The 144,179-nt window shown below is 43.4% G+C and overlaps 1 protein-coding gene and 2 pseudogenes across 1 annotated transcript; 2 read left to right on the plus strand and 1 right to left on the minus strand.

Moving 5' to 3' along the window:
- Positions 1–12,419: 12,419 nt before the first annotated feature.
- On the minus strand, positions 12,420–88,814 carry DAL1 (E3 Ubiquitin ligase family protein). Its single transcript, XM_087684795.1, has 11 exons — positions 88,630–88,814; positions 88,473–88,525; positions 60,568–60,692; positions 29,893–29,988; positions 29,676–29,813; positions 29,449–29,514; positions 13,549–13,661; positions 13,361–13,471; positions 13,234–13,277; positions 13,030–13,150; positions 12,420–12,941 (listed from the first exon to the last, which is right to left on the minus strand). Exons 1-11 carry the CDS (start codon positions 88,701–88,703, stop codon positions 12,839–12,841), a joined length of 1,044 nt encoding a protein of 347 aa, XP_087540921.1. The 5' UTR covers positions 88,704–88,814; the 3' UTR covers positions 12,420–12,838.
- LOC148031278 (uncharacterized) lies at positions 43,599–45,826 on the plus strand (annotated as a pseudogene).
- On the plus strand, positions 45,951–49,675 carry LOC148031279 (uncharacterized; annotated as a pseudogene).
- Positions 88,815–144,179: the final 55,365 nt, after the last annotated feature.

A 144,179-nucleotide genomic window follows, 5' to 3' on the forward strand; every position in this document is an offset into this window, starting at 1 on the left:
TAAAAACCAGAATTTCATTCCCTTCATCATATTGCACGTGGTTACCATCAAAATCTTGCCCTCTCTGCATGGATCAGGGATCTTCCCTTCTCTCTCTACATGATTAAGTATCCAAGAGGCACATACATCCCCAAAAAATGGGACGTCAATCAAAAAACGCCCTCCCTGCATCATGACATGTTTTTGCATGTTTTTTTCATTTAGAGTTTCATTTCATTTCATTTATAAAATGCCCACTTAAAAAAAACCATTTTCACACTACTATGAAAGGGTTTTCAGCCTATTTGGGGGTGCAAACAGACTCAGATTCGCAATCTGATTGGACAGTTGGCTCCGTGGCATCGAAATCTACAAAGTTGGGCTTCGTCATGCTCTTCTCGACTTCTAGATCCAGTAGTCACTTCACAACCCCGAACCTTGTGGGGATTAAATGGGGGATCAAACGACCTCAGAATTGAGATTTGAGACTTGCGTTGGATTCTTGATGTCATTTTGCATCTAGGAAAAGTTTAGATTGGCCATCCACCATCATTTGATTTTCTATGAAAATTAGCACTAGCGCTTTAGGGACTTGCTGCTTAAAATTGTCATGATTGCCATCGTCGCCTTCAACGAAGTCTTTTTTTTTCCTGATATTCGTAAATTTTGGCTATTTTTAAGCACTTCTCGACATAAAAAATCATCTGTCTCATTGGAGACCACGGGATAGGACGACTTAGCCCGTTGAATCCCACGAAGAGATCTGCACATAAAGAACAAAAAGGAGCATCAAGCTGATACAAAAAATACACAACACAACACATCACAGCTCATACCCTACCCCCTGACAAAAGCAAGGCATGAAATCCACGAGGAGTAGGCCTAGCATAGTCTGACAGAAAGTCTGAAGCCAGTCACTAACCAACTACTGCAACACAGTCAAGCTAAAAAGAACTATCAAAGAGGTCGTCCTAAGTGGTGGTCTGAACTACTTGCCTAACTAAGGACAACTCAACCAGGAGCTCCTCACAGGCGAGGACTCCTATAGCCTGATCAAGAAATATTGTCTTCTAGCACAATTTTTCTTTTAGGTCTTTATTTTTCCATACTCGGGCGTGTAAAAAAGAGGGAGCTGAGCGTAGTGACCTAAGGAGAATAGGGCATCGGCCTCATGTCCTATATTGATACCCAAGAACCTACCAAGCCCTCGCAAGTCGACAATCATTTTCTAACGCTCAATTTTATTTTCGCTCCAACCTTCTTTTATCCTTTATTTTATGGCAAGATGTCACCCTAAGGAAGACAAGGCATCGGCCCCATGTCTTACTCGTCCCTAGGAACCTACCAGGCCTTCGCAAGGTGATAAACAACAGCTCAAGAATTTTTCTTTCTTTCCTCTTATATTTTGTTTTAGGGGTCAGAACCCATTTTCACACACCTCCCTATATTCATATATTGGCTTTCATATCTTTAGGGTTTTGTCTCTTTCCATCATTATTTTAATAGGCTTCTCTAACTGCCTCACAACTAACAGGAACTCCTAGAACGGCTGCCTAGCAGGCTGGCAGAACAGGGGGGGTCACTAAAACTCCCATCTAAAACAGGTCTTTCAATGCCTGACAATGCCTTGCAGGAGGCAAGGACTACTCAGACCTCCCCCAGACATATCTAACCTAAACCTGGGACTTCATGCCTCGATTGCCGGTCCCCAACAAGAAAGAAAGTAACCCTCACCCGCACATATATCATTAATTGCTTAAGGGAAAAAACTAGAAAAGGGAACAAAACCACCTGGAATGGCCACAAGACGCTTCTTCGCAGCAAAGACTCCCTCCAGCGACTTCGTCAACCTATATGGCACAATCACTAAGACAACAAAGCATTAAACGTACTTGCACCAAACAGAGATAGGGCCCTTGTGGCCTAAAGAAATAGCACACTTCACTGCAAACTAACGGGCCCTCTTGGCCTAAAGAAATGAGATATTAACTACTTAAAGCAACTGGCCCTCTTGGCCTAAAATGGATAGTTCATTCTAATCCATGCAATATATGATCTCCTTGGCATATACAGCATATCCTATCAAACTAATCAGGATAGCATAAAATAGGAGGACTAGCCTCATGCTACTCATACGAGTAAGCTAAAAGCTTGATCTACGCTCTTTGTAGATTCACTAGCCCAAGCCTTTCTACTGATATCTCAGTAATAATGGACATCTCTTCTTGGGTACTATGAGCTGAATGAATGACATCATTAGGTTGGTATATCTCATCCCCTTGGTCGCCATTCAAACAGATTGCTTGTCCCAACTTTCCAGTAACTCCTCCTATAGGGAGAATCATGGATTTATGATCATTCAACTCTTCTCTAATTGGACCATTACATATGTCAATGATACGATCCAAACTAAACAGAGCTTCAAGCCTAGACCCATCACATAGATGCATCTCAGGGCAGCAGTTCCTATTGTCAGATGTTGCATTATAGCATTTAGTCGCATCCTCTTGGAAATCCATCAAAGCATGTCCACATGCAATTCCTGGCCTTTCATCTAACACACCAACAATATTTTTAGGGGTTTTGGGCCTCCAAACCCATCTCATATTCCTTTTCATATTCTTAGACTGCCTCATTTACCCACATTGGTCCAATGGACTCACTGTGGATTTATCACCATTACCAGATGGCCTCACAGCCTTATGGCTTCTATTTAGCACAAGTGGACCTTTGGCATGCCGCATCTTCTCTACACGAGATGTCTTTACTTGCCTTTGTCCACTCTGCAACAATTGCTTAACCATAGGAACCATGTTTTTACTAAAAGGAATAGCATCTACTTGAAAGCATGATTCATCTATAAATTGGAAAGGTCTCTCAAGAGCCTTACTAGGAGCACAACTAGAACCACTCATAGCATGCTCATCTAAGCTTGTACACCTAATGGTTCTATCAATTCCATCGTCACAACTACCTCTCATGGAAGTGTTGCAAGCCTTGATGGGACTTACTGGGCTTGGAATCTTTTTATCCCCAGGGGGGTATATTATCCCTACTATTGCCATTTTCTGCTTGGAGATTTTGGCTACCAAGGTTCCTCTCATAGGCTGCCTTGGTATCAACAAGTGAGCTATCTCCTTGTAGAAATGGTTGGAAGCTAGGATGCACTTGTACTAAGCGGGAAAAACTCCAAAAGTTTTCCCAACATCTCTAACTATGTCCCTCATAATCAATGGCATGCATCTTTGCTTCCCTTAACGACTTAGGATTCCGCAATCCCACTTGGGTTTGCATGTTAATCTCTAAGCCACTCGAAAAGAGCTCACATAGCACATCACCTGGAAATGCAGTAGCTCTTCTTGGTCAAAGCCTTAGAATATCATTAAAGGCTCTAACATATTCTTTAACAGAAGGATAGGACTCTTGCCTAATTTGCATCAACTGCCCTAAAACTTGGGTCATAGGCACATTCATTTCATATTCATCTAAAAATCGATCACTCAACTCCTCAAAGGATTTAATAGACCCCCTTGGGAGGCTCCAGTACCATTTTCTAGCCTCTCCCTTTAGGGTACTTGAGAATACGAGCATCCGATGAATATCATTGAACCCACTTGCAAGGCAAGTTAGGCCGTATTCTTGTAAATGCACCATTGGATCCTCATTAACCAGACCATGAAACACTCGGAGATCCCTATAAGGAGGAGGGCATTTAGTCCTTTCCTTCGGGATCAGCACTGAGGCATTAAAATCCTCATATTCATGACCTAACTCTAGTGTCTTAGGGACTCCATCCTCTCCCATTTCCACCTTTACTGGTGTAGGGAGGTTAATATTATTCTTAATGTCCCTTTCTGCCAACTCATAAAGTGGTCTAGGGAGACCTATAGCTCTTAGCATGTCATTCCAATCCTTTCTTAGAGGATCTTCCATATCTTACCTCTTCCTAGGCAGTTCCATGATGGCTTTATCTAGGAGCTTTTGCCCCTTATCAAAAGAAAACTATCCTTAACAGTTAGGACCTGGGGACCATGTCTTTTAAGCAACGGTTTTCCCTTTACATCTAGGGCTTCTAACATCCTTGTGATACTTAAAATTTCAGCACGATGGCCCACCACATGGGATGTTTCAGCCATAACTGCACTCCACTGTGTGTCGAGTTTTTCCCATGGCACTACGGCTTTAGCATAACCACTTGTTGATGCCATGACTGCCATAGCTTCCAACATACTTATTCCACGTCCTCTAGGTTGATGGATGGTTATACATGATTTCTCTTGGGTAGAGACCACACCAAGGTGAACCTCGGCCCATGCCATCGCATTAGAGGATGGGGTAACCACTAACTGGTTACTCTTCTCATCACCTAAATTATATTCTGTAGAGAACTCATGCTCTACATAACTAACTAAGTCCATTAGTAAGTTTTGTATAGGGAAAGCCAAGGTTTTCCATCCTTGAACAAACCCCATTTTATGGTTAGCTTAGTATACTCCTAATGGAAATTATAAACTTAGGTCCCTTTATAACCTAGATTCGAAGACTGCCACTTATAGGCAGCTCCCAGCAAACGCACCACTGATGGGACCTAAAATGGGCCGGCACTGGCTATAGCACTAACCAGACCTCATGCATACGACAGACAACCCCACCATACGGCCTTGCGGGTCAGGAGCGTCTAAAACTCACTTTGCACTAAATACTTATGACGATTTTGCGTTTGTATCCAATATGTAGTCCAACGTTCACATTCCCTTCTCCTTAGAGAAAGATCCCATAACATATAGGCATAATGCCTCGTAATACACACATAGGGAAGCACCTCTCGCCGCAGCTCCACTATGACTCTTCTACACCTCAAGGATTTACCCCAACATGCATCACTAACACATATAATATTCGTACAAACTCCACTCTTTTGTAATTCAGCGTTCCAGGAGATTTTGATTTGCCTTACAAAACTTTCACCAACGGAAGTGCCCATTTAACCTACGAATTATGTTTCCTGTCTTCTCAATGTTGGTCAAAGTTTATCAATCAATTACAATGCATTCCAAGAGATACCACATGGCATGCTTAATACAAGGTGTATGACGATTGTGCACAACCATTTTATGATTAAAAAAACCAACCATGTGGGGTGCGAAAAACAGCCCTTTCATGAATTTTAACTAAGCGTTACATGCTGCACTGCTTTAGGGACTAGCATCGAGACTTCCGTGCTACTAGTCACCTATATTTAATTATGAAACGATCTCTAAATGTATGCACAAAGAGGGAAATAAAAATTTGTATCTTTTCAGCAATTAGATCGTCGCACAAACTTCATCCCCCCCCCTTATCGTTTAGGTATTGCTGTGGCGCATAGGTGTAAATGGTTGTTTTATATAATTTTTGTATGTAAAAAGCAATAAACACGGACTATAACACAAAGGACGAGGCCAAACTGAGGCTTGACCTCATGCTTTAACCTTGCCAAACATTCATATACATAAATCTTATTTTTTTATATTTCTTTAGCGCGAAAAATCCTATTTTTTATTTTTTTACTATTTTTTTCTATTTATTATTCATGAAAAATGGATATTTTTTTATTTATTTGTATTGGCTTATTTTTTTGACTGAGACTTAATATTTTCTCTGATTTTATCCCATTTTCATCCCTTTTCTCCAACTCGAAAAAACCACTAATTTTCATTAAAAATTACATTTTGCGGATTTTAAAGAATTAATAATGGCTCTAAATCATTATGGGTTCTGTATTTCTGTAGTTACAACCCTCAAACATGATGCAAATAAGGTTTAAACAAAAATTCATCTCATATGAACAACATTTGGACCATGAAACAACAAAAACAATCAAATTTCTTTGTAAAATTGGAGCATATCATGTCTTACGTATTGCGGGTTTTTTAATCATTATTCTGAGCAACCCACAGACCGACCAACAACCATTCTTTAGTGCTGAACCTCTTTCCTTAGCCTCCTTTTCATCTTGAAGCAATTCGATCACAGCCGGACAAGCATTCTTCAGCCCCTCTCCTTCTTGACTTCTTGCACACGAATTGCCTCTATGCAGGAGAGAGAGGGAGGAGAGAGAAAGAATAAAAACAAGAATTTCATTCCCTTTATCATATTGCATGTGGTTACCATCAAAATCTTGCCCTCTCTGCATGGATTAGGGATCTTCAATTCTCTCTCTACATGATTGAGTATCCAAGAGGCACATACATCCCCAAAAAATGGGGCGTCAATCAAAAAATGCCCTCCCTGCATCACGACATGTTGTTGCATGTTTTCTTCATTTAGAGTTTCATTTCATTTCATTTATAAAATGTCCACTTTTAAAAAAACCACTTTCACACTACTATGGAAGGGTTTTCAGCCTATTTGGGGGTGTAAACGGACTCAGATTCGCGATCCGATTGGACGGCTGGCTCCATAGCATCGAAATCTACAAAGCTAGGCTCCGTCACGCTCTTCTCGACTTCCAGATCCAGTAGCGCTTCACAACCCCGAACCTTGCAGGGATTAAATGGGGGATCAAACGACCTCATAATTGAGATCTGAGACCTGCGTTGGATTCCTGACGTTGTTTTGCATGTAAGAAAACTCTAGCTCGGCCATCCGCCATCATTTGATTTTCTATGAAAATTAGCACTAGTGCTTTAGGGACTTGCTGCTTAAAATCGTCCCGATTGCCACCACCGCCTTCGATGAAGTCTATTTTTTCCCTGATATTCGTAATTTTTTGCTATTTTTGAGCACTTCTCGTCATAAAAAATCATCTGTCACTTGCACACCTTATGAAGGTTTACCCACACCTTGGGAGAGGTCCCAAAGGAGGGGACCACTGGTAGGACTTCTTTCCACATAAATTGGTGAGTATGCTGTGGCATCATTGAAGTCCCAACCAAGGATTGCTTCCTTGAGTTCTTATTTGTCCCAATTGGATGGTAATGGAGAAGTTTTTGAGGATGAGGAACCAATCCTGAGATGGTATATCACCATCACTTCTGCACAAACAACACTTCAAGTGGAGTAGTCAAGCCCTTTAAGCTTATCATCTTGATTACTACATGGGGAGGCCGTAAGAGTAAGTGAAGATAGAATAAAGAAGGTTTTGAGAGATACTTTAGACATCTGTGATACTCAAACCAACACAATTTCAAAATGCAATTTGGATAGTCAACAAATACAAAAATTACTTTAGTATATGAATATAAAAACGAGGACCCTCTTTGCTAGCTGAAAAATAAAAAAGCGAGTGTGTAGATGATTGAGTCACTCAAAACAAGGGTTTTCATGGTCAAACAAAGAAGTCAACCCAAAATGCAAGGTTAAGGGTAAGAAAGTGGGTTGTCCAACTAAGATGTCAAATCACCCAAGTGAGCGCAAGTTGCGTCGTGTAAGACAAACCTACATTAACAAATGTGTGCATGAATGGAAGTGAGAAAACACAAAGCATAAACATTAACATAATGAACAATGAAATGAAGAACATAAGAACTCAATGATAAAAAAGCAATGGAATCCATATCCCAGAGCATGAGAATGATTAGTACAAACCACATGGGTATAGACATGTGATAACCAACAATGCATCCAATCTCCCTCTCTCCAATAGGATGCAACAAGCTAAGATGGAGTGAAGAGCCATATAAATTGGTGCTACAAAAGAATTAGGTTGACCATATGAAGTGGGCCAACCAACCCCAAGAGGTGCCACCTAGTTACCCAATTAGGCACCCAATCTAATTTTCCATAACAACTTTGAAATGCACACCACTAATAGGGTGCTGCACAAAATCTATAGCACATGAATATGTGCAAAAAGAGATTGACCAAACCTTATCAAATATGTCCTCAAATCATAAAATCTATCCTTGAACACGATCTTATTAAGATATCTATCTTTGCATACAATTTAATTGTTGGCTTTATTTTACATAATAAATGTGAATAAAAAGGGGATGGTGTGTCAAGTCCATTTTAAAACTATATTCAATATGCCAAGCAAGGTATATCCATGTGAGCCAATATGGTTAGCTCCCTTAAGTTGTATTAAAAAATCTCATTACCTTCTATGACTTTAAAATTTCTCTCTATATGCACACATTCCGATACTAATTCAAGATTATTAAATTGCATATACATTGTGTTGAGTGCTACTACTGTGGCAAGAAAATAGAGTTCCAAGAATTTAATCTCTTTAAGGCACTAGACTCAATAATCACTCAAGATATATAGTCCCACACATCCATAGGAAACTAATGTGAAAGTTGAATAGAACTATTGTGTTATCATCTTGATTCTTGGACAAAAGCATTCACTTGCTACTAATAAAAGAAAAAGATTCAGCTAAGCATTCTAAATTTAATAGAAGAGATCAAATGAGATGCATAAAACATCCATTTACAAAAAACTCCCTATAGGCATTATAGCATACATAAAACGTTGGAGATCAATGCTCCACCCCCTCATGCAACTACATAGGTCATTGTTGACTCTCATCTTTGTAAGCCCCTCACCATATGAGGAGAAGACATTTATGAGTATCACATTCACTTAGTAAGTCCTAGTTTCCACACCAGATGGTGGGTGATGTGGCTAGATAGGTAGATACAAGTCATTATGAAGGTTGGTAAATTGCCAACTTGTCTATATACATGTATAGAGTCATTACTAGGTCCTTATTTGGAGGCACTATCGCAACATGACTTTTCCCACCAACCTTCTTGGGGGGAGATGCACAAGGGGTGGAGCTCTATTTAGCATAAAAATGTGGCTTGTTTTTGTTACTATAGCCACACTCTATTTAGCATTGTAGTATGGCTCATTTTTGTTATTACAACCATGCTTTCCTGTATACACAGCCTTTGCTCTCATCTATTTCTTGTGTACTATTTAAGTTTTCTAACAAAAGCACATAGCGAGGAAGCATTAGCTATCTATTGTAATCCACTACAATAATAAAAATGTTTGATTCTCTGTTCATAACTACTTACAAATTCCCTATACTCTACAACATTCCATTTTCTTACATAAGAGTTAATAAATGACAAGCCCTTTCATTCTACACATATCTCACTCATTTGATATCGCGTGAATGATCGAATCTACACTCAAGAAAATTAATGTTTATATTACATCACACACACACACACACACACACACACATGTACGTATAGAGAGAATTAGAGGAAGAAAATTGTATAGGACAAAGTGACACATATCAAGATTTCAATAACAATTGATTTCGAGGTGCCATTTGCACAAAAGGAAAACCAATTGCTAAAGTTATAAAAGTTACTCAATACATCATGATCCTAAAGTATGTGAGGGTGCAATGGAAAGGAACAATAAGCATAGAGCAAGAGGAGACAAAAGAGACACAATGAACAGAAGGCATAAAATTGACACAAATTTAAATGATACAAACTTGGTGTCAAGTAGCCCCTACACGCATCACAAAGTTTAAGTGAGGGCATAATATGAAGGAAGGTAGGAGATGAAAATGATGATGAGGGTTGGCACAAAAAGTAAATGATTGTTGTCAATGGAGTAATGACACCTATAAATAGGTCCATAAGCTAAAATTAGTTAACTTGCATTTAATGTAGATCAACGTGCATTTAATGTAGGTTGGATCTATATAAAATGTCATGCAACCATGAAATGTTAGAATACATGTTGCCTAGTTGCTCAATAAACTCCACCTTGCCTAGTGCAATAAATGCTCGTTCCAAATATGAGAGTGAACCTTCATCTAAACTATTGTGGATAAAAACACTTACAGACAGATACACTATTAGAGCTCTTAATGTCCTCATTTGACTCAAACTAGGACTCACATGTAGGAGATAACCATATATGACACAAATGATTACTAACACTTATTTCTTGGATGCAACAGAAGATCAAAGGAGATGGTATGGATCCAAGGGTAGTAGGAAGAATGTCACTACCAATGAAGTCCATCAATGAAGAATCCCAGCCAAGAGGTCCTAACACCCTTTCTAAATGAAAGCTTGATCCAACAAGAGGCCACCACATGCCATTGGGAGTAGAGAGGCCTTCAATAGACCGCTCCAATGATATCAACCAACTATGGGTGGACCAAGTTATGGAACCAATTGAGAGATGATAGTAGGAAGCTATTAAAGGCATCGTAACCTATCAAAAAAGAGCAATGGGGACCAAGAGCCATGGAATGGGCTTGCAAGCAACGTAGGATGGTGGCTCAGTGACAAAAGAAAGAGGCTACCACATCAAAGAAAGACTTGCTAAAGATTGCAATCCCTAAATAGGCTCCTCATGATCTTGGGAATCCCCTTTGAAATAAGAAGGGACATAAAATCCATAGCCGCGTCTTTGGAATGGTCTCCCTTTGAAAGGAATGGGGGATAGAAGGGAACCACTAGAGGCTTCTTTCCATTACTACACCTATTTCCATTTGTGCAACCCCTACCCATAAGTTCTACTCTATCCCTTAACTTTGTTACAATAGTGGAAGCAGATGTACATGTAGATGGAGGTTCTATAATTGTTCCTTACTTCACTCTTGAATGAAGGTGAGAATACTTTCTCTAGCATTTCTCACAATGTGAGGCTTTCCCACCATGTGAAGGATATCCTTGCACTTCCCCACTTTGTTAATATTAGAGTTGAAATATGACTCAAATTTCTTCAACTCTTTCCCTTTCTTCTACTTAGCCTTTCTTTGCCTAATGATGATGTTGCAAAAGCACAATCTTGTATGATGTATTCATTGTAGGGGAATCTATGAAAGAGGAGATTAGCTTCAACTCGAATCTATATTTCAAGGGTCATCCCATGCTTGAAAGTTTCAACCTGATATAAGGATGCCAATTGGGTCTAAATGTTTGTGATTGTGTGGATATATCTTACTATGCATGAGACCAAACTCTATATAGCTCAAAAAGAGAGGAGTGGGTTTGATATTCAGCCAATTCCATAAAGTTGTGGAGTCCTAAGTAGCTTTAGACTTGGGGATCCACTGTAGGTCAATGAAGAGGAATTGTGACAAACTCCCATAGGTAAAAAGTATTTAGGACTCAACTTTGCATGGCTAGAGTGAGTAGTTGGTCGCATGCATGAATACCTATATAGGTGGTGCCATAATCGCCAATTTTGGACTTGAAGCCATTGAAGCAAGAATGAGAAGGGAATGATAAGGAGGTTATTGGGAGGGAAACCAAGCACGGTTATCTTGGAGATCTATGTCACGATCTTTGTATTTATCTCAACGCTCTTTGCAACAATTCTAACCGTCGAGATAGTCAAATCACCAATCTTCTCGATCTCAATTATCACTTCAATAGTCTTCACTCCTTATCCACATGATCGTACCAACCGTACTGGTTTGGCATCTATATCTAAAAGAATTACTTGCAATAAAGGAAAAACATGATGTTGCTAGTAGTGAAAACCACCAAAAATGATAAACCTGTAAGGGACCCCCCTCAGAACTGAACAACAAAGATGATGATGTGAGCCTGAAGGTGCAAGTAGGGAAGATGGCAAACCATCAAAATGTTGTTGTGGGAGGGTGCAAAACTACAAAATACAAGATGAGAAGGTAGCTGGGAGAAAAAGCCTTGCCTTATGAAGGTTGGATTTGAGCAACATAGCTTGGAAAAGGGCCATCCTAATGGAAATATATTCTTAAAGACGACAAACAACCAACTAAAATGGCCACTAGCACAATTGTGCTGCCGCCCAACAAAACACTAAACAATAGAAAGACTCTTGGATCAACTTCGACTCTTGTCAAGGTGAATGATACCATGTGTGTGCACGATGGAAAGGAATAGTAAACACAAATAGAGGGCGGAGACAAAAGGAATGCAATGAATAGAAGGAACAAAATTGATAGAAATCTGAATGGCACAAGGCTAATGTCAAACGCGCAATAGTGTTAGCAACTGTGGCAGATGGAGACAAGAGATGATGATGATGATGAGGGCTTGCCACAAGAAAGAGCCACCTTTGTTGCCAACTCTCCCTCTAGCCACCTTTGTTGCCAAACTTTTCCAAGTGCATAAGCACTTTTGACAAGTGAATTTTCAAAACTGCATCCTTTGCTTCCAAGTTGCAAACCCAATGACACAAGCATTCCTCCCATGTGCTTGACTCTCGATTTGGTTTGGGCCTGATGCTAACACCGCTGAGAATTTATTTGAATGCATCTCACTACTAGGAAAGAGCTCAAATCCAAACCTCACCCCTAGGTGTTGCCCTTGTACTCCAAAAGAAAAATAAAACACATCATTTGGATATTTTGTCTAGTCTGAAGGGTAAACAAAAGAAATTATTATAATGGCGAAGTCATGCGTCCTGCATCATCTCAACAAACTTCAGAATTACTATTGGTGTCCACTAAGAAACTGAAAATAGTAAACATTATTGGCCCCATATTGACAATATTATACATTATCTGAAGGGGGAGGAAATTTTAGAATGCCCACATAAATTGGGTCTATCACCAACCAGCATATATCTATCTATATTCCAATAAACAGTCAGGACATCACCTCACACCACCTCCTCTATAAACATGCACTTTCTTTCCAGATTAGAATAAGTCCTATCACCAACAAGCTGTATACAACACAATAGAACAGCCAGATATTTTTGACATCTAACCTTCACAGGTGCATGCGTACTACTAATAAAATACTTTGCAATATATCCCTGCCTGGCCTTGCTTCTCAGAAGATATCCCCTTTCAATATAGCATCGTTGTAAACTGAACTTGTACTTCCAGCATTGCAATCAAATGCAGTAGTTATTGTTGTAACATATGCTTTGAGATTTGTAAATGGAGTTAATAAGTTCAGTGTCGGTAGGTCCTCACAACTTGTTCAATGCGCCGTCGACAGAGTGGACAATGAGAGAGTTGAGTTGAACAGGATGTGCACGAGCACATATGGCCACATCTGCACATACATCAGTTTGTCAGAACTCCATAAGCCCCTCTATACTGATTATAAAAGAAGTTCAGACAAACAGCCAAGGTAGTCTTACGGCACAAAAACCACATTGTACTCTTGTTCCAGACAGATCACACATAAGTCAGGCACAGTCATGTCCCTTTTTGATGCAGAGAGATCATGCTCAAGATAGGTAGCTGTGGCATCTCCACTCCCTGCATGAAATGGCATATAAGGTTGACAAAAAGCAGCCAATTGACTCAACTGCATGAGAGTTTAAAACTTTGGCTTTTATAACCTTCTTGCTGCTGTCGCTCACGACGTGCCGCAGCTTCTATAACCCTATTTATGGAAAGAGGGGTTAGACATGTTGACAATGAGTACATGCTATGTAAACAGGAACCCTCTCTCACTAAATTCATCACCTCCTGTTTAAAGCAGCTATCCTTCGTCTTTCACGAAAGCACTTGATTGCATGAGATGTCAGTAGATAGATTCCTGCAATTGTGAGCCCCAAAGACATGTATTTGTACCACCTGAAACCATGAACAATATTGATACCAATGCATGGCCATTGTAACCATAAGACAGAGAAGCTCCACAATGAACGTACTTGGACCACTTTCCAAGGTTAGCAATGAGTTCATCAATAGTTTTCGGAGACACATAAAAAGGACCTTTGTGCGGCTTCTGAATACGCAATGTCCCAAGATCATCCCGAACAGCCTGGCTCAAGCAAAGAAGGTGTCAAGTTAATGTTAAAGTTTTACCAGTACCACCTTGCTAATGAGCAAGGCTAGATGAGTTAATAGAAATATGCAAGCACCTGGGGTGATTATTTAGCAGCTGTGCTTCATTCACATTTTTATCAAGTACAATTTAGTTAGCCTTGCCAGTTTAGGTTTTGGGAAAGTGAAATCCAGTATCGCCCTTTGGAAGTGGAATTCTATGCTAGATAAGATATAACATACCACATCAAGGAAAAAACAGCCCCACATTGTAGGACAGCTCAAAGCTTCAGTCTCTATATAACTCCAATGTTCTGTGATTCTGAGCTGATACAATGTGAGCTGCCATCTGTTGCAATGATCTAGTTATGAGAAAAGCCTACAACCGATTAAAACAGCATACACAAGTTATTTACTGTTGACTATGCAGACCACTCCTCATGTCTATGGTTATTAAGCACTTATGGAAAACTGGGAGACATAAAAAAGGGGTGAGGATTATGCAAAGTCTGTTCTTCCAAGTCACATGCTGGATTTTTTGCAGAAATGTTCTCATGCATTGGAACATTGAAAAAAGATGTTGGCAGCTGAATGCACAAATCCTTGTAGGATACTTTTGGGATTGGGGAATCCATCTTGAGGATTGGACTGTGTCATTTCAAAGGTCATACATGGATGATGGATGGCCTCTTTCCTGCAGCACTTGCTATTACAGATTCAAAACAATTAACAAATGAAGCTTGGATAATCTGTTAGTCTCAATTAGTTGTGGATTCCAACAATTCAGAAGAGAATTTCTAGCTAGGTTCCTTGTTTTGAACATTTGTTTGATTTTGAATAATACAAAGAGACACTGACCTGCTTATAAACCCCTAAGGTGAAGGAAACTTTGATGTTCAATCACAATTCCTAGTCTTTTTCCCGTATTATTCATTGTTAGGTTAGGATTCAGCAGCACCCACGCACACACATTCACACTCACAGTGAATCAATGAACAGCAAGAGAGGAGAGTGCTGGAATGTCACATCCACTATGTGATAATGATTTTGAAAGTACAATCCCTAAGGAACCCATTAACGGCTGTTCACATGGGAAAAAAACCTTCTCTAGCAAGAAGATAAAATAAAAAGTGCCCATGGATAAGGAAGTGTTCACACCAAAACTTCGGAGGAACACAATAAGTTTAACAATCCCGCCTCAAGTGAATGATGTGACCATATACAAGGAATAGGCACATCAATCCCCAAATGATATCAAGCCTAGAACCTTGCAAACGGCTTCAAACTTCTCTCTAGAGAGAGCTTTGGTAAACACATCTTCCAAGTTGTCCTATGTAGGGACATAAACCAAGTTAGTCTCCCCTACATGGAACCTTTCTCTGATGTAATGATAACACACCTCAATGTGCTTAGTGCAAGCATGAAAAATCAGAAAATTGCCATGGCACTTTCGTTGTCAATATAGATGGGAGTGGATGGCTGCTATCCCACACTAAGATCGACCAAAAGCCATTTGAACCATAAACATTTCAAAGTAGCTACAAATGCTGCCTTGTATTCAACCTCACAGCTAAATGTGGCCATAGTAAACTCCTTGCTCAGTCAAGAAATACATAAATCACCAAGGATGAAACAACTACTACCAATAGACACTCCTGTGTCAAAACAACCAGCCCAATCACTATCTGTGAATGCATGCAAGCAAAGAGAAGTGGCCTAGAATAAAAAAGGCCCAATGTTTGAGTGCCTTTGAGATAATGAAAGACAAATTTAACTGTTGTGCTAAGAATTGCTCTTAGCCACTTAAACAGCCCCAAAACATGCTTATTTTAGGCTTATTTTAGCCAAAACCCTAAAACGAGGAGCAGATCGAGAGAGTTAAGTGGGAGAGGATCTAGAACCCTAATTTTCTATAAATTGGCAGCCAGCCCTCCACTCTTTCCTTAATCTCGTTTTTGCAGGTTTCAGGTGTTATCAGCTTGTTGCCCACACCCTGTTCATGGAGAACATCTCAGCCCTTGCTGTCCATCACTATTCCCTACAGTTAGGGGCTTGTTTCTAGGCCTCCACATGCTGATTGCTGCTATTTCTGTTGTTCCTCAATAAACTCCCCAACAAATACTTCAATTTTGTGGAAGAAATAGTTTCAAAGCCTACCATGCCTACATTCTATGAATTTGAGTGTCAGCTGTTGCATTATGCACGGTTGTTCGATCAGTTTCATATGAATTCCTCTTCAGAGGGGGCTCTTCTTGCTCATTCTCAGAAAGGGCAACAAGGGAAGGGCAAACCAAACCAAACCTCCACTCAAAATCAAACTCAAAAGCTAAATCAATCTGGGGATTCTCAAGGAAACTCCTAGTCACAACTTAAACTAGGATGGCAGAATGTACCTAAAAAGAATAGGTATTGTCAACATTGTCAAAAGGTTGGCCATTTTGATGACGAGTGTTGATCAAAGGCATGAGGCATAGCACCAAAACCTAAGTCTTAGACCCCCGCTCCTCAATCGGGCAACCCCCATCAAGGGAGGCAGGGTGATGGAAAGGGGCAATTTAAAGGTCAGACTAACACTGCCACCACACAGACATCTCCATCGACAACGTTCTCAACTCCAGAGGGCTTGTTTGACTGGTTTGCAGAGGCCCACATTGTCTCCGTAGAGACATCCGATGAGTGTCTCGTCCACATCTGTGAGTTGCCTCCTAACGAGATTACTGCAGAGGCCCACTCGTTACAGCCAAGCACTTCAGCTCCAGTTTGGGTCGTGGACAGTGGAGCAACACATCACATGACTCCTATAGAGGACATTTTCCGTACCCGAGCCCCTGCAGTCGAGCAGGTCCGTGTAGGAAACAACTCCTCGGTCAAGATTCACGCTCAAGGTTGTGTTAGCGACCACAGTCGAGGTCCTTGATTCTCAGACTGGTTTAGTGATTGCTCGTGGTGAGGCACAGCCTAATGGCCTATACCACACGACTCACTTTCTCACCGAGCCGGCTGCCGAGGGCTCTGTGTTCCATAGCTTCCAGGCCTTGGCCACATCTCGGGAGCCTACGCACAATGAGCGTGTTTGGCATTTTCGCTTAGGGAATCTTGGTTATGACTCACTTTATGAGTTGTCACGTCGTGAGCTGGCTGAGGGCCTGAAGCTAGCTAGAGATGTCTGTAAAGCTTGTCAGCTCGGGAAGCAGCACTGAACCCATTTCCTTAACAGTCTACAAATAGAGCTAAGGAGCCTCTTAAATTGATTCATGTTAATCTTTGCGGGCTGACATCCACTGCCGCTTTGAACGGCACACTGTTCTTCTTTTTGATAGTGGATGATCATTCTCGATACATGTGGGTGTACTTCCTCAAGCATAAGTCCGATGCTTTCACATATTTTTCTCCTTGGGTGCTACTCGTTCATAACCACACTGATTGTCGTATCAGGTGCATGAGGAGTAATAGCGGTGGTGAGTTTATCTCCCACGAGTTTTCCGAGTTTCTATAGAAGCATAGCATTTCTCGCCAGCTCACCTCTACCAACTCCCCCTCTCAGAATGGAGTCGTAGAGCGTAGGAACTGCACAGTCATGGAAATGGCACGCTCTATGCTGTTCGCAGTAGAGCTTCCTGAGCGCCTTTGGGTCGAGGTTATTAACACTTCGGTGTACATCCTCAAGCGGTGCCCAACTGCGGCTCTTCCTCAGAATACCCTGTATGAGGCATTTTTTGACTCTCGGCCTGTTATTTCCCATTTCAGAATCTTTGAGTGTCGTGTGTACACACACACGCCTGATGACAAGATAGGTAAGCTTACTCCCCGAGCTGATCTCCTTATTTTTGTGGGATATTCCTTTGAAGTAAAAGCCTATCGTTTGTTCAATCCTCGAACAAACAAGGTGATCGTTAGACGGGATGTTGTTTTTACGAGAGGGATATTGTGCAATTTTCTGCACCAAATTCCGTTCCGCTTCCTTCTTCCACATCATCATAGATCGTGCCTATTGAGCCTGGTCTACTTCCTGCTCCTGACATTCTCGCAGTTTCTTCAGCTTCCATGCCCCCTTTGCGAGACCCGTTACCTCACTGCTACTAGCAGACCATACGGGATTCGGGGATCCTACCATCGGATTCCACTCCGGAGGGACCTAGAAGATCTACCCGGCTTGCTCCTCAGGCATCATTTGCAACGTTTTTTACAGCTGATTACATAGCACATTCTGAGCCGGATACATGGCAAGAGCCTCTTCAGCATCCTCAATGGCGAGAGGCCATGGAAAAGAAGCTAGAGAGTATTCACCGAAATGAGACTTGGACATTAGTGGATCGTCCGAGCCACAAGAAAGTTATCGGGACAAAGTGGATTTTTAGGATAAAGCTAAAAGCTGATGGGACTTTAGGCAAGTACAAGGCTCGCCTTGTAGTACAAGGGTTTTGACAAAAGCACAGCATTGATTATGAAGAGACCTTTGCCCCTACTGCACGATTGACTTCCTTTCGATTGCTACTCACGCTCGCCGCTCACCACGGCTCGCCGATACATCAGATGGATACCAAGACTGCCTTCTTGAACGGATACTTAGAGGAGGAAGTCTATGTGGAGCAGTCACCGGGCTTTCCTTCAAGGAACCCTAGGGATAAGGTATTCCGCTTGCAGAAAGCTCTTTCTGGGCTGAAGCAAGCGCCAGGGTCTTGGTTCCATAGAATGGATGAGTTCTTATAGACTCATGGATACCATTCTACCCCTTATGACCCGAACTTATATGTTCGATCCACATGAGAGGGGTTTAGCTATATCCTGCTATACGTTGATGACTTACTCATCACAGGTTCAGATTCGGCTGCCATAGCGGAAATTAAGGCTAAGCTTAAAGCTACATTTAACATGACAAACCCTGGTTTGTTGTCTTATTTTTTGGGGATGGAGGTAATTTATTCTGGAGGATGTATTTTTGTATCAAAGCAGAAGTATGCACTTCAGCTTGTGGAACAGTACACTTTGAATCAGACACGACCAGTGGCCACGCCTCTTGATCCTATTGTCCACTTGTCGAAGGATACCCTAGGACAACCCTTCGATGCACACACCTAACGTTCTGTTGCAGAAAAACTTCTTTGGTTAATTCACACTCAGTTAGTATACTTAGTCAGTATTTCACAGCACCTAAGATGTCACATTGGATTGCATGTCTTCGTGTGTTGCGTTATTTGTGGTGTACTTTTTCTTATGGCTTGATATATGGTTCTTGTTTATGTTTGTAGGGGTACACTGATTCTGATTGGGCAGGAGATCCTAACACTCCGCGTTCCCATGGCGGCTATCTCTTTACCTTGGGCATGGCTCCCATTTCTTGGTCCAGCCATAAGCAAGAGACGGTAGTGGCTTCCACGACCAAGGCCGAGTACCACGCTCTCTTCAATGGCACCACCGAGGCTATCTATCTGAGGAGTTTACTGGCAGCGTTTTATTTTCCATGTGACTCTTCCACAGTTGCCTACTGCGACAACCAGAGTGCCATTGCTCTTGCGGGCAATCCGATCATCATACCACGGACACGACATGTGGGAGTCCACTTCCACTTTTCCAGAGAGTAGGTTGAGCTAGGCACTATTCGCCTAGAGTTTGTGCCTTCATCAGATAATTTTACAGATATCTTGACCAAAGCGGTCAGCCGGCCGGTTCTTCAGTACCTGCTACCCAGGATCGGCTTGGGTACACCCTCCCCTACTTCTTCAACTTGACGGAAAGAGGATGCTTTCCTCTTGCTTTCCCTTCTAGTTTGAGAGGGGGCGGCTTCTACTCTTGATCGTGACAGTGATGATGCTTACAGTTTTTAGACATTACATTCACTTATTCTTTTGTATTGTTTTATGGACATTTCTAACTTCATCCGCACTGTCAGGATGACATGATTGTAAAAGGGCACTTAGACAAGTGAATAATTCCCCTGTGAGGGCACTGTCCCAGTAGCACCGTTGCATAGCATATTGCATGACCATGACATCTTGCATCTCCCTCTACATTATCCTATGCATTGACATTCTGTTCATGTCAACATGCATCTGTGCGCATTTATCCCTTTTCGATCTTTTGGAGTGGTCGACTCTAGGATCCACTATATTCGCAGCATAACAAATGGCAGTTCTCCTAAAGACAGTTTCCCTACCCTTGCTTGCTTGCCTATTTTGCTTGTCTTGCTAAGCCCACCATCCTTTTTTTTGCCTTCGCACATATTCACCACATGATTGGCACATACACACCCTTTTTCTCATCCTGCTACGTCAGCAAACTACTGCATTTGCGAGCCCCAGCTGCCGCCCTGACAATTTTCTCTCTCCTACTGTAGTCGCTGCAGTCTTTATCTCACCTGTCAGTTGTCATCTACAATTTTCTCTCCCCTCACAGCTGCGTTTGGCAGTTTTCTCTCTCTACCTGCTGCGCCTGACAGTTTCTCTCTCCTCAATTGTCACCAGCCTCCACACTACCTGCGTTTGCTGTCTACCTCACTCTACAGCTTGCATTTTCTGCACACACTCTCTCTAGACTGCAGTCTGCGTCAGATCCAGTTTACATTGCTGCGTTTGCTGGTGTTCGACATCCGGAGGCTGCCTTGCTGCGATTCGGGATCCATTCGGAGTACGACACACTCTCCAGCTCATTACCCTTGCCTTGATCCTTGAGATACAGGAGTTTGAGGTTTAGTATTCATTCACTACATAGTGTGTTTGCTGCATGAGCATCGTATTATTAGTAGTCATACCATTTCATTTATTCACTGTGTTCATTGTCTCTGAGTTACCCTAACCCTAACCCTAACTGTGTTCTTTTATTAATCTGTGCTTTGTCGTACAGTTTCTGTTTATTGCGATTCAGGATCCATTCGAAGTACGACACACTCTCCAGCTCATTACCCTTGCCTTGATCCTTGAGATACAGGAGTTTAAGGTTCAGTATTCATTCACTACATAGTGTGTTTGCTGCATGAGCATCATATTATTAGTAGTCATACTATTTCATTTATTCACTGTGTTCATTGTCTCTGAGTTAACCTAACCCTAACCCTAACTGTGTTCTTTTATCAATCTGTGCTTTGTCGTACAGTTTCTGTTTATGCTTCTGTGTTAGGGTATTTTCTTCACATTAACTACTTATCAATGTGTAGTACTAGTGATATGCATAATGTACCAAATTAGAACCCCAAACTAATATTACACAAATACAATAGACAACCGCCAACAACCTACAGATAAAGAGAAGCATCATATGGATCTCCTACATCCTCAAGTGTAAACCTGTGGCATGTCTCAACTAAAAGCGCTCTAGGAGCTGCCCAATGTACTTAGATGATCGCAAAATAATGCCCCCCTCAACTAAAATAAATTGTATGCCAAGATAGTAGTGCAAGTGGCCGAGATCTATCACATATGTGTCTCACAAGGTCCACTCAACAGCATATCATCCACATAAAGAATGAGCATCAAGAGGTTATCCCCATCTCTGTGGACATAAAGCATGCTTCAATGTGTGAATTACAGAAGCCAAGAGCAATCAAATATGCATGTGTCTCTTTGTACCGTGCCCTAGGTGCTTGCTTCAAACCATAGAGGGCCTTATGCAACCAACACACTTTGCTCAATGAGCCTTTTCTGAACAGAGGTTGTATAACATAAACCTCCTCATGAAGATTACCATTCAGAAAAGCAATCTTCAGATTCAATTGATGCACATGCTGTCACTAGGTGGTGATACTTTTTGCAGTTGCTTTTCTTATTTACTTATATAAATATTTTATTTTTCTTTTCTTTAGTTATTGTTGCTTTTTATCCCCAGAGTTCTCTTGGATTAAGCCAGGATCTTTGCATGGCTAGAAGAGGCAACCATTGGGACAAATTGGACTAATGGTTTGTCTGAGCCTTGAGACCCGACCGGTTCCATTTTGAATGGGCACTGAAGAATAGAATGCTAGTGGTTTGGGATTGTGTGCTTAGCCACTGGAGATGGTGCACGACAATGAGCCTAGCCAAGACAGAAGATCCACATATGAGAATGCTCATGGAATAAAAGTCAACGTAAAAAAGCCACGTTACACTTTTTGATGTGGTTGCAATGATAAAAGTTGCTCAGAACAACTTGAGGAATGTAGGGGTCACCATCTCTAAAATTTAGGAAGTTACTATTTTTGGACCCCAGAATTTGTTCGCATCATTATCTTCGTTTTTGCACGAGAATTGATTCTTTGATCTGTGCGAAGGTCAAATTGTGCACCGATCATGGAGAATTTTAAACCAGAAGGTTTAAACGGGAAAATTGTTACATGTATGCCATGTGTTACAATTTGGGCACAAATTCCCAAAAGAGAGAGAGAGAGAGAGAGAGAGAGAGAGAGAGAGAGAGCATTTTTTTAAAAAAACGTAATAGGCAAGAGAGACAGATCTGAGAGTAAATTTTTCAGGGACTGAGAGCAGATTGTTGCAAGTACATCAACTATGGAGAGTACTTCGTCTCTAACTCATGTACAGAGGTAGAGCTTGCTCCCTCTGGTCAACTCTCTCTCTATTCTCAGAGGAATTGCTCTGCATAATGGGCTGATTCCATCGAATGTATAGTTTTGTGTTTTCTTTGCATTTTTGCTGAGGCAAGAGCCTCACTGTCTAGGTTTAGGAGCAGCTGACTGCTTCTCCAATGCAAGAACTAAAGAAAGCGATGACCACATCACACAGGAACAAGGTTTTCAGCTCTGATTCAATGTTATTTGTGGGACTGTTTTACTATTGGAATGATGCCAAGGTCAAAGGGTTTGTAGTCCAACTGGTTTGGAACAGATCTGGAATGGAATAAGGTTGAGAACAGGTCAAGAAATAGGTAAAAACAATAAATACAGAGTTCTGTAGACTTACACTTGAATTATTGAGTTATGGTCACAGAAAGTGTTTTTCTACTTGGGATGTTGTTCTGGATATACTGGACAGTAAAAACAGTAAATATAGAATTCTGCAGACTGCAATTCATGAATTATTAAGTTATGGTCACAGAAAGTGTTTTCCTACTTGGGATGTTGTTCTGGATATGTTGTACTATCCTTATGCAACTGAAATTTGCTCAAAAAATATGAAAGCCAACTGTTCACAGATTTTGTACTTTGGAACATTTCATTTTTGTAATTTTCCATCTTTTAATTGAAAAAGAAATACTAAAAGGGGCGCCGGACTTCGGAGCCAATTTGGTGTTGAGCGAGGGATTGAGGTCTCTATTTGTGTGTGTATGTGAAAAGACCATGTATTAATTGAAGGGACTACTGCTTTATGTGAGTCATAGACCGGTTACACATGCCAATAAAAATGGGCAGCCAAAGCGATGATACTACAAATGGTGGTTATACATAAAGTAGGCGCAAACAACTCATCATAGTCACTCCCATGTTGCTGGCCATACCCTTTGGCAACAAGACTTGCCTCGTAGCAATCAATGCTACCATCAAATCTGTCTTTTGATTTGTAAACCCACTTTGTGCCTATAGCATGCTTGCCAACATACAAGTCACATAACTTTCATGTGTCATTTTTATGAATAGACTACCGCTTTATGTGAGTCATAGACCAGTTACACATGCCAATAAAAATGGGCAGCCAAAGCGATGATACTACAAATGGTGGTTATACATAAAGTAGGCGCAAACAACTCATCATAGTCAATCCCATGTTGTTGGTCATACCCTTTGGCAACAAGACTTGCCTTGTAGCGATCAATGCTACCATTAAATCTGTCTTTTGATTTGTAAACCCACTTTGTGCCTATAGCACGCTTGCCAACATACAAGTTACATAACTTTCTTGTGTCATTTTTATGAATAGGGTCCATTTTTTATTGCATAGCTGCCATCCAATGCTCATCTTCTAAAGCATCATGTAAAGAAATAGAGTCCCCATTGCATGCAATAGCTACAAGTGCCTGTGCAACCAAGATACCCTCTACACGGTGAGTGGCTACTCTAGTTTTACCAGGAAAAGGAACGGATTGTTTGCTGTCCCGTACTGTATCTAACAACCATTTAGGGACTATTTTAGCTTCCAGAGTAGCAACCCTCTCATTGGCCACTTCATCATCAACAATGCCTTAATCAATGGCATAGTTGCATAGAAACGCGTTTCCTAAGGTAGAAAACCTAAGAAACGGATAAGAAACGTTTCTTATCTTTTTGAGGGGTTTCCTATACATTAAAAAAATGTTAGTCGCTAGAAAGTGATGTTTTGGCCCAAAAGACTATACCCTATCATAAAATCACATTTTTCCCTTGTGAAAGCACCAAAAAGTGGCATTTTTCCCTTGCAAGCATGCCTTCTATCTAAAACCTTGGGATTCATGAATCATGATAGGCTACAACCCTTCCAGACAATCTGTAAACAATTTGCACTCCATGAACTTATGAGGAGCTTATAATGCCTCTTCGAGCTATAAGATATAATAGCTCATACTCGTAATGCAGCTTGCACAAGTGGATCTACTTGAGAGCTCCAACTCTAGCAACAAGAGTGACAAGGAGGAGGATCAGGAGATTGAGGAAAATGAGGACATTTAAGATGAGTCATGACTCATGATACATTCTCTAGGACTTCGGATTGACTTTTAGTAGTTTCCATAATCCATTTTTATATTGAATATTTAACAAGGTTCATGAGTCTTTGGACTTGTTTGATACTTTGTTACTTTTTTTTAATCCATGTTTGCTACTTTTATGCTTGCTTTAAAATGGCATTTAATATTTCCTTTTAAATATTATACCGACAATCATTGATAAGGATGTCAATAGTTATAAATTGAAATGTGATTTACAAATGGTCAATAACGCCTATTTTCTTGAAGGTTCAATATTGTTTTCATGCTTATAGTATACAATTTGATCATTTGTCATATATATAATAGATAGGTAGGATTGCTTCTTTGAGTATTTCATGTATATATACTCTATAATCCATAGTTTTTACTGTGTAAGAAACGTTTTTTAGATGTTTCCTAAAAATTAATACTGTAGGAAACTTGTTTGAAACCCGTTTTCTACCTTGCCATTTCCGAAACTCTTGGCTACTATAATCAAATGGGCTAAAAATTAGGCTGTTGTTCAACATGTGCTTGTTACTGATATTGCTACTGTAAACCTTTAAAACAATGGCAACAAATTGTTAAAAATGTCCATTGGCTCCACATTGTGCTGGTTTTTGTAGTCTATGGTGGGCTGACCAACATGTTTAGTAAATACCACATCTCTACTAACAAAAATATTGTTCGTGAAGGGTTGGTACAAGCGGTACCCTTTACTTTCTGCATTGTAGCCAATAAAAATGCATTTGATAGCCTTGTCTTGCAATTTATGTCTTCGTGGCTTTGGCACCAAAGCATATGTCAAACATCCAAAGATAGGAATGTGTGACACCACTGGTTTTTGGCCATTCCAAGTCTCATAAGGCTTACATTTAGCAAATACTTTAGTGGGGCTACGATTCAGCACATACACTGCACACATAATAGCATCAAGCCAAAACTTTGGGGACAACTTATTTTATGAAAGCATACAACGTGCCATTTTCATAGTGCGATTCTTTCTTTCAACCACATCATTTTGTTAAGGTGTGTAGGGCATAGTACATTCATATGTAATGCCCCTCTCAACCAAAAAAGAGTCAAACTCTCTTGACATGCATTTCCCCCTTGATATGTATGAAGTGTAATTAGCTTGCATCCACTACCATTTTTAGCCAAAGCCAATAAGGTTTTAAATATAGTATCCTCAAATAGGACGGCTGTTTCGGACCAAAACGGGGACGGGAAAATGACATTTCAGCAACCTACAACAGATGGGCAGACTGCGGCTTATCAATGCTCATCTTTTTCGTTCCTTTTGCTCAAGCCTTATTATCTCCAGTAGCTCCCCTAGACTGTACCACCTCCTCCTCGCCCCCCCTCCTCCTCCTCCTCTCTCCTTCTTCTCCTTCCTTTTTTTCTCCTCCTCCTTCCCTCCTCCTCCTAAGTTCTTATCCTTTCTTATTTCCTTCTATGTTCTTCTTTCTTCTTCCATCCTTCTTCTTCTTGATTCTTCCACCACCACCATCATCCTCCCCCTCCTTTAATCTTCTACTAAGTTCTTGAGTTCTATTCAAATTTCCATTACCTAAGCCCTTAACCTTAAGGCTTAAGCTTTAAACCTCTTTCAATTTCCATCCTTTTCCTTCTTCCAAGTTGAAAGTTCGGAGCAAGGAGTTCCTAGGGGCTCCTTGCATGGTGCAAGTGTCCATGCAGGACTTTAGAGGTAGGCTATTGCAAAGGCAACTAGGGAGCTCACATGCTTATTCATCCTGTGTGTCATTCCTTCTAATGCAACTACTACGCATCAATGGAAGAAGACAATTAGAGCAATGAGTTGCATAGGATATAAGTGAAAAGGCCCCTCCGCACATGCATTATGCACATGGGAGGTTTGAAAGGAAAAAACATCCATAAAGGCTCAATTGGAGCCCTTGAAAAAGACATATATGAAATATAGATGCACAATTTTATGTGATACATTATTGGATATATATTGAAGCTAGCTTATTTTATCTATAATCCATTATCCATCGTTCTCAATGGTTGATGAGATTCATGCAATATGGAATGCATAATGAAATTGGTTCCATAAGCCAATCCATGGTGTTATGTATATATTGTATCCATAAGCAAAGAGTTAAAGAAGGGCTTCATGGAGTACATGAGACGCTTCACAGGGGATGATCTAAATATGATGAGGAAAATAGAGGATGATTTGCTTGCATTTTGCAACTATTCAATTCATTTTGGCCCCATAGCTAGGCTTCAAGAGAGGTAGCTTAAGTCGGTCTCCTCTCGGTGGCAGAAATGTGGCAATTGTGCTCCTACTTTTAATGTGAACCGTAATTTTTACGTTTTGATAATCTAATGCATTACACAACCTAGGTTCTATAATCTATTGCCTACATAACGGTTAATTTTGCAACGTACCTATTACTTAACCTCAATCTCTTAAATCTCAATAGAAATGCATTGACATTTGTGTCCTCTCGTAAGATTGGAGTTTAGGGCTTGCCGAGAGAAATTGTAGCATATGGGCCCTCTTTCATATAAAAAAGAGAAACAAGCTCACAACAACCTAGTTGGAGAGTTTAATATTTTATCATTGCAATCTTTAGCTTTTTGAGAGGACTGCTTTGTTCCCTGAGCCTTCACAGGTAATGAATTGAATTATATATAATGTAACTTTTTAACATTGTCATTGCCTTGAAGTTTTTAACATTGAGCATATTGAAACATCTCTCATATGTTTGTCTTGTTCACCTTTACATGTGAATGTTGACAAAATTGATATGGAGAAGGCATGTAACATCCTAGAGATATCACAGGAGAAGCAGAATATCTACTCTATGCTCTATGAGGAGCTATCCAAACCAATCCATGAGACTCGTGCACAAAGAAGAGTTAAAGCAACTAGAATGGGGGCCATACGTGGTCGTGCAACACAACCAAAGTCAGAGCTAGAGTTTGAGACTAAGACTAAGGCCGGTTCATCATATTCTCGATTAAGATCCTCGGAGTTGAATGAGAATATGGTGCATAGATCCTCGAGATCTAGATGAGTTATGAGTCATGGACTCTGGAGACTGGAGTCATAATATCTCAAGAGTCAATTTAGCATTGTAGTTACTAGTCACCAATGGCATTACACATGTCACATGCATATGATGATATCATGATTGTTCATTCATGTTGATACTCAATAGTTAATAGTACTTACTTTGATGTTAATACCCAATAGTTACTAGTACTAAACTGAACTTTAGATAGATTATTTACATGATATAATTACATGAATCTTGATTTTACTTATTATGTATCTTAGTTCCACTATTCTTTATATCAATCTTCGGATGATTCTCAAGTCACAAATTATAACTGATTTTGTTATTTAGAGTTTTGAAAATTGAGTCTTACTTATCTTAACCATTGAGTTTTCACTCGTAACATATGTAATGAATCATGATTTTAATCATATGACATGAAGACTCAAAGTTTTATTTGAAATTTGGATACATGTTGTTGTAGGCAATGATATATTCACAAACCTACCTAATAATGTATTTATTTTAGTATACAATCTAAAACATCGTTTTCCCATATTCAAAATTTGGCCAAAACTCCAAAACTCTAGTTTTATTCATTTCGGTTTTTTCCCATTTTTTAAACTTCCCCATACTATGATTTTAAAGCATACAAACACTTCTGATTTGTGCCTCAAAGCATATGCCCAACAATGATGAGTCACGTCATCAATGAAGGTAATAAAGTATAAGTATCCTTTGATAACTTCCACCTACTGCTGGAGACACCACCACCCTGTCCGCCTTATCTGACAGCTCCCACATCTTCCTGCAGAACCACCACCCTATCTGCTGTCTGTTGCCCATTTGCTAGAAGCATCACTCTGTAACTAGCTAAAAACACCACCCTGCATAGCCAGCTTGAAACACTGCCAGTAACCTGCCTATAAATGCTGCCCTCGAAGCGCCACCGTCTGCCAGTCAACAACTAAAAGCACCACCCTTCCGCCCACTGCCACCATTACCTTCAATACCCCCGCTACTGCCACCACATCAGCAATAGATGCAAGAAGTACGACACTGAAGAGGTGACCAAAGTTCTCCACCAGCTAGTGATACTCTAACACAAGCCCTAGGAAGAAAAGAGTGATGGGGTACTAAGGGAACTTGTGATGAGATCTAAAGGTTGAGATTGTAAAGCCATTGTACCAAGGAACCATATATTTAATTCGCTTCACGAACAGTAGAGGAGAGTTGTCAACAGGCTCCTTTGCTGCATCCGTAGAGATGAGGGAAACCATCAAGATTCCTTGCCCCATGAGCATTGCCTTCTATGTATAAGGTGCCAATGCACAAGGTTGAAACCAGATCTCCTACAACTCTGTTGTGGCATGGACCATTTTGGAGTTGTTCCTCAGAGAGGAGAACATGCAAGGAGTATGGCTAGGGTGCACCCATGAATTGCACTGGCATAGACCAAAGGAAGGCTTCCATTGTGTATGTTTCTCTTGGGACCACCCAAGCATGCTGCTGACCAACCAGAGAGGGAAGCCTGCTACAGAGAAAGGGATATGAGTACAGCTGGACAAGACAAAAGGAGGGGCCAGGCAGGGTGGCAGTCACCACACCAGTCACACTGAAGGCAGCAATAGAGAGGAGTATGGCAGGCTTTCATAGCACTGATGGCAGTGACAAGGAGGGGGCAAGCATGTCAGGACGGCAGCAGTGCCAGCCAGGCGAAGGTGGACAGGGCAGAAGCTGGCAGTGGGCTGGACAGGCCTACAGTGGCAGGAGAGAAAGACAGGACTACTGTGGCAGAAGACAGTGGTCAAAAGGAGAGAACTGGGCACAGAGGAGGACTGAAGCAAGGAAAAAGAGATGGGGGGCTGAGGTGGCGATGATGGCAGAGGAAGCTGGAAAATCAGTGGCACAGCAGTAGCAACAGGGCTCAACGGTCAACTAGTGTAACTTTCAGACTATTTTATCTGAACAGTGGTACTTGTTTCCATTAAAAATTTAAAAAACACATGAAATACAGAAACAAGCAGTACATGTATAGTTGACTTATCGAACTATCGTATTTGTTTCACATCCAGGACAGTCCAGACACAAAAAGTACATGTCTACTGGATGATCCTTACAGAGAGAATATTAACTCAAATCCACATAATCTACCAAAAGAATAAAATCACATACCTCACCTACTACAGTTAATGCAGTGCCCACAGGTAGAACACTTTCTACTCGCTTCACCCCAAGCATCTGTCATGGTCCAAAAGACAAATTTCAGCACATGGTATGCTATTGACAATGTTTCTATGCAAACCAGCAAAACAAAGTGAGCCACCTCATAACAACTAATTAAAACTGGACAAATATAGCATACGAAAGCCTCAAAACGATATATAAGAGTGGGAAGACACCTTAAGGCCTTGCAAATAATCAAGAGTCCCTCGTACAAGGGAACGTCCTGATTCCTCAAAAACTTCACTTGCAATCGGCAACTCTAAGCCTTGAGCACCACGAGCACCAACAATAAATATGCGTCCTGTTCCATCTTCCTAGACACATGAAACCAGCTTATTTAGCCTCATATAATAGATTTAAATAAACAAAGGCCAGCCGAGGGAAGTTCTTTACCAGGTACCATGGGACCTCCTTGCTCAATGAAAGCATCAATGCTGAGTCCTGAATCCAGGATCCAGACTCATTGTGTTTCAAGAAGTGTTGCTCAGCCTAATGAATTCCACAAACAAGTATACTTAAGGACCCCATCAAATATCATAAACTTAGCATTCGATGGAATCAGTGTCACCATTTTTTTGGAAACTTCTTACTCCTGTTTTTTGTATTAGAAGACTACGAAATGTGCCCTTGACAGGAGCACAGTGATCCAGAACAATTTGTCAAAACCCTATTTTCTGTTTTGAGCTCAAAAACTTAACAATCCTAAACATGGTGATAAAACGACTAAGAAGATGAATTTTTCTTTTATAAGAACTTTAGGTTGCCATTTATATAAACAGAATTGATATTTCTAGAGTTGATAAGGTGGCCACCACATGCATTTTGTGCAGTAGAAAAGCAACAGCAGAAAGAGAGGACATGCAAGTAGAAGAGTTATCAAAAGAAGCTTGAATGCCACAAGTAACTTGGATTTGGTACCAAATGTTGGATACAACTTATGGGATAGACATGGAGAGAGAGAGAGAGAGAGAGAGAGAGAGAGAGAGAGATTTACGAAAAAAAAAGAGAGAGAGAGAGAGAGAGAGAGAGTAGGATTAATGTCTTCAAAGGGTCAAAATGACCTAGCAATACTATATCCATACATGTCATATCTCATCGTGATGAAACAAAACTAAAGGAAAAAAAGACAACTAATATGATGAATGTCTAATACCGCTCTAGTACGTGGCAGTGTACAAAGCCAAGTATACTAAGGGATGAGGAAGTTGTAGTGTCATCTCATGATATCCCTTGTGGGACTAGCATTTCCACATTGAAAATGTTGTGGTGGTGGGTGATGATAGCTCTAATCCATTGATAACATGCTGGCCATACGTGTGGCCACACACCCAAGGCCACCTCGCATGACAGTCTATAGTTCTCTCTCCATTGATATACATTCTCATGTGTCCCCCAGCAAAGTGCATGGGATCAGTGTGTGGTGGGGTGTGCTACATCCTAGACAGACACCTGTAGTATTGGTTGCAATCTTGGTGTTGAGCTAAAAGTGCATTATAAACAGATTAACTCTTTACTACAGCCCCAAAACTCAATTGTTACCAAAGTTTCATTAAACGTTGTGCATACCTAAGCCAAAACCCTAATTTGGAAGGATCCACACTTCAATAAATAGACAAGTTGCTTGCCACTCAGCCCACTCCTGTTTTGCAAGTTGTTGGCACCTGTCTCTGCTGTCCACACCCCAATCTACAGAGGATAACTCAATCCAAACTATTGTCTACTGCTGTCTGCCAACTAATGCTTGCATCCAAATTGTCTCCTACTACTAGCAACTTTTTGCAGCCTGTTGTCTACATCAGACAGGTTGCGTTTGCTGCTGATCTACCTGTTCCAACCTGCGTTCTCCACTCTGCAGCTGTTGCTAAGTGCTGACATCATCATTCAGATCTGCATTTTCCATCCAGCCCTACCATACAACCTGCCACATCATCATTTCAGCTGCATTGTGCTGCTGCAGCTATCGCCTACCTACCTACTGCTCATTGTTCATGCTGTCCAGCTTCATCTGTCATTGATCCAAACACACATGTTTGCTACTGCCGGTGTACTTTCTGAGGCTCCTTGCTGTGTTTCAAAATCCGTCAAAGTATGACACACTCTCCAGCTCACCTCTACCCTAGTCCTAAAGACACAAGAGTTTGAGGTTTAGTATTCCCCTGCATAGTGCATTTACTGCATCCAGCATTCTACTTATTCATTATTCATGCATTCATCTTCTATGTTCATTGTCTCTGAGCTACCATTGCCCTTCTTAGTTCTATCATCATTCTATGCTTTGTCATATGTTTGTGTTTGTTATCTGTAGGCAAGTATTTCTTTACACTTGGTTCATGGGAGACTAGCACCAATGCACTAAGGGCCCTTTTAGGTTGCAGCAGCTTTATAGGACTTGAGGCCCATTTATGCACATTCATTGTGTGATCACTATACTTGGACTCTCCCAACAGCCATCACATCAGTACATTCAAAGATGTGGTTTGGTAGTATGCAATGAGAGTTCTTGAGATGTGAATGTGGCGTAGTTCACTACTGGCCCCAAATTTAGTGATATTCCCATTTGACTATATAGCTAGGAGGTAAATTTAAAGTCCATTCTCTTATGGTTTTTATGTCGTGGATATAGTTTGAGTTGTATCTTGTGCACCTGTTGGATTGTATGGATAAATTTCATGCAAAAAAAAGAAAACCCCAAGGCCCAAGCAAACCAACCAGCAAATTGATTTGAAGGCTTGCTAGTTGCTATGGACAAAAAGATATACTGAAGATTGAAGGAGATCAAGCTAGATCTTTGTGTACTTCAACCTTTAGCAATACAAGTCAAAGAAATACTACAAGGGACGCCACTTTTGGGGCCAATTGGGTGTCCACTGTCCAAGATTGATTGGCAATATTTGTATTTCAGATTATGTGAGTTTTATACTTGTTGTAAGTAGTGCTTAATCAAGTTATTTACCACCCTTTCAGAGAAGAAAGGCTCCTTTCAATGAGCTTATTTGGCCCTACAGCTAGGAGGTAAGTTTGATGTCCATTCCCTTTATGCTCTATATGTAAATAGGACTTGTGTTATATCTTATATGCAAGTTGGATCCTAGGGAAATGTTTCAATGGTATCAAAGTAGCACGAGATATGATGACATGCACAAAACCAATGCTTGCTCACACGATTGTAAGTGCAAGGAAGAACATGAGAATGGCAATACTTTAAACTTAACCAACTTGATTAATTATCACCATGAAAAATTAGAAGATAGACACACACACACAGAGAGAGAGAGAGAGTCGACATCACGTTGAGAGGGGAACCGGCCCCTCCCCCTTTTCAAGAATTTATTGAAACAAAACCATGGGCACCAAGTGTTTGAACCATATATAAAAGGGCTGATTTGTTGCAATTTCGAAAACTAGCGTTTTAAAATCCTAATTTCTGTAAACTAGGGAAACCCTAATTTCTACAAACTCCAAGTAAAAAGTTTTTTCTCTTTTTAGTGCTTAAATTAGATCAAGCTAAGTAGAAAGTGTTTCTTGGCTGAGAGATAGATAGGAGAGTACAAAGCATGCGACTGAAATTCAGCATGAGAGCTTGTCATAAATGAAGAGAGAGACCTCCAATATATAGGTGTAGGGCTTGGGTGTTCAAAAGGGGAAAGTAGAGACTACAAATGGCAAGTGTAGGGACACTTATCTCTTCAAAATGATACATGTCCTCTTCTAAATGCCACATGTCACTTTTCTAGAGAAAGAAGCTTCCAAACCTTCTACTCTAAAAATCTCTCAAACGGTTAAAATTTTGAGATAGCTGCTGGAGACAAAATTGTTCCTTGTAAAATTCCAAAACCTTTGACGCGAACAAAAACTCCATTTGAGCAACTTTCAAAAATAGTAACCTCCTAAATTTTAGGAGTTGCCAAATTTAGCTTTTGAAAAGCTTCATTATATAGGTTCACTGGTTCATGATTTGTTTTTTCGATCATAAGCATCTGGTTTCACTTTCTGAAACCACTCATTGTATAGGCTTCTAGTCAATGTGACTATCTGAGTGTAAAAGTCTTAGTCATCTGAGCTTACTAGTCAATTTGACCGCCCAACTAACACTTTTAATATCTCTTGGGTATCTCGTCAATGACGAACCAAGTATAATTATATGGCGTTTTGGCCATTAGCCACCCTTAAATAGAAAGATGAACATTTAATCATATATTGAAATCATAGTTACTTGGAACGGGGAATGGGAACGAGAACAAGACCCCCTGGAACGGGGGGAAAGTCCAAGGTGGGGAAACAGGAACAGGGGGAACGGCACATGTCTTAAGTGCCCCAAATATGCCCTCCATAACCCAAGTTGCCCCAAAGAATGTCCCTCTAATTACCTCAATACCCCTCAATGCTCCAAATTAACCCAAATGTCCCAAAATCGACTCAATTATCGCCATAGCTCCAAATTGCTCTGAATTGCCCCAACTATCCTAGTTTCCCCTGAAATTAGACAATATAAATGGATGATTACCTTGGAATTGAGAATAGGCTGAAATTTGATTGTGATTTGCAAGAGTTCATAATGCATCAAATTTGAACTTTGCATGAACTCTTGATTGGCCTGTGGATTGTCTTGACACTTTGAATCTTCAATGTGTGTGTGTGTGTGTGTGTGTGTGTGTGTGTGTGTGTGAGAGAGAGAGAGATATATATATATATATATTAGTGTGTGCACATTAGGCGATGGAGATAGGTGAACATATGGTAGAAGAAATGTGATACAAGCAAAAAGAAAAAACTAGAAAAAACTTTTATCAACAGGCCTAGAACAACAGTTTCAAACAGAGAACAACAAGGGAAATGGCAAGGAATGTTCCCTGGCCATTTCACCTCCTCTGAGGGTCTAGAACACATTAGACTGTTCCTACAGGCCGGAACGGCTGTTTCTTGTTTCTACGCTTGAAATACTTAAACAATACAAATCGCCTTGCGAAGTACATGAGTATCAAATTGATTTGGAATCATTGAGCCAATATGCCTTGGTAATAATTGATATACATGAGGTTTGTTACGTCCCTCTCTCTTGAAATCCGTATTATCCTCAAGACTTGCTTGAAGTATTTCTGATTCTACAACTTCTTCATAAGTTACAAGTATTTCTGGATAGTCTTTAAAATACTCTTCTGACATCCATTTAGAATCTAAATGAGAGTAATTTTACATTTCAAAAGAAATTTTCTAGAAACGTTTCTTTCTCATTTTCTGATCATATGAAAGACTATTTGCTCTAGTTGAAGTATCTCCTCCCATTCATCTACTTCAAGTGGATTCTCTATTATAGGTTCCAGTGGTGGAGGCCCTTCATAAGGCTTCAAAAGATGAATATGAAAAGCATTGTGAATTCTCCAATGATCTGGAAGTTGTAACCTATAAATAACAAATATCATTAATATTTTCAGCGACTTAAAATGGCCCATAATTTCTTGCTACGAGCTTAGTGACTTGGAATGAAGGCTTATTAGAGCTTTTTAGACAAGCTTTGTCAAATTTCAACCACACCCAATCTCCTTTTTGTAAAATCAATTGCCTCCGATAATTATCTGCTACTTTCTTTTGTTTTTCTTGAGATCTTTGGATAGCTCGTCTAACTTGGGCGAATGTTGTATCCATATCACTCATGAACTCATCGATATGAAATATCTCCTCGATTTTGAGAATAGGTAATAAAAGTGATTTTTCATGTATGATTTCAAATGGCACTTTACTTGTAGAAGTATGAACTGTGTTATTATAGACATATTCTTCCAAAGGCAAATACTTTTCCCATTATTGGTTGGCTTCATGGCAATAGCACTTCAGTATATCAAATATTGTGACATTAGTTATCTCACTTTGACCATCTATTTGAGGATAATAAAAAGAAGAAAAGATTAATAGCGATCAGATCCTGTCCAGGCAGCCAGTCGGACTAACCAGTCGGATTGCCACGTGGCAGTCCGACCTGTACCTGTAAATGCAGCCGACCTACATATTTTGGTACCCATTTTCTGGCTATTTATAGCCGATCTTCTGCAGTCTTCTAGCCACTTCTGATCGCAGGTTTCAAGCTGGAGATTCGTGCAGATTACATCTCTGTTTGCAGATTTCAGGTTGGAGATCGTGCAGACTGCAGCGGACTTCGAGGTGAACAACAGGTTGCATCGTCGAGGTGGAGACACGCAGTCCCAAGCACTGCGCCCGTGTACATATCTGCATATCTTTGTATACAGCACACTTTATACAACAGATCTTCATCTTCCACTGTCTCTCTCTCTCTTCTCTCTGCGTTCTCTCTCTCTAAATCTTGGTCCCACGCTTCCGCATCGCTGCACTCTGACATGGTATCAGAGCAGTGAAGAAGGGCTGACTGAGTGAAGAACCAACCTGAAGAGGAGATTCCATCGCGACACAAGGCTGCGTTTCCAACGTTCGAGGGCGAGCGGGAGGGCTGCGCATCGGAACAAGGCTGAAGCGAGCGTGGGCGCGCGGAAAAGGAGTCCAATTGGTGGATTTGCTGTTGTTTACTGCTGTTTGAAGAGGAGGAAGGCTGAGTTTTCAGTCTTCAAGTGCAGGTTTTGTTTTTTCATTGCCTCCGGTGGGTGAAGAAGATTCGGGACGCGGCAGAAAGAGCCCTAGCAGGCTGCGTTTTCACAGTCAGAGGGGGCTGCTTTTGCATTTGTGAAGGCATTACAGGTGAAGATGTCTACAGAGATTGACTTGGAGTTCCAGACGATCATGGACCGGAAGGTGCCTATCTTACCGGCTCTTCCCGCAGATCAAAAGCTCGATGGCGACAATTACCGCATCTGGCGCGTGATGATGTTGGCCATCCTTGAGTCCTACGATTTGGTGGAGCTTGTACAAGAGGAGATCGACCGGCCCTTGGTGAGAGATGAGTCCAAACTCTCTTCCGATGCTCGTGCGGAGTTAGCCAAGGCACAGTCTCACTGGGACAAACTGAATGCCCGGATTCGTTCTTTTCTTTTTCTGTCTTGTACTACAGTCGTGATAGCCCACATCGAGCACTTGACGGTGGCTCGGGAGATATGGCTGGAGCTTGATCAGATCCCTCAAAAGTTGGTGTTGCCCAATTGCGACCTTCGCATGGGCAGATTCTCATCGGAGATAGCTCTTCGGTGTCTATTGCAGGACAGGGTGAGATGCAGCTTATTCTAGATGGACGTGGTGATACCCATACCTCAGAGGTCTTGCATGTGCCAGGTTTAGGGTATCATCTACTTTTGGTTCATAAGATTTGTTCACTTGGACTTTTGGTGGAGTTTGACAGTGATTCGGTGCAAGTCCTTGATCGTGGGTCAAGGAAGGTTCTCTCATCAGGATATGAGGAGAACGGCATCTACAAATTGACGTCTTCTACCACCCTCCCTACTCTTCTTCTTACCTCCCAAACACAGTCAGAGCTATGGCATGCTCGGTTTGGTCACCTCAACTATGATTATCTTCGGAGGGCATCACGTGGACAGCTTGTTCGAGGGTTGCCGGACATAGTGGTGAGCCAGCAGCCATGCGTCTCCTGCATTCATGGGAAACAACATAGGGATGCGATTCCCAACAAAGCTTTGCGGCGGTCTACTTCCCCAATGGAGCTTGTATCTACGGATCTCTGTGGCCCTATGAGGAACGAGTCCTTGAGAGGAAGCTCGTACTTCATGTTGATCGTAGATGACTACAGCAGGATGACTAGGGCCTATTTCTTGGCATTGAAGTCAGAAGCTTTCTCCCACTTTAAGGATTGGCTTCTCTTTGAGGAGAACCGATCAGGCCGGCGATTGAAGACCTTGCGATCCGACAAGGGTGGTGAATTTGTTTCTAATGAGTTTGCTCATTTTTGTGTAGATAAAGATATTCACCAGGAGTTTGCTAACACCAACACTCCTCAAGAAAATGACATTCTTGAACGGAAGAACCGAAGTGTGATCGAGATAGCGCGCACCATGATGGAGCACCGACAGACATCTCAGTTTCTGTGGGCCGAGGCTGTGGCTACTGCAGTCCACATCCTTAACTAATCCCCCACTTCGGCTGTTGATGGGATGACACCTTTTGAGGCTTACTTTGGGACTAAGCCCGATGTTTCTTATTTCGGGGTTTCTGGGTGTGATGCCTATGTTCACATTCCCAAGACTCATCGTGATAAATTTGAAGCAACTTCCCGAAGACAGGTGTTTGTTGGCTACAGCTCTTAGTCCCAAGGCTATCGTCTGTATGATCCCGTCAAGCGGGATGTGTACACCAGTCGAGATGTGCGGTTCGTGGAGGTTCCAGCCATAGCAGCGGGTGAGGAGCATCCCGTTCTTGGAGATCCAGGGGAGAGTTGGACTCCCGAGACAGTTCCTTTGGAGCCCGCGCCTTTTGATTCCGATTCTGTTTCCGATACAAAGTCTATTGTTCCACCGGTCACCCCCGAGGAGTTACCACCGGTGGATATCCCAGAGTCTTCAGCTGATGGAGAGAGACAAGGAGAGGTCCGGCCTCCTCCTCGTTGGGCCCATGACACGCTCCGTGATTCAAGGATCGAGGGGGTCCCTAAGGAGTGGGGACCGCAGGATGGTCCGCGGCGGTCATGGAGACACCAGGCACATTATACGGAGCTTGTTTGCTCTAACTATTGTTTGATGACCCGTATTATACAGGATCGAGAGCCCACCTCCGTGAAGAAGGCTTTACAGTCCGCACCATGGAAGAAAGCTATGGAAGCCGAGTTGGAGGCTATTGAGAGGAATGGCACTTGGTCTCTCGTGCCTCGCCCCCCGAATAAGAAGGTGATTGGTGTCAAATGGGTCTTCAAGACCAAGTACCTTAGCGATGGTTCTTTGGACAAGCACAAGGCTTGCCTTGTTGCTAAAGGTTTTGCACAGCGCCCAGGGATTGATTGTCATGACACTTTTGCCCCCACTGCTCGTATGGCAACTATTTGAGCTGTTCTTGCCTTGGTTGGCCATAGGAGATGGCCTGTCTACCAGTTGGATGTGAAGTCAGCCTTCCTCAATGGTGATTTGAAGGAGGAGGTCTATGTCGAGCAGCCTCCTGGCTTTGGATCTTCCGATGGAAAAGTCTATAGGTTAAAGAAGGCTTTGTATGGCCTCAAGTAGGCTCCGCGTGCCTGGAACGAGAAGATTGATTCGTTCCTTCAGTCACAGTTGGGCTATCGGCGTTCCAAGGCCGATCCGCAGCTTTATGTACACACTTCCAAGGCTGGTTGTGTGCTTTTTGTGTTGTATGTTGACGATTTGATTGTCACAGGTGATCATGCATAGAAGATCAAAGAGACGAAGGCAGCTTTACATCAGACGTTCAAGATGACAGATTTGGGTCTACTCCACTTCTTCTTGGGCCATGAGATTTATCAGTCTCAGAGGGGGATTTTCCTCTCTCAGCAGAGATATGTACAGGAGCTCTTGGTTTCTTTTGCAATGGAGGATTGTCGGACCATTTCTACTCCTATGGATCCGAACTGGAAGGCCACTTCACATTCAGCTTCTCCCATGGCGGATGCTTCCCGCTATTGTCAATTGATTGGATCATTGATTTGGCTCCTCAACACTCGTGTTGATCTTTGTTTTGATGTTGGTCTCTTGGCGGGGTTCATGAGTGAACCTCAAATGGTGCATTGGCAGGCTGCCTAGCGGATACTTCGGTATTTGAGGGGGACATCTGACTTAGGGATTCATTATCCAGCAAGCACAGGTGGTTCAGATCTTGTACTTGCAGGTTCGAGCGACTCAAATTGGGCTGGTGATGTGGACCACAGGCGGTCTACAACAGGTTACTATTTTACCTTGGGTGCCGGTGTTATCTCATGAAGTAGCAAGAAGCAACCCACGGTAGCCCTTTCGTCTACTGAGGCGGAGTATCGGGCCGCGTCTTCCACTACATGTGAGGCTGTGTGGCTTCGGAGATTGTTGGAGGAGCTTGGCTACCCCCAGACTCGTCCTACTTTGCTGCAATGCGACAATGAGAGTTGCATTGCCTTGGCACGGAATCCTGTTTTCCATGCCTGGACAAAGCACATAGAAATCCAGTACCACTTCATCAAAGAGAAGCTTCTAGATGAGACTATCGCTGTGGAGTACTGCAAGACGGAGGACAATCTTGCAGATTTGTTTACGAAGGCGCTTCCCCAGGCTCTACTTTGGAGACATGCCAGATCCCTCAGGCTTCTGCCCCGCCCAGGCTCTAAGAGGGAGTGTTAGCGATCAGATCCTGTCCAGGCAGCCAGTCGGACTGGCCAGTCGAGACTGCCACGTGGCAGTCCGACCTGTACCTGGACAGTCGGCTGCATTTAATACAGCCGACCTGTATATTTTGGCGCCCATTTTCTGGCTATTTATAGCCGATCTTCTGCAGTCTTCTAGCCACTTCTGATCACAAGTTTCAGGCTGGAGATTCGTGCAGATTACATCTCTATTTGCAGATTTCACGTTGGAGATCGTGCAGACTGCAGCAGACTTCGAGGTGAACAAAAGGTTGCATCGTCGAGGTGGAGACACGTAGTCCCGCGCACTGCGCCCGTGTACATATCAGCATATCTTTGTATACAGCAGATCTTCATCTTCCACTGTCTCTTTCTCTCTCTTCTCTCTATGTTCTCTCTCTCTCTCAGTCTTGGTCCCACGCTTCCGCATCGCTGCACTTTGACAAAGATAAGCTTTATAACCAAATTTTCAAAAAGAGCTCGCCAAAAGAGACTAGTGGTTCGTGGATCTCTATCACCCACAATGAATTGTGGCAATCCATGATACTTAAAGATTTGTTGAATAAATATTGTAGTCATATGTTGAGACTTGATAGTCTTCTTGACTAGAATAAAATGAGCTTGTTTGCTAAACCTATCAATAATAGTCCATATGTCATCATTGCCGTTTGCTAATTTTGGCAAGTCAAAAATAAAATCCATACAATGCTTTCCCAAGGTTGGCTCGGAATTGGTAATGGTTACAAAAGCCCTGCAGACTTTTGGTGATTAAACTTAATCTTTTGGCACACAAGACATTCTTTGATAAATTACTCAATGTCTTGTCGAAGGCTTGGCCAAAAGAAATATATTACAAGTGCCTTGGTTGTGGCTAGAATACCACAATGAGCCATATAAGATTCTCCATCATAAGAAACCCATCTTTAGTAATATAAGAGTTTTTTCATTTACCAAGTTGTAAATTTCTCCTAGATAATTTTAAAATCTTCATCAAAAGCATACATGTCTCTCATACTAGTGAAATTTGTATGATGAATCATGGACACTGCATGAATCTAAGGCCTTCTTGACAGGGCATCAACTACTTTGTTTTGTTTTCCAAGGATATATAATATTTGAAAGTTAAATTAAGCTAAACTCAAACTATCATGGTCTGTCTTAATGAGAAATTCTCCACCTAAAAGATAGTATCTCCAATCTTTTAAAGCTTGAATGATGGCCATTAACTCCTTTTCATAGGTAGTAGCATTTCTTTCTGCATTTTGCAACCTTCTACTTGCATAAGCATCTACATGTCCTTCTTAGTTTAAAACTGCACCAATGCAGTCTTCTGAAGCATCATATTCCACCAAGAAAGATCTCAACAAATTAGGCGTAATCAAAGCAGATCCTTTGCTAATATAGAACTTTAGAGCTTCAAAAGCTTCCTTCTCTAGTTTAGTCCATCAGAACACCACTACTTTCTTGGTTAAATCATGCAATGGTCCAACAACCACTGCAAACCATTTAATGAATCTCCTGTGATAAAAGCATAATCCCAAGAAACTTCGAGCTTCATGAACACTAGTCAATTCTGGCCATTCTACAATAGACTTGACTTTTTTAGGATCCATCCGAATTCCATCTTTGGATACAATATGGCTCAAGTAGTGAATCTCTTCTAGAAAAAACTCACTCTTTTTAACATAAAGTTTATGTTTACGGAGTTCTTGAAACACTATTTTCAAGTGTTACCTTAAAATAAAGTACTTGTAAACTTCTCCGATGCTTTTTCTCATCTTTTGAATGAACCAATATATCATCAAAGAAAATACTTGTAAACTTCCCCGATGTGCACTAAAGATTCTTTCCATCATTCTATTAAAGGTTACAGAAGCATTGATAAGATCAAATGGTAGCACACGAAACTCATACAAGCCAAAAGTTGTCTTGAATGTTGTTTTATGAATATTTTGAGAAGCAATCATTATCTCATGATAGTCAATCTTCAAGTCAATCCTGGTCAATACTTTGGATTCATTCAATCTATCCAAGATATCATCAATTCTTGAAATGGAAAACCTATTTCGTATTGTAATTTTGTTGAGGGCCTTGCAGTCCACACATATGTGCGAAGATCTTTCCTCAGCACTAAGAGGACTGGAGAGCAAAAAGATGAGGAACGGGGTCTTATTAGACCCTTCTCTAAGAGCTCATTCACTTGCTTCATGATCTCCTCTTATTGTGTTAGACTCACACAATAGAGTGGCCTATTTGGAGGTGAGCTCCCACAAATCAGATCGATGTGATGATCTTCTAGCCTCTCTGGTGGTAACTCGTCAGGTAAAGTATCTGCAAAATAATCTTCATACTCCTTTAAGAAACTCATTCGGTCCTTATTCATATTTGAGATGGATTCTTCAATTCTAGACTCTTTGTTAGAATCTTTAATAAAAATCAAGTACGAGGAAATAGACTTTTTCATTGCTTTACAAATTTATACATGGGATAAGATGGCAATAGAGTTTCCTTCCACTTCCACATCAAAAGATACATTTTTACCCTTGAAAGGGAATCTAAACTTGTTTTGATTCCAATCAATGGCTGGATTTATTCTTCTATGACAAGATATTCCTAATACAACATCACAATGACCAAGATCTCCCATGACAAAACTCTCATGATCTACATAATCTCCAATCTCAATTCGTAGTTTCCCAAGAATGGAAGTAACTTTGGACTCCATTCCTTGAAAAGCAACATCTGACATTTTTTATGTTCCAAACCTCTCCTTTGGTAGATGTAGAGCTACAACAATCTGAGGAATGATAGAATAATATGTAGCTCCTATATCAAAATGAATGCGAATAGGTTGATTACCAATTCTACCCCATGCCATAAAAAGCTTTCTTTTCTCTGATGGAGTTTCATCCTATTGCAAAGATTCCTTAGATACAGCATTTGCCTGAGGTGTCTTTTGAGACTGGTTTCCTTCTTTGCCTTATTAGGGCATTGACCAGCCATATGTCCTTTTTCTCCACAAGAGAAACATCGTCCTTCTCTTGTATATTCTACTAATTGTTGATATGTTGGCTTCTTTTTAGATAGCAAAGGTGGTCTATCTCCATCCTTATGCTTTGGTTCCCGTTTATCTACCTTCTTTTGGTCAAACATCTTGATCTTCTTCCTTTGTGGTTCTGAGGCTTTACCAAGCATCCATGGCATATGTAGTCCTTCAGCTTCTAAGGCTACCTCTTGGGCTGCTTCCAAAATATCAGGCTTTGTAGATATCATCATTCAAGATTGATGTTCTTCATTTGGCGCCCCTTCTCCATCAGCTAGGGCTGGCAGCCCACAGCCCTCTAGATCCTATGTCTGCTACCTAGCAACCATCTACAGCTTGCTCGTGGCTGTTTCCAGCCATCGCCATTTGTTGGGGGAGCTGCTGCACTTTGCATTTGCTGCTGCTAGGTGGTTTATTGCCTGCGCTTGCTACATTGGTGATGACATTGTCATCCACAAAGGCAGCATACTGCTGCATTTTGCAACTGCCAACTGTCGCCTACCTCTTTTGGTCACTTTCAGCTGCTGTCCCTATCTTGTTCAGCACTGACCCAAACTCTCCAAATCTGTGTTTGCTGCTACCGCACACTTGGAAGGCTGTCTATTGAGTTTTGGGATCCATACAAAGGACTTTGAATACTTCCACACTACTTGAATCTCCAATACATCCTATGTTGAGAACCAAGCAAGAGTGGGCTTCGTAGCTTTCCCAACGACACTAGTGGAGAGACTTCTAATTATCATGGAGTCTACAAACCCTTTGAGATTTCACGGGTGGAGTATGACTTGATTCTCATCCATCAAGCCTAACAAGCTATTGAAGGTAAACATGACCTTTCCTTTAGATGTTGCTCATAAATCTCAAGATGCTGCAGGATCATCGAAGCCTCAATTAGGGATGGGCCTTTCTAGTAGAGAAAGAGATCCGAAGTATGTTCCATTATTCCAACCTAATGCATCCACTCCAATGCAAGGTACACTTCTACTTCTGATCCTTCTTATTTTGCTTCTATATCTATGCAAGATTCTAGAACAGGTTATAAGAAAGATAGTTCTAGTTTATTGACTATGGAATAAGTCTGTCTTGGAGTTTTGCATCTTATAGTCAAATTGATGTTGCTGTCTCCTCTTCATTTCCATCATTTCAATTTCCACCATTAAATTCCCAAAATCAATTTAATGCATTCACTTTCTCCACATCTTCACCACAATTTTAAGTCCCACCCATCCACCCTTTTCTTTTGCTACACCCACATCTACATTTACATCCATACACCATTTTCCACATCACCATTCACCATTCCACCTATCCAACCACACACCTCATTGAAAGGATCTTCAAATATTGGCACATCCTATCCCTTTTGACATAGTTGCCTTCGTACGTCGTACAGACAGGTTCGTACGGTACGATTCATAAGGTACCGTACGGTACGTATCCGTACGAATTCGTATGTGATTTTGCGCATGTTTAGGCCACCTCGCCTGCACGTCCCGCGTCACACATTTCCTGCGCCCCCGCTTTTACTCCGCCTACTTGCGTGGCACTTTTTGGGGGGTGGGAAACCTTAGATACCTCACCCCACCCCCTTTTCCAGCCATGCACTCCCCTCCCCAGCCCTCTTTGGATTCCTTCTAGCTGGCAGCCCTCTCTTTGACCGTTGACCCCTCTTTGAATGTTTGAACTTTGACCCTTCTCTCATCTACAAAAGGTGCTCCTCTCCTCCATGCTTCCACACCAATTCAGCAAGCACTCGTGACTTACCATTCTCTTCTTCCTCTCTTGGATCTTGATTCTTGAATGGACTTGTGATTTGTCATTCTCAAATCTCACCTCCCATCCCCTCTTTCCCGCACCCTATCAAAGCATTTGCCATTATCAAATCTCATCTCCCATCCCCTCTATTCCACACCCTATCAAAGCATTTGCCATTCTCATCTCCCATCCCCTCTCTCTCACTCTTGCTCTTTCAACTTTACCCCAACCCTCGAGCCTCTCAAGTCTCCCTCCCTTTCAACTTTCAAGACTTAACTTTCAAGAGTCGAGACTCAAGTCTCTCTCTCTCTCTCTCTCTCTCTCTCTCTCTCTCTCTCTCTCTCTCTCTCTCGCCTTTTTATCCGTCATCGGCACCATGACTCGTGAGAAGCACAAGGCCTTCAATTTGCATGCGATCCATGAGGAGAGGGACATAAAGAAGTCCAACTCCCACCATTGGGCATACAAGTATTGCGAGAAGCGCTATACAAGTGGTGCAACTCAGCTTCTCCAACATCTTTCCAAGACGGGGGGGCAAGTTGCTCCATGCAAGGTGATCCCTCAAAACATTGCGGAGGAGATTCTTGCCAAGATGAGAGGGGGATCCACAAGCAGAGGAGGAAGTGGCTTATCGGCACCAACTCCTATGCCTACTAATGAGAAAGCATCCAATGTGGGCGTATCTTCAACCAATGCGAGAGAGGCCTCTACCATTGGTGGTGGGGGCTCCACATCTACATTCGGCTCCGATAAAAGACAAAGAGTGGAGGCTCATGCGGTGCTAGAGAGACAATCGTCACTCTCTCAAGCTCCCGGTCATGTGCGTGGATCGGTTGCCTTTCTTAGAGAAAGGCAACGACTTGTGGACATTGAAATTGCACGCACAGTGATTGAGTGCAATCTTGCATTCAATGTCCTAAAGCAAGAGCAATGGAAAAAGATGGTAAAAGCCATTGCCAATGTGGGTCCATGTGAAGGATGGCCCAGTGTCACATACAACGATATGAGGACGAGAAAGATACATGAAGAGAAGGAGAGAATTGATAGAGCCCTTGATCCTATTCGGGCCGCATGGATAAAATATGATTCTCACCGACGGATGGAGTGATCATAAGAAATGGGGCATCATCAACATGCTTGTCTCATGTCCACTCGGCACTTACTTTTTGTGGGCCATAGATACCGGCAAGAGGGGGAGAAAAACGACAGGCACATTCATCTACCGCCACATTCGACAAGCTATCATTGAGGAATACATTGCAATTTGCGTTTTAAATTTGTTTCACTTTCTTTCATTATAATAATATCATGATTCATAATTGAAATTTGATTTATACATAACTTGTAATTTGTAAATTGTGATTGTAGGTGGGCCCCTCAAATGTGGTGCAAGTTGTTACCGACAATGCATCGAATTGTCGGCACATGGGCCGTTTGCTTAAGGCCGAGTTTCCTACAATTGTGTGGACTCCATGTGCAAGTCATTGTTTGGACTTGCTCATGGAGGACTTTGGGAAGCTCAAGTGGGTGAAGAGGGTGGCCTGCAAAGCTACATCAATTATCACATTCTTCACGGTAAAGGTAAAGGTGCTTGCAATGTATTGTGAGCATAGCACACTGAAGTTGAAAAAGCCTTCTTCAACTCGCTTTGCTTCCATGTGGTTATTGCTGGAGAGCCTTTATGAGGAGCGGTCCTAGATAATGGTGTCCACTCTATGGAATGAGTGGGATGAGCATGAGACAAAGGAGGCCAAAGCCATGCAACGCTTGTGCCTTAATGAGCAGTTTTGGCAAAAAGTCTGTGTTGTTATCATTGTCGTTGTCAAGTGTTTTTCTGAAAACTGAAAAGCCCTAGTCAAATTGTAGTTAGGTTTATTTTTGCTAGCTTAGTTATTTGCGTGACAGTTTGTTTTGTTATTTCGTAGTTGGATTTTTTGTGTTTGTCTAGCTTAGGATTTGCTTCTGTCATTTTGTTTGATTTGTTGAGTGTGAAACTTGATAGCCTTGGTCGAGCTTGGTATTTTTTTGAACAGGATGAAGCTTGTGTTTGTCAATAGCTACTGAACATTGAGGAGCTAGGTATGTATTCTTATCGAGACTCTTGCACATCACGGGGATTATGGGTTCACGAGCACTTCAAGTTACACTTGTTGATGACTCGGGAGTCGTCTCCTGTTCTTATCAAATACTTCCATGCCATGGGTTGAAATTATGCACATTTTGCACCATCATTGAGCACTAGGACGGCATGAGGTCCGCTGCAGCTATATGCAGTAAATTTTAGATGCACGCGCACATGAGAGAGCACCTGTCATTGAGCATGCACATTTCTTACACGCACGATATTTGGGATGCTCATCACAAAGTTAGGAACCTTTGGTTGAGTGTGTAAGGAGGTTGGGTGAGTTAGAGGGTCGTGAAGGACGCCACCAATTGTGAGATGGGTTGTTCTTATCTGGTCAACATCTTGAGGACCATCATTTTCTAGAGTGATTATGAGATTTTGGATGGGTGGAGCGAAGTATATCATATCTTTTTTATGAGAGTTGAGAGGTAAAGATAAGGAATTTTAAATTAATCAAGAAATTTTGTTTACATTTTGCATGATGTACGATTACATGTAGATAGACTAGGCACAATTTCTTCAATGCATACATTATTTTTGTATGTAGCATCGATTGATTGGTTGCATATCATGGATCCAACATTACATATTTTTCCAAATCATGAATGATTGGGCACGGAGTTCATTTCAAAAAACCATATTCTTGCTAGGGCACATTGCATAAAAAACACGTTCATATCCACCAGAGAATGTTTATTTAGAAGACTCAAGGATCAAAGAAAAAGATCGTACGTTTTACATCGTCAGCGAGTATTTTTTGAAGAAAAAGAGGACATGTGTGCTGAAAGTGTGTGCAATTACAAGAACAATAGGCCAAGGAAGGGAATAAGTCGTCCAAGATAAAAGATGGAGAAAAATGATGTGATCTACGAAATCGGTATTTTTGCCCATTTTTGATAGAGTTTCGTAATTCTGCTTGCATTGGCTTGTCGACCAGATACGTTCCGATCATTTTGAGTACCCAAACAACTATATTCAGAGTTCAAATGACGAAGTTATGATCCAAACAAGTTGCAAACAGGCATAGGGCAAAAAAAACGAAAATAGTGAAAAGCAAAAGCCAAAAGCTGAAAGCTGAAAGCAAAAAGCCTAACGTGTGTGAGTGTGGATAGAAAACTATATAAGAAGATAAGAATGGAGAGTTAAGGGCCTTCCCCTTTGATTACAATTGTATTTTGTGAGAGAGGAGAGTGGAGGGTCGCATACTAGAGTGAGCTCGTCATGCCAATTTGGAAGATGGAGCTTTTGGGTGTCAAAGCGCCGAGCATCGACTCAAGGTTGTTAAGGTACGAAAATATATCTCACTTGGTTTGTTTTCGAATTATTGGCATTTTCGTTGTGTTGTGGTTGTGTGATGCTCTACCCACATTCGGGTTTTTACTTGTTTTGAGCTTTAAGAGGCATTGTGTTTTGTCTTGTTTTTATATGTGGCTTGTGGTGTATTATCGAAAATTTGAATTTTTCAAGTTGTATTGTGCATTTGACAAAGTCAATTACCCCAACCGGCACTCTTTAACGTCTCGTTATCGGGTTGTGAGTGAGGCTTGCTCTCGATCACCGCTCGCGTAATATCGTGACTCCCTTTTATAGAGTGTTACATATGAGTAATTGCAAGGGGTCCACCATGGACCTTCTCGTTCACTTCTTTAGAGCGGCATTGGCGGAGGCACGTGCTTGTACAGTGATCACAGAGACACAACGTCCACATGTTTTAGAGATAGTAAAGAGAATATGGGCATGGATGCATAAGCCCATCCATGGTTTTGCCGCATTAGTACATCCGGTCTACAAGTCACCAGCGGTCATGGATGATAAAGAGTTCCGTTCAGACCAGCTTGCTTATTTGACTCGTGTGGTCCCTCTGGATGACCACAATGCAATGCTAGAGGAGCTAGGATACTATGCAGATAAGAGAGGACATGTGGCTTTTGCTTCTTCCACTTGTTCGAGGAGAGAGTCACTTGTGAAGCCTTTATTTTGGTGGCAAAACTTTGGATATGCACTGGAGACCCTTCAACCCTTAGCCATGAGGATCCTTGCTCAAAATTGCTCTTCGAGTGCATGAGAGAGAAACTAGAGTGCCTATTCTCTCATTCACACAAAGATTCGCAATCGGCTTAGTACACGACAGTTAGAACAGCTAATCTATTGCCGCACTAACTTACGTATGATGAGGGCTATGATGAGCATGGGTGGTCCAAAGCAGGTAAAATTTAAACACTTAACTATAACATTTAAAATTTGTTGTTTTAACTTTTAAACTTTGAACTTTGAATTTTAAACTTTATACTTTACAATTTAGACTTTAGCATTTACAATGATCAATCTTACGTGCATCACTATATTGTGTAGGTAAACGTTGATACATTCAAGTTGACGGGCGACACTCTTCCGAGTATACATAAGGAGGTGGATGAGAAGGAGGAGATGATTTTTGCAAAGCTCTATAGAGAGCTTATAGCAGCAGATACTCGTGACACTCGCAGTCAGCATGCTCGTGGGCGAGGAGTTCGAGTAGGTGGTAGCAAGGGCATGATCATTCGACGCCCTCCATCATCGAGGAGGGGTGGTTCGAGTGGCTTGCAGACATATGTAAGGCAGGGCTCTGGTAGCTCATATCATGTGCCTCATGATGACATCCCCCCCTTGCCTACACAACTACCACTTAAGGAGTCATTATTTGATGATAATGGTAACCTCATCAGTGAGGATGAGTATGAGTGTGTCTCCTCCAAGATATTGTGGACAGTGGAAATTTATTCAAAAGCTAAGTGATGTAGCTTACCAATTGGAACTTCCTCCTGGATGCCGTGTTCATCCAGTGTTTCATGTTAGCAAATTAAGAAAGTATATCTCACGTGATAATAATCTAATTGATGGTATGGTACCTTTGCAGGAACAGGATCCAGTTGTTGACCATGGACCAGACAAGATACTAGATCGGAGAGATAAACAGTTGCGTAATCGTACTCTCCACGAGTATCTAGTTGCCTGGAAGGGTCTACCAGTTATTGATGCTACATAGGAATCAGAAACTCTGATTCGACGACACTTCCCATCATTAATCATTGAGGACAATGATTTTTGAAAGGGGGAGAGAATGTCAGACATAATAACCTTCGACCGGGCAAGTAGCCCAAGACGGCCATTAATTAGTGTGTCCCGAACAAGGGCAAGAAGTGCCAAGGTCCGAAGCTCGAGGGATACCCTCAATTTTCTTGCTCAATTGGGTAGGACTTGTCTATTTGGGAACACCGGTCGGGTGCACCATGAAAACAGGCCCTAGAGACCCGATTAGAAGATGGGAAGAGGGTATATTTGGTTGGGAGGTGAGTAAGACAGACATGAAATCTTCTTCTCTTTCTCACATTTCTGCTCGCAAGCCGTCACCTTCAGTATGAGGTCGAGATGCACAACACGATATTCTTTATCAAGGCAAGGTTGTGCGCAATGGTCGATTTGGAGGCTCTACCCATCCGCCAGATACTAGAGCCCATGGCAGACCGCTCTGAGCTATGGGAGATCATAGGGAGTCTCACTAGTTGATATATCTCGAAGGCGTAGTGTCAGGAGGCTTTTGGCACAGAGAGACTTTCAGTACATGCGACCTTAGCAGAGCTTTGGACCTCCCTCATCCACTCTCTCCACAGCCAATGGGATCAGGTGTAGGGCGAATCCAAGGCTCGTCAGGAGCTCCGATGTCATTTCATGCGCACTTAGGGCGGCCAGGACCTGTTTTTCGTGATGCAGGCAGGCAGCCCCAGATGGCAATACACCTCCCCTCTATGGCTTCTTGCCCCCAATCCCCCCAGACCGCCTTGAGAGGCTTGTATACATGATGTATTTGTGACTTTCATCAGCTCGAGCTAGTCTGTTGAGTATGAGCACTCCGTTGTAATCAGCTTTTTCTAGTAATATAATCAGCCACATTTTACTTGCAAAAAAAAACAGTCCCAAAACATGTAAATTACGAAGCTTTCATTAAAAAGAAACATGTTTCTAGAGAGTGTCTTTGTCCCATGAACCAAACCCTAATTTGGGAGAACCCACTCGTCTATAAATAGACAAGCTTCCCATCACTCAACCTTTTCTTATTTTGGAGATTGTTGGCACCTATTCTCTGCTATCCACACCCCTTCTTGAGATATTCCAGTTCAAGGTGGTTGTCCTTTAGCTAGCACTTGCATTCAATCCTTCTCTATCGATTGGGCCTGGCGATCAGCCCACAGCCCTCCATACCCTGCATTTGCTGACTGGGGACAGTCTACAGCTTGCTCACAGATATTTCCAGCCATCGCCATTTGTCAGAGGAGCTGCAGCACTTTACATTTGCTACTGCCAAGTGGTTTGATGCCTGTGTTTGCCACATTGGTGCTGATGCCAGCATCCACAAAGGCAGCATGCTCCTGTGCTTTGAAACTGCCAGCTGTCGCCTATCTATTCAAACACTTTTCAGCTGATACCCACTATTCAATCTGTCCCAGTCTTAATCTAGATCTGCATTTACTGCTGTTGTACACTTTCAGAGGCTGTCTATTGTGTTTCGGGATCTGTACAAAGGATGACACACTCCAACCTGGTCCTAAATGTCAAGAAACCACTTCTTCAATTCACACACTTCATTTAGGGTTTCGCCTTGACAACCCCAAAAAAGGTTGGTGTCCACATTTTGGCCACTTTTCCAGTGGGTGCCCACACAATGGTGCACCACCCTAGACAACTTATGCCTATTAATAGGCAATCACTTCGTTCGTTCCTCACCACCCTACCACCACTCTTTAGTCATTCTTCACCCCCTCTTCCTCCGTCATCAAACACCCCTCTCTTCTCTCATCAGCCCCTTCCATTGCCCTCACACCCCTTCAAGAGGACATTGTGGCTCGTGGCTCGTGACTCGTGGCTTGTGCCTACCTTCACCCTTCCTCTTCTGCTTCAAGCACCCTATTCCAACATCAGGCCTTGCATTTGGAGCATCTTCCACCTAGCGTCACCATCATCTTCTTGGCATCATTACCCTTTTCTATCATGCTCCACCTTCACTTGCGTTTTTCAATGTGGAGATCTTCTCCTTGCCTGGCGTCATCATCTCCAGCTTGGCGTCGGCATCTTAGCCTCTGGCGATAGTCTACATCACCGAGCATTAGTGATTTCATCACTTGTCTATTACAGGGGCTACTAGGACTTGCGTTTTTGCAGCCTAGCTCCTCTTCCATCACCTGGCATCATTCGTCTATCACAAGGGCTGCTGAGACATGTGTTTCTGCAGCGTGGCTCCTCCTGCATCACTTAGCTTCACTCATTTATCACATGGCTATTAGGACCTACGTTTTTGCAACCTAGCTTCTCCCCATCACCTGGCATCACTCATCTATCACACAAAGGCTGCTACGACCTGCATTTTTGCAGCCTGACTCATCCTCCATCATCTAGTGTCATCATTATCCACCTGACATCAACATCTGGGCTACTCTCCCTGCATTTGACAGATCCGACACTCTGGGATTTGCATTTTGCTAACCAAGTCACTCCTCCGCATCTGAGGACTGCGGTTCACTCCCTCAACAGCTGGTGATCATCCTCCACATCTTTGATGATATCAGAGGACTGCAGTTTGTCACTTCCTCGACAATTGTCTTTCACATTCTAGTGATTACTTCGATAGCCCACTACCCAGAGAACTACATTTCGCTCCCTTCACATGCAAATTCCCCAAAAGTGTTCCCAATTGATTCAGATAGGACAGTACAATTATCTTCTAAGCTTCGGCTCCACTGTATCAACTTTTCTTCTCATAGCATAATTCAATGTATCATCACCATGTTCTTCTTGTGTTTCTGAGTTTCTCTTCTCTCTCAGTGTTTGCCATACACACTTTGTGTTACTCCCGCAAACCCTATTGTCTCTCTACACCTTCACTTATCTTGACATGATATGAGAGCATACGCATTATTTTTGACATGGTATCAAAGCGCAAGAGCTCAGAGACCTAAAGACCCTATTCATCAAAAAAGGCAAAGATGTTGCAAGTTCGGCATCATCTACTAATTTTCCCCTTCATTTCCGTTGCATCACTAGGAGACAAACATACCTTTCTCTTCCTCTCCCACCCACCCCATCCTTTTACAAGTTGACACTCTAGTGCTATGACTTCTCCACATGCAGTTGGACAAACCACTGGGTGCTCCTCTTCTTACGTCACCGGCACCCCCACCTATGCTTGCTGGCATGGACCTCTGCTCTCTACCCCGCTGGAGTATATGCATCTACCCCCAAGCACTCGATGTGCCGCCTCTCCCTTTTGGGCCATAGAGTTTATTCAACACCAGCTTTCAGATTTTTATGATCAAGGCAATAAGATGCATCCGATGCACACTAAGCCCTTTCGAGCCCCAAGAGGATCGACTAGTACCATGGCCTCCTCGCGACCGCCACAATGCGTTATGGAGGTTGCTTTTACTTCTTCTAGGGTTTCAAGAATGCCGACTCAACAACCTGCAATTCTACAATCCGCTCCCTTGAGAGAGAATGATTGTTGGATACCGTCCTCTCGGCAATCCGCTCCTTCACAAGACCATGGTTGTTCGACCCCTTCTATTACTTCGGCTCTACAATCTGCTCCACTGAGAGACAACAATTGTTGCCCACCCTTGGCTCAACCTCCACCTTCCACTACTCAAGTTCGAGAGGCCACCTCTAGGAGTTCTTCAATATCTTCAATACCCTAGATACCTTCTTCGGCATGACCGACCACACTTCCTTCATCATCAAATGATTCAGAGTTCGTGATCCATGAGTTTTTAGATTCCCTCTCTTATAGAGGGGGATTCAAAGGGAAGTATACTCTCCTTACCCTCAGAGGAAGCTTCTACTTGTTCGGCTTCAGAGAGGACCCTTGCACCTCCACCCTCAAGAGGGGCACCTACTCATCATGAAGTTCATCACCCACCATTTACTCTTTTGGGATGGCTATCTTCAGGCAGTCATTTCTTTTCCTGATACCTAAGATCTTCAAAGACCACTTAGATCAGAGCCTTGGAAAATTAGCAACCACTTGGTGAGGCAACCTTCGAATTCCTTTCAACATGGAGTTACAAAGCTAGTGGCTTCTCTCTTAAGGTGGAGTCAAGTTCTACAATTCATCCCGTCTACTATTCCTTACTACAGGTTACTTTTCACGTGGAAATCTTGGATCCCCGAGATCCTCTACCTCTTCCTCGTATCTCTCTTCACTCCTCTTTCTTCATCCTTGTTGGGCCTGAGAGGGGGTGTTATGAAACCACTTCTTCAATTCACACACTTCATTTAGGGTTTTGCCTTGACAGCCCCAAAAAGAGTTGATGTCCAATTTTGGCCACTTTTCAATGGGTACCCACATAGTGGTGCGCCACTCTAGACAGCTTATGTCTATAAATAGGCAATCATGTCATTCATTCTTCACCGCCCTGGACAACTTATGCCTATAAATAGGCAATCATTTCATTCATTCTTTACCACCCTACCACCACTCTTTAGTCATTCTTCACCCCTCTTCCTTTGTCATCAAACACCCTTCTCTTCTCTAATCAACCCCTTCCACTCCCTCACACCCCTTTAGGAGGACATTGCAATTCATGGCTTGTGGCTGCCTTCACCTTTCCTCTTCTGCTTCAAGCACCCTATTCTAGCATCAAGCCTTGCGTTTGAAGCATCTTTCACCTGGCGTCACCATCATCTCCTTGGCGTCAACGCCCTTTTCCATCACGCTCCACCTTCACCTGCGTTTTTCGGTGTGAAGATCTTCTCCTTGCCTAGCATCATCATCTCCAACTTGGTGTCAGCATCCTAGCCTCTCGCAACAGTCTACATCATCAAGCGTCAATAATTTCATCACTCGTCTATTACAGGGGCTGCTGGGACCTGCGTTTTTGCAGCCTAGCTTCTCCTCCATCACTTGGCATCATTTGTCTATCACAGGGGCTGTTGGGACTTGTGTTTTTGTAGTCTAGCTTCACCTCCATCACCTAGCGTCACTTGTTTATCACACAAGTTGTTGGGACCTACATTTTTGCAGCCTAGCTTCTCCTCCATCACCTAGCATCACTCGTCTATCTCACAGAGGCTGCTAGGACCTGCGTTTTTGCAGCCCGATGCATCCTCCATCATCTAGTGTCATCATTATCCACCTCGTGTCAGCATATGGGCTGCTCTCCCTGCGTTTGACAGCTCCAACACTCTGGGATTTGCGTTTTGTTGCCCAGGTCACTCCCCGGCACCAAAGGTTTGCGATTCGCTTCCTCGACAAACCGGTGATCAACTTCCACATCTCTAACAACATCAAAGGATTGCGGTTCCCTTCCTCAACAATTGTCTTTTACGTTCTAGTGATTACTTTTGATAGCCTACTGCTCGAGGGATTGCGTTTCACTCCCTTCACTATACAAATTTCCCACAGGTGCCACCACTTGATTCACACAGGACAATGCAATCATCTTCTGAGCTTTGGCTCCGTTGTATCAATTTTTCTTCTCATAGCATGATGCAGTGCATCATCACCATGTTCTTCTTGTGTTTCTAAGTTTCTCTTCTCTCTCAATGTTTGACGTACACACATTATGTTACTCCCACAAACCCTATTCTCTCTCTGTACCATCACTTATTTTGACATGGAATGAGAGCATATCTATTATTTTTTACACTAAAGACACGGTAGTTCAAGGTTTTGTATTCACCTTGCATAGTGTGTTTATTACATGAACATTGTATAAGTGTATTTATTCATTAATTTTCATTCATCTCCAATGTTTATTGTCTCTAAGTTACCCTAACCCCACTAAGTTCTTTTTTCAATTTGTGCTTTATCATACAATTGTGTTTGTCATCTATAGACAAGTATTTCTTTATAGTCTATAGGTATGCAAGGAATTTTGGCGGTACTTTGGTGGCAAGCAAAAGCAACCAAACAATGAGCAATCCCCATCAAGCCACCTCAAAGCAAAGAAAGCCCCACAACAACAATCCTAACAATCGTTCTAAATAGTCATGGTTTTGCATGCCGCTAGACCAACCATTCGGTGGAGACAAGAACTGTCCACAAAACAGAAAGGCAAAGACAAGCACTAAAGCTTTGTTGAATACCATGGATGTTGAGAAACCATATCACTCCGTACAGTTTCCCTTCTTCATTCCCATTTTTGGCTTCAATTTCCAGTCCCAAAAAGGCTTTCTAAGGTCTTCCAAGAGAGTCAAAGCATCGTAAGAGAGACTTCAGTGGGCGAGACTCGAGACAATTCATGCCTATATATACGGCACATCCCCCATCCTCAGTACCTCATCCCCCACTCACTTCTTTTGAGACTTCCGTCTCTTCTCTCTCCTCTCTCCTTCCTTCATCTTCTTCATGCACCCTGCATTCTTGCATCAGGTTTGCATTTGGACTCCATCTTGCTGGCGTCATCATCCACACACAAGTGACAACTTCCAGAGCCTTTCCTCCTTTGCATTTGGTGCTCACCCTTACTGGCATCATCATCCACATAACTCTTCTTCATCAGGCAGCAATTCATTCCCACGTTTGGCTGCCCTAAAGGTCCACCTTCACCTAGCGCCTTCCTCCATCATCACGCATCATCTTTCTTAACTGCTTGAGTTTGTGTTTGCAGCATCTAGCAACTGCTCCACCATTTGACGTCACATCACAGCTCACGTTTCCATCATCAGGGCTCTTCATCCTTGCATTTGCAAATTCTGGCCCTCCTCCATCATCTGACAACAGTGTACCAGTCCTTAGTAGCATCCAACCATTGCATTTGGTTTGTCCGGCAGGTCATCTTCATCAACCACGCTTCATCCCTGCATTTGCAAACTAAGAGGCTTCTTTGGCAATCTCCCTGTTCCAGGGCATCCTTCATGCTACAGCACCCTTGTATCATATTCACACCATTATTTCATTCATTCATCCAAGTTTCTCTACTCTTCTCTGCTCAATGTTTGCCGTACATACTTTGTGTTCCTCCCTACAAACCCTACTCTCTCTCTTGTTGCTCAATCATTTCTTGACAATGGAGGTTCCATGTATGCTTTGTAATTTTAACAGATAATTGTCTTATTAATTAAGTAGTTGCCTGGGTTGTCTTGTGAATAAAATCATATTTGGCCCATATCGAAGTTTAAAGATCACTGGTCATTTGGTGTTGTTCCATAATGGCTCTACTCATAACTTTATTTATTCCCGATTGTTGCAAAAACCTCAAATCCATATGAAACCTGTGGACTATGCATATCATCTCTATTATGTGGAGAGTCTAGGTGTGGATTGTTAGGCCTGTTCAGTGCCATGGCTAAATCTTTCATTTCAATAGTACCACAAGGCCTTGGACTTCTGACTTACGAGCCTTGGCCACATGGATGTCATTCTTGGCATGTCATGTTTCTTTGATAGTTCTATAGATTATAAGTTTGATGGTCATTTCTCTCTAATCAAGGATTGTCTACCTTCCAAGATCACTGAATCTAACCTAAATATGATATCAACCTTAGAATTTAGAAAATATATTTCTCATTCAAATGTTGTTATTTACATATGTTTTATTGAAAAAGTTCAATCACATACATTGCAATGTATTTCTCTTTCATTTTTTAGTAATATTGACAGTAATAATTTCAATGTTAGTACATATATAGATCCGTCATTACATGAATTCACTAATGTTTCTTAGTCCGAGTTACCTAATGAAATTTCACCATCTCGCAAAAGATTGTATCATAGGATAGAGACACAGTAGCTATCATATTTCTTGGCAACCATATAGGTTTAGCATGAAAGAGAAGGACAAGATAGCTAGACAGCTACATGGCTATCTTACAAAGAGATTTATTGAACCTCATAAATCTCCATGGTGTGCACCCATCCTTCTTGCTAAAAAGAAAGATAGCATGATATGTTTCTGCATTGATTACAAAGGCCTCAATAAGGTGACCATTAAGAACGAGTATCTGTTGCCTTGGATGGATGACCTTGTTGATCAACTCTGTTGTACAAAGTATTCCACCAAGATAATCACAATCAAATACAAATAGCTCCTGAGAATATCCAAACAACTATGTTTTGTACACAATAAGGACACTATCAATTCATGGTCCTACCTTCTGACTTGAAAATGCCCACATGACTTTCCAAGAGATAGTGAATGATCTATTCCGTCCATATCTTGGAAACTAGATAGTTGTTTTTCTCAATTACAAACTCCTTTATCATCATAGAGAAACAAGCAAATCGCTTCTATATCATCTTATGTCTCTTAAGGTGAGAGTGGTTACTTTGCAAAGCTCTATAAGTATGAGTTCCTTTTCATGCAACTTCAGAACCTTGGACATGACATTTCAGTTGATGGCATTAGAATTGATCCCAAAATGACACAAGTAGTGCTTGATTGGCCTATTCTAAGGACCATTAGACAGCCGAAATCATTCCTAGTTTGGCAATCGTCCATGCACTTAAATATAATTTCATTATTTGTATTGCACCCAATTCATTATTTGAATTGACCACCATTCGCCAAAATTCCTCAATAATTAGCCCAATGTCTATGACCGAAAGGCGAGATGGATGGAACTTATGCAAGAGTTTGACCTTGAGATTCATTAATGTAAGAGTGAAACTTATAAGGTTATCGATGCTCTTGGTCAAATCTTGTCAGCCTGTATTTTGTCAATCTGTCATTTCCTGGGTGTATGGAGACATAACAACTCTGACTATTCTAGACCATTATGTGCATTTCCTTTTCCATGAGTTTAGGGTGTATTCACACTGACAAAGGGTAGTCTTCAGCTTGCATTTATTAGCGTAGTCTTCAGCCAGTGGCCAATGGGGTGGGCAGCTTGCATTTATTAAAGTGGCCTGTTCATTATTTTCACCCATGATTATTTTGTTGTTTTTGTGCAGGTCGACCAGCATAGTACTGGCCAGCTGCAGCTAATCGGTCATATTTGGCTATAGGCAGCTATTTATAGCCACCCCCGCCCCCCAACACTTGGCTGGTCACTCACTTTTCTTGCAGGTTGACAGCACACTCCATCTTCAACCCTCCTCCATCTCTGGTACTGCCGTCATCAATCTCCATCTCTGGTACTGCCGTCGTCGTCAACCTGACCCAATGCCCCCATTCATGCCTTGGGCTGCATGCAAGGACTAATCAGTCTGCCATTGTATTCAACTTTCCATTCAGTTCAGTGCAGAGTTATCACTTCATTCTCTTCTATCTTGACGCCTCTCTCCTCTTTCCTCTCTGTGTTCATGTTTCCCTTCCGTTGCAGAGTCTCACAGATCCCGGAAGTTAATGCTTCATATTTTTCTGAGATTTGGATTGATTTCTCACTCTCGCAAGGGGCATGGATAGGTGTGAGCACAAACTTTGAGCAATAAAAAAGAAACGCACTAAGCTGGTTCCTAAAACAGCCAGTGTGGACAAACTAAAAAACCAAAATGAAAGTGTAATGCACTGAAATGCACACTCTAGAATGGGTAGAAAACAATTAGAACTTCAATGTCTCCACCAGACTCTAACGGACCTCACAACCAAGAGATGACCGACTGAAAAAGACAGGCTAACAGCTGTAATATGGTCATGGAGCAGACAGTGTATTGGAAGACCACTAAATCAGCAGCACATGATGACGATGAAGCTGGCAGCTGAAACTCAGCAGTGGGATGCCACATGGAGGGTGGTGACAACACCAACAAACAGGCTGGCAGCAGCCTATACAGCAGGGGCGGATGACTTGCAGCTAGGGCAGTTCCTTTGGATGATGGCAAATGATGAAGGTGACTGATGATGGCAATGCCTCTGAGCCGAAGGGATACAAGGTATGAATGACAGTGTGTACAATGAGTCCCTTTTATAGAACATGTTGGAGCCAAAAGAAGTCTCGTGTCTCATGCAGAATGGTAAAGATGTCTTTTTAGGCTATATAACGAGCAAGAAAAATATGATAATTAAAAGCCAGAATTTGGTAGCTCAGACACACTTGCCACCCAACCACAGGAGTCAAGGGAAGAACCCAATGACTCAATTGTCTCCCAACCGAGCCATGAGCTCAATAATGGTCAACACCTGATCTGCGCATGATTGGGCTACACCTAAATCATGTACCACAAAAACTGCTCTAGCTACCACATCTAAGCCCTTCACACTTCTAGGTCTACTCTTCGTAAGAGATTGCTTCGTTGACATGTCTCCCTGTTAGTTCCCACTACCCTATAAAGGGAGAACATTTGGAAAAAAGCATTTTCTAAAAAGGTACTGTCACATCAAAAGCCATATTGAGTACTGGTCAAACATGTACCATCTCATTTTAGACCTATTTGACCAAAACTACATATGTTTTACTTCTAGGCTTTTCTTCAGATCTATAAAGCAACTCTCTGAAGTCTTGCATCTTTTTATGGCTCACAGAGTCACAAGCATCTCTCACACTATGCATTCATAGTGTGTCTTTGTGTCTACATGTGCAAACTTGCAATTTGTTTGAAGCTAAGGCAGCCCATGTTGATTCGCGATTAAAGCATGAACATAAGATTACATCTCAAAGCTTTTCCAAAACCAGATAGTACCCTGGCAGTCTAACACAGCCAAAACTAAAGTTCCAAGCAAAGTGTGGCCTATTTTAATAAAATGCTCTTAAAAATACGTGTTTGCTTATTGTCTCTTCCATTATAGCACCTCCTAAGCTGGCTGTGTTCACATTTTATTGGTGTATCAGATCCAACTCCCCCTGTAACGTGTTGGAAGCTAAGGCAACCCATGCTGATTCACACCTAAAGCATGAACATTTCATTACATCTCAAGACTTTTCCAATACCAGATAGTACCCTGGCAGTCACACAGCAAAATCCAAAGAGCTCTAATAAGATCATCTTAAACAGTTCATATGTTTACTTACTGTCTCTTCAATTATAACGCCCCTAAGACTGCTGTGTTCACAATTTATTGGTGTATCAGATCCAACTCGCCCTGAAACGCTCACCACCAGTGGAAGTGTCTTGCAAGCAGACTCCAACAAAGCAGCTATAAAGAATAACAAGAATAAATAAACTTCAATAAGAGCATACTTTTGCATAGATACATGAAGACAAGCCTACAGCTATGGAAGTACTGTATCAAAACAGAGAAAACAGAGACAAGAGACAATTACTTCACAAACACAGATGACACATGCTGCAATGTATTGAGGATATTTCTACAGAATAACTAAAGTTATATTACAATAAGACCCATTGACAAACTTTGAAAACAGCTAAAATAACAAAAACCATACAAGTAAAGCAAATGATGCATTGGCAGCAACAAAAGGTCAGAAACATGGAACCTCTTCTTTCCACCACATTGAGAGCAACAAAAACATAATATTACACTCACTTTTAGCCTGACGTTGACCACCAAAACACAGGGCCTGCTTGGGATCAAAAAAGAAATCCTCAAAGCTACTACCACCACAAAACTTGGAAGTCTTGTGACAAATGGGAACCCAAGGAATACTCCATAAAATGTAATTCATCTGCACCACATTCTTTCTCACTCATTCTAGTGAAATCTTCAATTCTTAAGAACTGTGAAAAATCAATGCCTACTTTGTAGAAATACAAAAATGATTTGTGAGACTACACAAAACCCAACCAAATTACTTTTCCCAAACAAAGGTTTATGCATTATTATGATCATAATTGGTCGTGACCAAAATCCCTTCTTGAACAACTTACATATCAATGCAATCACTAATAATGTCCCCTTCAATATCTCGTATTGTTGGGGACTTGCTTTGATACCAAGTATCTCATAACTGTAATGATACCCAACATTATGAATGTACTCATACGCTGTCTCATAATCCCTTAGAACTATGCCAATAGCTTGAGGAGTCTTCATTCAAATATCATCCACAACCTAAATAAAATGGCCCCACGTCCCATCCCCAACAGCAATGAAAGACAAGGCAGTTTCAGGCATCAAATGATTCCTAACCTTGTCAAACAAGTCCCCAAACCATGCAGGTCAAAACTTTGGGATATCTATATGGACACTTAATGGTTTAAAATGGCATTTTAGGATTTGGCCAATTTAACTATTTGACCTGCATTATAACTACCTATGACTTTCTGGTCTGGAAGTGACTCTTGGTCCCTAGTAAGTTCGTCTCAATTTTAAGAGTCAATCACCTTGTACAAGCACTTGTATACTCAAAGAGATGGTCCAAACCAATGCTTAACTAAGCCTGAATGAGCCACAAGCAAAGTCCACTCTAGTTGAAAAGCTTGTAGGCAAAGTTGCAACAATTGAGGTGAATCAGCAAAGTCACCCTTCGCCCATCCAATTCACATCCATTCTTGATGATGATGGGAAACTTTACCTCTAACTCTCATTTCCTTAGTAGATCTCTATCATTTAATCTTGCCATGGGATCCACTTTTCCATCTTGCATCTCAAAGTTGCCCAAAGAAAGTCTCTCCATGCAGCTCTAGACCTCACTTGCTTTGGGAAAGCAAAAATAATCATATTTCATGAAGAATGCATCCGTAAGTCCATAATGCACATGTCGCTACCATCAAATAACTCATAATACACCCTTACAAAAACAAACACTCGTATGCCACTACTTGTCCATCCACCATCATGTTGTTGTTAGAGTGCAGTAGATGCAGAAGCATATGACCTGACTGAAAGAAATGAATGCAAAAAGAAGAGGGAGAGAAAGATAGTAGAATGCAGAAATCTACAATGAATGAATGCTGAAATGAAGAAGGCAGATATGTACAAGGGCCATCAAGTGCATCTCTGCCAGATGATCTCTCTCTATGCCTGAAAAATAAGTGAGAATGACCAGGGCTGGCAAATCACAATAATAAAATAATAACAATAAATTATGTGCAAATAATGCACATGCCATGTGGCATCCTATGCAGCCTGTCTAGCCTACTCAACTGCCTGGAAATGCTGGAAACCAACTGATGACTGCATGGAACTATCCAATCTGTATCCAGGAAATGTGTAACTATGTCCCAGATTACTAACTGTACAACAATACATTGCCTGTGCCGGTCTAGGGGATGACTAAATCTCTGACACCCCCTCTACAATCATGGACGCAAAATAAGGCTCACGGATTTGGACTGCTGTCAAAGAACAGCCTGAGGAAGAACCTTCATAAACAAATGAAATACACCATATCAATAGTCTCATCCAAGATATTCTACCGAATGAAATGGTATTGTATCTCAATGTGCTTCAAGGTAGCATGGAATACACCATTCCATGCCAAGACAATGTAACTCTCATTATCGCAATGCAGTATAGTAGGACTTGTCTGAGGATAGCCAAGCTCTCCTAACAACCTCCAACACCACACTATCTCACATGGTAGAAGATGCCGCTTTATACACCACCTTTGTAGATGATATGGCAACTATGGGCTGCTTCTTACTACTCCAAGAGATAGCACCTATACCAAAGTGAAGCAACATCCTATTGTTGACCACCTATGGTTAGCATCTCCAGCCTAGTCTAAATCCATCCAACCCTATAGAACAAAGGCTAAATCTCTAGTATATGTTGGATGATAGATACCTAGGTTGGGGTCCCCCCTCAAGAACCACAAAATCCTCATCGCAACCTTCTAATGAACCATCTTGGGTTCACTCATGAACCCTCCAAGCAAACCTATAGAAAAACACAAATCAAACTGAGTAGAGCTATATAGATGACCCAATCAACTACCTTTGGTGGGTACCATTTATCATCAATGAATCCGCATGGGCCATAGCCTTCTAGTTCGGATCTATGGAAGTAGAAGTCACCTTATATCCCTCCATCTCAAAAGTAGTCAAAAGCTTCTATACATATCACTGTTGGGAGATGAAAATCCCCATCACAATCTCCCAAATCTCTATTAGGTTAGGGTTCAACAACATGTACAATCATACACACTCACAGTGAATAAGTAAAGAGCAAGAGAGTAGAGTGCTGGAAGGTCACATCCACTGTGAGAATGATATAAAAGTACAATCCCTAAGGTACTAAGTACCACACCCTCTAACAGGTGTTCACACACAGAAAAAACCCTTCTCCAACTAAAAAGTGTCCCTCAATGAATGATGTGAATGTATACATGGAATAGGTACATCAATCCCCAAATGGTATCAAGCCTAGAACCTTGCAAAAGGCTTCAAACTTCTCTCTAGAGAGAGCTTTTGTGAACACATCTGCCAAGTTATCCTATGTAGGAACATAAGCCAAGTCAATCTCCCTTGCATGGAGCACACATTCCAATGTAACTATAAATGTTGCCTTGTATTCAGCTTCATAGCTAGATGTGGCCACTGTAGACTACTACTTGCTCAACCAAGAAATACATGAATCACAAAGTATGAAACCACTACCACTAGTACGCACCCTTGTGTCAAAACAATCAACCCAATCATTGTTTGTGAATGCATGCAAAAACAAAGAGAAGTGCTTTCAGGATAAAAAAGACACAACAGCTGAGTGCCTTTGAGATAACAAAATATATATTTAACTATTTGCCTGTGTGTAGTACCAAGGCTATGCATAAAGTGTGCCAACTAAGAGACCCTAAACTGAATATCTAGCCATGCATTACACAAATACAATAAACAGCCAACAGCATGCTCATAAAGAAAAGCATCGAATGGGTCTCCTATATCCTCTAAGTATAAACATGCGGCTTGTCTCAACGGAAGTAGAGATAGGCTTGCAATCTTGCATCTAAAAACACTCAAGAAGCAGCCCAATGTACTTACACTGTTGCAAAATAATGCCCCCCCCCCCCCCCTTCAACTGCAGCAATTAATTATATGCCAAGATAGTAATGCAAGTGGCCAAGATCTATCACATCAAAAGCATACTACAGTTCAGCTTTTAGGGCTAAAATCTATGTCTCATGAGGTCTAGTCAACAGCATGTCATCCACACAAAGAATGTGAATCAAGAGGTCATCCCCATCTTTACAAACATAAAGTTTACTTTCAATGTGTAAATTATTGAAGCTAAAAGGAATCAAGTACGCATGTATCTTTTCATACCATGCCTTAGGTGCGTATTTCAAACCATAGAGGGCCTTATGCAAATGGCACACTTTGCTTTCTAACCCTTTCTAAACAAAGCCAAGAGGTTGACTAACATAAACCTCCCAAGATAACCACACCCCTACACATTTCTCCCCTGAAATGTTGCATTTCACCCCAAAACATTTCACCTTTGGGCAAGTCCCAAGCGAAACGCCAAGTGAAACAATTGAATAATACGTATGAGATGGTTTTCTTTAAACAATGAGTTACAACTTACATATTTGTATTATGCGAATTCTTTCATATCAACAAATGATGTGTATCCTACACACACTGTCCAAAAACCTCAAAAAAGCAAGGGAAAAAAATCTTTTTCATTTAAAAATCATATTTCAGTCAGTCGTTTCACTCCCGGTGTTTCACATTTCAGTGAAACGTCTTAGGTGTTTCGCATTTCAATGCCAACGAAACGCATTTCACAATTACCACGAGAAGATCACCATTCAAAAAAGTAATCTTCGCATCCAAGTGATACGCATGCCAATCATAATGAGCAACCAAAGTAATGACACTGCGAATGGTAGTCATATGTGAAGTGGGTGCAAACGTTGTTAGAGATCAGTGATCATAGCCTGCACAGTCGGACTGTGCAATCGGACTGCCACGTGGCAGTCCGACTGTCTGCAGCCCAGTCGGCTGCATTTAATGCAGCCGACTTATTCCAGGCTGCGCCCTATTTCTGGCGCCCCAGTTCGTGGCAGTTTTTCGACTATTTATAGTCGACATTTCCAGCAGTCTGGTCACTCTTCTCTGTCGCAGATTACAGACCGGTGCCGTGCAGTTTTCTGTCTCTGTTCACAGATTTCAGACAGCAGACAGTGCAGATTGCAGCAGACTTCGAGGTGGACAGCAGGTCGCATCGTCGAGGTGGAGACACGCAGTCCAGCGCACTGCGCCCGTGTATATCTTTGTATTCAGCATTCTTTATACAGCAGATCTTCATTGTCCACTGTCTCTTTCTTTCCCTTCTCTCTCTGCGTTCTCTCTCTCTCAGTCCTACGCTTCCGCACCGCTGCACTCTGACATGGTATCAGAGCAGTGTTTGAGGGCTAACTGAGCGCAGAATCAACCTAAAGAGGAGTTTCCATCACGACACAAATTTGCGTTTTTTGCGTTTAAGGGCAGACAGGAGGGCTGCGCCTTGGAACAAGGCTGAAACGAGTGTGGGCGCACAGGAAAGGAGTACAGGTGGTGGATTTGCTGCTGTTTACTGCTGTTTGACGCGGAGGAAGTTTGAGTTTTCAACCTAAAAGTGCAGGTTTTGCTTTTTCATCGCCTCCGGCGGGTGAAGAAGCTTCAGGACGCGGAAGAGCCTTAGCAGACTGAGTTTACCCAGTCAGAGGGGGCTGCTTTTGAGTTTGAGAAGGCATTTCAGGTGAAGATGTCTACAGAGATGGACTTGGAGTTCTAGGCGATTATGGACCGGAAGGTGCCTGTCTTACCGGCTCTTCCTACAGATCAGAAGCTCGACGGCGACAACTACCGCATTTGGCGCGTTATGATGTTGGCCATCCTTGAGTCCTATGATTTGGCGGAGTTGGTACAGGAGGATATTGACCGGCCTTCGGTAAGAGATGAGTCCAAACTCTCTTCCGATGCTCGTGCGGAGTTGGCCAGGGCCCAGTCTCATTGGGACAAACTGAATGCCAGGATTCAATCCTTTCTCTTTCTATCATGCACTACAGCCGTGATCGCTCACATCGAGCACTTGACGGTGGCTCGTGAGATATGGCTGGAGCTTGATCAAATGTACAATCGGATGACCCTGATGAAGAGGGTTTCTTTGGAGGTACAGATGCGGACCTTGTCCGTCAATAAGTCTTCTTCGCTAAGGGAACACATTAACAAGCTAAGGCAGCTACAGATGCAGGTTCAAAAAGCGGGGAAGCCGATTTCCTCCGAAGACATGGCGATCACACTATTGTCCCAGTTGCCGCCACGATTCGGTACATTTTACTCTGCCCTTATTGCTTCGGGGCGAGAGTCTACTCTTCGCTGGGAAGAATTGGTTCCTATGGTCTTGGACCAAGAGGAACAGTTAAAGGGACAGAATGCTTCCAAGACGGAGGCGTTGACAGGCAAGCCTCTCAGAAGAAGGGGAATGACCAAAAGAAGAAGAAGGGGGATAACAAGTCCAAGAAGGACAAGGAGAAGGACAAGGACAAAGAATCCACATGTCATATTTGTGGAAAGACTGGCCATTGGAAGAAGGATTGCCCTGACAAAGACACGAAGGACACCAAGAAGAAGGATACCAAGGATTCTGGAGCGGTGGCTACACCCTCATCAGCTGCATTTCTACACCTAGTTGTCATTGAGGACGCTTCACCGAATGCTTCTGATGCTGCGATGACGGCCCCCCAAGCTCGAGAGTGGATTGTTGATAGTGGTGCCTCACGGCACATGACTCCTTCATCAGATGGTGTTGCCCAACTGCGACCTTCGCGTGGGCAAGTTCTCATTGGCGACAGCTCTTCAGTTTCTGTTGCAGGTCGGGGTAAGATGCAGCTTATTCCGGATGGACGAGGTGGTACCCATACCTCAGAGGTTTTGCATGTACCAAGACTAGGGTACCATCTCCTTTCAGTTCATAAGATTTGCTCCCTTGGTCTTCTGGTGGAGTTTGACAGTTCTACAGTGCGAGTCCTTGATCGTGAATCGAGGAAGGTTCTATCATCTGGATATGAGGAGAACGGCATTTACAAACTGAAGTCTTCCACTGCCCTCTCTACTCTTCTTCTTACCTCACAGTCACAGTCTGAGTTATGGCATGCTCGGTTTGGTCACCTGAACTATGACTATCTTCGGAAGGCGTCACATGGACAGCTTGTTCGAGGGTTGCCGGATATAGTGGTGAGCCAGCAGCCATGTGTCTCCTGCATACGAGGGAAGCAGCATAGGGATGCCATTCCCCACACAGCTTCGCGGCGCTCTACTTCACCGATGGAGCTAGTATCTACGGATCTATGCGGCCCTATGAGGAATGAGTCCCTGCGTGGGAGCTCGTACTTCATGCTGATCGTGGATGATTATAGCAGGATGACATGGGCCTACTTTTTGGCATTAAAGTCAGAAGCTTTCTCGCACTTCAAGGATTGGCTTCTCTTTGAGGAGAACCGATCAGGCCGGAAGTTGAAGACCTTGCGATCCGACAAGGGAGGTGAATTTGTGTCTAATGAGTTTGCTCGGTTTTGTGCAGATAGAGGAATTCACCAGGAGTTTGCCAATACCAATACTCCTCAAGAAAATGGTATTCTTGAACGGAAGAACCGCAGTGTGATCGAGATGGCACGCACCATGATGGAGCACCGACAGACCCCTCAGGTTCTGTGGGCCGAGGCTGTGGCTACTGCAGTCCACATCCTTAACCGATCCCCTACTTCGGCCGTGGAAGGGATGACTCCATTTGAGGCTTATTTTGGGACGAAGCCAGATGTTTCTTACTTTCGAGTCTTTGGGTGTGATGCCTATGTTCACATTCCCAAGACTCACCGTGATAAATTTGAAGCGGCTTCCCGAAAACAGGTATTTGTTGGCTACAGCTCCCAGTCCCAAGGCTACTGACTGTATGATCCCGTCAAGCGGGATGTGTACACTAGCCGTGATGTGCGGTTTGTGGAGGTTCCGGCTTCTTCAACGGGTGAGGAGCACTCCGTTCTTGGAAATCCCGGGGAGAGTTGGGCTCCTTCTACAGTTCCACTAGAGCCCGTGCCTTTTGATTATGATTCTATTTCTGACACAGAGTCTACTGTTCCACCGGACACCTCTGAGGAGTTACCACCGGTGGATATTCCAGAGTCTTCTGCTGATGGAGAACGACGAGGGGAGGTTCGGCCTCCTCCTCGCTGGGCCCGTGACACACTCCGTGATTCAGGGATCGAGGGGGTTCCTGAGGAGTGGGGACCGCAGGATGGTCCGCGGCGGTCACGGAGGCACCAGGCGCATTCTTCGGAGCTTGTTTGCTCCAATTATTGTTTGATGTCCCGTGTTATGCAGGACCGAGAGCCCACCTCCGTAAAGGAGGCTTTACAGTCCGCCCCATGGAAGAAAGCTATGGAAGCTGAGTTGGAGGCTATTGAGAGGAATGGCACTTGGTTACTTGTGCCACGCCCCCCGAAGAAGAAGGTGATTGGAGTCAAGTGGGTCTTCAAGACCAAATATCTCAGTGATGGTACTTTGGATAAGCACAAGGCTCGCCTTGTTGCTAAGGGTTTTGCCCAGCGTCCAGGGATTGACTGTCATGACACCTTTGCCCCCACAGCTCGTATGGCAACCATTAGAGCTGTTCTTGCTTTGGCTGGCCATAGGAGATGGCCTGTTTATCAGTTGGATGTGAAGTCGGCCTTCCTGAATGGTGATTTGAAGGAGGAGATCTACGTTGAGCAGCCTCCTGGTTTTGGTTCTTCAGATGGGAAAGTCTACAGGTTGAAGAAGGCCCTGTATGGCCTCAAGCAGGCCCCGCGAGCTTGGAACGAGAAGATTGATTCGTTCCTCCAGTCTCAGTTGGGATATCGGCGGTCCAAGGCCGATCCGCAGCTGTATGTTCACACTTCCGAGGATGGTTGTGTGCTGTTTGTATTATATGTTGATGATTTGATTGTCACAGGTGATGATGCACAGCAGGTCCAGGAGACAAAGTCAGCTTTACATCGGACGTTCGAGATGACGGATTTGGGGCTACTCCATTTCTTTTTAGGCCATGAGATTTATCAGTCTCAGAGGGGGATCTTTCTCTCCCAACAGAGATATGTACAGGAGCTCTTGGTGTCCTTTGAGATGGAAGATTGTCGGGCCCTCTCTACTCCTATGGATCCGAACTGGAAGGCCTCTTCCCATTCAGCTTCTCCTTTGGCGGATGCGTCCCGCTATCGACAGTTGATAGGGTCTTTGATTTGGCTTCTTAACACGAGGGTTGATCTATGTTTTGCTGTTGGGCTCTTGGCAGGGTTCATGAGTGAACCTAAGACGGTGCATTGGCAGGCTGCTCAGAGGATACTTCGGTATCTGAGGGGGACGTCTGATTTAGGGATTTATTACCCCGCAGGGACAGATGGGTCAGATCTTGTACTTGCAGGTTGGAGCGACTCGGATTGGGCCAGTGACGTGGACCACAAGCGGTCTACAACAGGTTACTGCTTTACTTTGGGTGCAGGTGTTATTTCATGGAGTAGCAAGAAGCAGCCCACGGTAGCCCTTTCGTCTACTGAGGCGGAGTATCGGGCCGCGTCTTCCACCACATGCGAGGTTGTGTGGCTTCGGAGATTGTTGGAGGAGCTTGGGTGCCCCCAGACTCGTCCTACATTGCTGCGATGTGACAATGAAAGTTGCATTGCCTTGGCAAGGAACCCTGTTTTTCATGCCCGGACGAAGCACATTGAGATTCAGTACCACTTCATCCGAGAAAAGCTTCTGGATGAGACTATCACTGTGGAGTATTGCAAGACAGAGGACAATCTTGCGGATTTGTTTACGAAGGCGCTTCCTCAGGCTCTACTTCGGCAACATTCCAGATCCCTCAGGCTTCTGCCCTGTCCAGGCTCTGAGAGGGGGTGTTAGAGATCAGTGATCATAGCCTGCACAGTCGGACTAGCAGTTGCACAGTCGGACTGTGCAGTCGGACTGCCACGTGGCAGTCCGACTGTCTGCAGCCCAGTCGGCTGCATTTAATGCAGCCGACTTATTCCAGGCTGCGCCCTATTTCTGGCGCCCCAGTTCGTGGCAATTTTTCGACTATTTATAGTCGACATTTCCAGCAGTCTGGTCACTCTTCTCTGTCGCAGATTACAGACCGGTGCCGTGCAGTTTTCTGTCTCTGTTCACAGATTTCAGACAGCAGACAGTGCAGATTGCAGCAGACTTCGAGGTGGACAGCAGGTCGCATCGTCGAGGTGGAGACACGCAGTCCAGCGCACTGCGCCCGTGTATATCTTTGTATTCAGCATTCTTTATACAGCAGATCTTCATTGTCCACTGTCTCTTTCTTTCCCTTCTCTCTCTGCGTTCTCTCTCTCTCAGTCCTACACTTCCGCACCGCTGCACTCTGACAAACGTCTCATCAAAGTTAATCCCATGCTATTGGACATACCCTTTGGCAACAAGACGTGCCTTGTAGCGATCAATGCTACCATCAAATCTACGTTTTACTTTATAAACCCACATTGTGCCTATAGCACACTTGCCAACAAGCAAGTCACCTAGCCCCCATGTGCCATTTTTATTAATAGAATCTATTTCTGATTGCATAGCTGCCATCTAATGTTCATTTTGTAAAGCAACATGTAAAGAAACAAGTTCCTCTGCAACCGGTCTATGACTCACATAAAGCGGTAGTTCCTTCAATTAACACCTGGACTTTACATACACACACACAAACAGAGACCTCTCTCCCTCACTCAACACCAGATTGGCCCCGAAGACCGACGCCCCTCTCGGTATTTCTTTATCAATTAAAAGATAGAAAATTACAAAAATGGTAATGTTCCAAAATACATAACCTGTGAACAATTGGTTTTCATCTCTTGTAAGTAAATCCCAGTTGCATAGTAACAGTATAGCATGTCCAAATCAACATCCCTTACTGTCCAACATGTGCAGAATTCACTGTTCTTACTGTCCAACACACTGTTCTTGCTGTTCAGCATGTGCAGAGTTCACTGTTCTTATTCACCATGAGCAGAGTTCACTATTCTTATTCAGCATGAGCAGAGTTCATTGTTCTTACGATTCAGCATGTGCAGAATTCACTGTTCTTGTTCAGCATGAACAGAGTTCACTATTCTTACGATTCAACATATGCAGAGTTCACTGTTCTTATTCAGCATGTGCAAAGCTCATTGTTCTTACGATTCAGCATGTGCAAAGAAAACACAGAATTGTACCTTCGATGGAATCAATCCATCATGCAAAGCATTTCTTCTGAGAATAGAGAGAGAGGTGAGCAGAGGGAGCAAGCTCTACCTCCATGCTTGAGTCAGAGACGTAGAAGTACTCTCCATGGTTGGTTTTCTTGCAACAATCTACCCTCAGCTCCTCCAAACTTCATTCTTCCATCTGCCCCTTATGCCTATTACGTTTTTTTTAATGCTCTCTCTCTCTTTTGGGAATTTGTGCCACATGGCATACATGTAATAATTTTCCCTTTTAAACATTCCGGTCTAAAATTACCCATGATCGGTGCAAAATTTGACCTCAGCATAGACCAGAGAATTAATCCTCGTGTAAAAACGAAGACAATGACGCGAACAAATTCTGGGGTCCAAAAATAGTAACTCTCTAAATTTTAGGGATGGTGACCCCTGCATTTCTCAAGTTGTTCTGTGCAACTTTTATCATTGCGACCACATCAAAAGTGTAATGTGGCTCAATTACAGTGATTTTTATTCTGTGAGCATTCGCACATGTGCATCTTCTATCTTGGCCAGGCTCATTGTCATGCACCATCTCCAGTGGCTAAGCACACAGTCCCAAACCACTGGCATTCTATTCTTCAGTGCCCATTCAATAGGGAACTGGTCCTAAGGCTCAGACAAACCATTAGTCCAATTTGTCCCAATGGCTGCCTCTTCTGGCCATGCAAAGATCCTGCTTATTTCAAGAGAACTCTGGGGATAAAAAGCAACAGCAATTTAAAAAAAGAAAAATAAAATATTTATATAAGTAAATAAGAAAAGCAACTGTAAAAAGTATCACCACCTGGTGACATCCTCATTGCATGCAGTAGCTGGAGAAGTTACCCTATACATAGCAAGTAGCTGCTCTAGTTCTATGGAAAAGTGGAATGGGTTGTTTGCTGCCTTGTAATATATATAACAGACATCTAGGGACTGTTTTAGCTTCCCAAATAGCTAAAGTGCACTTTGCTGAAGCCTAAAACAATGGCAACAAACTACCAAACATGTCCATAGGCCCCACATTGCACTGATTTTTGCAATCCATAAAGGGCTAACCAGCATATTCAGCAAATACCACATCTCTACTAATAAAGATCTTGTTGGTGGAGAGTTGATACAAGCGGTACCCTTTACTTTTTGCACTATAACCAATAAAAATGCATTTAACAACCTTCCCTTTATGTCTTCATGGTTGTGGCACCAAAGCATATGCCAAACAACCAAAGACACGAATATGTGACGCCACTGGTTTCCAGCCATTCCAAGCCTCATAAGACATACACTCCACCAATGCTTTACTAGGGCTGCAATTCAGCACATACACTGCACACATACTAGCATCAAGCCAAAACTTTGGGGGTAACTTATTGTGTAACAGCACACAACGTGCCATTTCCATCAAAGTGAGATTTTTTTTTTTTTCAACCACACCGTTTTGTTGAGGTGTGTAAGGCATAGTGCATTGATGTATAATACCCCTTTCAGCCAAAAAGAAGTTGAACTCTCGTGACATGTGTTCCCCCCCTCAATCGGTACATAGTGTAATCAACTTGCATCTACTACCATTTTCAGCCAAGGCCAAGAAGGTTTTAAAGCATGTAAACACTTCTAATTTGTGCCTCGAAGAATATGTCCAACAATGACGAGCCATGACATCAACGAAGGTAACAAAGTACAAGTATCCTTCGATGGATTTGACATGCATGGATCCACAAACATCACTCTGCACAAGCTGTAATTTCTGATCACCACCATAAATCCACCTTTGGGAAATGAAGCATGCTACATGATGCATTTTGCCAAGTACAGAACTTTCACATATAATGTGAGTAGGTGCTTTTCACAAAGGGAGATCATGCACCACACTTTTGCTTTTTAGGCAAAGAAACTACCATAATTAAGATGACCAAACTAAGCATGCCATAACTTAGTGTCATCCACAATGGTGGCATCAACCTATAATGCATCCTCTAATGTTCTTCTCTCATATAAATCAACCTAATAGAGTCCATTGTACAATGTGCCAGTGACAATGAGAGCATCCCCGTCACTACAATCATAGACACTGCAGCATCAATCCATGTGGAATTTAACCACAAAACTAGCACATACAATGGCTAGAACTAAAAGTAAATTTTTCTTTATGCTTGGCACATACAAGACCTTTTCAAGCATGATAGTTTTCCCATCAGCTGCAATAATGAGAATCTAACCAATGCCTTGAATTGCATATGAAGCATTGTTTTTATGTACAACGGATCCCTCCTTTTGTACATTTACATATGATGCAAATAAGTTACAAAAGGACATTATGTGCTTGGAAGCTCCGCTATCAAAATACCATGTGCTGTAATTTTCAGCCACAAAAACACCATATTCATGTGAAGAAGGATCATACGAATGACACACAACAAAAGCATAAGACTAACAATGTCCAAGCTTGCTAAATGTGCAATTGCATCCTTTGTATTTGCTGAATTTTCAACAACACTCATGCCCGATTGTTTCCTCTTTTCACTTGCCATCCTCTTTCATCATTTCAATAATATGCCCTTTATTCTGCAATAATTGCATCTCTTCTTCCTAGCATTGTCATCTTTGGTGCTTAAGGAGTCCATAGAAGAAGCTACTTTGCCTTTACCTTTTCGTTTGACTCTTGAGGGCTGCCATGACTTCCCTTTGTTTCGATGGCTGGCTGCAAATGCTTGAATGTCCATACTTACGTTAGAGAGATTCACCCTTGATTGCTATTCTTGCAATAACAATGATACCAACGCATCAAATGTGTATGCATTGGCATCTCCTTTTGCAAGTAAGTGAAGTGTAGTGACAAAACTCTGATAAGTATCAGATACACCAACCAAGACTCTAGATACAAGAGAGGCATTGAGAATTATTTCATCAATATTAGCAAGCTGCTCCATGATTTCCTTGACACATGTAATGTATGCATCCACAAAATCACCCTTTTTTCATGTGGTCCATCTCAAGTTGCTTACGCAAAATAGGCTAAACAAGCCTCATTGTGCACCCAATACAATGAAGCAAGCTCATCCCAAGCATCCTTGTGTTAGAGCTGGACATTTCCTGGACAGGTAGGAGCAGCAAGAGCAGCTGGTTCAGCACATACAGCAGGCGACAGGTGCAAGAGTGCCACATAACAGCTCACATGGCACAGTCGGCCAGTTTGCAGCAGTTGAACAGTGCAGTCAGACAGTTGTTGTCCAATCGGTTACATTTAATACAGCCAACCTGCATTATTTTTCGTGTTTTTCTTGACCTATTTATAGGCCTTGATTTTAGTAGTCTTTCTCGGTTGGTTTTCACAAATTTCAAGCTGCAAACCATGAAGACTGCTCTCGGGGCTGACGAAGACTGAGATCTTTCGAGGTGGAGACATATGCAAATATTCTCTGCACCCGTGTATATTTCTGCATCCTTATACACCATTCTTCATTGCAGATTTTCTGCTTTTCACTCTCTTTCTCTCTCTCTCTATTCACTCTTTTGTAAAGAAATACTCTAACACAGAAACATAAACAGAAATCGTACGACAAAGCATAGACTGATAAAAGAATAGAGTTAGGGTTAGGGTAACTCGGAGACAATGAACACAGTGAATGAATGAAGTGATATAACTACTGAATATACGATGCTCATGCAGCAAACACACTATGCAATGAATGAATACTAAACCTCGAACTCCAGTATCTCAAGGATCAGGGCAAGGATAATGAGTTGGAGAGTGTCGTACTCTGAACAGATCCCGCAGCAAGACAGCTTCCGTATATCGAACACCAGCAAACGCAGCAATGAGAAGCTGGATTGATGCAGATAGTAGTGAGGAGAGAGAAAAACTAAAAACGCAGGCAAGACAACCTACAGGAGAGAGAGAGACTAAAAACGCAGGCAGTACAGCCTGCAAGAGAGAGAAAACTACCAACAAACGCAAGCTAGACAGCTATGCGACAACTTGCAAAAGCTAGGCAAGAGCTGGAGGAGAGAGAAAACTGCCAAACACAGGCTGCAGATGACGTGGTAGGCAATACGGCAGCAGGTCTGTGCAGGCAATACGGCAGCAAGTCTGTGCAGGAACAAGAATCACTTGGCTGGGATCAACTCCAAACTGCGAGAAGAGGACTGGAAATCGGGCGCCAACTGATGTAGACAGCAATGGACAGCTTTGGCTGAGATATTCTCCGCAAATGGGATGTGGGCAGCAAGCTAAAACACCTGAAATCTGCAAAAACGAGATTAAAGGTTGAATGGAGGGCAACATACGTATTTATAGAAAGTTTGGACCCTCCCAAGTGGGTTTGTGCTTATGAGACACAAAAACTCTCTAGGGTCGCGTTTCTTTCAAATAAACTAGGTTTCTTCATTAATTAAGCATGTTTTGGGTTTGTTTAAGTAAAGCTAATGCATTTTTAGCTCAACACCCCCTCTTAGGCCCAACAACGGTGCCACGAGAATAGAGGCTAGCCAAGCCCTTTCTTGGTTTATGTTTTACCCCAAGGCATCCCAACCCAAAGCAACCAAAGCATCGAACAAAGGGTGCACGTCGACTGCCCGGTGGCCTACTAAGACTACAGAGGCGATGGTTATCTTACCAAAAGAGCCCAAGTGATCACCTCAAAGAGAACAAGGCATCGGACAAAGGATGCATGTCAACTGCCCAATGGCCTACCAAGCCCTACAAAGGCAGATGGAATCAACTATGGACTTTATTTTTCTTTTTCTTTTTTTAAAGGCTTTTTAGGTTTGATAGATTAAGCATTAAGTGAGGGTTTCAAATCAGTTTTCGTCCTATTGAGTATCTGTGTCCCAAACAGGAGAGTGATAAGGAATGGGCAAACCCAAGACCTTCACAAGACAAGTATACTATCCCTACCATTACTAGGTGTCAGTAACGAAGAAAATGGCTAAGGTGTGTATATAGCAAATATGTCAAGCAAGAAAGACAAGCAAAGCAAGCAAGCAAGCTAGGCAAGACTGCCTTGGAGACTGCCATGTGCAATGCCACGAATATGGTGGATCCTAGAGTCGACCACTCCAAACGACCGAAAAGGGATAAATGTGCACAAATGCATGTTTACATGAACAAAATGCCAATGTATGGGGTAATGCAAAGAGAGATGCACGATGTCATGCTCATGCAATATGCTATGCAACGGTGCCACTTGGACAGTGCCCTCACAAGGGAATTGTTCACTTGTCCAAGTGCCCTTTTACAATCATATCATCCTGACAGTGCGGATGAAGTTACAAATGTCCATAATACAATACAAAAGAATAAATGAATGTAATGTCTTGAAAAACTGTAAGTATCATCACTGTCACTATCAAGAGTAGAAGCCGCCCCCTCTCAAACTGGAAGGGAAAGCAAGAGGGAATCACCCTCTCCCCGTCGAGCTGAATAAGTGAGAAGGGTGTACCTAAGCCAATCTTGGATAGAAGGTACTAAAGAACAGGCCAATTGACCACTTTGGTCAAGATATCTGCAAAATTATCTAATGATGGCATAAACTCTAGGTGAATAGTTCCTAGCTTAGCCTACTCTCTGAAAAAGTGGCAGTCGACTCCCACATGCCATGTCTATGGTGTGTGAATCAGATTGCCCGCAAGGGCAATGGCACTCTAGTTGTCGCAGTAGATAATTGTGGGAGAGAGACAAGGAAAGTGAAGCACTGCCAGTAAACTCCTCATATAAATGGCCTCGGTGGTGCCATTTAAGAGAGCCCGATACTCGATCTTGGCCATGGAAGCTGCCACCGTCTCCTGCTTATGGTTGGACTAAGAAATGGGAGCCATGCCTAAGGTAAAGAGGTAGCCACCATGGGAACGCCGGGTGTCATGATCTCCTACCTTATCAGAATCAGTGTACCCCTACAAACATAAACCAAAACCATATATCAAGTCATAAGAATAAGTACACCACAAATAACGCAACACACGAAGACATGCAATCCAATGTGACATCCTAGGTGCTGTGAAATACTGACTGAGTAAGCTAAATCTGGCCTAGTGTGAATTAACCAAAGAAGTTCGCCTACAACAAGACGATAGGTACGTTCATCGAAGGGCTGTCCTAGGGTATCCTTCGACAAGTGGACAGTAGGATCTAGAGACATAGCCATTGCCCGTGTCTGATCCTGAGTGTACTATTCCACGAGCTGAAGTGCGTATTTCTGCTATGACACAAAAATACAACCCCCAGAATGAACTATCTCCATTCCCAAAAATAGGACAACAAACCAAGGTCTATCATCTCAAATGTAGCTTTAAGCATAGCCTTGATTTCCACTATGGCAGCAAAATCTGAGCCTATGATGAGTAAGTCATCAACGTATAGCAGGTAATCGCTAACCTCCTCTACAATCAATCGAACATATAAGTTCGGGTCATAAGGGGAATGGTATCCGTGAGTCTATAAGAACTCATCCATCCTATGAAACCAAGACCGCAACGCTTAGTTCAGCCCATAAAGAGCTTTATGCAACAAAGCGGAATACCTTATCCCTAGGATTCCCTGAAGAAAAGCCCGGTGGCTACTCCACATAGACTTCCTCCTCCAAGAAACCATTCAAGAAGGCACTCTTAACATCCATCTGATGTATCGGCCAACCGTGATGAGCAGCTAGTGCAAGTAGCAACCGAAAGGAAGTCAACCGCGAAGTAGAGGCAAAGGTCTTTTCATAATCAATGCTATGCTTTTGTCGAAACCTTGCACGACAAGGTGAGCCTTGTACTTGTCTAAAGTCCCATCAGCTTTTAGCTTGGTCCTAAAAATCCACTTTTTCTCAATGACTTTCTTATGGCTCAGACGATCCACCAACATCAAAGTCTCATTTCGGTCAATACTCTCTAGCTCCTTTTCCATGGCCTCTCGCCATTGAGGATGCTAAAGTGCCTCTTGTCATGTATCCGACTCAGAATGCACTATATAATCAACTATAAATAGCGACGCAAATAATACCTAAGGAGCAAGCCGGGGTAGATCTTCTAGGTTCCTCCGGAGTGGAATCCGGTGGTAGGATCCCCGAATCCTGCATGGTCTATTGGTACCAGCGAGGTAACGGGTCTCCCGGAGGGGACCTGGGAGCGGAAGAATCTGCAGAAATGTCAAGAGCGGGAAATAGACCAAGCTCAATAGGCACGATCTCTGATGATATGGAAAAAGGAATCGGATCAAAATACGGTGCAAAGAACTGCACGATATCCCTCTCGTCAAAGACGGCATCCCGCCTAACAATCACCTTGTTTGTCTAAGGATCAAACAAATGATAGGCTTTCACTTCAGGGGAATATCCCACAAAAATAAGGAGATCAACTAGAGGAGTGAGCTTTCCTATCTTGTCATCAAGCGTCTGTGTGTACACACGACACCCGAAGACACTGAAGTTAGAAATAACAAGCCGAGAGCCAAAAAACGCCTCATACGGCGTCTTCTGAGAAAGAGCTGCAGTCGAGCACCGGTTGAGAATGTATACCGAAGTGTTAACAGCCTTGACCCAAAGGCGCTCAGGGAGCTCTGCTAAGAACAGCATAGAGCATGCCATTTCCATGACTATCCGGTTCCTACACTCTACAACTTCATTCTGAGAAGGGAAGTTGGTAGAGGTGAGCTAGCATGAGATGCCATGCTTCTATAGAAACTCGAAAAATTCGAGGGAGATGAACTCACCACCGCTATCACTCCTCATGCAACCGACACGACGACCAATCTGGTTATGAACCGGCAGCACCCAAGTAAAAAAATATATGAAAGCATCTAACTTATGCTTGAGAAAGTACACCCACATGTATCTAGAATGATCATCCACTATCAAAAAGAAATATTGCACGTCGTTGAAGGCGGTAGTGAATGTTGGCCCACAAAGATCAACATGAATCAATCTAAGAGGCGCATCAACACGATGGGAGGTTTGCTAAGGGAATGGGGTATGGTGTTGCTTCCCGAGCCGACATGCTTTATAGACATCTCAAGCTAGCTTCCGGCGTGGAAGGCCCTCAACCAACTCACGGCATGACAACTCATAAAGAGTCATAACCAAGATACCCTAAGCGAAAATGCCAAAGGCACTCATTGTTTATAGGCTCCCGAGATGTGGCTAAGGCCTAGAAGCTATGGAACATGGAGCCCTCACCTATCGGCTTGGTCAGAAAATGTGTCATGTGGTATAGGCCATTAGGCTGTGCCTCACCGTGAGCAATCACTAAACCAATCTGAGAGTCAAGGATCTCGACTGTGATCGCTGTAAAGAAGACTGCTCGCCCCAACCCGCAAAGCTGCTGAACAGATAATAAGTTCATCCTAAGCTGAGGGACATGATATACATTGTCCAGCAAAGCCAGATCCGAACCCTTGTCAATGGGAAAACTGACGCAACCTTAAACCTGAATCTTGACCAAGGAGTTGTTTCCTACGCGGACCCGCCCTGCTACAGGGACTCGGAAACGGAAAATGTCTGCTATAGGAGTCATATGATGTGTAGCTCCACTGTCCACAATCCAAATAGGAGCTAAAGTGCTCGGCTATGACGAGTGGGCCTCTACAGTAACCTTGTCAGGAGGCAACTCACAGATGTGGACAAGACTCGCATCTGATGTCTCTATGGAGACGATGTGGGTCTCTGCAGACCAATCAAACAAGCCCTCTGAAGTTGAGAAAGTTATCAACTAAGATGGCAGTGCGGTAGCAGTATGAGTCTGACCTTTAAGCTGCCCCTTGCCATCACCCTGCCTCCCTTACTGGGGATTGCCCGACTAAGGGACGGGGGTCTGTGACTTAGGTTTTAGTGTTGTGCCTTTTGCCTTTGATCGACACTCGTCGTTAAAATGGCCAGTCTTTTGACAATGTTGACAATACCTATTCTTTTTAGGTACATTCTGCCACCCATGCTTGAGAGATTGGGATGTTCCTTGAGATTCCCCGGATTGATTTTGCTTTTGATTTTGATTTTGAATGGAGGTTTGGTTTTGTTTTCCCTTCCCTTGTTGCCCTTTCTGAGAGTGAGCAACAAGAGCCCCCCCGAAGAGGAATTCATATGAAATTGATCGAACAACCGTGCGTAATGCAACAACCAACACTCAAATTCATAGAATGTAGGCATGGTAGGCTTTGAAACTATACCTTCCACAAAATGGTTGTATTTCCTAGGGATTTTATTTAGGAACAATGTGACTTGATCGTCAGAGGACTTGGAAGTCCCCATAGTGGAGAATTCAGCGAGAAGACGCCAATACTCAACCAACTTGACTTTCAAGTCATCTGGTTAGTGATTTTAAAAAGCTGGAGCTCATGGTTAACATACAAGAATTGATCCTCAAGAGGACCTTTTCCGTAGTCAACAGACTGGACTCTTTGTTCCACATGATCTCTACCAGAATATTGCAAAGCAGAAGAGGTAAAAGAAGAAGGAACAAAAGACGAATCTAAAGTACCTTGCACCGGAGTGGACGGAAGAGGATGGAAAAGAGGAACATACTCCAGGTCTTATTCTCCAAGAGGGGCGACCATCCCTGATGGAGGTCTCAACGGCCTTGTAACATCATCAAATTTACATCTAACATCTGAAGAGAAATTCATGCATATCTTCATTGAGTAGCTTCTCCTGAAGGGCAATCCTTTGATCGAGCTTCTCAATCTTCTTTCGTCTAAAGTCCATGATTACATGATATTCTTCAGTAGAAAGCTTGTATAGCCTTTCTTCCGTGTTCTTAGAAGCGTCTTCCACCATGTTGGAACTTTATGGAGCAAGCCGTTCTACCCATTCTCACTCAATTCTCGGCATAGATTGTTTTGGAGACTAAATTGGTGCTAATGTGTTCGAAGTCATTTGAACCTACTGTTGTTATTGGTTCTTGCGAAGAGCTTTCAGATCAAAGGCCTAGGTTTCTCAAAAAGTACCAGGCTCTGATACCATGTAAAGAAATACTCTAAAACAGAAACATAGATAGAAACCGTACCACAAAGCACTAATTGATAAAAGATAACAGTTAGAGTTAGGGTAACTCAGAGACAATGAATATAATAAATGAATGAAGTCATATTGACTATTGAATATACGATGCTCATGCAGTAAACACACTATGCAATGAATGAATATTGAACCTCGAACTCCTATATCTCAAGGATTAGGGCAAGGGTAATGAGTTGGAGAGTGTGTCGTACTTCGAACAGATTTCAAATCGCAGCAAGGCACCCTCCAGATGTCGAACACCAGCAAACGCAGCAATGAGTAGCTAGATTTAATACAGACAGCAATGAGGAGAGAGAAAAACTAAAAACGCAGGCAAGATAGCCTACAGGAGAGAGAAATACTAAAAGCCTAAGCTATAGGAGAGAGAAAGACTAAAAACGCAGGCTGGACAGCCTACAGGAGAGAGAAAACTGCCAAACGCAAGCTGAACAGCCTGCAGAAGCTAGGCAACAGCTAGAGAAGAGAGAAAACTGTCAAACACAGGCTACAGATGACGTGGCAAGCAGTACGGTGGCAGGTTTGTGCAGCAACAACAATCGCCTAGCTAGAATCAGCTCCAAACTGCGAGAAGAGGGCTGGAAATCAAGCGCCAACTGATGTAGACAGCAATGGACAGCTTTGGTTGAGATGTCCTCCGTGAACGAGGTGTGGGCAGCAAGCTGAAACACCTAAAATCTACAAAAACCAGATTAAAGGCTGAATGGAGGGCAGCATACGTATTTATAGAAAGTTTGGGCCCTCCTAAGTGGGTTTGTGCTTATGGGACACACAAACTCTCTAGGATCGCGTTTCTTTTAAATAAACTAGGTTTCTTCATAAATTAAGCATGTTTTGGGGTTGTTTAAGTAAAGCTAATGCATTTTAGCTCAACATCTTTGTCTAGGTCATTTGCTTCTGCATTGCTTCACTCTGACATGATATCAAGGCATTGAAGGACTAACCCAGGGTGGACCCATCTGAAGAGGAGATTTCAACGCAACAAAAGGCTGCGTTTTCAGCGTTTAAGTGCGAGCAGGAGGGTTGCGCATCAGAACAAGGTTGAGGCAAGCGTGGGCGTGCGAGAAAGGAGAAGATTTGCTAAAGCTGCTGCTGTTTTTTTTTTTTTTTTTTTTTGCTGTTAGAGAAGGAAGAAGGCTGCATTTTGGGCCTTCGAGTGCAAATTTTACCTTTTCATCACCTCCACCACAGCAAGTGAAGGAGAGGGACGAGCAGACCAAAGCCCTAGCAGGCTATATTCTCATAATTAGAGGGGGTTGCTCTTTGTGTTTTGTGCAGGCATTGTAGATGAAGATGTCTTCTGAGGTCAAGACAAAGTTTCAGGCGATCATGGACCAGAAGGTGCACTTCTTGCCGGCTCTTCCATCAGATCAAAAGCTCGATGGTAAGAATTACCACGTCTGGCGGGTCATGATGCTTGCCATTCTCGAGTCCTATGAATGCAGCCCACCTGCATTATTTTTCACGTTTTTCCTGGCCTATTTATAGGTCTTAATTTCAACAGTCTTTCTCAGTTGGTTTTCACAGATTTCAGGCTGCAGACTGCGGAGACTGCTCTCAAGGCTGATGGAGATTGAGATCTTCGAGGTGGAGACATACGCAGATATTCTCTCTGCTCCATGTATATTTCTACATCCTTATACAGCATTCTTCATTGTAGATTTTCTGTGTTTCATTGTCTCTTTCTCTCTCTCTCTCTTCTCTCTCTATTCACTCTGTCTTGGTCATTCACTTCCACATTGCTTCACTATGATACCTTGGCCGTTATGCACAACTGAATATGCAAGGTAACTTGTGTCTTGCACAAGAGTGTAATCAAAGTATGAGCTTGGGCATCATGCCCACCCATCTTAGTTGACCTATAGTGGGAGATGCAAGAGGAGCTGGAGCAAAAGATCCACTCATGACAGTGGATGAGCTAGGACGACTTGTAGCATTCTGTGTAGCCGACCCTACAGCCCTAACTTCTAAACCACATAACCCCAACCCTGTTTGGCAACAATAACATGCTTCATCATGTATACCCCACCAACCAATAATTAAATCAACTGGGTCAATTTGTCTTCCAAGTGTCCTTGAGTAGTTATTGACCCTTGGACTAGCATTACTTAATTAATTAATGCCTAGTCTCTAATGTCACCATTGACATTAGTGGCCAATAAATTGGTCTAGGCCAAAATTTGACATCAGGTATTACTTAGTACCTGTTAGCCATAACTTATTACAACTTTTCCCTTTGGCAACAACTAATATGTCGAGATCTTGGGTTTCACATTGTGAAAGAATTAACTCGTACCTCATATATGCAAGTCATATTTACACATTCGATTGACTTTTAATCAAATGCTAAGCAAAGCAATAAAATTTCATGTCTTCCTGATAGGCGACCATGCCCAGATGGTCAAGTAGACAAAGAGGGTACTATATGAGATATTCAAGATGATGGATATGGACCTTCTTCACTTCTTTCTAGGTTGTGAGATTATTACACTCATTTTGTTCCTCCTCAGTTGTGGTGTAAATGCTCTCTTATCCATGGGCATTTTTTATCTTCTAGCTAGAGAAGGGTTTTTTTTCCTGTGTAAACATTGGTTAGTGGATGTGATACGTAGTACCTTAGGGCTTGTACTTTCATATCATTCTCACATTGTGGATGTGACCTTCCAACACTCCTCTCTTGTTATTCACTTGTTCATTGTGAGTATATGTGAGTGCATGCGTGCTATTGAACCCTAACCTAATAGTGGTTTTGTGAAATTTTTCCAAATTCATTAACATTGAGGCCAATTACATCTTCTACATTGACATTTGTGCACATTGGAGCCATTTCAGCTGCAAATTCTTCATTGCCATCATCAATTTTACGAAAAATTGTAAGGTTTTGTCCTTTTCTTTGCTTTATTTTTGTGTTGTACCTGCATTTACACTTTGCACAGTAGTTGATCACAAAAAAAGACCAAAAATTTATTTTCCCAGTACTAGAAAATTGATTAAATTAATTCTCAAATTTAATATTTTAAAAACTAATCTAGTATGTTAAAAAATGCCGAAAAATAAAATAAGAAGATTACCACTTGGTGAAACTTGCCATGCGAGTGAAAAAAACGTTTTTGGGGATTGGCGAAAGCCTGTTTCAACAATTGTAAGAGAGGAGGAAATTGTGGCAATAGTTTTGGAGTCCTCCAGGTATAGGTGACAATAGCCCAAGGTCTTTCTGGTACAAATGACAGCATACAAGATAGAGCAACAACCTTTCTAGTGGTCCTAAGCTATAAATGACAATTTCCATGGCAGTTTGGGAAAAGCAACAACAATCTTTTAACCTTTCTCGCAATGAAACTCTGAAATTTCTCTCTCTACAGCATTTTCCCTAATCCTACAGCCCTCTCTCAAGTTATCTCCAACAAAATACAGCCATTTGAGTTATCAAAGGTAGAGATATTGAAAAATCTCTCCTATAAATCGTACTCTACAGTAGCAAAAATCAGGGTTTAACAACCACCTCGAGATACATTCACAAAATTTAAGGCCTAAGGACTTGAATTATAACAACTGAAATTAAGGAATTTCAGGGAGATTCAAGAGACTAGCCATGAAATATTTGATTTGGGATTGAATTTGTCTTTTAAGGAGCAGGGTGAAGACCAATTCCTAGGCAAACCAAGGGGCCAATTGGTTTAAAGAATTGTTGGTCATTAATAACAAGTAGCACTTGGATTAGCGAAGGAGATCAAAGAAGCTTGGTTGTACTCCATCCATTTGCAATACAAGCTAAAGAAATACAACAAGGGGTGTCAATTTTGTGGCCAACTAGTTGTCCATTGTCCAAGATCAAAGTGATAAAGTGTGCACTTTTAGTTTATGTGAATTTTATGCCTACAGAAATTGTTGATTAATTAGGTCATCACTACCCTCTCCAAGGAGAAAGGGTAGTCTCATAGTTTTATCGTTGAGATACCATCGAATCCCTTGACTTAGTGGGCCCATAGCACTTGATTAAAGATCAAAAGCTTTGCTCTAGTATTGAAATTGTATTCAACTAAGTATTACAGCAAGAATGTCTTCGGATAGTGAGAGGGGATCAAGCAAGGATGATGCCTCTTAATCTAAAAATTCACAAAGTGTTGAGAGAAATGCAATGTCTGATTTTGGATAAAGCACGTAGCATGGACAACAAGCTGATAATGTTGGTTTAGACCAAAATGTGGATCCTTCTAGGTCTCTTGAAGCTGATGATCCTAGCAAGAGGAAAAGAAATTTGATGACTAGTTTAAATATCAATTGAGAACAATGGCTAAAATGTTTGTGCAATTGGCAAATGATCCTCAATTTATGCGTATTTTAAACCCCTTAAGGAAGTGCAATAAAGGCAAGAAGAGAATTGTCTTCAAGAGCTTCACAAACAACAAGGTTAACCAAAGGAAGAGCAAATGCAGTAACATGATATTCAAAATGTGGGTAGTGAGCATAAGCAAATGATGCCAATGGGGAATTGATGCATATGCAAGGCCATCCTAGTAGCACCAATCCAATGGGTTTTGAATAGCAGGGCATGCATGCAATGATGGGGCAACCAAGGTACTTTGTGGTGCCACTAGTTTCCCTGCTATGGTGGGTCAAGGATCACGTATAGAGATGTGTGGCACAGCTCCTTATGTTATGCAACAACCAATGCATGGTGTGCAAGATCCAATGTATCCAAGTATGGGTAGTAGAAGGAATCTGCTTCTTCAAATCGAGGGAAGGGCTTGGCTGCCCCTTCCTCTGCTACTTTCTAGTCCAGGTGATGCAATCATCCATTTCAACTCTTCGGTACCAAAGCGGGAGTGTGAGAGGGTGGTGAGATGGGGTCAATGAACCTCATCTATAGTATACATGTGCACATATTCCAAAGAGGAACGTCCCTGACACATCGACTAAAGTCTGTCAGGTCAAATCCCTAGAGCTGGGATTTACATCTAGGTTCATGATGAGCTGGTTACTTGATAGAAAGCGGACTTGGCTCCTAGTCTTGTGCTCACATGAGGTAACACTTTGGCAGTCTAGCCAAAGACAGAGAATCCATGGTCACATATGTTCAGAGGCACTTTTAACAAGTTGGTCTTGTATGCTATTATGAGACATTGATGACGAACACAGAGCCATGATATAGTTCTCTATTTTCAAAAGTTGGTACGATCAGCATTGACATCACGTTCTCTCCAAGGCACCTTGGTGATGGCTTAATCGCCCACTACTTGAGTATCCATGGTTCTACTCTAGTGGTTTCAAGTTATATGGATTATGATCAGTTATTCTCCTTATATCATTATATTAGATCACCCATGATCTGAGAGAGGGTGTTAGCAAGATTGTTAGCTCATGTGTGAGTCAATGCATGTCATTTAGGACTGGGCACATTGTAGTTATTTTAGGCATTTTTTTAGTGTGGTCATTGCATGTCAATTTGGCATTTATGATGCCAATCACCCAGCCAGCATTTATTTGAAACCTATTTTATGCCTATATGTGGGGCTCCTCCTACTCCTCGGTTATCAACATCCATCAGGTGGACTTCCTGTTGGAGAGAGGAGCAAGTGCCAATGTCCACGGAGCATGTGACTCACAATTGTACGCAACTGTCTCGTGTTTGGTATATGGATTCCATTTTCCGAGTATCCTTCTGAGTTCTCTTCTTGCAATGTTCTCTCTTTCTTTTCTTATGCCTTGTATTCAATAGTTTATTTCAACACTTGTTTATGCTTCCATTGCTATATCCACTTTTGACTTGGGGAGGGGTGGTGACAGAATCACACAAAATTAAGAACACTAAATAAAGAAAACCTTGTTTCATATATTTTTCACAAGATTGTCCTTGCAATCATCAAAATCAAACTAATTAATCGTATTGTGTGATAACAATACCTGATTGCAACATGATTGTTTTGCTACACCACCCTGTCTTCAAGAGATTGTAGTAGAGAGAGGAATTGAGTGTTGCAAGATGGTTGAGAATATCAAACACTACAAGCTCTTGCCTGAGTACCCTAGAATAATTCCAAATAGCACAAGGCCAGATATGCAGTATTTTGCTGCCATTTATGCAGTATAAGTGTCGGTGGGACATCACACTCTTTCTTTGAACAATTAGAGTGTATCATGCTTCATACTATGCTGTTATACAGAACTTGATTCCTGTTTTCAGTACAGTTAGTATTTCAATAGACTGTTTCCTCTCCTATAAGGTCACATGAAGAAGATACTGAAGAACGTGCTTATAGTTCCTGCAGCTAAAAGGCCCTTCATATGGCAAAAAGCATCTCAGATAAAACCAAGATGAATCAAGGTTGATTCACATTCATAATCATGAGATCATTAACATCTAGATGCAACTGTTTCATGTATTAAAATGTATTCGACCAGTTCTTATAAGCATGTGCTTGCAGCCATGTTAATCCTAGCTAGTCATTGTTTGGAATGACTGCAGCCTGCAGCTAAAAGGCCCCTCATATGGGCAAAAGCATCACAGATAAAGCCAAGATAAATCGAGGCTGGCTCACTTTCACAATCATAAGATCCTAAGCATCTAGATGCAACAGTTTCATGTATTAAAATGTGTTCGACAGGTTCTTATAAGCATGCTTCAGCATCTAAAAGGTCCCTCGTATGGCAAAATGCGTCTCAGATGAAGCCAATATCAATAAAGGTTGGTTCCCATTCGTGCAGTTTAATGTATTAAAATGTATTCGATGGGCTCTTAGACCAATTTCCTCCATTGAAGGGCTGACAAGCTAATCCAATATGAAGATCAAATGTATTAAAACGCAAAGAGAAAACGATAAAACCAGTGTCTCATACCTAGTTCTTTGAGTTGATCGATTCTTTTGACTGATTTGAGAGAGGCGGCGTCTCTGCAGCAGGGAAACGAGGACTTAGTTTGTTTGAATCAATCAGCAATTCATCCTCCGTGAATCTTTTTGTTTCCTTCTGTTTGTTCTCAAGCAGGGACGCATACCTTCCGCTGCTTCGGCTTAAGCAGTAGAGAGCAGCTCCGCTCAGGCAGAAGGTGAAGCCCTCCCATGAGAACATGGTCCTCCTTGTCGATCAAAGGCAATTTCCGTATCGTAAATGTTGGTGCCTCTATGAACTCTCTCTCTCTCTCTAGCGCGCGCGCCGCGTCCAATTGACATGCATTATTACAAGTGCAGATATGTTGAAAATGATATTTTGGACGAATGACGAAAATAAAAGCTCAATGATTCATGAATTTTCCAACTTACTAAAAAACCGAAAGCATAAAATTTCAACAAATCAGATATTTTAAATAGACGAAGGAATGGTATATTCTCTCATAATTATTTAATTACGAAGATATTTGTGCCAATTCTTCAGCATACTCTATAATATATTTTTTATTTTATTTAATTTTTTGTATTTTTGAATTATTATTAATTAATTTTATTTATTTATTTTATTATAATTATTGTTAAAAATTATCATCTTTGCACTTCGAAAAAATTAATTCTCTTTTTTTAAATGAATTTACGAAATATAGCATGTTTTTCTGTTAACAAATGTATTATAATTTTATGATAAAAACATATTATTCTCAGCAGCATCAATGGACTCTAGGAAAAAACAAGTTCACAAGGCATCCTTCATGACTTCTAAAAAAACATCACTAAAACCCCTTGCTACAACTTGGTATGACATAGAAAAGTTCGAAACACCTTTGGCGACAGAATGTGAAAGCATCACTGGAAGACTAACAATGTGCACATCTTGTGGTATAGTCACAATGCAACATCATGCTATCAACTCACAAAAGAATGATCCATCTACAGAAGAAATACAAGTTACAACAACTTGGTCAAGCATTATTCTCATCCTTGCATGCCAACAACACGAAGTCAACATGGTGATAGCTAAATGTCAACCATGTCTTACGAAGAAAGAAAAAAACAAATACGTGGTGTCATTCTTACCAGACTACACAAAATGAATTCTCAATACAAAGCCGTTATAGCTTCAACTATTGAGCATCATTGATACATCCATCTCAATCTGCAAAATGACAAGAGCGATTGCGAACGAAACCTTGGACCATTGATCTATTCTCGATAACCCTCTAGTCTCTTGGAATGATGGATCACTTTCGCAGCCATCTACTAGAATTGACTTGACTACATCCGATATTGTGGATGTGTTTGCTTTCAACATGCTACATAATCCATTGACCTAGAAGTATATAGCTATAGCAGAACATCCACATCCAAGGATAGGGCTTTGCATCCACAACATGTAATCTATCAAAAGGATTATAGAGCTTCATCATGAAAGCTCTCCATTCGACCCAATGCTCCAAGCATATCACAAGAATGAAAGATGTTACAATTTGCTTGAAAATGTAGTCAAGCATGCCAGGCATTCCAAAGAGTCGATCAACACGAGTTCGCATGCATCATATTACGGAATGATAAGTGTCTCGTTTTGAAAGAACAATGACGTTCAGGACGAATGCCTACCTAGATATCACCTTGGAATATGCAGTGTTTCTGTTCTTATTCCCACTTGGCCATGGCACCTATGACCAAAAGAAATGTGAAAGTTCAAAATCATGGTTAGTGACTCGAACTACATATGCTTGCATATTCTCCTTTCAGCATCCTCCATGTATTTAAACAATGCAAAAACTTATCTACAAACGTACTTCGCTTCGAAACACGATGTATGTCTAAACACCATCAGTAAAGCTACTACATAACAAACATGCAAGAATTGCATATAGAACCTCAAACTCCTTTATTGAGCTACACATGTCAACCTAGTTTTCATCTTTTCACTCAAAAGTGGATGCGTCTTTAAATTAATGATGATGCGATTCTACTATTCAAATATACTGATCAAAATTATACAAAGTGTCCCTACGGTGAGACTATTGTTAGTCAATTTGCAACTGAGAACTAAGTGAGTTCCTAACATATCACCCTAATCATACAAAAGATCAGTCAGAGGATTTTCCATCTAAGGTGAAGTTTGAACCAATTTGAGTTTCCAATGTCGTAGAGCTATCGAAAACTTTGTATAGGTGCACGGGTTTTCATGATTCTGTTTTTGCTTGTGTATATTTTTTGTGTTCGGTTCACAAGTGCGTGTATTTGTGGTAATATATGTGTGCATGTGTGGATATACATATTTTTGAGTGATAATATTTAATTGTCTCATTAATAAAGTGCTTTCCATAATCACTGACCAATTGCACATGGCAACAAAATCGTGTGATCACCTACTATTGTATGAACTTCATTGTGGTATGGGCATCATTCTTTTTGGTGGTTCTTGCCTTAACCCATTAACTAAGTAATAAATGTGTGAATGAATTGTGTGTGTGCATGTGCATGTATATGTGTGTGTGTGTGTGTGTGTTTTGCAAATTAGCTAAGGGGAAATAACACAATGCAAAAAATGCAAGAAACTCTAATGGCTTATACTCTCCTTATATTACATCGATATATAAGCACCTTAAGACTTGAATAAGCATACCCTCTACCTATGAACCCAATGTCTCATACTTGATTTTCAAAAGCCATCTTTGGCACACGAATTTATTATGTTATCTCTCAATGGTTAAGGAGGGCAAAGGGAGCGGGGGTGAAAGAGATAGACACAAAGATAATGTATTGTGCCTATGTAAATTGAGCGACTAGGCCAATAGTGCCGATGAAGTCAATATCCCACTTCTCAAACAATTGTCAAGTTATGACTGGAGTTAACTCCATTTAATTGTTCTTGATTGGGACTTTTTTGTTTGTTGACATTCATCAAGGTGCTTGACAAAGTAAGTTGTGTCTTTGTAGAGTTGGCTATCACAATTCAGGTTGAAGCACCTTTCATGTCATTGTTTCCACATTGAAATGGCCATGTACTACTCCATGACATACTTACAAAACTTCAAGTCTCGTGCTCCCACTTCTATCCTCTCAAATGCCCATCCTTTGATCACTTTGTAGGGTCTTGTCTTGAGTAGTAATCTCCATAATCATGCCTTTTCTATTGGTCTTTCCAACATACATTTTTACTATATATCATTTGTTCAACAAGGGGTAACTTAAAATAGGAACATCTTAGCTTCTTCCTTCTTCATTGAACATAATTGGATGCCAAGGAGATTATCATTGATTCCAATCATAAGTTCTCCATTAGTCACTCGTGGGATGTGGTGGTGCGCAGATCGGTCGCAGTATGCTCACGTAGTGAATCCCAGAAGGTCCCCAAGAACAATGAACTCTACCTTTTTGCGCAAAAAACAATGTAAAAGCATGAACGACAAGAGGCAAGAGACCAATTGGGTTCAATCTCCCCCCATGCCTTGTGTGAGCGCTTCACAAAGCATGTATTTTATGTATATTTCCATCTTCATGCTCAATAATAGCCCAATTTACAAAAATATGACAAGCTTTTAGCTTTTGAGTTTGCTTTCTACAAAAATAGGAAAATAAAGCTAATGGACGGTGCCCATAGAGTCTGGCATGCCCAATCTCAATGTCCAAAATAGAAATAACATATCCGTGCACAAAGGCGCATACAAAATAATAATCAATAATCGATGTCTCAATAGACATAACAAAATATAGGCGTGGCACCTATCAAAATATAATCCAAAGGTCGAATACTCGCTAGACTCCAATGCTTTCCTCCGCCACTGCTGCTATCTCTACACATCAACTGAAGCATTCACAATCGTTAGTAAAATAATACAATTAAACCGACAAAAGTGAATACCTAGCAGTCTTCAGCTACATAAATAAATCAACTGGTTAGAAATAAATCATAACCTTAATTTATTACGAGTGCGCACTCTAAACTCATAAACGTTTATTAATTTAATATGCATTTTGCGGAATCACCCGCTATGGAATCACCCACGTACACACTAAATTAATGAAACGCCCGAAAAGGACAGGCGTCCCCATCAACTTCTCGCACAAAGAATCCTCTTTGTGTATGAGCCCCGGTCATCTAAGTTTACGGAATCCACCGTAAAACCTCACGGAATCCAATGTGGAATATGCCTCCTGGCGTCATACCTTCGGGGTGGGTTAGCAATTGACCTCAATTGCTATTAGCTCAATGTGAAGCTAACAGAGTGGGGAAAGCATTTAAGTCTCTAGCGTGCATCCATTGTGCTTCCTCTACAGGATGGTTCTTAAATTTTACTAGATATCTAGAATACTTTCGGCCAGTTCTAGTGGTCATGTAGTCAGTGTCTATGATGGCTTCTGGTTCAAGTATTTCAGTCTCTTCCTCTAATAAAGGTGGGTTTTCATAAACAGGGTGGATAGGTAATTGGCCTCTAAATGGTCTCAATAAACTAATGTGAAATGTATTATGAATTTTCCAATGAGATGGTAATTCTAATTTGAATGCATTATCATTAATCTTATGAATGATTCTAAATGGTCCATAGAATCTAGGAGCTAATTTAACAACTGGATGTCTATCTACACTTTGCAGTCTACGCTTTTCTATTCTAAGCCAAACATAATCATCAACTTTGAAATTCATGGCTTGTCTTTTCTTGTTGGCTTGTTTGGTATATGATTGTTGGGCTTTAGCAATCATATCCTTAACCTCATCAAAAATACTATTATGCATAGTAGCAATATCATCAGCACTCTGAATTTTATTAGACAAAGATGCAACAGGTGTAGATAATCTATATCCATAAATGACTTCAAAAGGTGCTTTCTTTGTAGATGTGTATGGTGTATTGTTATATGCAAACTGTAACAAATGCAAATGAGTGTCCCATGTCTGAGGTTTAGAGATAGTATATGCACGTAAAAGATCTAGAATGGTGCTATTTGTGGCTTTTGTTTGTCCATTTGTTTCTGGATGAAATGTAGATGAGAAATCAATCTTTGTGCCTAGATTAGCAAACAGTGTAATCCAAAAATTATTACAAAATCTAGAATCACGATCTGAAATAATCACTTTTGGCAATCCATGGTTAGTAAAAACAGTTTTCAAAAATAACTGTGCTGCTTGTGATGCTGTTAAAGTTTTCTTACATGGAATAAAATATGCTTGCTTACTAAATCTATCTACAATTGTCCAAATCATGTCATGGTTAGATTTAGTATTTGGTAAACTAGTAATGAAATCCATAGAAATATGTTCCCAAGGTTTAGATGGAATAGACAAAGGCATTAGTAATCCATACTGTTTACCATGATGTCTCTTTATTCTTTGACAAATCAAACATTCAGAAACGAAATTAGATACATCTACATCCATATGCGGCCAATAAAAATCTTCAGTTAACATGCGTAATGTAGATATGATACCTCTATGACCTTGATATGGGGGACAATGAATTTCATTCAAAACAAAAGATCAGAATGGAATAGTAACACACAGTCTCTTTTCAAAAAACATAAATCCATCATTATATGACAATGAATCAACAAGAATGAAATTATTTTGAACTAATTTTTGCCAATCAGAATGAAAAGTAATATCCTGGTGATATGTATCTTTCATAGCAATCAAAGAATCAAAATATATGACAGAAATATTATGAATTGCAGGTCTTCTACTCAATGCATCAGCAACTACATTTTCTTTTCCAGGTTGGTATTGAATGATAGGATGAAAACTTTGAATGAAGGAAGCCCATTTGATATGACGGTCAGAGATTTGGGGTTGGCTAAGTAGATGTCTAATGCTTTGCTGGTCGGTCTTTATCATGAATTCTGAACCCATTAAGTAGTGTTTCCACTGTTTTAATGCTTGTACAACTGCTAATAGTTCTTTGTCATAAGTGGAATATTTCAGCTCAGAGGGTTTCAGCTTAGAACTAGAATATGCTATTGGATGATTGTCTTGCATTAGTACGGCTCCTATTCCTGATCCGCTAGCATTGGTCACAACTAGAAAGAATTGTCTATTAAAGTCAGACAATTGTAGAATAGGGGCATTAGTTAATGCACGTTTCAGTAAATCAAAAGATTTTTGCTGAGTTTCAGTCCATTGATAAACAATTCCTTTCTTAAGAAGTTTGGTTAATGGTAAAGCAAGTAATGAAAAATTACGTACAAACTTCCTATAGAAACTAGCAAGACCAAGGAATGAGCGTAATTCATGTACATTTTTAGGAACAGGCCAATGCAATATTGCATCAATTTTCTTAGGATCAACTTTAATTCCTTCTTTTGATACAATATGACCTAAATACTCAATTTTTGTCTTAAAGAATTCACTCTTTTTAGGATTTGCAAACAATTGATTTTCTTTCAGTAATTGAAAAACTAATGATAAATGCTCATAATGCTCTTTTTCACTTTGACTAAACACCAAAATATCATCAAAGAAAACAATCACACAATACTGATATTTCAAAAAGATACGGTTCATCATTCTACTGAAAGTGGCAGGTGCATTAGTCAATCCGAATGGCATGACTAAGAATTCGTAATGGCCAAACTGTGTCCTAAATGCAGTCTTAAATATGTCAGATTTATCTAGCCTCACCTGATGATATCCAGACTTAAGGTCAATTTTACTAAATATAGAAGATCCTTGCAGTTTGTCCATAAGGTCATCAACTCTAGGTATAGGATACCTATTCTTTATAGTGATCTTATTTAATGCTCGGTAGTCAATACACATACGATAGGTATTATTCTTTTTCTTGACTAAGAGTACAGGTGCACCAAATGGAGAACTGCTAGGTCGAATTAAGCCTCTATTTAGTAATTCTTCAACTTGGTTCTGGATTTCTTTTTGCTCTATTTGATTGTGCCTATATGGTGCTTTGCAAGGTGGTTGTGTGCCAGGGATTAAATCAATCTTATGGTCTTCTGGACGTGAAGGTGGTAAACCTGGTGGTAGGTCTTCTGCAAAATAGTCTTTAAAATATGCAAGAAATTCCTTATGCCTAGGGTGCATATGATTTTCCTTTGCTTGCAATTCATTCACCCAAATAAGATATGATTTAGTACTCTTGCGTAATGCATGTTTTGCTTGAGTATGCGAAAGCAGTGGAAAAATATTAGATGCATGCATACCATATAATGTAATGGATTTTCCTTGAAAATTAATATTCATTATGTGTGTGGAATAATCTATATTTGGATTATGCTGGTGTCTCCAAGTCATTCCTAAAATAATGTCGCTTGACTGTAATGGAACAACTAAGAAATTTCTTCTTTCAATATATGAACCAATTTGAATCTCTAAATCTTATACTTCTTGTGTGCCATTGTACCTAGTGCCTAAAAATGCAGCTTTTATGCGATAATGCGTAGGTACAGTCTGTAATTTCAATTCCTTTACCAATTTTGCGGAAATAAAGTCATGAGTACTACCGTCATCATGCAAGATAGTTCTTTCCTTTCCATGCACCAAACATTTCATAGTCAATAATGAATGTGGAGTAGGCATACCTGGTAAAGTGTCGGAAGTAGTAGTAGTATCGTCCTCATCTTCAGTGAAATCAGGCATATCCTCATGCTCGTCTTCGTCCATGACTCCAAGATAGTTGATATGTGCTGGTGGCTTCTTTGAATGACAATTTGCTGCGAGATGCCCAGGTTGGTGACACTTATAGCATACTATTGGCTTGGCTTTGGTTACATTATTTGAAATGGTTGGAAGTCTGGGTACATTTGGATTGGCTTGTGGAATAGGCTTAGGATTTGGATTGACATTGGATGGTAATGCAGGTGGTTTAGCCCAATTCTTGCAGAAAGATGGTGAAGAGAAACGACCTGGATTAAACCTTCTAAAATTGGAATTGAATTGTTTAGATCCATAATTACCATTGCCTTGGAATTGCTATGGTCGTCTGTCTCTACCGCGTAACTTATCTTCAGTGTCGTGAGCTAGTGAGATGGCGTCTTCAAGGGTAGCAGGCTTGAACGTGTTCACTTCAGCGTAGTAATGTCCAAGAAGTCCAGACATATACTTCCGCTTATGTGTCGTCTCTGGTACGTCTTCAAGCATGCGTAGCTGTAGGAGTGCATTCCAAAAACGCTCTGTATACTGTGGAATAGGCTCATGATCCCGTTGTTGAAGTAAATCCCATTGCTTGATAGCCTTCTCATGAAATTGCGGTGGAAGGAAATTCTACATGAACTTCTTATTGAAATCTTCCCAAGTAGCAGGACATTCTATGCTCTTGCGTACTACAGTCCACCAAAGTGATGCTCTGTCTATCAGATGATTAGTAACACACTTGATTTTATCTTTTTCTGGATAAGTTTCCTCATGGAAATAGTCATCAAACTGGCTAATGAATGATAAAACAGTCTTTCCTTCTCGTATGCCATTGAAAGTGCGAAATTTGAAACTTCGTTTACTTATCTTTGATTCCTTGCGAATGGTTTGTGCTTCAAGAGTGGCGTCGATGGTACGTCGAATCAAATCTTCAGCTTGAGCTTCTTCTTTGTCGGTGGACGCTCTTTGTAGTTTTGTCAATTGCACTTGCAATGCTTGCCTAGCCCTTCGTTCTTCTTCCAATTGTAGCATGATTAGATCCAGCTTTTGTTCCATGGTAGGCTCAGGTAGGTCGTCTTCAGCCATAGGATCATCCATATGTGGGGTCGTCATCCTGTAAAACTCAATAAACCTTTCTCACTCAAAATCAGGTTAGCGGGATGAGCGTAGCTCAAATTCGGGGTTACAAGGCTATGTATTTTTGGGTATTTCTTTCTCAATTTTCAGAAAATCTGCAATATTTCCATCTTCGTTTGCTGAAAACACTTCAGCGAACCTGTAGATGGGTAGAACACCTTGCCACGAACAACTTTCCAGTTCAGAGTTTTTGCGTAGGAACAAGCCTTCTAGGAGTTTTGAGCACTAGTCAGTTCTGACTCCAGTTGACTAGTCTGACTTGCAGAGTTGCAGACTTAGTCGACTTACAGATTTGCAGACTTGCAGAACTTAGGCCGACTTGATGAACTTGCAGGACTTGATTCCAATCGACTTGCAGAACTTGACTTCTGGTGCGCAGGACCCGGAGTTTGGTGACTTTCTTGCCCTGTGTGACTGGAGTGACTTAGCTTAGACTTAGGTGATTAAGCTTAAAAAGCTTAATGATCATACGTCGCCTGATTTCGTGGAGGGGGGGGGGGCGTTTTTGTGACGGCGCGAAATTTTCGGGCCTCCTCCTGGATCAATCGATTGATTTCCTAGCTTTTCACCAAGCTTCTAAGCTTTCTCTTAAGCTTTTTGAAAGAAATAATTAGAAGAATAATGAAGCTTATCTCTGGTTTTTCCACAACTTGATGAAGGAGATGGATGCGTGGTCCTCCGCCTGCACAGCCTGGTCCTTCGCGATCTGACAGTAGAAACATGGGTTCTTGATCGCCAGAAGTCTGCCTGTATCGACGGTTCGCGACGAGATTGACTATAGAGCCCGATCGTTCCTGGAGCTCCGCCTTCGCCCGAGATTGGTAGCGATTGGAAGCTCTTGATCTCAGCTCCGCTCTGATACCACTGATGCGCAGATCGGTCGCAGTATGCTCACGTAGTGAATCCCGGAAGGTTCCCAAGAACAATGAACTCTACCTTTTTGCACAAAAAACAATGTAAAAGCATGAACGACAAGAGGCAAGAGACCAATTGGGTTCGATCTCCCCCCATGCCTTGTGTGAGCGCTTCACAAAGCATGTATTTTATGTATATTTCCATCTTCATGCTCAATAATAGCCCAATTTACAAAAATATGACAAGCTTTTAGCTTTTGAGTTTGCTTTCTACAAAAATAGGAAAATAAAGCTAATGGACGGTGCCCATAGAGTCTGGCACGCCCAATCTCAATGTCCAAAATAGAAATAACATATCCGTGCACAAAGGCGCATACAAAATAATAATCAATAATCGATGTCTCAATAGACATAACAAAATATAGGCGTGGCACCTATCAAAATATAATCCAAAGGTCGAATACTCGCTAGACTCCAATGCTTTCCTCCGCCACTGCTGCTATCTCTACACATCAACTGAAGCATTCACAATCGTTAGTAAAATAATACAATTAAATCGACAAAAGTGAATACCTAGCAGTCTTCAGCTACATAAATAAATCAACTGGTTAGAAATAAATCCTAACCTTAATTTATTACGAGTGCGCACTCTAAACTCATAAACGTTTATTAATTTAATATGCATTTTGCGGAATCACCCGCTATGGAATCACCCACGTACACACTAAATTAATGAAACGCCCGAAAAGGACAGGCGTCCCCATCAACTTCTCGCACAAAGAATCCTCTTTGTGTATGAGCCCCGGTCATCTAAGTTTACGGAATCCACCGTAAAACCTCACGGAATCCACCGTGGAATATGCCTCCTGGCGTCATGTGGTCTACCATATAATATTGCTTCCCTTCCATCACAACTAAGAAATTAAACTCCAATAAAGGATAAGCCATTGAGCAACTTTTGTTGTGGCAACACATGGCCTATTTACTAAATACAAAAGAGCTTGATGATCAACAAAGCATGTAAATGGGGAGGCTAAAGGATAATATATAAACTTCTTAATGGTACAAACCATCCCTAATCCTTCTCTTTTCATTATTGAATAATTTATATTTGCATCATTGAGTTGTTGGCTAAAAAGCTCACTCGATATTAACATTATGCTTGCGAAGCTAACACAATGCTACCCTAATAGCCACATTGTGGATGCATTAATATGTACATGGATAGTGATAGTAGTACCTCGGCCTCATAAAATTGGTGCAAAGATAAGAGGCTTCTTAAGCTTTTCACAAGCCAATGCAATGATCTAGCAATAACAACATAGTTCAAAACAAAGCATTTGTGCTATCCTAGATATTTAAGAAAGAATTAGAACTCATATGGATTAGCTAGTGGAAACACATAAACAATCACTTTATCTTTGTAATATCACTTCCTAGACATATCATGCCCAAAAATGCATATGTGTTTTACCTAGAAATGGCGGTTCAATAGGTTCAATCAGAGGCCATATTTCCTATATCTCTCAAATACTTATCGTAGCTTGTCAATATGCTTTTCCCAACTCACGTGGATCGCCTAACCTTTAGAAACTCCCTTTGCATATTTCTAAATTTCATGGACATTAGTCCTTGGAAAGTTGTCAATGCACTTATTAAGCCAAAAGCCATGACTATGCAAGAAGCAATCGCTCCCCATTTCACAAAGAAGGCCATATTGTGCCTTTGAGTGGACTTGCACTTGATCATGCCTAAAAAATCTATCTAAAAAGTTTTACACTTCTTTGCTTGCTCTACATTCAAACATATGTGTGGGAGCTTTAGCTTGACTGCCAAGACCCACAAACCACTTGTTGCTTAAGGGTTTCAAGTTGAATGCTAACGGCTACCTCTCACATAGCCGTATGCACTCTCCCACGTACGAGTGTAGTGAGCTTACCTAAATGCCCGATCGAGTACCCTCCTCTCTCAAGCACACCGGTAGCTCCACGATCCGAGATGCAAGCTCCATCCTTCATCTCCAAGCTTCATAATCCATAGCTGCATGTGAGAGACAAGAGAAGAGAAGAAGAGAGGAGAAGATGGAGAGCTTATCCATCACGGTTCCTCACCCTTACACACTCTCTCTTAAGCACAAGCACAAGCAAGCAAGGAGGAGAAGAAGAAGAAGAAGAAGAAGAAGAAGAAGAGCTCTTTTTCCACACACCATGAATGAGCTTCTCTATTTGCTTTTTGGCTTTTATACATGCCCTCATCCCCTTGGGCACCCATCCCCTTTTTTACATGATCGGTCATCTTGCGAACATCCTCTTTTTCTATTCCCCTCTACTTACATTATGCATTCACCTATGCCCATCTACTCTTTACAACTTGCACAGGAGGGAACCTGGCACTCTTTTACAAAAATTTGGGGGCACTTTTACATTTTAAAATGCGACTTTGCCTTTATCTTGACTTTCAAGGTTGCCCTTGCACTTTTGGCCTCTGTTACTCTTATTCTTTAGTTGGCGGGCCACCTTGCTCCACATTTTTAAGTTCTCTTGAATTTTTTTTTGCTTCCTTTTTCTCTGTCTTGCACTGGGGTTAACATTACCCTCCTCCTAGTCGAGTGCCAGTCCCATGGCACTTATGAGACTTTGTTGATGAGGGATCGAGTGATTGAAGGGTGGTTGCATGAGTCGATGATGGGGCTTTTGTGGGGATTGGACATGGGAGAGAAGCATGTCAAAAAGGTTGAGGTTGTGGAGGTCAAGGGTATATTGAGTGGGTGACGGGGGACCTCCGAAGTCGGTGGTTAGGTGCACGTTGTCGAATTCTCCTAAAAAAGAAAAGAAAGTGCGCTAACTGGGGTATGACTACCTCACCGTGCTGTGCATTGTGTCCATACTAGTGGAATTGGGAGCCGGGTCAAACCACAAGCCCAGTTTGTTGTCCCACACTTGAGAACCTAGTTCGTGTAGTATGGGGAAAGTGCGGTGAGTGTAGCTTGGGGAGATAGATCTAACCATAGGCGAGTGTGACCTCCCTAGGTGTGTCATGCCCTTGATGTGTGTAATGTGTCCCCCTGTCCACTTACAGGACATGTCTTAGCAGCCCATCGGGAAGAGAGTCCAGAAGGCGCCGCCCGGCACTCCCATGGAATGTCACGGGGTTTGTGATCTAGGTCTTCCCGAGTCTGCAGCGAAGCAGAAGCATTCCGACCGTCCCCACTTAGGACTGACCTGAATCAGGGTTTTGCTAATGGTCAAGTTCCTAGAAGGTAACTAGTGTCAAACTACTTTATGCAAAAACATCAAGGTCGAAGTGGATTTATACTACACTTGGTTCAAGGAGAATGGGAAACGAGAGGGATGTGAAGCTCGACCTCTTTGCCCGTAAGGCATAGTCCCATTCCGTTCCCCTAAAACAGTATAAATCGGAACTCTAGCTTTCTAAATTCTAGGTCATCATTACCTTGTTGTCAATTCCTTTGAGAAAAATTCGTGGCTAACCGGGACTACCCTGCCGTAGGACGGACCCATGGTCACATCCACCGCACTTTCCTCGAGTTGCTTTAGGTAGCTAATTACCTACCACATTTAGTTTGACAAGTAAAAACAACTTCCTTAATTAGCCAATTAATCACCGATTCCTTCACGTAACTTAGGCACTAACATAGAAAACAATGTCAAACAAGTTCCTTTTCAACATTTGATCTTTATTTATCAGTCTTTGGAATACATCATATAATCCTCCCGAAGGCTATTCCATAATCCGCTCGAAGGTAATTCCAGCAATCCTCATGGATCGCTATTCCAAGTTTCCGCCCGTTGACTAGTATGCAGGCCTCGAGATCCCATCTCGAGTCACGTCGGCCTCTTGTGCAGGACCCAGAGGCAAGGGATTTACGGCCAGAGCCCCCCCTGGCACCCAAGCGTCCTCTACTCCAAGTAGCACCCACGGAGAGATCTCTCGCGACGGGTTCAGTCCACGTACTCGGTGCGGCTAACAACCCCCTTGGATAGGGTCAGGCAGACAGTCGGGGGTAACTGATGCTGGCTCTCCCTCCAGGCTTTCAACCTGAAGCATTAGTTAATTTCCAGCATTAGTTCCTTGAGCAAAGAAGAACAAACAGTGCTCTTAAGTGTACAAACACAAACACTCCAGTGGTCATTTATACGGCCAGCTATACTAAGGTGTGAATCCTTTTCTCCGAATACATCCATCATTCGATCTGGGATCAATTGCGACTTGGCAAGATCCCAAGGGTCTCATAGCTAAGTTGCTTGTTTACCATTTATCCTTAGGTTAGGGTTTATACCTTGTTAACCCAAATTGTTAATACCTTAGGTTTCCTTATATTAAGGTTAATACATCATGGACAACCCTGTTGTCCCCATGATTGGTCAATTGCTTTCTTGGCAAATTCGTAACTCCCTTAATCTTGGCAAATCAGCCTCAAGGAAGGATTATGTAGCAGGATGACTACTCATCCTCTAGAAAATTAGACTTGCACTTAGAACTCGCCAACCTTGTTCTAAGGAGTGGCAATATTATTTTGATTTAGGCACAAAACCATGCGACGTTGCAACTTGTTGCACGAGATAAGTGTCACGCCTAACTTGTGGGATTATTTCTCCCATCACATGGTATCCCTTGGTCAAGAATACATTTGACTAAGATATAGGGTTTTGGAGTCCTATTGACCCAAACCAACCCTAACTCTACTAGGCCGATAACGCTTTGGCCCTAGGGTTCCTAGTTCCCTTGCGGAAATATAGCATTTGGTCAATTTATCCCTAGGGTGTGAACCCTAGATCATTCTTGCACAGCGATTAGCTAACCCTAACATTCCGTGAATGTGGGTAGGATCTTTGGGATCTAAAGTCTTAAATCAGCATCCCAAGTGTGATATTAGGCAAAATTTTAACGTCACTTAACCCTACCTAGCACCTTGAGGTGATCATTATTCACAATCTAATCGTACCTTTATGATTTTCATGTGGATTACTTAGTTGATTTAATTAACCCACGATTAGAGACGATCATCCTTTTTAAAGATGCAATTGCTTCCTTCTAAATTAGTGAGTACCTTTCCCTAGAAGATGCAAATAACTGCAAGATATAACATTCCAAGCAAATATGCGATTTCAAGACCATAGACTTTTTCCTTTTATGCAGCTATAAGATCTACAATGATCATTACTTTTCCTAGCCCTATGCTACATTGATGCAACGAAATCAAAGCTTTAATATTTTTATTGAAGATGCATTCAAACTTTGATAAAAACTCCATGCATGAGCGAATACCATGAGTCCACCATTAAATTCATCCTTCCTTTAGTACTTAACCCGACCCAAAAAGAACTATTATCGCATGCAATTCGCAAGATACATAAATCCTTTCCATGCGTTGCAATTATTCGGACATCATTTTATGTCCATCCATGATTTACCTTAATCTCAAGACACAACCAAGAATTAATTACATAAATGCGTTACGAATTATATGTCCTATCCTTTGTGAGGTGCAGCAAGATGCCTTTGCACAATTCCGTCTTTCAATTTATGCATCAAACGTTTTGAGTTTCATCTTGACCACGGAAGTGCAAGCAATTGCAAATGCATAACATGTAGCTAAATTTTATAAATCGGGCAAGCAAATAAATTTCCCAATGTATTTAAACTTGCCTACGAGATTTAACATGCTTAATGCATTCTTTTCATGCGGGACTTTTTAACAGAACCTGGGCATTAGGATTCGGGGTGTTGACCACATGCGTACTCTCGTTGGAAGCTACTGCATGTGCGCCTCACAACTTTTGCTTAGGAGCCATCGAGGACGTAGATCTTGACTCATCAAACTCCCCTTGCCCTTTATCCGATTATCCGAACTCGCTAATGTCCGCAACTTTACTCCTCTTCGTAGGAAACGAGCCTTATAAACTCGGTTTCAAAACCCGGGGAAAACATGGGTGAATAGGGCCTATGGAAGCCCTTAATGGAAACTTCCAAAAAGAAGCTTCTAAGCTTCTGAGACAGACATATGACGACGTGGAGATAGAAGATGATAAGGATGGGGGTGGAGATGTTGATGAGGATGACAATGAAGGAGAGGAAGAGGATGATGTTTATGATGATGATGGCGATGATGGTGCAGCCTAGCGGCAGCAACCCATGACGTGGCGACAACAGCGTGACTCCTCACGACAGAAAGCAGGGCAGCACACGATTCCCTCCTCTCCCTCTCAAGCTTGAGAGGGGGGGGTTCATATATAGGTAGAAGGGGGAGGGATAGCCACACATGTGGCTAGTTGCACGCCAACTCCTCCCCCCGTGCTCTTCTACTCCACACCCATTCCTCATACTCCCTCTCCCCACCATGCAACGGCTGAAGGGGAGAGGATTAATAGTAAAAAAATGTGCAAATTTTTTTCCATTATCCATTTGCATTTTCCCGTGAAGGGTGATCCCGCGTGGAACTACGGGTTTTTAGCCACGGTCTTCCATACACGACACGGAGTAGGAGTTTATTAATGCGCGCGGAGGGAGCACTTAGCCACCAACATTTATCATTGCGGGAGATTATTTTGAATCGCTTTTGTGCGAGATTTAGGATCTTGAATATTTCGTAGCGGAAATATTACAATGTGTCCTAAGCGTGGCATGCACACCCACGCACAGAGTGAGGGTTAGTTGAGGGTTGATTGTAAGCAACAAGGAACACACCTGGACCTGAGGACTTGAAGGAACCCACCAATAAGAGAAGACTCAAAGACATAGAAGGGATATCAAATCCCCAAAGGTAGGAACAAGTAGAGAGCACGGCCAAAAATCTGAACGCAACAAGGACAGACAATACCGCGGAAGTGGATCTACCCTGTCCTTATCAACTTGATCGACAACTTGGAAGAACAAGAAGTCCTAGACATTGATGGAGGCATCTCAGCCCATAGAGGCGACAAGGAGCTTAACCTAGGAGACTTTCCCGAGGTTGTCCAACATTTAGTGAACTAATACGATGCTCGAACCCGACTAGAATACCACGGTAGACTAGTAGAGGACATCATAGCAGACCTAGAGCAAGAGAGAAATTTGCCCTGCAGGGATCTACAAGGCTTGGCTACATATAACTAGGATCAGCAAACAAGGAACTTGTGCCAGAGCTTAGAAATGAGAGAGATCCAGAGAGTGCTAGCCTTAATGGATAGGAATTAGTCAGAGAGCGAGAGAACGATGGAAGGAGATCTCAAACTGAGCGAGCTCATGACAAAGCGGCTGCTAGATAACACAGCCGCAAAATGAATCACTGTAGCATTGGCAACATCGCTACTGATAGGGTTGGGAGTCAACCAAGGCTCTAAGAGTCAATCAAAAATCCCTATGTTAGTAAAGTAGCTGGGGATAAATACCAAGCTACTGACAACCCATACAGCTTCATGGAGTAGTTTGAGCAGGTCTTCGAGGCCAATGGCCTCACTAGTCCTACACAAGACTGGATGTTGAGGAGCATGCTGATTTCAATGGATTGAAAATCTCTTCATTAAGAGATTTTTTGAAGCTGGGTACTTCGACAACCTGCTAGTGCGACTCATGAACGTTGAGTAGAGAGAGAAAGAGGATATTCAAGATTGTGTGATCCATGTGAGGAGCCTCTTCAAGAGAATCCCAATGGGCAAGAGACCAATTGAAAAAGAGGTATCCACAGTATTCATCAACAAAATACAAAGTGATGAGCTTCACATAGCCTTGACCGGCAACTCGAGCTTGCAGCAAGATTCATTTCTTTGTCAACTTCCCTAGGCGGAGACGATCCTCTAGTTTGGCAAACAAGCCATTAGTTCCATTGGGGTTGTTCGATGTCAAGACACTCGACGGGGAGACCACACCTATCTTGTTGCATGTCATGACCTATGCATAAATGAAGTAGACTGGCATACCATTGTCAGGGCCTAGCAACCTTGACACAACCTTAGTGGAAAAGAGGAGTCAGAGACGAAGGAAGAGGAGACTAGACACTAAGGTCACTCTCAAAATTGGAAGTGCCATGGCTCTGCTAGTTGGAGGGAAAGTCATTGACGCAGAAGAAGAAACATCAGTGCCTCAGACTACTGAAAAGGAAAGTGCTAAGGTTGGGGAGTACCCCAACCCGAAGTGCCAACTTGAAGCCATCAAGAAGGTGAAAGAATGGGTAAGGGAGGCCCAAGAGCACCTAAAGGATGCTGAGCCCATCTTGGAGAATGAGATCGACTCTCTCTCAAGCATAGGCACCCCAATCTCTTTCCACAACCAAAACCAAGGGAGGAGATGGAACCATAAGCTAAACCACTTGGAAAAAGTGTAACTGCCACATACCTAGAAGAGAGGCGAGTGATTAGCAACCTCCTTAATACACTGGTAACAACTTCGGTAACTTTGAGCTTAGGCAATGTGCTTAGGCAGCACCCAACGCTATGGCGGGAGCTTAAGCTGTGGGTTGAAGAACCAAATGAGCCAGTTGCCATAAATTTACTTGAGCATGATTGTTAACCCCAAGTCGAGATGGTGGCAAAATGAAGGAAAAAGCAAAAGGAAGATGGAAAAAGAGCAAAGACACACAGGTAGCCTCAAAAGATGAACCGGGGCAAAAAGCGCAACTTTAAATGAAAAGGCGCCTCAAAAAACTCGAAAAACTCTTGTAAAAGAGTGCCAGGCTCCCTCCTGTGCCAATTGTAAAATATTAGATGGGTGTAGGCTAGAGGCACAAGGCTCGAAGAGGGAAATGGAAAAAGGACCTTGCCACAATGGCCAGTCATGTAACAAAGGGATGGGTGCCCATGGGATTTTAGGGCTTGTATATAAAGTTCAAAAAGTGAATGAAAGCTCATTCTTCTCTCCTTCTCATCTTCTTGCTTATGTGTGCTCTTGAGAGAGGGAGTGTGAGAGTGTGAGGGAGTGAGTGTGTGAGAGTGAGGGATCAAGAGGGTGAAGCTCTTCACCATCTCCTTTTCTCTTCTTCTCTTCTCTTCTCTCTTCTTGCGGGCGCGGCTATGGAGGATGGAGCTTGGAGGTGGAGGAGGCTTGAGGATGCTTGAGCTTGCATCTAGGATCGTGGAGCTACCGGTGTGTGTGAGAAAGGAGGCAACTCATATCAGCACCAAGGTAAGCTCACTACACTCATAGGATCGACGGTGTGTCGGCTAGGTGAGAGATAGCCATTAGAGCTTGCTTGGAACGCTTGAAACAATAAGTAGTCCGTGGGTCTTGGTGGTAGAGCAAAAGCTCCCACATTTTGGTTCCGTTGTCGGGACCAATGGATTCAAGCTTGAGCACTTGTGCGCCTCATATCGAGCATCGAAGTAAGGGATTCATCCCCGAAACAGAGCTTGAGATAGGTAGAAATTTGGGTGTTTTGATCTTCGAAACAAGTAAGTATTTTGAGGTATTTTGTTTGTATGAGGATTGGAAAACATGGAGGAATCATTTCAGTTTTATGCTTTTGATTCTTATTGCATTTAGCGTAGGTTAGGATTAGGAAATCGAACCGAAAAAGGGTAGGATTTACCGTTGCAAAATAGGGCAAAACATGGCAAAAATTATGCAAAAAATGGCAAAAAGCTCGCTTGTGATGCCTAGGATCAGCAAGTGAGTGATTGGGGGCATCAACACCATATCCGGGAAGGGGTATAAGAGCCAAGAGGCCAAGGGAGAGCTCATTTGTGACCATTTCACAGAGAGAGAGAGAGAGAGAGAGAGAGAGAGAGAGAGAGAGAGAGAGAGAGAGAGAGAGAGAGAGAGAGGAAAAAGACGCACCATTAAAATGCGGAAGCGCCCTCGAATCTGTGTAAAAGAGTGCCAGGCTCACTCCTGTGCAAAGTGTAGGCATTAGTTGGGAATAGGATAAATTAGAATGGTGGGAAATGGGAAAAAGGGCCTAGGCTACGACCGGCCATGTAAAAGAGGAATGACCGCCCACAGAAAGAGAGAGAGAGAGAGAGAGAGAGAGAGAGAGAGAGAGAGAGAGAGAGAGAGAGAGAGAGAGAGAGAGAGAGAGAGAGAGAGAGAGAGAGAGAGAGAGAGAGAGAGAGAGAGAGCCATCCCACAATTCGATTCGATCGCACCATTGATGAGCCTACCGCTCTATTTAGGTATATGAATCCCTTCCTCTATCCCCCTAGATAGGATCTGGAGGTTATTGCTTACTATGATTGCCTAAATTGCACGAATCGACCAAAATCGTCCCTTCGCTGTCATTGCACCGCCACACTCGGCCCGTCCGAGTAGCCTTTTCTGGGCCGAGTGCCAGAATCAGCCCTCGGCCCCTTACCATTCAACCCACTCGGCCCGAAACCCTAATCTCGGCCCTTGGCCCCGTCCGAGTCCATTATTTGGCCCAAACCATTCGGCATGTTCGAGTCAAACCATTCGAGCCTATTGATTCGGCCCGTCCGAGCCAATAATTCGGCCCTCGTCCCGTCCGAGTTCAACATCCGGCCCTTGGCCACGTGTCACATTCGGCCCTCAGCCCAAGTGCCTCGGCCCGTCCAAGTAACCGCGTCCGAGTCTGCTCTGTCCGAGTTAGGAATTCGGCCCTTGGCCCGTCCGAGTAACCCACTCGAACCCTGCAATTTGAACTAGTTGGGCCGAGTGTAGATTTTTATCAAATTTTCAGAAATTTGACCTGACCTGGCTAGAACTCAGTAGCGCAAACTGTCGAAAGCCCTTAGGACGCTCAGAACTTGATTCTGGCACACGGAATAGGCAAAATCGTAGGGTGCAGCCACTTAGCAGCTAGAAGTAGGCAGTTGCGAGACCGAGAGACTTAGACTCAAACCGCTGAGTTGTAAAGCCTGATTGGACCAAAAATGAACAAGGTAACATATTAGAGAAACCCTAAACCCTGCCAAGACGGCCAGAAAATTGACTAACAAGCATATCAGGCCCGAAACAAAGTGAGAGTGCGTAAGACGCCTAGAAATTGGTTGATGTACTCACCCAGAATTTCCGCACTTGAAGTACACTTAAGGAAACTGAAAGCCATTAAATAACTGAAGGAACTCACTCGGATAAACCACTCAAGGAATCCACCAGTAGGGGAGGACCCAAGACATAGACAAACCATCAACGCGCAAAGTAGGATCAAGCAAGGGGCGTCGACGAAGTGGATTTGACAAGCCTACTGAACCTGATCGATAGCTTGGTGGAGCACGAGAACTCGACAATGGCAGAAGAAAGTTCAAACCATAGATCTAACGAGGAATTCGACTTAGGAGTCTTTCCAGATGCTATTCAGCAGCTGGTCAGCAGTTACGATGCTCATGCCCGGTATGAGCACCGCGGCAAGACAACAGACACTATCATTGCAGATCTAGAAGATGAGAGAAAGCTAGCCCGCAAAGCATAGCTAAATACAATAGGGATCAGCAGGCTAGGAGCCAAGGCAAAGCATGGAGTTGTGAGAGGTGCAGCGGGTGCTAAACCTGGATGGCAAAAATCGAACGGACCATGAGAGAGCACTAGAAGGAGACTTAATGCTAAGTGAGCTTCTCATGAAGCGGTTACTCGATAACACGGCTGCAGAGCAAAGTGCCATGGCTCTAGCAACATCGCTGCTTGCAAGATTAAGAGTAAACCAAGGCTCAAAGAGCCAGTCTAAAATCCCTATTGTTGCCGATCCATACAACTTTGTTGAGCAGTTCGAGCAAATCTGCGAAGCCAACGGCCTCAACGACCTAACTCAATGCTCTCAAGCATTCGGGCTTTGCTTGGGCGACAAGGGTAGGATGTGGTATACGAACTTAGATACCATAGAGCGAGCCAACTTCGATGGCCTCAAGGATCTCTTCATTAAGAGATTTGCTGAGCCTGGATACTCCGATAATCTACTAGTACGCTTGATGAACGTCAAGCAGAAAGAGGAGGACATTCACGATTACGTGATCCACGTGAGGAGTCTTTTCAAGAGAATCCCTACTGGAGAGCGGCCAACTGAAAGAGCAGTATCAACTGTATTCATCAGCGGGAATCGGAATGAGGAACTATATAAGGCTTTGGCAAGCAACTCGAGCTTGCAGTGAGATGCGCTAGCTAGGGTCTTTGAGGAAGTTATCCGAGTTGATGATCAGCTGAAGGAATGAAGCTCTAAGAGCTCGAACTCTGAGCAAACCAACTCGCGAAATTCAGAGAGAGCATCAGCCTCAAGTGAGTGACCAGTCCCATCACCCCAAGATAAGGGAAAAACCATCGAGACCAACCAAGACTTGACTGACGTTAAGATGGAATTAACCAAGTTGCAAGACATGTTGAGATGACCAACTCACCCATACGTCCAATGTGTGTACTGTGGCAGAAACCACTTGCCAGTTGAGTGTCAAGACCCTAGGTCAAGACCTTGCGCTAATTGCGGTAGGTTCGGTCATGACGTCGCGCATTGTAGATTGCCCAGAAGTCTTCCATACTCATAGCCATATGACCAGCCTTACCTAGTGAACAGGCCACAACCATTTTTCAGAAGGGGAGCCCCATTGGCCCTCCCTGTGCCTAATGACATTGAGCCGACTGTTCCTAGGATCGAAATAAATCCTAAAGGCATTCCTAGACCGCCTGGTCCTTACGTAACCCATCCATCGAGTGATGCTCCTGTCCACTACGTGGAAGAACCAACTGAAGAAGAGACCTACATATACCCTTACGTCTCGCATGACGATGAGGGCAACACAGTCCTTATGGATAATCAACCAGTGCCAGTGATGGCGTTGGGAAGAGGGCGAGGTAGAGGCCTAGGAGGGCAGACGCAGGATCCAATCATTTGTTGGACTTGTGGTCACCCAGGACATGTCTCATCACGCTGCCCTGAAAGGGAGCAGCAAAACAGAGACAAGGCTGACCAAAGATGTGCAGAGTGCGGAATCACTCATCTCTTCGTTGATTGCCCAAAGCAGAAGCCATCTTCTAGTTCAGCCAACGTGCCATCTTTCCCATTGGGACTGTTTGGTGTCGAGAACCTTGATGGGGAGGCCACACCTATCCCATTGCGGGTCATGACCCGTGCCCAAACGAAGCAGGCAGACATCTCTCTGCCAGGACCTAGCAATCTCTATGTAGCCTTGATAGGAAAGAAGAGTCGTAGATGGAGGAGGAAGAGGTCGGAAGCTAAAATCGCACTAAAAACGGAGAGTGCTACAACTTTGCCTGCTAGAAAGAAGGTCTCTGACGCAGAGGCAGAGACGTCAGCCCCTAAGACAGCCGAAAAGGGGAGCGCTAAGGTAGGGGAGTACCCACATCTGAAGCGACAATTAGAGGTCATAGAAAAGGTGAAGGAAGCCCAAGAGCATTTAAAAGACACTGAGCCCATCATAGAGGACATGATCGATGATCTCTCTAGCATAAGTACGCCAACCTCGCCTCCACAACCAAAGTCAAGAGAAGCAACTGCACCACAAGCGGTGCCGCTAAGGCCAAGCCTCGGCGCTACTACAGGGCCGCAATTCAGTCACGGCCACTAGTCAGGACAATCTAGGTTAGGGGAGAGACGAACACCCAACGACCTCCTAACCACGTTGGTGACTACTCCTGTAACACTTAGCCTGGGAGATCTACTTAGGCAGCATCCCACCCTATGGCAAGATCTTAAGCAGTGGGTTGAAGGGTCACAAAAGCAGGTCACGGCAGACCCTCATGACCATGATGCAGAGATGCAAATATCGAGTTTAACGCTGCACTCTATGCCTAAATCCTTGCATGCTAATGCCTTTTGGGAAGGTTCCGAGATGCATGCGGTCTTACCAATTTTAGCCCTAGGCAATACAACGAGGAAGGGAATCGTGGATACGGGGGCTGGGGTTAGTGTGCTTAGCCACGCAGTGCTTTAGACTTGGGAAAACCCACCTGTTAAGACTGCTAGGTTTAATGTCACACTAGCAAACGGTATGAGAGTCAAGCCATTCGGAGTGCTTAAGAATTGGCCAGTGAAGATTGCAGGTGTCCAGTTCTCCGTTGACTTTATAGTCATGAAGGGAGTGGACTACGACATCCTATTAGGCTACCCCTAGATGCGCAACACTAGATGTCAGGATTGTGGGAGAGAAGGAAGGAGTCTCACTTGTAGCTTTCTTGCTTGCACAAATGGGGGAATACACACAGAGGTGGAGGCTGAAAACAGTTTTCCTCTTCTTAGTTGTGTAAGTCAAAAGAACTCTAGTACATAGAAATAGAAGAATCCTATATATGGATCTCAAACCAAACTCAACTAACTAAGGTGGCATACTAACTGAGCCACGAACTAGAGTAGATAAGGATAGCTGTCATCTAGCTATTATTCATGGGCGGTGTACCAACCGCATCTGCAAACAATTGACAAGTCGGTGACATAAATGCACAACGGTCACCCTGGAATATCACGAGTGGAGATCGATATCTCAACACTCCCCCTCGAGCTCAATCCCAATTCCTGCACACCAAGCAGGTCTCTGAACTTGCACAACTTCTCTGCGCCCAATGCCTTCGTGAATATGTCAGCTACCTGATCCTTTGTGCTAACATAAACTAGATCAATAAGACCTAGTAAAACCCTCTCCCGCACATAGTGATAATGCACCTCAATGTGCTTTGTTCTAGCATGATAGACTGGGTTATTTGCCAAGTGTATACTACTCATGTTGTCACAATAAATGACAACTGATCCATCTGTAGACTGATGCATATCATAAAGTAGCTTATGCAACCAAGCTACCTCACATGCAGCCATTGCTGCACCCCTGTACTCAGTCTCTGTGCTCGACAAGGCAACTGTAGGCTGTTTCTTGCTACTCCAAGTGACTGCAGCACTTCCAAAAGAGAACACATATCCACTGGTAGATCGTCTATCAGAAATACTACCAGCCCAATCTTCTGCTGCAAAGAGTAACCAATAAAGATGCACTTCTCATCTTTTGGATCCAACTTGGATCTCAACTCATCTGGCACATGAACATAGGCAATGCAGCCAATAATCTTCAAATGAGAAATATCTGGTTTCCTACCAGTATACCTCTCCTCTGGAGTCATCCCATGTATTGCTGCAGTGGGAGTCCTATTCATTATGTAGACTACTATAGCAACTGCCTCAGCCCAATAGAAATATGGCAGGTCTTTTTCATTGAGCATGGCACGAGATACCTCTCCAATATGCCTATTTTTCCTTTCTGCAATTCCATTTTGTTGTGGGGTATGACTGCATGAATATTGCTGCTTTATGCCATGCTCCTGCAGGAACCTTGCAAACTCATTAGAGAGGTACTCTCCCCCTCCATCTGACCTTAGGCATTTAATTTGCAAGCCTGTTTCTTTTTCAACCATAGCTTTAAGAGTTTTGAAATGCCCAAAAACTTCACTTTTCTTTTTCATAAAATACACCCAAATTTTTCTACTATAGTCATTAATAAAAGTGACAAAATAATGATAGCCTCCAAGAGATGCAGCTTTAGTAGTCCACACATCAGAGTGGATTAATTCCAATGGCTTCTTACTTTCTTGAACATGTCTAGGAAATGGTTTCCTTGCCTGTTTTTCAAATTGACAGGCTTCACATACCTTATGCATTTCTGCAACCTTGAATTTAGGCAATCCTGCAACAATATTTTGGGCCTGCATTGATTTAAGTCGCTGTACATTAACATGACCAATGCGTTTATGCCAGATATCAATATCTGCAACTACACCGGTCCCATGTGCAAACATTGCTGCACTCAATTCAGGCATGTCTGCATCCAACGTAAACATTCTGCCCTTCTTCTTTCCTTTTGCTATCAAGCGACCTTTATTTTTCATATCCTCAACAAAGTATCCATGAGGATTAAATCTGACCTGCAAGCCCTGCTCAACCATTTGACCAACAAAAACCAGATTCTTGGTGATATTCGGGACATGAAATACATCGGACATGTATTTCTTTTTCCCATCCTGCATAGACAAAGGAAATTTTCCAATCTGCACAATAGGATGTGCAGTATCATCACCAGCCTCCACAAATCCTAGGTTTTCCATTTTCCTTGCATCCTCCATGCATTCTGCATGACCTATCATGTGGTTTGATGCACCTGAGTCAACATACCATACATCATTGCTTTCTTCTGCACTTGTCACAGAATTGTTCATGTGCTGCACCATAAACAAATGCTCATTTCTATCATCACCCTATCTACTAGAAGATGCATAATTCCCTTGTTGCAATTTTCCATTCATGATGTCATTCTGCTTTTTATAGCAGTCTTTAGCCATATGATCCATTTTACCACAGTAGTAGCATTCAACATTACTGTTTGCATTTTGGCCTCTTTTCCATCCACCACGACCTCTTTGGCTCCCCCTGCCTCTAGAGTTACCACGTCCTCCTCCATAGGACTGGTTTTCTTGAGTTTGTTGCATATTCTGATTTCTACCACGGTCTCCAGATCGGCCTCCTCTACCTCTACCTCTACCTCTTCCAGCATTTGAGTAGAAGACAGCTTCCTTTGAAGTTCCTCCTGAAGAAGATGCACCACCATTTCTCTGCTCCTCAGAAATTAGAAGAGCAATCAACTCCTCAAAATCAGGAAATCTTTCACGAACTGAAATGGATGTCCGAAACTGTGCATAATCCTTTCCTAGACCATTCAAGGTCACAGAAACTAAATCATCATCTTCCACTGGCGACCCAATGGAAGCAAGTGCATCTGCAATCTTCTTCACCTTCATGTGGTAGTCAATGATGCTCATATTTTCTCTTTGTACATTATGCAACTCTTGCTTGAGCTGCATTTTCCTGGCTTGCGTATTTGTGCTATACATTTTTGACAAAGTATCCCATGCCTCCTTTGGTGTACTTGCATCCTGAATATGCACAATCATAGAGTCTGAAATGCTGATAGACAGCCAATACATAAGTTTCCTGGGTCTCTTATGCCATGCTTTAAATGCTTGCATTTGTTGTTGATTGGGAACATCAGGAAGAACTGGTTCTTCTTCATTTCCTGCAACAAATTCCCAATATCCTTTTCCCATAAGGAAATTCTTCATTCTAAACTTCCATGCTTGGAAGTTGTTCTTGTCAAGATTTTCAGTTACAATCTGTGAAAGAGAATCAGACGCCATTACAGAACACTGCAAAAAATTCTGTCACTGCAAAAAACACAGCTTCACCCTCACAAGGGCAAATCTGCAAAACTGGCGAAAGTGGTATTTGACCACACAGTCACTTCCCAGTGACGATTTCTGTGGTAACTTTTCACCGTCCTGTAGAATAGTGGTCGCACAGCATAAAACATGGCTTTTTCTTGAGTGTGTGCAGAAAACTTCCGCCTCCAAAACAGGCCCCGAAATGGCCTCAAATAAAAAAAACAGGGTCACCTAGGGCTAAAGCCCTTTCCCACAGCATATAGTGCCCTCTTGCTTCACCGCGAAGGGCGTCTCAACCTAAGACAATGCACTCTTGCAATTTTCGGCTGTGCTACCTGCAGAGATCTGCTCCCAAAACAGAAAATGAAAGCAACACTGCTCCTCTTACCAGAACACCGCGAGCTTGGCTTGCTTTCTTGAGCTCCTTACCATGAACAAGGCTCTGATACCATGTCAGGATTGTGGGAGAGAAAGAAGGAGTCTTACTTGTAGCTTTCTTGCTTGCACAAATGGGGGAATACACACAGAGGTGGAGACTGAAAACAGTTTTCCTCTTCTTAGTTGTGTAAGCCAAAAGAACTCTAGTATATAGAAATAGAAGAACCCTATATATGGATCTCAAACCAAACTCAACTAACTAAGGTGGCATACGAACTGAGCCACGAACTAGAGTAGATAAGGATAGCTGTCATCTAGCTATTATTCATGGGCGGTGTACCAACCGCATCTGCAAACAACTGACAAGTTGGTGACATAAATGCACAACGGTCACCCTGGAATATCACGAGTGGAGCTCGATATCTCAACACTAGAGTCCTCGATGATTGGGGTAACGGCTTGATCTTCCTTGGCAATAGGATGGACGCCGTGAGAGTAGAGATGGACACCTGGAAGACCTCACCATTCAACTTAGATGCCATCTTTGCTATGCTCAAGGGTAATGCTCAGGTCAAGGAGTCCTATGGGCCCTTGACCAAGTATATCCCATGCCCAGAGGATGAGCGGGATTGGATGCATGTCCTTGCTATAATCAACCTACCGTTCTCTGATCACGAGGCGTATGAGCAAGTCATCAAAACAATCGGCAAGGCTAATGACACACCCTCTGTACCAGTCTGCATGATGATAGGAAGCCTTCAGGGGAAACCGAAGCTCGTCAACTCCCAAGTCCCAACCAACAAAAGGGAACTCCAGGAGATACTGGAATACCTAATGAACAAGCTAGCTGGGAATCCAGCTACAAATTTCAAACCACTCCAGGATCTCTTAGATGAATCCAAGTGGCAATGGACCAGAGTGCATGACTTGAACCTCATGTATAAACTCTGGAGGTTGGCTAAGAGAGTCGTAATGAGACCTCTGGGCCCTGGTTCCTGACCAATGACCAGAGATAGACCAAGCCCTAGGAGATGACAAGCAGTCTAATGAAGAGAATTCTAACGACGAATATGAAGATTGCCAATCCTTCAGTGATGAAAGTGAGGGTGAGGTAGATATCATGGAATACGACACTGAAGGACAAGAAATAGAGCAAATACGAGTAGACTCCAAGCCATAGAAAAAGAGTATCTTCAGGACGGAGCTAGGAGTCATGCGCGTGGAATGTGATCGCACTTGGTTGGAACACATAGGAGCCATAGACCATGAGCAAGTAGGACTAGCCCAGCCGGGAATGACACCAGTGTTTAGGACTGAATCACCATCTAAACTGCGTCCACCAAGGGAGACCACCTCTTCTAGACAAGACGGAGGGTTCGACTCTGAATCGGAGGTTAGTTTGGATAGTGATCCAGAAATCCCTAGGCCACCCACAACCAGACGCACCAAGGGGGACCTACTTGTCCACCTGAGGTGCAGATGATTAAGACATGAAAATGCAAAACAACCCAGGGATGCTCGAACGGAAGAACAGCGAAAATCGCAGGACCTCCCTAAACGATTTATGAAATTCAAAAAAGGGGATAGGGTGGTAGTTCTGTTAGGTGCCAAACGTCAAGCACAGACAATCAAACCAATTGAGGGACCAGCCAAGGTCAAGGAGGTGGATCTAGCCCAGGAAGGGGAAACACCCCGACCAGTCTTCATTGTCGATGACTTGACTAATGAAGAAGAAACGAGTCTTGTCGCTCTCTTGCGAGAGTACATAGATGTGTTCGCCTGGTCCTTAGAAGAGCTGAAGGGGGTAGATTCGAGTGTCGTGACTCACAACATACCCATGACGCCATACGCAACGTCGATCAAGCAGCGACCATACCCTATGAATCCAAAACATGTTCATGCTGTCAAGGAAGAGATTGATAAGCTGATGAGATCACGATTCATTTACAAAATTGAACACACAAACTGGGTATCGCCCATAGTCATCGTGATGAAGAAGAATGGAAAAATTTGAGTGTGCGTCAATTACAAGAAGGTAAACCCTGCTACCAAGAGGGACAACTATCTGTTGCTGTACACCAAGCACATGCTTAAGAGAGTGGCAGGCAAGAAAGCCTACAGTTTTCTCGACGGCTTCTCAGGGTACAACCAGGTGCAAGTGCATCCTGTGGGGATAGGCATAAGTCTTCCTTCACCACTGAATGGGGCGTCTTTGCTTACATAGTCATGCCCTTCGGGTTGACTTATGCCCCTGCCACTTTCCAACGACTCATGTACACCATCTTTAAGGATATGCTTCGCAAGGAGTTAGAAGTCTTTGTCGACGACCTCTGTGTCCACTCGACCTGGATCAAACACTTAGACAAACTCTGAGCAGTCTTCGAGCGGTGTTGCTTATATCGTCTCTCCTTGAACCCCTTAAAGTGCCAGTTTTGGGTGAAGCATGGATGCATCCTAGGGCATGTGGTGTCGAAGAATGGTATTGCCACTGACTTCTCGAAGGTTAGGGTCATTGTTGACCTTCCACCCCCAAACAACTACAAGGGAGTTCAATGCTTCCTAGGCCATACTGGGTACTATTGGCGGTTTGTACTGAATTATGCATTGATCGCCAGACCACTGTACAAGCAGAGAAGGTCTCTGACATAGAGGCAGAGACTTCAGCCCCTAAGACGGCTGCAAAGGGAAGTGATAAGGTAGGGGAATACCCGCATCCGAAGCGACAGTTAGAGGCCATAGAAAAGGTGAAGGAATGGGTGAAGGAAGCTCAAGAGCATCTAAAAGACGCAGAGTCCATCAAAGAGGACGAGATCAATGATCTCTCTAGCATAAGCGCGCCGGTCTCACTTGCTCAACCAAAGTCAGAAGAAGCAAATGCACAACAAGCAGTGCCGCTAAGGCCAAGCCTTGATGCTACAGGGCCACAGATCAGTCACTCACGGCCATTGGCCAGGACAATCCATGTTAGGAGAGAGATGAGCACCCAACGATCTCTTGACCATGTTGGTGGCTACCCCTATAACACTTAGCCTGGGAGATCTGCTTAGGCAACATCCCACCCTATGGCAAGATCTTAAGCATTGGGTTGAAGGGTCATGAGAGCAGGTCACGGCAGACTCTCATGACCATGACGCAGGTCATGAGAGCAGGTCATGGCAAGATCTTAAGCATTGGGTTGAAGGGTCACAAGAGCAGGTCACGGCAGACTCTCATGACCATGATGCAGAGACGCAAATACCGAGTTTGATGCTGCACTCTATGCCTAAATCCTTACACGTCAATGCCTTCTGGGAAGGTTTCGAGATGCATGCAGTCTTACCTATTGTAACCCTAGGTGACACAACGAGAAAGGAATCATAGACACGGGAGCTAGGGTTAGTGTGCTTAGCCGCACAGTGCTTCAGAATTGGGAAAACCCACCAGTTGAGACTGCTAGGTTTAATGTCACACTAGCAAACGATATGAGAGTCAAGCCATTCGAGGTGCTTAAGAATTGGCCAGTGAAGATCGCAGGTGTTCATTTCTCCGTTGACTTTATAGTCATGAAGGGAGTGGACTACGACATCCTATTAGGTCGACCCTGGATGCGCAATGCTAGAGTCATCGAAGATTGGGGCAACAACTTGATCTTCCTTGGCAATAGGATGGACGCCGTGAGAGTAGAGATGGACACTTGGAAGACCTCACCAGTCGACTTAGATGCCATCTCTGCTATGCTCAAGGGTAATGCTCAGGTCAAGAAGTCCTATGGGCCCTTGACCAAGTATATCCCATGCCTAGAGAATGAGTGGTATTGGATGCATGTCCTCGCTACAATCGACCTGCCGTTCTCAGATCATGAGGCGTATGAGCAAGCCATCAAAACAATCGGCAAGGCTAATGACACACCCTCCGTATCAGTTTGCATGATGGTAGGAAGCCTTCATGGGAAACCGAAGCCCGTCAACTTTCAAGTCCCAACCAACAAAAGGGAACTCTAGGAGATATTGGAATACCTAACAGACAAGCTAGCTGGCAATCCAGCTGTAAATTCAAACCACTCAAGGATCTCTTAGATGAATCCAAGTGGCAATGGACCAGAGTGCATGACTTAAACCTCATGTATAACTGGGCCCGAGTTCTTGACCAACAACAAGAGATATATCAAGCCCTAGGAGACGACAAGCAGTCTGATGAAGAGGATTCTAATGATGAATACGAAGACTGCCAATCCTTCAGTGATGAAAGTGAGGGTGAGGTAGATACCATGGAATACAACACTGAAGGATAAGAAATATAGCAAATATGCGTAGACTCCAAGCTGCAGAAAAAGGGTATCTTTAGGATGGAGAGAGGAGTCATGTGCATGGAATGTGATCGCGCCTGGTTGGAACACGTGAACACGTAGGAGCCATAGACCTTGAGCAAGTGGGCCTAGCCCAACCCGAAACGACATCAGTACTTAGGACTGAATCACTATCTGAACTACGCCCACCAGGGGAGACCACCTCTTCTAGCGAAGATGGAGGGTTCGACTCTGAATCGGAGGTTAGTTTGGATAGTGATCCAAAAATCCCTAGGCCGCCCACAACCAGACGCACCAAGGGGGACCTACCCGTCCACCTGAGGCGCAGACGATTAAGGCAGGAAAATGCAAAAAAACCAAGGTAGTAGTTCTGTTAGGTGCCAAACGTCAAGCACAGACGAGCGAACCAATCGAGGGACCCACCAACCAAGGTCAAGGAGGTGGACCTAGCCTAGGAAGGGGAAACACCCTGACTAGTCTTCATTGCCGATGACTTGACTGATGAAGAAGAAACGAGTTTTGTCTCTCTCTTGCGAGAGTACATAGACGTGTTTACCTAGTCCTTAGAAGAGCTTAAGGGGGTAGATCCGAGTGTCGTGACTCACAACATACCCATGACGCCAGACGCAACGCCGGTCAAGTAGCGACCGTACCCTATGAATCCAAAATAGGCTCATGCTGTCAAAGAAGAGATTGATAAGCTGATGAGAGCGGGATTCATCTACGAAATTGAGCACACAGACTGGGTATCACCCATAGTCATCGTGATGAAGAAGAATGGAAAAATCTGAGTGTGCATCAATTACAAGAAGGTGAACATTGCTACCAAGAGGGACAACTATCCGTTGCCATACACCGAGCACATGCTTGAGAGAGTGGTAGGCAAGGAAGCCTATAGTTTTTTGGACGGCTTCTCAGGGTATAACCAGGTGCAAGTGCATCCTGTGAACAGGCATAAAACTGCCTTCACCACTGAGTGGGGCGTCTTTGCTTACATAGTCATGCCCTTCGGGTTGACTAATGCCTTTGCCACTTTCCAATGCCTCATGTGCACCATCTTTAAGGACATGCTTCGCAAGGAGTTAGAAGTCTTTGTTGACAACCTTTGTGTCCACTTGACCTGGATCGAACACCTAGACAAAATCTGAGCAGTCTTCGAGCAGTGTCGCTTATATCATCTCTCCTTGAACCCCTTAAAGTGCTAGTTTTGGGTGAAGCATGGATGCATCCTAGGGCATGTGGTGTCGAAGAACGGCATTGCTACTGACTTCTCAAAGGTCAAAGTTATTGTTGACCTTCCACCCCCAAACAACTATAAGGGAGTTCAATGCTTCCTAGGCCATACTGGATACTATTGGCGGTTTGTACTGAATTATGCATTGATCACCAGACCCTTGTACAAGCTGCTTATTGTCTTCGAATGGACCAAAGCATGCCAACGGGCATACAAAGAGTTGAAGAAGGCTCTAACCACAGCACCAATCCTACGAGCCCTAGATTGGACCATTACTTTCCACGCGCATATCGATGCTTCTAAGTTTGCCGTGGGGGCAGTGTTGTGCCAACCTGGTGAACACAATTTAGACTATCCAGTGAGCTTTGCTAGCAGGCAACTCACTGAGATGGAAATGAACTATTCGACGACTGAAAAAGAGGGATTAGCCATGGTATTCGCTGTGAAGAAATTCTGGCCTTATCTTTTGGCCACGCCCTTTACCTTCGTGGACCATCAAGCCTTGCTCTATCTAGTAAAAAAACCTTGTGCTATAGGACACATAGCTCGATGGCTCCTTCTGCTTCTAGAGTTCGACTTCTCCGTGGTGGTACGGAAGGGAAAATGACATTACATGGCTGATCACATGTCACACATTCCCACCGGAGAAGTCGCTGGACAAAGTGTTGTTGATGAATTACCCGACGCCCATCTGTTTAACCTTTTCAGTGAGAGAGATCTATTTAAGGCTGATCTAATGCCATATTGGGTAGATGACATAGTCCAAGTGCTTGAGCACGGACTGCTTGACCGACCGATAGAAAAAGCCCGACTTAGGCGATTAATCCTTAAGATCCAGCCTATCAGCTGATTGCAGGCCAACTCTATAGGCTGGGGCAAGATGGATTGCTGCGTAGATGTGTTTGCAAACATGAGATGCACAATGTGCTCTCAGAGGCACACAGTGGCATTGCTGGAGGGCACTTTAGCGGGGATACGACAGCACGAAAGGTGTTGCAGTCTCAACTGTGGTGGCCCACGCTTTTCCACGACGTAGCACGATTTGTCAAGCACTGTGATGAGTGCCAGCGGACCAAGGTTCCGATTCGCAAGGATCAAATGGGATTAACCCCAGTTATTGCTCAACAACCCTTCGAAAAATGGGAAATTGACTTCATTGGACCCATCAGTCCTGCGGCATAGTATTCGCAGGCCAAGTACATCATTGTGGCCACGCACTACCTCACAAAATGGGCAGAAGCGAGAGGAACACGAAAAAACGATCCTAGAATGACTGCTAAGTTCTTATGGGAGCAAGTGATTTCACGATTCGACTGCCCCATCGAACTGGTCAGTGACAAGGCATGCACTTCATCAATGAAGTGATCGCGCATCTCCTGTCCACCTTCCTCATCATCCATCGCAAATCCTCGCCATACTACCCTCAAGCAAACGGCCAAGCCGAATCAACAAATAAGATTCTTGTCAATGTCCTAACCAAGCTTGTCTCTACTTCACACAGCGACTGGGACAACAAGTTGATGGCAGCTTTGTGGGTTTACTGCACAGCTTATAAAATGGCTGTCGATCAAACCCCCTTTAGACTGACATATGGAACATAAGCGATTCTACCATTAGAATTCTTCGTTCCTAGCCTAAGGATATCGCTTCAAGAATGATGGGAAGGGAAGGAGGCATGGACACAACGCCTAGTTGAACTCGAACCCCTCTCGGAGACTAGTCTTCTAGCCACCCATGTGCTAATCTGTGAGAAAGTCCGACGCAAGAGCTAGTTTGACCAGCACATCAAGCAGTGCGAGTTTGAACAGGGTGACTTAGTGCTCCTCTACTCAGTTAAGGGGCATAAGCAAAAAATGAAATTTAGAGGTCTTGGACCCTTCAAAGTTCGTGCGATCAGCCGAACAGGCAATGTCGAACTTGAGACCCTAGACGGTGAAGGAATAGGCTTCTTCAATGGCAGTCGTGTCAAGAAGTACTACCCTCCTACACATACTTTGCATGAGCCTTTGATGTTAGAACCGCCTGTTAAAGTGCGGGTAGCCACAATCACTGAAATCGACGATGAGGATGAGGAAGCCGTAGAGCCCGCATACCTCCATATCACGGTCACTGCCAACCAAACATGCGCTTTTAATGCCGTGATCGACGAGGGAGCAGACTGCAATGTCTTAACTCATGATCATTGGAACCAAATTAGCAAACCACGACTTCAACCCACCACTACCAAATTAAGCCCATATGGGGTCCACTCATACGCACTTCTGGGCAAGTGTAGAGCTGTCGTCTCTATCGAGTTTGCGATTGTACCACTGATTTTTTACGTATTTCTAGACACTAAAGACGCAAGCATGGAGTCGCTGCTGGGGCGAACTTTCAAAAAGCAGGCTCACTGCAATGTTGATTACGAGTCGCAGTGCATCCACCTTGCAATAGGCAACGTTCACATTGTTATAGCTTTCAGCAAGGGCTGTGCGACCTCATCTCGGGCCACAAAGCCACCGATAGAAACATATGTAGTCAAGTCTAAGGAGGGAGTAGTGCGCGGCTGCCACTCCCCGAATTCCATAAATCGCAACCCATACAGCCAAAGCTAAGGCCCAATAGCCTTGCCTTCAATGGATGCCTAAACAGTCGCAATAGCCACCTAGGAGTCGATGCTCCTATCCTCATAAGACCAGAAACTCTAAACCTAGGAGGCCGAGACGCAATTATAGCAATAGACGCGTAATCAGTCAAAGTTAGGTCCCCAAAGCCCTCTTGCACGCACAAGGCTACTATGAGGGCAATGCTTGGATATGGATACCTAAGGCCCACACGGCCAAAGGTACCACTCGTATGCCAGCCTCAAGCTTGATCATTCCAAAAACCGTAAAACCTCAAAACCACAAGCCGCAGAGCTTCCCTGACCCGCAACCATCAAGTTCATCCACGCATGAACCCAAGAGAGTCGCCCAAGCCTATCGACCCAAGCGACATCCAACGCCACAAGAGTCATCACCTGCCAAAGTTGATCTGACTTCCCAAATCCATCCTGAAAGTAGCAGGCTGTCACTCGAGGCTACTCTAACCCAGCCATAGTCCCAGCGACCCAATCGCAAGCTCAAGAACACTCACAACCACAACTTTTCGTCGCCAAGGGCTCAAGTCCTACCAAACCCCAACCACCCGCATGCCTTAGACCCTCTTATGAGAGGAAATCCTTTTTCACACTAGCAGCTGATTTAGCTGAAGAAATAGGGGACGACGTGGTGGATTGCATTAAGTGATTGGATGCCACTTTTGTGTCGCTAGCTCTGAGCTACGATCGCCTGGACTTAGGCCTATTGGACGAATCCTTCATAATCGAAGTTCAAAAGATGCCTTGTTCTTGGGAAATGTTTGAATTCACATTCGCAAAAGCCGTTACCTCCACTGCTGAATTGGTCAGCAGTGAGATCTCCAAAGAGCAAGCAATCAAACAATGCCTCATCACATCGTATGATCAGCGAACCACTTCTACCATCACTGACCAAGAAGTTACAGAGCTGTCAAGACTTGTTGAGACGGAATCCCAGTTCTTAAAGCATTGGTACACTCTTAGGTTGCAATGGGAAGTTGAAGGATGCCGAATAATGACCAATGTTGAGCAATGCCACGCTATCAAAACAGCAGAGTATGACCCCACATATGTCACGCCAATCTCATATCGAGTGTTAACCAGTCTTCGAGGCCGTCCTATAGAAGAACACATCAAAGGACACCCCTACCTTGACTGCTTGTTGACCGAGGAAGAGTTACACATTGCTAGCCGAGTCAACTCTGGTGACTTCCTAACAGATGTTCTCACATACATCACCCAAGTGGGGATTAAACCCTTTGATTTGGACTGCGAAGCTCATTTGGAATACAATCCCAATTTCTATACTTGGCTCCTTCACAAGTAACCCCTACACCTCCATGTTGAAAGCCCTTAACCTTCTGACCCTAAATCCTAGGAAGGATTCTTCTCAAGCTGGAAGGGGAGGGGGTAAGGTGAATCAAATCAGAATCAGTAAATCAAATCAAAGTCAGTGAAGCACATAGACATATATTATGAAAAACGGATGGGGTAGGAAAAGGGCATGAAAATTTTGAAGTAAAGGGAAAAAAGTCAAAGTCTGAAAAGGAGAATCTACATTGGATCTTAATGAATTCATTCAAAAGCATAGAGTTTTTCTTTTTCAGCAAATTATTATGTCGCAAGCACTAATGAAAATTACGGTTTATGACAGGAACAAAAGATGTCGCAGCAAGACCGCGTCCACTGACTCCCGTTCACAGACGAGGAAAGAGAGCAATATCGCATCTACCTAGAAAACCGCGCCTTTAGCCAGCTTAAGTTTCGAACCGTCCGCAACATAGAAGTTGTGGTGGCTAGGGAGAAAGGAGCTACGAGGGTGGTCGAGCAATGTAACCTCAGCAAGTACCTTGAAAAATTATCACAGGAGCCAGACCACCTGAAGTGTGTGGAGTTTCTCAGATCATATGACCCAGACCAAGAACGCGGCACAGTGACGGTGGGTAGAGGAGAAAGTGCCAAGCAGGTGCAGGTTCGTTTAGATCCAGCCTTGGTGGAGAAGGCGTTGGGATTGGAGCCAAAGACAGAGAGAAAACAGAAGAGGGATGTCTATGTTATGCTGAAAATGAAAAAGGAGAAGGTGCTCACCAATGATGGCATCAGCATCCAAGACATTCCCGACGTAGAAGCTAGGCTGCAAGCAAAGCTAGTACATGTGCTTTTCTCCAGTCAGTGCTACAACTCCCTGATGCATCGAATCAGAGTGCCTGTGCTAGAGAACATAGTAGCCCACACTCTGGATGAAGTTGATTGGAATGAGTATGTATGAAAAACTATCGACCAGGCAGCTAAAGCATTGGCTTTAGGAAGTGTGCCAGCAGGTGGAGGGTCTCCAGCCTCCAAGGCTACAGAAAGGAAGAAAGCTTCATCCAAGGCCTCTTACATCGGGTATGGAGGTGTCTTGACTGCACTCATCCAAGAGGCAGTAAGAGAGGCGCAGAATGCAGTGGAGAGAGAAGGAGAAACGCCTGATAGGATGCCCCCTCACCAGGACAGAGAAGAATCTACCGATAGAACTGAAACAGATGAAGAAGGGGAAGAATAGGAAAGCAGGAAGGAGACCAAGAAACCCTAAAAGAAGACAACTCAAAGGAAGAAAAAGGATGACGAGGGTCGCAGGAAAGAGAAAGAGGACTTAGAGAAGGCCAAGAGAGAGTCCCTTAGGGAGGCCAATGAGAGGGAGAAGAAGAAAAAACAGGAAGAAGAAAAGGAAAAGGAGGAATTATAGAAGGCTAAGAAGGCATCAAAACAGGAGGCAGAGGAGAGAAAAAGAAAGGAAAAGGAAGAAAAAGAGAAAAAGAAGGAAGAGCAGAGAAAAGCAGAAGAGGAAAGGCAAAGAAAGGTTGATGAAGAAGAGGAAGAACTAAGAAGGAAGGAGGAAGAGGATCTGGATGAAGCTACATGTTGGTCCATCGAACAACAAAGCAGAGCAAATGAACTAGGAAGTTTGAGCCCACATAGAGAAGAAAGACCTGGGTCAAGCACATAGGTGCCGGATATTGTGCCCCCCGCTGTCACTGAGGGCAAGGGCAAAGTCCCAATTCACCCAATTCCTACTCTATTGGTGCCTCCCACCGAGCCAACCACCATCACCCCCAGCATCCCCACCAGTGGAGACGCATCAAATTTTGTGGCGTGAATGCAATACTTCATTAACAAGGAGATAGCCCAGGGGAAGAGCACTGAAACTACGGCTACAGGGCAAAAGCGACCAGCCACAGATGCAGAGTCTAGGCAAGATCCTAAACGATGAAGATGAAAAGAGAACATAAGCTCTTGATAATGCAATATCAGGAGCTCATTGCAAAAACTGCTAAAGTTGAAGAGCTCATGGCTGAGCTCAACGCCCGGGATGAGAAAAGAAAGCAGGACATGGAGGAGCACCAAGAAGAGATTGAGCACCTAACCAATCAGTTGAACTTTGAAAAAGGAAAAAGAAGAACATGAGAGGCTGATCAGGGAATTGGAGGACCAAGAGCAAAGGCTCATGATACTAACCCTCAAGTAAGGGGAGAGCATGGAGGAAATGAACAAGAGAGTAGAGGAGTGGGTGGTGCGTAATGAAAAGAGGGTGAAGACACTGGCACAACGCCTTGCTCTGGTAGAAAAGGAAAAGATCATTGTAGAGAGCAAGGCAGAAGCTGGCCAAGTGGCCTTCAGTGCTGCCCAACAAAAAGCCTTCCTCGACACCATCATGGACACTACCTACCCAGAGGAGGGAGAGTCGTTGGAGGTGGCACAAAGGAAGCTCAGCATTGCACGCAGAGCCCTACATGCAGGACTGCAAATGCCACCCCAACTTGCAGAGGTTAGGCTGAGCCTAGATGAGCAACGGAAATACCTATTGATGGCTGACCTAACCCCCCAGGAAGTGGATGCCCTAGGATTTGAAGAGAGAGCACCATAGGGAAACCGGCAGGGGGAGGAAGCCGAACTCGAATTCGACACGGGCAGATTCAGAGAAGATGTGATCCCACAACCCCCCTCGCCGCACATTTAGGAACAGCAAACCACTTGACACGCCCCTAGACAGACAAGCCACACTCAAGGAGCGACGGAAAAAATTGGTGGAAGAAGTCAGAAGGCGACTGCAGGCCAAGCCAGTCGTGCGGCCATCTGCATCCCTCCCACCATGCCCCAATGATCTCCCAACGCAATTCCACGTGAAACTGGTGGTCTGGGAACAACAGGAAATAAAAAAGAACCCTTTCTCTTTCAACTTTCTTATGCCTAACAGCCTGAGAAGGGTCCTTCAGATCAAAGTAATGGAGGAGATGATCGCGGCTGGTAGCCGACTGGGGCCAAAAATGGCTAGACGACAGGGCAAAGACCCCCACTCTGTGGGGCACGGAGGAAGCAGAATTTTGGCAAGACAAAGTGTTCGAAGTGCCACACACCGTAAGGGGCTACAACTGCCAACCCCTCTGGAGAAGGTGAATATGCGATATTAACATGCTCGCCTGATTGGCATTTTGCAACATCCTACCCTATGAGAGGAACGACCCCACATTCAAGGCGTATCCTCATAGGGTAGGCGTGGATTTTGTCACCACCCTCGATGGGCGGCATGACTTCCCCATCATCTACAATTCCAATGCCACCTCCTTTGAGGATGCCCTCCTTTTTGATTTAGGAAGCCTAACCGACTCCATGACTCGCTTTCTTGCAGAATTCTCCTCCTGTCCCGATCCCGCTTTTATAACTACATGTAATTACCTTAGGCTTCTTAAGCTATTACTCAAGCAAGATTCAGCACCGCACGAGAATGGCTTGCCCCCCCTCTTTTTTGATCCCAATGCTATTGATAGATGCGCTATGGCACGCTTGATGATGAGAGCTACCTTGCTCCCCTCCTTTTGCCTAGCTCTCCTAGAGGACATGAGTGTCAACCAATTCACTAGGTGTAATTACCCCTTCCTTTCCACCACCTCTCTCGACATCCGCATGAACCTGAAAGGGTACATGCAAAGCCATCAATTTTTTCACAAATCCATCCGCCCTCCTTCCCCCCCCGTTTAGACGAAGAGCACGATCACTACAAAAAAAATTGTCATTCGTTCCACTACAAAAAAAAAAACTGACTGGTCAATATCACCCACTTGTAGAAGCACTTATCACCACAAAAAGCACGATCACTACACCTAGAGGTCCTTAAGTTAGGCGTGTCTAGTGGCTTCGGTCGGTCGGCTCCACTCCCAACCCCCTAGCCCTTTTTGCTCCTCCACTTCACGCTTAGGCCCCATCAAGGGCAGGACACACCTAGGGAGGTAACACTCACCTATGGTTAGACCTGACACCCTAAGCCACTGGCACTGCACCCCCCTTGGCACAAATGGGGTCATCAAGTGTGGGGCATCACCTAGGCTCGCCTGCGGTTAGACCCACCTCCCCATTCCACTAGCATGAGCACAATGCACCAACACGCTAAGGAAAGCACTCCCCTTAGGTAGAGCACCGCACCTTCTCCTTCAGGCACCCCAAAAGCGCCAGACCACCAACTTTAGAGGCCCTCGTCAACCCATGACATCCAGTTAGCTGCTTTGATAAACATCATTCTTAAGCTTCCACAAGCACCTGAGTTTACATGTGGCCCTCACCCTTACACCAACCCAACACTGAAGTGCCATGGGACTGGCACCCGTCTAGGAGGGGGGTAATGTTAACCCCAAGTCGAGATAGCGGAAAAATGAAGAAAAGGCACCTCAAAAAACTCGAAAAACTCTTGTAAAAGAGCGCCAGGCTCCCTCCTGTGCCAATTGTAAAATATTAGATGGGTGTAGGCTAGAGGCACAAGGCTAGAAGAGGGAAATGAAAAAAGGACCTTGCCACAATGGTCGGTCATGTAAAAAAGGGATGGGTGCCCATGGGATTTTAGGGCTTGTATATAAAGTTCAAAAGGTGAATGAAAGCTCATTCTTTTGGTGTGTGGCAACAAGAGTCTTCATCTTCTTCTCTCCTTCTCATCTTCTTGCTTGTGTGTGCTCTTAAGCGAGAGGGAGTGTGAGAGTGTGAGGGAGTGAGTGTGTGAGAGTGAGGGATCAAGAGGGTGAAGCTCTTCACCATCTCCTCTTCTCTTCTTCTCTTCTCTTCTCTCTTCTTGCGCGTGCGGCTATGGAGGATGGAGCTTGGAGGTGGAGGAGGCTTGAGGATGCTTGAGCTTGCTTCTAGGATTGGGGAGCTACCGGTATGTGTGAGAAAGGAGGAAACTCATATCGGCACCAAGGTAAGCTCATTACACTCATAGGATCGACAGCACGTCGGCTAGGTGAGAGATAGCCATTAGAGCTTGCTTGGAACACTTGAAACAATAAGCGGTCCATGGGTCTTGGTGGTAGAGCGAAGGCTCCCACAATGATGTAGAAACTCAAATACCGAGTTTGATGCTACACTCCATGCCTAAATCCCTACACGTCAATGCCTTTTGGTGGGAAGGCACGGAAACACACCTAGTCCTACAAGTCTTAGCACTGGGGGACGTCACAAGAAAAGGGTTCGTGGACACAGGGGTAGGAGTGAGTGTGCTAAGTCAGGCGCGGTACTCCAAACTTGGGGTAACCCACTGGTCGAGTCTGTTAGGTTTAACGTCACACTAGAAAATGGAACGAAGGTGAAGCTGTTTGGAGTGTTAAAGAATTTGCCAGTAAAGATTGCAGGGATCCAATTCTTTGTTAACTTCATAGTCATGAAGGGAGTGGATTATGACATCCTACTAGGCCAACCCTGGATGTGCAATGTGAGAGTCGTAGAAGATTGGGCCAAAGATATTATCTTATTGGGTATTCAAATAGAAGCTGTGAGAGTGGATATGGACACTTGTAAGACTAGCCTAGTCAACCTAGACACCATCTCCACCATACCAAAGGGCGATGGGTAGACTAGGGTATCCTACAAAGCCCTTACTAAGTATATCCTATGTCCTGAGGACGAATGAGACTGGATGCACATTCTGGCTATCATTGACCTACCATTCTCAGATACTGAGGAGTATGAATAAGCCGTCAAGGCAACTAATCAGTTCAAGCCTACACACCTTCAGTATCAGTCTGCATGATGACCGGGAGTCTACATGGAAGACCCACTCATGTTGTATTCTGACTCCCAATCAATAGACGCGAGCTCGAGGAGATCCTAGGATACTTAATCTACAAGTTGGGCCAACAAAACCTTAAGCCACTCCAAGATCTCTTGGATGAGCCCATGGTCCTAGGTACACAATTTGAACTTGAAATACAATTGGGCCTTACTTCTCAACCAACAAGACGGGAATAGTCCAAACTAGGAGAATCAGGAGCAACTTGATGCGACAATGAATTTGAGGAGTGTTGTTCTTTCAGTGGTGAGAGTGAAAAGGAAATCAATATCCTAGAATACGACATTGGGGGGCATATAATCGAACAAATACAAGTAGGCCCCAGACCACGCAAGCAAAGTGCACTTAGAGATGGAGTCATACATGAGGATTGCGATCAAACTTAGTTGGAACACACAGGTGCAATCAATTATAAGCGGGCAGGCCTAGTCCAAACAAGTGACGCACCACTATTGCGAATGGACTCACCTTTTAAGATAGACCACCAGGAGGGAGCCCCTCTTCTAGCGAAAATGGAGATTTAAATTAAAAATCAGAAGTTGACTCAGATAGTGCCCCTGAAATACCTTGGCCTCCCAATACTAGATGCACTAAGGGGGACCTACCCGTTCATCTATGACACTGAGGATTAAGGAAGGAACGAAAAATGTTGAGTAAAGAAATGCAGACAAAGGAACAACAAAAACCGTAAGACCTACCAAAACGATTCACGAAGTTCAAAAAGGGAGAAAGGGTTGTGATCTTGCCAGGAGTTAAACGACAGGGGCAAGTGTTAACCCCAAGCTGAGAAGGCGGAAGGACGAATGAAAAAGCAAAAAGAAGATGGAAAAGGAGCAAGGACACACAGGCGGTCTCCAAAGCTAAGCCGGGGCCAAAAGCATAGTTTTAAGTAAAAGGCGCCTCAAAAACTCCAAAAACTCTTGTAAAAGAGCGCCACGCTCCCTCTTATGCCACCTGTAAAAGAATAGTCGAATATAGGCCTAGGGCATAAGGCAAAAAGAGACAATTAGAAAAAGGGACCTTGCCACAATGGCCGGTCATGTAAAAAAGGATGGGTGCCCATGGGGTTTTAGGGTTTGTATATATAAAGTTCAAAAAGTGAATGGAAGCTCATTCTTTGGTGTGTGCCCACCAAGAGCTCTTCTCTTCTTCTCTTCTTCTCCTCTTCTTGCTTGTGTGTGCTCTTGAGAGAGGGAGTGATTGTGATTGTGAGAGAGTGAGTGAGTGGGAGTGAGGGATCAAGGGGGTGAAGCTCTTCACCATCTCCTCTTCTCTTCTCTTCTCTTTCCCTCTCTTGCGCATGCGGCTATGGCGGTTGGAGCTTGGAGATGGAGGAGGCTTGAGCATGCTTAAGCTAGCATCTAGGATCGTGGAGCTACCGGGGTGCCCAAGAGAGGAGACAACTCATATCGGCATCAAGGTAAGCTCACTACACTCGTAGGATAGAGGGCGTGTCGGCTATGTGAGAGATAGCCATTAGAGCTCGCTTGGAACGCTTGAAACAATAAGCGGTCCATGGGTCTTGGCGGTTGAGCGAAAGCTCCCACATTTTGGTTTCATTGCCAGGACATGGATTCAAGCTTGAGCGCTTGCACGCCCCATATCAAGCATCAAAGTAAGGGATTCTCCCCCGAAATGGAGCTTGAGGTAGGTAGGAAGGTTGGGTGTTTTGATCTTCGAAACAATTAAGTATTTTGGGTTAGTTAGTTTGTTTGATGATTGGAAAATAGGGAGAAATCATTTCAGTTTGTTGCTTTTGATTCTCGTTGCATTTAGTGTAGGATAGCATTAGGAAATCGAACCAGGAAAGGGTAGGGTTTACTGTTGCAAATAGGGCATAAAACATGCAAAAAAATGGCAAAAAGCTAGCTTGGGATTCTGAATGTCGGCAAGTGAGTGATTGAGAGTGTCAAAGGTTTAAGGGCCAGGAGGCCAAGGGAGAGCTCATTTGCAACTGTTGCAGAGAGAGAGAGAGAGAGAGAGAGAGAGAGAGAGAGAGAGAGAGAGAGAGAGAGAGAGAGAGAGAGAGAGAGAGAGAGAGAGAGAGAGAGAGAGAGAGAGAGAGAAGAAAGTTATATTAACGTCTTCTAAAGACCAAAACTGGCCTATGAGACAAACTGTGATACAACTGATGAGGTCCAGCTATCCAAAATAAAAGTACTGAATGAAAAGCTAAAAACTGGAAACTAAAAATACAGTGCTGTGAGTGTGATAAGTGTCGTGTATGTGTATGTGCGTATGTAGCTCTGGTACTCCAGATAATGGCTACAAAAGGGGAACAAATGTCGGCTGTGATAGGGGAACAACTGTCGGCTATAATAAAGTGGTGCGATGTGTATATGTAACAGATGCAGGGAGATATACTATCCTGGGATGTAGTGGCAGTCGTCGAAGTCGCTAATAGCAGGTGATCCCTCCTGGATGCAGGATGTGGTACATCGGCGGTGGAGAAAGAGCAAACTGGAGGTCTGAGATCCAGTGTGTCGAGTGTCGTCGGATCTCAGTCTGCTGTCGATGTAGATCAAGAATCCTTCGGATCTCCTGTCGGTGTGGCTGTGGGGTCCGAAACCCACGGATCCTCGGGCGATGTCGGGTACGCTGGTCCTCAGCCTGCTGTAGTGTGAGCCCAGAGGTCTGGCTGGAGGCTGATACAGTAGCTCTCACTCTGTCTGTCTGAAAGAACTGTGTAATAGTCGTCTGGGTGGGCCCCTCTCTGACTGGGACCCACTGTGTGCTCTGCTCTCTGATGTGCTATGCCTCTCCCAGAAAATGGCCAAATGATCTCTGATCCATATCAGTCATACATCCCTGAAGTGAGCTGCTCAATGTGTATCTAGATCTCAACTCTGAGTATGCCGGGCATCTGAGAACAAAATGCTCCTCACTCTCCAGCTCTGATCTGCAAAGGGGGCATATCCTCTCCTCCCGTGGGATGCCACTGGCTCTGCCACTCTCAATCATAAGCTGATGTGATGATACCCTGAGCTGTCCAATAAGAACTCTCAATCGATGTGGCATATAGATCTGCATATATCTCAGAATCTCTATGAATCCCTGCTCTGATATGCTCAAGAACTATGTATAATAATGTGTCATCTTCGATGGCAGTGGCTGTGCAGGGCTGACCCATGTCCTCTGTATATAAATATGCCATATCTCCTGTCTGATGACTCTGTTCCTCTCAGAGAGAGAGAGGGTGTAAGTGGGAGCCTGAGTATCATATAGAAGAGGTGGGAGTCTATCAATGTCCAGCCCATGTCTGTCAAACCAAGCTCTAGTCTGTGCATACCATGATGTGGTATCCCCCGCTCGAGCCATCTCCTGAGATGCCATATATGCTCTGTATGCAATGCAATCTCTGTCCATATCCTGAAATCTGTGTAGGAAGCAGACTGTCTGAAATAGTGCCTCTACTAGCATGGGCGGTGTGGCAAGCTCTGCTTGCACAATGTCATGTGGGACTGAGGCCTTGCTGCGAATCAATCTAGATATCATGATCACCTGAGGTCTCTCCATCAATGTCCATACATAATCGGCAAGGCCTGGCCCCCATATAGCTGCTCCATACATCAGTGCTGGAGTGACTAGAGTATCAAAGAGCCACCCCTTGGTGCGGGGCTCCTGGAAATGTGCCTGATGACACTGTCGCTCCATAAGAGCCAATGCTGAGTATCCTCTAGTGAGAAGGTCACGAGCTGCCTATGTCATCGAGAAAATCCCTGAAGCTGCTGTAAAGGTGACTCCCAAATATACATATGATCCAGTGACCTCAATACTCCCTCTTGCTGCCATGAAAATACTCTGTCTGCGTATCTGAGCTGATGTATGGAATATAAGAACCTTGGTTTTACCAAGGTTCACTGTCATGCCTCTCTGTATGCAAAAATCATCCAATGCTAATAAATGCTGCTGTAATCCCTGAGATGAATCTGAGACCAACACAATGTCATCTGCATATAGTAAGATATGAACTGTGGCTCCACTGAGATCTATACCTCCACCGGCTCGTTGTTGAATAAACTCTGCTATCTCATCAATGTATAGCCCAAATAGAGTCGGTGAGAGTGGGCATCCTTGTTTCACACCAATGGTGCTCACAAGGGGATCTGATATACCTCCCGGACATCTGACTCTGCCAGTGACCCGCTCATATAGTGCATAAATACCCCACATCATGTCATCATCCACCCCCAGATCAAGTAGGCATCTGAAAAGCCTCTCTCTCGGAACCGTGTCAAAGGCTTTGCGAAAATCCACAAAGCAACAATACAATCTCTATTTCTTCACTCGTGTCTGGTCGATCAGACAACGGAGAGTGAAGATGTGGTCTATGGTAGAAAATGCCCGTCTGAACCCTGCCTGTCCGGGTGCGCGCATGCACTCTCTCTGCTAGCGTGCTGAGCTCCTCCTCCATCACCGTGCCATAAAGTTTGGCCAAAACTGGCCCAATCATGATGGTCCTATACGTGTTAGGATCCATAGGATCCCCTGACTTGTGGATAGGTACAATGGTATGCTCTGTCCACGAGTCAGGGAACCCCTCAGACAATGCACGGTTGAAGAGGTGAGCAATGAGTGGAGCCAATGTGTCTCTGCCATATATAATATGCTTTGCCTGAAGATCAAACTTGTCTCGAGCGCGGCCATGCTGTAACCGTGAGATAGCATATTTCACCATATTAGTGGTGAAAAAGGATGAAATACCCGGTCTCGGTGTACATGGTGTGGGTATCAGCGGCTGTGCGGGTACATGATATAAATTCTGTGCATATCCATGCCATACTGCAGGGTCATGTATCGGTGTGGGTGAGCGTGGTTCTCTGATCTGCCTCCATGCCCCTGCACAATCTCTGCTCATAAGAAGGTGGTATATATCCCAATATCTCTCCTCCTCCCATTCCCGCTTTTTACGGCGGGTCAAGCGGTGCATGCGTCTCTGCGCCTGTCTGTGTGTGATCTCTCCTCTGGCCTCCAAATCGCGTAGCTGTCGACGTAGATCTCTGCACTCATCATCATACCACCTGTTCTGTGGCATGGTACCGGTCCGAGGGGGGTGCGTGTATGTGTGATGTGGAAAACTGAGTGTAGCAGAATCATGCAGAATGCGTGTGATATTAGTGGTCAGTGTATCAAGGGGTGCGTATGGATCAAGTGACGTGATGTGCTCCTCCAGATGCTGTGAGTAAACATGTGAGAGCTCATGAGTGAAGTGTGTGGTAGTATGCATGTGGGGTATGATATCTGCAGGTGGTGATGGTAATGAGGTGAGGAGTGAGAAACTGAGAAAGGTGTGATTGGCACCGAGTGGAAGTCTCCCAAGACCGAAGGACTTGATAGTATGCATCCCATCGATCGGTCCGAGTAGATAATCTACAGTACTCTCGCCCCCCCCATGTGGGAAGCATGTAAGACCTCCTGAATATGGCCATCGTGCCATCCCGTTATAAATAACGAGATGATGTCTACTACCAAGCTCAAGTAAATGCCCTCCATACCCTGTGGCGTCTGGCCCAGTATCTGCTGACTCTCGACTGATCCCCAACTCCTTAGGGTCTAATGCTCTCATGATCTTTGGCTACTCCATATCAAAACTCTCACACTGTCGGCTCTGTGTGCGCCCGTTGAAGTCCCCCATAAGGAAGACCTCACCCAAACTAGAATACAGAATAATGTCCTTTGAGAGCTGTGAATAAGGGGAGGGGGAATCTCTGGCCTGAATATCACCCTGCATAGTAGCATATCTGGACCCTCGTGGTGAAAAGTAGCATACTGCCATATAGATCCATCTCTCATCTGATATCTGCACTCTGATCCATATGTAACTGGCCTCCTCATCTCGTCTCACTAATTGGATATGTCTCTGTATCCCCTGATGGAATAGAACTGCCACCCCTCCTGAGCCCCTAGATGTACTCTGCCTAGTAGTAGCCCGGTATGCAGATACCCACTCAAATCCTGTAATGCGTGGAAGCCCTCTCTCTGGGCTCTCATGTGTCTCTGTGAGGCATATAACATCATGGTCGGGTAAAATCTCCTCAAGTCTGTCCGGTCGTGACCATAGGGAGCCATTGGAGTTCCAAACTGCCACATGTATCGGGATCTTACAGTCCTCTGCCCCGTCTCATAGGCCACGCCCCCCTATTTGGTGGGGCATCCATCTATAAAAATTCGGCCATCTCGATAGAAGGCCTTACGGCCTTCTCTACGTGCTTGGAGTATTTGTGGCATGCATGCTCGTCTGTGTGCAATCTGCATCTGAGTCAGGTCCTCATCCATGAAGATGGGAGCCCCAGTCATCCCTCGGAGAGTCATCCCTCGGAAAGAAATCCGCTTCCGAAAGAGAGAGAGAGAGAGAGAGAGAGAGAGAGAGAGAGAGAGAGAGAGAGAGAGAGAGAGAGAGAGAGAGAGAGAGAGAGAGAGAGCCTCCGCAAAGATTCGATTCCATTGCGTCGTCGGAGAGCCTACCGCTCACCCCACGTATACCAATCACTTCCCTTGGTGCCTTAGCCAGGATTTGGAAGTTTATGCAGGGGATGATTGCCTGACTAGGGAGATTCGTTCAAAATCGTCATTGCGCAGTATTCGTGGCGCTGCGTTCGGCCCATCCGAATGGCCCTTGTTAGGCCGAGTCCCAGAATCGGCCCTTGGACCTGCCCATTCGGACCTTGACCCGAAACCCCTAATTGGCCCTTGGACCCGATACTTGACTCGGCCCGTCCAAGTTACTCCACTCGGCCCTTTGACCATGGCCCTTTGACCAAACTGACACTCGGCCCGAAGTCCACTCGCCCCTGGACCCGACTCGGCCCAGGACCTGACTCGGCCCAGGACCTGACTCGGCCCTTGGCCCAACATTTAGCTCGGCCCGTTTGAGTTACTCCACTCAGACCTCGGCCTACGAAAAACTTTTTGCACTCGGACAAGTGCGATTCGGCCCGTCTGAGTCACTCGCTCGGCCCCTACAATTCGGACCAGTTGGGTCGAGTGTGTGCCTAACTCAGTCTTAGAGATTTGATTTGACCCAACTGGAGCTCAGCAGTGCAACCTGTTGTAAGCCCTCCTAATGTTTAGAGCCTGATTCTGGCGCACCGAGTAGACAAAATTGTAAGGCATGGCCGCTTAATAGTTTGAGTGGGATGTTGCAATACCTAGAAACCCAGAGACCTAGAGGTAACCTGTCGAGCCATAAAACCTTGATCAAGCCCAAAAAACGGCAAGGCATCGTAGCCGAAAGGCCCTAAATCCCGTCTAGACGACTAGAGAATTGATCTACAAAGCCTATCAGGCCTGAGAGTGCATGAGATGCTTAGAGGTTGTTTGCCGCACTCACCTTGAATTTTCGCACTTGAAGTGCACTTAAGAAAAATTGAAAGCCTGATTGAACAAATGTGCACCAGAAAGAACACACGTACAGAGTGAAGATAACTTGAGGACTGTATTTAATAAGTCAAGTAACTCACTCAGATAAGCCACTCAAGGAACCCACGAATAGGAGAGAACCCATGGACGGAGACAAACCATCAACATGCAAAGTAGGACCAAGCAAGCAGTGCAAACAAAGGGGATTTGAAAAACCTACTCAATTCGATTGATAGCTTGGCGAAGCACGAGAACTTGACTATGGAAAAGGAAAGCTCGGACCATAGGTCTAACGAGGAACTCGACTTGGGCATCTTCCCAGAGCTATTCAGCAATTGGTCAGCGGTCGGACAACGGATGCTATCATCACAGACTTAGAAGAAGAGAGGAAGCTAGCCCATAAGGCGTTGCAAGGCATAGTCACGTACGATAGAGACCAGCAGGCCAGGAGTCAAAGGCAAAGCATAGAGTTGCATGAGGTACAACGAGTGCTGAACTTAGCCAACGGATCACGAGAGAGCCCTAGAAGGAGACTTAACACTGAGCAAACTTCTTATGAAGCGATTGTTAGATAACACCGCAGCAGAGCAAAGTGCTACATCATTGGCGACCTCACTCTACTGACAGGGTTAGGAGCAACCCAAGGCTATAAGAGCCAGTCTAAAATCCCAATAGTCGCAAAGCAGCTCGCGACAAGTGCCAACCCCATGATGACCCATACAACTTTGTAGAGTAGTTCGAGCAAGTCTACGAAGCCAACGGCCTCAACGACTCGACTTAGCGTTCTCAAGCATTCAGACTCTGCTTAGGTGACAAGGGCAGGACATGGTATACAAGCTTAGACGCTGCAAAGCGGGCACACTTCAATAGCCTCAAGAATCTCTTCATTAAGAGATTTGTCGAGCCTGGATACTCTAACAATCTGCTAGTACGACTGATGAATGTCAAGTGAAAAGAGAAGGAGGACATTCGCAATTACGTAACCCACATAAGGAGCCTCTTCAAGAGAATCCCTACAAGTGAATGACCGACTGAAAGAGCAGTTTTAACTGTGTTCATCAGCGGAATTCAAAACAAGGAACTATATAAGGCTTTGGTAGCCAACTCGAGCTTGCAACGAGACATGCTAGCTAGGGTTTTTGAGGAAGCTATCAGAGTTGACGATCAACTGAAAGAGAGGAGTTCCAGGAGCTCCAACTTAGAAGAAACCATCTCGCGAGGTTTGGAGAGAGCACTGACCTCTGGTGAGTGACTAGCCCCATCATCCCAAGATAAGGGGAAGGCCACCGAGATGAACCACGACTGGCCTGATGTCAAGATGGAGATAGTCAAGCTACAAGACCTGTGGAGACAACCAACACGGCCACACATCCAACGTGTGTATTGTGGCGGGAATCATTTTCCAGCCGAGTGTCAAGACCCTCGGTCGAGACCTTGCGCTAACTGCAACAGGTTTAGTCATGACGCTATGCACTGTAGATTGCCCAGGAGACTTCCGTACTCCCAACCATATGGTCAGCCTTACCTAGCAAACAGACCGTAGTCACTTTATGGAAGGGGAGCCCCATTGGCCCTTCCTGTGCCTAACGACATTAGGCCGGCTGTCCCCATGATGGACATAAACCCTACATGTATACCTAGGCCGCCCGGTCCCTATGTGACCCATCCGCCGAGTGACACTCCAATCCACTACGTGGAAGAGCCAAATGAGGAAGAGACTTACTTATACCCTTATGTCTCTCATGACGAAGAGGGCAACGCCATCCTTATGGACTATCGACCAGTGCTAGTGATGGTGTTAGGAAGAGGATGAGGTAGAGGCCTAGGAGGACAGATACAGGATCCAATTATCTGTTGGACCTGTGGTCACCCAGACCATGTCTCATCACGTTGCCCCAAGAGGGAGCAGGAGAATCGAGACAAAGCTGACCTAAGGTGTGTTGAGTGTGGAATCAATTCCACCCATATCTTCGTCGATTGCCCAAAGCGGAAACCTTCTGCAAATTCAGCCGAAGTACCATCTGTCCCATTGGGGTTGTTCGGCGTCGAGACCTTGATGGGGAGGCCACACCCATCCCGTTGCAGGTCATGACCCATGCCCAGAAAAAGCATGCCAGCATATCACTACCAGGGCCCAGCAACCCCGATGCAGCCTCGACGGGAAAAAAGAGCTACATGCGAAGGAAGAGGAGGCCAAAGACTAAGATCACACTGAAAGATGAGAGTGCTACAACTCTACCTGTTGGAAAGGAAGTCGAGGACGTAGAGACAGAAACTTTAGCCCCCAAGACAGCCAAAAAGGGAAGTGCCAAGGTAGGGGAGTACCCGCATCCAAAGTGCCAACTCGAGGCCATAGAGAAGGTGAGGGACTGGGTAAAAGAGGCCCAAGAGCACTTAAGAGATGCTGAGCCCATCCTAGAGGACGAGAGTGAGGATCTCATTAGCATGAGCACGGCAGACTCACTCCCTTAACCAAAGTTAGAAAGGGCAACCGCCCCACAGACAACACCCCTTAGGGCAAGCCTTAATGCTGCAGGCCCACAAATCAGTCACGGCCATTGGCTAAGACAATTCGGCATAGGAGAGGGACGAGAAACCAACAGCCTCCTCACCACGCTAGTGACCACCCCAATGACGTTAAGCCTAGGAGACCTGCTTAAGCAGCACCCCACCCTATGGTAAAACATCAAGCAGGATCGGGATATAGAAACACAAATACTAAGTCTAACGCTACACTCTGTGCAAAAATCCTTGCATATTAATGCTTTCTGGGAAGGCACCGAGATGCATGCAATGTTACCATTCCTGGCCTTAGGAGACACAACAAGAAAGGGAATTGTAGACACAGGAGCCGGGGTTAGTGTGCTATGCCATGTAGTATTGTAGACCTGGGGAAACCCACCTGTTGAGACCGCTCGGTTTAATGTCACATTAGTAAACGGCATGAGGGTGAGGCCATTGGGGGTACTTAAAGACTGGCCGGTGAAAATCACAGGTGTCCAGTTCTCTGTCAACTTTATAGTCATGAAGGGAGTGGGCTACGATGTCCTATTAGGCCGGCCTTAGATGCGCAATGCCAGAGTTATTGAAGATTGGGATAACATCTTGATATTCTTAGGCAACATGACAGAAGCTATGAGGGTAGAGATGGACACTTGGAAAACCTCACCAGTCAACTTGGATGCCATCTCTTCGATGCTCAAGGGTGACAGCCAGGTCAAGAAGTCTTATGGGCCCTTGACCAAGTATATCCCATGTCCAGAAGATGAGCGGGATTGGATGCATGTCCTTGCTACAATCGACCTGCCTTTCTCGGACCAAGAGATGCATGAGCAAGCCATCAAGATGATGGGCACGACCGACGGCATGCCCTCTATACCAGTGTGCATGAACGAAGGAACCCATATTGGGAGATCTAAGCTCGTCACCTTCCGAGTGCTAGGCAACAAGAGAGAACTCTAGGAGGCCCTGAAATACTTAACAGACAAGCTGGCTGACAACTCAGTAGCAAACCTCATACCACTCCAGGATCTCTTTGGCGAATCTGAGTGGCAATGGACCAGGGTGCACGACTTGAACCTTATGTACAACTAGGCCTTAGTCCTAGATTGGTGACAAGAGACGTACCAAGCCCTACGGGACGACGAACTTGCTGGAGCAGAGGACTCTGACAACGAGTACAAAGACTGCCAACCCTTCGGTGATGGAAGTGAGGGCGAGGTGGATTCCATAGAGTATGACACGGAGGGACATGAAATAGAACAAATACGGGTGGATTCCAAGCCGCAAAAAAGAAGTGCCTACAAGACAGAGCGAGGACTCATGCACATAAATTGTGACCGTGGCTGGTTAGAACACATAGCAGCCATAGACCTTGAGCAAGCAGGCCTAGGTCAACCGGGGGTGACACAAATGCTTAGAGCAGAATCACCATCTGAACTGTGACCACCAGGGGAGGCCCCCTCTTCAAGCGAAGATGGCGAGTTTGACTCTGAGTCAGAGGCGAGCTCGAATAGTGACCCAAAAATATCGAGGCCGCCCAAGATCCCCGACGCATAGCCGAGGACTTACCTGTCCACATGAGGCACAAACGATTGAAGCAAGGAAGGGCGAACCAACCCAGGGACACCCGAACAGATGAGCAACGAAAACCACGGGACTTTCCAAAATGATTTACAAAATTTAAGAAAGGAGATAGGATAGTGATCTTGATGGGTTCCAAAGGGCAAGGGCAAACAAGCAAACTGATCGAGGGACCAGCCAGGGTCAAAGAGGTGAACTTAGCTCGGGAAGAGGAGACACCCCAACCAGTCTTTGTTGCCGATGACTTGGCTGAGAATGAGGAAGCGAGTCTAGTTACTCTCTTGCGAGAGTATGTGGATGTGTTTGCATGGTCCTTGGAAGAGCTTAAAGGGGTAGATCCGAGTGTAGTGACTCATAACATATCCATGACACCAGACGTAGCGTCGGTGAAGCAACGACCATACCCAATGAATCCTAAGCATGCTCATGCTGTCAAGGAAGAAATTGATAAGCTAATGAAAGTAGGATTCATTTACAAAATTGAGCACACGGACTGGGTATCATCCATAGTCATTGTGATGAAAAAAACGGAAAAAATTAGAGTGTGCATCAATTATAAAAAGGTGAACGCTGCTACCAAAAGGGATAATTATCCATTGCCATACACTGAGCACATGCTTGAAAGTGTGGCAAGCAAGGAGGCCTACAGTTTTCTGGATGGCTTCTCAGGATACAACCAGGTGCAAGTGCATCCTGCCGACAGGCATAAGACTGCCTTCGCCATCGAGTGGGGCATCTTTGCGTACATAGTCATGCCTTTCGGGTTGACAAATGCCCCTGCCACCTTCCAATGTCTCATGTGCACCATATTTAAAGACATGCTTCACAAGGAGTTAGAAGCCTTTGTCGATGACCTTTGCATTCACTCGACCTAGATGGAACACTTGAACAAACTTCAAGCAGTCTTTGATCAATGTTGCCTATATCGTCTCTCCTTGAGCCCCTTGAAATGCCAGTTTTGGGTAAAGCATGGGTGATCCTCGGCCATGTGGTGTCAAAGAATGGCATTTCCACTCACTTCTTGAAGGTCAGGGCTATTGTCGACCTTCCACCCCCAACCAACTACAAGGGAGTTCAATGCTTTTTAGGCCTTATGGGATACTATCGACGGTTTGTGTTGAATTACGCATTGATAGCAAGACCTTTATACAAGCTGTTGATTGTCTTCGAATGGACTAAAGCATGCCAATGTGCATATGAAGAGTTGAAGAGGGCTCTAACCATAGCACCAATTATACGAGCCCCGAATTGGATCATAACCTTCCATGTGCATATCGATGCTTCTAAAATTGTTATGGGGGCAATGTTGTGCCAACCTGGCAAGCACAACCTAGATTATCTAGTGAGCTTTGCTAGCAGACAACTCACGGAGATAGAAATGAATTACTCGATGACGGAAAGGGAGGGCTTGGCCATGGTGTTTGTTGTGAAGAAGTTCCGGCATTATCTATTGGCTACACCCTTTACCTTCTATGTAGACCATCAAGCCTTGCTATACCTAGTGAACAAACCTTACGCTACAGGACGCATAGCTTGGTAGCTCCTCTTGCTTTTGGAGTTTGACTTCTCCGTGGTTGTACAGAAGGGAAAACAACACTACATGGCCGATCATATGTCACGCATCCCCACAAGGGAATCTGCTGGAGAAGGCATTACCGATGAATTGCCAGATGCCCATCTCTTTAACCTCTCCTAGGAGGGATTTATTCAAGGCCGATCTAACATTATATTGGGCAGATGACATAGTCCAACTGCTTGAGCACGGACTGCCTGAATGACCAATAGAGAAGGCAAGACTGAGGCGACTTGTTCTCAAAATCCAACCCTACTAGTTGATAGCAGGCTAGCTATATCGCTTAGGGAAAGATGGATTGCTGCACAGATGCATGTGCAAACATGAGATGCACGACGTGCTCTTAGAGGCACACAGTGGGATTGCTGGTGGGCACTTTTGCAGAG

This window comes from Lygodium microphyllum, chromosome 9 (genome assembly GCF_053477565.2).
Source record: "Lygodium microphyllum isolate KBCC chromosome 9, Lygodium_microphyllum_v1.1.10, whole genome shotgun sequence".
NCBI classification, from domain to species: domain Eukaryota; kingdom Viridiplantae; phylum Streptophyta; class Polypodiopsida; order Schizaeales; family Lygodiaceae; genus Lygodium; species Lygodium microphyllum.

Excerpts from the sequence above, each read along its gene's own strand:
- DAL1 (XM_087684795.1), bottom strand. The coding sequence starts at position 88,703 with ATGTTCTCATGGGAGGGCTTCACCTTCTGCCTGAGCGGAGCTGCTCTC. Across the intron at positions 29,989-60,567 it reads GCGTTATAATTGAAGAGACA|GCTGAGCAACACTTCTTGAA; the intron begins GTAAGTAAACAT and ends GGAATTCATTAG. Across the intron at positions 13,472-13,548 it reads AACCTTGGAAAGTGGTCCAA|GTGGTACAAATACATGTCTT; the intron begins GTACGTTCATTG and ends TCATGGTTTCAG.